At 38.2% G+C, this 144,179-nt stretch overlaps 1 protein-coding gene across 1 annotated transcript; it reads right to left on the reverse strand.

Annotated features, from left to right (window-relative positions):
• Positions 1–23,924: 23,924 nt before the first annotated feature.
• Positions 23,925–120,049, reverse strand: LOC310632781 (calpain-13-like; the record flags this gene model as incomplete). The annotated part of the gene is made up of 20 exons (XM_083350200.1): positions 23,925–24,101; positions 27,357–27,412; positions 36,051–36,167; positions 38,325–38,403; positions 38,620–38,688; positions 42,608–42,681; positions 45,413–45,470; positions 47,391–47,450; positions 51,513–51,549; positions 55,583–55,746; positions 65,641–65,777; positions 67,917–68,068; positions 71,508–71,593; positions 76,990–77,064; positions 82,355–82,520; positions 91,523–91,656; positions 98,053–98,171; positions 107,982–108,054; positions 117,203–117,424; positions 119,978–120,049. 20 exons carry the CDS (start codon positions 120,047–120,049, stop codon positions 23,925–23,927), a joined length of 2,127 nt encoding a protein of 708 aa, XP_083206326.1.
• Positions 120,050–144,179: the final 24,130 nt, after the last annotated feature.

Here is a 144,179-nt window from a genome sequence, read left to right on the forward strand (position 1 = left end):
AGAGAGGGCCTCCTCAGGGTGCCACCGGTCAGAGAATGTTGATTGGTGGCCCCCAGGGGGAGATCCTTCTCTGTGGGCGCCCCGGAATTATGGAATCAGTTACCGGTTGAGCTCCGGACGGCGCCCGATCTCCGCTCCTTTCGCCGCGATCTAAAAACATACTTGTTCGAACAAGCTGGCCTGGCCTGATGGGGGATTGGTGGGGTTTTTATTGTATTTTATTGGGGTTTTATTATGTATTAATTGTTTTTTAGTGGGCAATGTATTTAATCATTTTTTAACTTTTGTAATTCTGTGTTTTTTATTCTTGCCCTGTTCACCACCCTGAGTCCTTCGGGAGAAGGGCGGTATAGAAATATTAATAAAATAAAAATTATTATTATTATTATTATTATTATTATTATTATTATTATTATTATTGTTGTTGTTGTTGTTGTTGTTGTTGTTGTTATTATTATTATTATTATTATTATTATTATTATTATTATTATTATTATTAAAATTTATATGCCGCCCTTCTCCCTAAGGACTCAGGGCAGCTCACAACAATAAAAAATTAAAAAACATAGAATACAAAGATTAAAAAAGAATTAAACAATAAATAAAGAAATAAAGGACAATTTAAGCCGATAAAAACCAAATTTAAAAAACCATGATCAGTCCAGGCCCACTTGTTGGAACAACCATGTCTTCAGGTTGCGGCGGAAGGATCGAAGGTCAGGGGCCATCCGCAGCTCCAGAGGCAGTTCATTCCAGAGGGTCGGCATGCCCACAGAGAAGGCTCTCCCCATGGGGGTCGCCAGCCGGCATTGCCAGGCCGACAGCACCCTGAGGAGGCTGACTCTGTGGGAGTGAACCAGGCGATGGGAGGTTGACAATGGCAGCAGGTGGTCTCGCAAGTACCCCGGGCCTAAGCCATGTAGGGCTTTAAAGGTAATTACCAGCACCTTGAATCGCACCCAGAGGGCAACCGGAAGCCAATGCAGCTCGCGCAGGAGTGATGTAACATGGGAGTATCGAGATACTCCCATTTTGCACCAGTTGAAGCCTCCAGGTGCACCTCAAGGGCAGCCCCATGTAGAGAGCATTGCAGTAATCCAGGCGAGAAGTGACAAGGGCATGGGTGACCGTGCATAGGGCATCTTGGTCCAAAAAGGGGCACAACTGGTGCACCAGGCAAACCTGTACGAAGGCCCCCCTGGTCACAGCAGTTAGATGATCCTCCAAATTAAGCTGTGAATCCAGGAGGACACCCAAGTTGCGGGCCCTTTCTGAGAAGGGCACTAACTCCCCCCCATCAAAAGAGATGGAACATGTTGGACAATATGAGATGCCGGTATCCACAGCCACTCGGTCTTGGAGGGGTTAAGCCTGAGCCTGTTCCTTCCCATCCAGACCCGCATCACCTCCAGGCACTGGGACATCATGTCAAGGGCATCACTGGGTTGGCTCGGGGTGGAGATAAACAACTGGGTATCATCGGCATATTGGTGATACCTCACCCCCTAAGACACAGATGATCTCACCCAGTGGCTTCATATAGATGTTAAATAGGAAGGGGGAGAGAACTGACCCCTGAGGTACCCCACAAGAAAGGGGCCTCAGGGTAGATCTCTGCCCCCCTGCCACTATGAACTGCAAATGGCCTAAGAGGTAGGAGGAGAACCACCGTAAAACAGTGCCTCCCACTCCCAACCCCTTGAGCCGTCGCAGCAGGATACCATGGTTGATGGTATCAAAAGCCGCTGAGAGGTCAAGTAGGACCAGGACAGAGGAGCAACCCCTGTCCCGGGCCCACCAGAGATCATCTACCAGTGCTACCAATGCCGTTTCCGTGCTGTAACCAGGTCTGAAACTGGACTGGTATGGGTCCAGATAGTCTGCTTCATCCAGGAATTGCGGAAGCTGACGCGCTACAACACTCTCAACAACCTTCACTACAAAGCAAAGGTTGGAGACAGGATGATAGTTATTCAAGGAGGCCGGGTCCAGAGCAGGCTTCTTGAGAAGGGGCCTCACCACCGCCTCTTTTAAGGCAGAGGGAAAGACACCCTCCATCAATGAAGCATTGACAACTGCCTGGAGCCAGCCCCCTGTCACCTCCCCAGCAGCCGAAACCAGCCAGGAGGGACATGGGTCCAGTAAACAAGCTGTAGTGCTCAGTCTATGCATAATCCTGTCCACATCATCCAAGGAAACAGGGTCAAACTCACCCCAAATGGTATAACCAAGACCTGCCCTCTCCACTCCGCCAGATTCCACCCAGTCAGAGTCCAAACCAGTCCGGATCTGAGCGATTTTGTCCTGCAGATACTGTACAAATTCCTCAGCCCTACCCTGCAAGGGGTCATCCCTCGGTCGCTGGTTGAGCAGTGAGAGGGTCACTCTAAACAGGGCGGCTGGGCGGTTATCTGCGGATGCAATGAGAGTGGAAAAGTAAGCACGCTTTGCCGCTTCCATCGCCACTAGGTAAGACTTAAGATAAGTTCTTAGCCGTGTTCGATCAGATTCTTAGCCGTGTTCAATCAGATTGAGCTACCTATCACAGCTTAAGCAGTTTATACTCCATTATATTTACACTGAATGGATTTCCACTTTAATGTTTATTCACCAATCAGGGAAAAATAATTCAGAGTTCTTTATTTTTCCTTGTTTGTATAACCAGTTTAAATAATTCGATATCATCTGGCCCTCAAATTAAATCATTTGTGAATAAACAAATACTCTTTCCCCATATTGATCTATGGAAAACTTCACTGCTAATAACATTCCACTGAAAAGATTGATAATTGATTTCTACTGTTTGTTTTATGGTTACCAATTCATAAGGGCCTGGGCCATTAGAAGTCAGAGGATATATTTGTTCAGGAATCTTTGGTGAGTGATTTTGTTTCAAAAACTTTCTGATAATTCCTTTACTTAATTGTCTCTTGACACTCTCAAGTAGTTCAAAATGATTAGTGAAACGGAATTGCCTTTGCCAAAAGCCTTGCTGATTCCACTTCAGCTAGACTCATCTTTCAGAATGACAAGTTGATCTTTCATATGACTGTTGTGCAAGGTTTACCACCAACCATATTGTGAAGTATGCGGACATTACTGGGCCTTATTCAAGATGACAATGAGGGTGGAGGAGGTAGTGGGTTTGGTGAACTGTTGTAATAAAAGCAGCCTAGTTTTAAATGTTGGAAAAACTAAGGAGATCTTTGTCGATTTCAGGAAAAAGCAGGCACAGCCACATTCCTCTGTGTATTAATGATTCACCTGAGGAGATGGTTAGCAGCATCAAATTTCTGGGTGTGCAGCTAACAAGTAGGCTGGCTTGGTCACTCAACAGCAAGACACTGGTAAAGCAGGCACAGCAGTGCTTGCATTTTCTGCATCGCAGGAGAAAAATACATCTTCCTTCCCCTGTCCTTACCACTTTCTATAGAGGGACGATCGAGAGCATCCTGTCATATTGCATTACAGTCTGGTTTGGAAGCATCATTGCTTCAAATAGGAAGACAATGCAGAGTGGTGAGGATGGTAGAAAAGATTATTGGCAGTTCACTGCCTTCTATCCAGGACACAGCATATAAACGTTGATTGAGCAGGGTCCGCAGGATTGTCTGGGGCGCTACACATCCTCTTCATGACCTATTTTCCTTGCTACCTTCTGGGAGGAGGCTTCACGGTATCTGAAACAGAACATCCAAATTCAGTCACAGTTTTGTTCCATACAGTATGAGCCTTGTGAACTCTCAAGCTTCCTCTTTCCACTATGTATTCAAGATGGACAGTGATTAATATTTATATGTATTTATATGTAAGGGTATAGGTATATACTACATACGTACGTATATAGCATGTCTGTATGTGTGTGTTATATATGTATACACTTTTGAGAGCAGACAACAGAATTTCATTTTTAATGTATGCCAATGTGCCACAGTAAAAAAATGACAATAAAGGTTTTCTTATATCTTGGATTTGGATGGGGAGAAACAGGCTTCAACTCAATCCTGCCAAGACTGTGCATACCGGCATCTCGGGTGAACCAGTTTTGTCCATCTTTAACTATGGGGGGTGAGGTGTTACCCCCCGTTGATAGGGCTCGCAACTTGGGCGTCCTCCTGGACTCACGGCTCACTTTGGAAGATCATATAGGAGCCGTGACCAGGGGGGGTTTGCCCAGGTCCGCCTGGTGTGCCAGTTGCGGCTCTATCTAGACTGAGCTGCCCTATGCACAGTCACTCATGCGCTTGTGACCTCCTGGTTAGACTACTGCAATGCTCTCTACATGGGGCTGCCCTTGAATGCAGAATGTGGAATGCAGAATGCGGCCATGTGAGTTGTGATGGGAGTCTCCCGATACTCCCATGTAACACCTCTCCTCCACGAGCTGCATTGGCTTCCAGTTGCCCTCTGGGTGAGATTCAAGGTGCGGGTGATGGCCTATAAAGCCCTAAATATCATGGGTCTGGATTATCTTAGGGAGCACCTGCTGCCAGCATCAATTTCCCATCGTCCTGTGCACTCCCACAGGGAGGGCCTCCTTAGGGTACTGCTGGTCAGTGAGTGCCAGCGGGTGATCCCCAGGGGAAGGGCGTTCTCTGTGGGCATGCCTGCCCTGTGGAATGAACTGCCTGTGGAACTCCGGACCGCCCCGACCTTCTTTCATTTCACTGGGACCTAAAAACTTGGTTATTTGATTTATCTGGCCTGGACTGAGGGGTTTTAATTTTTAAACTTTTACATTTTTAAACTTTGGGCTACTAATTGTTATTTAATCTTATTTTAATTCTATTTTAACTCTTATTTTGTCTTTCAACTTTGCCCTGTAAACCTCCCTGAGTCCTTCAGGAATAGGGTGGTATATAAAACTAATTAATTAAATAAATAAATAATTTGTCTTCCACAAATTTATGCACAACAAATATCTAGCCTGTTATTTCCTGGATTACAATCACATTAATCTATTTCAGGAATTTGGTCTATTTTTGTCAGTAATTTTTTTTTTACAATTCCAAGATGGAGCATACAGTATCTGGAGGAAGTGTCTCTGGAATTCTTGTGTTTTTCAAAAATCTCCAAATTTTGGCTATTACAGGTTTTCTCCGCTTTACGGATTCCATCTGAAAATATTGATTTGATTCAAATCCACAAGGGGAATATGACTTTTTCCAGGACAAGGCCAACATTTGGTATTTGAGTAGTGTAACATGACTCTCCTAAAAATGTGAGTTGACTAAGAATAAAAATTTAAGTTGATTTTATTTAAACTGAATTATTGCCCGATCTAATTTATTAAATATTATTCCTGCGCTAGGTAAATAATTCACACTTTCTGTCGCATTAAAAGTGCCCTTTAATTACAGGTTTTGGAGGTTATGTGGGGACTTCATTGAAGGCTTTCTTGAGTTGTGTCTTTCTGATCCACAGAGAAGACTGAGGACAATGGAGCTTCTCTGCTGTCACTTCATTCTCATTTGTACTACTCCTTTAACCACCTTCTCATTCAACAAAATTACTTCCTTGGGCAACTTTCTGGTTCTGATACACTTAAATAAATCAATTTTGGTCATTTTATTAGATCAGTTCTGGAGAGCCTGAAATGCACTTGAGTTTTTGGTTTGAAATATGAGGAAAAAGGGACAGCTATTATTCTTCAGGTTACACCGCCACCTGGAGGCTATTCTAGTATTCAGCAGATTGCTTTCTGATTATAGACTGCAGAGTTCTGCAATATTATTAAAAATGCTTTAGGAGTTTTCTTAGCATTCTGATCATCTTGATAGAACAGACTAATATTGTTGTAAAGTACAGTCTATTAATGGGGGTGGGCGTCAGAGGGGGCAACTAGGTTAAATTTCCAAATATAAATATTCAAGGGGGAAAAAGAAATATCAGGTTCAAATTTTAAAAAAATGGGTTGAATAATTCAGCAGCACTATTTTTTCTATTGCATCTCTATATTTTATTTAGTTTAAGTGTCCATTTGATATACTCATTTTCAGATGTTCTGCCAAAAAATATTTTGTGGATACAGTAATTAAACAGGCAGGAGAAGACTAAATGGAGTTACATTACAATCTGATCTTTTCATCAAATATTCTAATCAGGAGAAGACAAAAAGATATCTCTGGCTTGCAGAATTTTGACATCTAAAGTTCTGCTGGATTCCTGTTGATGATAAAGTAAGATGGGGACCCACTCTTATTCCTGGTCTTTGAATTTCCTTTAAAAATTGTAACTACTCTGTAGTTGATTTGAGACTATATTTGGAAGCTTTGAGGAGTCATGGCAATTGAGCATGGCCAGTTCCAAGCTCTACTTTTGCCATTTCTAAAGATAAAAGTTTTGACATCAGAAGGACAAAGCAGACACACTGATGGTAGGCCAGGGGAAATACCATTTTCAGTTTTTCACAGTAGATCATACCAAGAAAATTATTAATGCTGATGTCACTTTTATTTTAAGGTTACATTAATAGAATCTTGCAGTCTGAATGTGCCTCTCCCTTTTTCCCTTTGTTTTCAGTAGAATTAGGGAGAGTCAAGCCTGAAACTCTTTCTCAAAATATATTTCTGCCTCCAACTCAAACTAGTGTTGCCAGACTATTGTTTTGGTTGCGCTTCTTTCTTCTGGTTCTTAAGATTACTCTTACAGCCCATTGCCACCATGAACAGTCATGGATCCAAATCCCTTACTTCACCCTGATAGCCCTCCTTTAAATTGTTATATAATTTATGTAAGATAAGGAAGGGCTTCAGATGAATCCCCGCCCACTGACTTAATGGTATAGACTTGCTCTTAATGGCTAAAAAATAGCTAAGGAGTCTCCAGGTTAGGGTTCCTCACCCTGAGGAGACGTGTGGAACAAACTGGAGGAGAAAATATTTCCCAAAGAAGCCTAATCATACCATAATATATACATAGACCCCAGCCCTGAATTAACCATTAAGCAAAATACGCACCTGCCTAGGGCACCAAGAGAAGTCTGTGTGTGGGGAAACATATAGATTTTCCCCCAGCTATCATTCTCTTAATACTTTCACTGCCCTATTTGACTTTAGCTGGGGTTTTTTTTTGCTTTTTGTTTTTCGTAATTTTCTATATCTGCCATGTTCAAATGTAATCTGCATTATTTCTTTGGCACGGTAAGTACCTGAGGTTTTAAAGTTTGATTTCAAGTGTTCTGAGATAATTTTTTCATCTCATGGTGTGAGACTATTGCTTCTGTTGAGGGCATTATTGTCAAATATTATGATGGTGCTTGTGTTGATGATATTACCATCTGGTGGGGATGGCATGAGCTCCCTGAACCTCCTAATATATTTTATCCATGACTATCACACCAAATTCTAATATCATTATAGCCAGCATCTTGACAGCATGAGGCAATCTGATTCTGTGCATAAACTTGTAATACTCATTGTATGCCATTCTCCAATAGTAAAAGTTTCCAGAAGCTGCTATTTCACAGACTAAATCAACACTCCTTATTTACCCCCAAGGACCTACTTGGACCTACTCGATAAACTAATTCAAAGGAGGGTTGAACCTTTTTAAAAATAATTCTATCTACATTTGCAGAAAGGATGGTTACTGCTTATCATTCACTTAATTCGTAATGAATCCATGAGTTACTTACAAAGCTTTGTTCAGGCACATGTCCAGTGAACAAAAAATGAATAATATTCACTCCATCATATATAAATTTAATATGCTTTCTAATACATCTACTATATAGGATTTGGCCCAGGTTTGGTATTTTACTGCATGTGCAACAGTGATGAGGCTATGTGATGAATGAAAATAAATCAATTTAGTGACACTTTATGTCCTAAGCTATCAAGACCTTTCCACTGGCATTTCTGAGATTAAAGTAACATTGGCTTATGCCATATTAAGTAAGCAAGCTGCTCAATATAAGCAGAGATAGAGGGGGAGCAAATCTAGTGAACAGATACATAAGAGTTTTGAGGAATTATTTCTATAGAGAATTCTTGGGATGTTTGTTTCAAAATATGTACAGCTTCATATAAGGTCCAATTTATGTGGGATTATTTACATTTTGGTCAGTTACTTTCTTTCAATTAGCATAAAGCATTATTATGATTATATATACTACTTGTCATGGTTCCAACAGATGAGACCAGTAAAAAAGAACTCCAAGGCAAAAAAGTTTCCTTAAATTAGAACATATTGATTTGGCTACATAGTAGTGGCACAATCAAAGGTGAAACCAAGACTGAAGGCCTCTCTCAAAGGTTACAATGTAACAAAGTTGAATTTCTCACCCCAGTAATATGTCATAAATCACATTCCCCAATTAACTACTTGCGAGGGCTTTATAACTGATGCTTCAGCCCACCAAAATGCAGCCAGCAATAGCCTTGGTTCTCACAGAACATTTTATTGTTTTGACTGAAGTAAAAAATACTCATCCACCCTCCCAATTCTGTGGCAACCGAAAACGAAGGGAAAATGGCTTCAGCCAAATTCATTTGTAGAGTTGACACTGCTATGAAGGGTCACCCATGCGCTTGTGACCTCCCGGCTAGACTACTGCAATGCTCTCTACACGGGGCTGCCCCTGAAGACCACTCGGAGGCTTCAGCTGGTGCAGAATACAGCCACGCGAGTTGTGATGGGAGTCTCCCGATACTCCCATGTAACACCTCTTCTCCGCGAGCTGCATTGGCTTCCAGTTGCCCTCTGGGTGAGATTCAAGGTGCTGGTGATGATAAAGCCCTAAATGGCATGGGCCTGGATTTTCTGAGGGAGCACCTGCTGCCAGCGTCAATTTCCCATCGTCCTGTGCGCTCCCACAGGGTACCGCCGGTCAAGGATTGCTGACGGGCAATCCCCAGGGGGAGGGCGTTCTCTGTGGGTGTGCCTGCCCTATGGAATCAACTGCCAACGGAACTCCGGACTGCCCCGACCTTCGTTCATTTCGCTGGGACCTAAAAACCTGGCTCTTTGAGCTATCTGGTCTGGACTGAGGGGTTTAATGTTTTTAAATTGTGATTTTATTTTTTTGCGGCTAGACTTAATTTAATTTTATTTTAATTTTATATTGTATTGTTTTTAAATTTTGCCTTGTAAACTGCCCTGAGTCCTTTGGGAGTAGGGCGGTATATAAACCGAACAAATAAATAAATAAATACCCTAGACAACAAAATGTTGAGCCTTCAACAACAAAGCTAATTTGATGATGGATTTGTGGTATTTAATGTTGTGCAGAACAATTCTCATAGATTTTTATTATTAGCAGTTCTAATTAACTGATGAAATAGAATTTCTTTTTGAAATATTTTTCAAAGGAGAAGCAATTTAAATGTAATGTTCTGAGTGAAGTCTGGGATTACCGCATTTAATTTGTTAACAGTTGGCAAGACATATATGCAAATGTCTTGTATTTTATTGTACAATCTTCTTTGTAGAGATCTGTGCCTCTTACCTTTCCATACTGCAATTATTTCCTAAGATAAGGGAACCTGTTAAGTTCAACCTTCCTTGAATTCCACATCTAGCCACAAAATACTGCTAACCCTTAGTTGAATAGATTCCTGTGCGTAGGCATGAACAATAAATCAGTTTAAATGGAACTTCACATGTGGTTCTGGTCTTTTGCACCTGATAGTAATTTCCTATTTGTATAAAAATATTTAGTCAATAGCTACAATAAAAGTGAACTTGAACTCTATCTTTAACTGAAAGTGCTGCCTGAAAAAGATGTAATTGAGAAAAACCAAAGGTTTACACATATCTTTTGGCTTCTTAGACCAAGAAGAGTCCCATAAAGAAGAGTCCCATAAATATGGAGTTGATTCTTTCCTGTAGCAGAAACAAATGTGTATCAGCTTAAGTGTCAGAATGGTGCAGTAATTCCTTTTAAAAACAACTTTTTAGAAATTCAACAATAAAATGTATTACTCCAATATTGCCTAGCTGAAGGAAAGAATTTTGAAATGTTTTTAAAGAGGTATAGCTTTCTAACACAAGGTATCTTACTTTTTAAATTATAATTTACAAACATAATGTAATAAACATTTTTAACATTTTAAATAAAAAGAGAAAGTGGTTGTTAACTAGGTGGTGAGAGAATATTGAAGTTTAAAACGTATTATTTCCATCAAATTACATTTTATTTTAAAATTAAATGAAAAACACAAGAAAGAAAATAAGCACTATGTAAAAATGCATTTGTTTATGAATGATTATGCATGCATATTCCAGCCTTATTATAAGATTTCTAAATTGTCTACCATGGAACAATTGGTATTTATTCATAGTCTAGGGAAGGATGATTGTGGAATAACTCCTAGAAAAGTGATTTAGAGAAGATGACACCTTGAAGTGTGTTTATGTTCAAAGTGGCTCATGGCTTCGATGTGTTGAGTGTGTTAGCAATGACTTAAGGAGCAGATAACTGTCCAAGAGATACACCTTTTTAACAAATGAATGCTTTAACATGTGCTACTTGATTGAAATTTGTTCAGACATTTGAAGAGCCTCAATTTTTTTCTTCAGAAAATGCTTTCCTTTCTGTATGCACTGAAAAGGTTTTGAGTATGATAACCAAAGTTTCCTATTCCCTTCATAAGCCGTTACATCATCTTTGTCCGTTAGGTCTATGTTATAGCACTGGATGAATCTGTTGGAGCCTTTGAATTTCTTCATGTGAAAATAGGGTTTTAGTTTGTACAATTTATGCAAACAAAATGAGGGAGGGAGGGAGGGAGGAAGGATGGTTTTCGATGTTCCCTTCCAGCTTCCCACAAGAAAACTCAATGAAGAAGTCAGCAGGCAGTGTGGAGTTGCTCCTTCTCCCTCTGTTTTTGGTCATTCTCCTTTCTCTGTTTAGTTAAGGAAATATCTCTGAAACAATGTCCCAATAAGTCCTGGGATGTCTAGTTGTTGTTTAAAGTTGGCAAATATGTATTATGAAGAGCCACTAGATGGCAATATTACCTCACCAAAAATGTAGGAACTTTAACAATTATATTATGTTCACTACTTCCGTGTGAGGTAATAATGTAAGCAAATAGTGATAAATCACACCTTATAGTAGGCACCAGCCCTCTCCAATCTGATGCTTTCCACATACTGGGATCAGAGTTCCCAGAATTCAGGCTAGTGTGAGCAGTAAGAATTCTTATATTTGTAATTCCATCTATCTGTACTTATGTAATTTTTAGTAACTGTAACAATAACAATAATAATAATAAAGTTGGAAGGGACCTTGAAGGTCATCTAGCCCAACCCCCTGGTCAGGCAGGAAATCCTATACCATTTTGGACAAATGGCTGTCCAGTCTTTTTAAAAAAAACTTCCAGTGTTGGAGCATTCACCACTTCTGGAGGCGGTTGTTCCACTAATTAACTGTTTTGTCAGAAAATTTCTCCTTAGTTCTAGGTTGCTTCTCTCCTTGATTAGTTTCCAACCGTTGCTTCTTGTCCTGCCCTCAGGTGCTTTGGAAAATAGCTTGACTCCCTCTTCTTTGTGGCAGCTCCTGAGATATTGGAACACTGCTATCATGTCACCCCCACCTTGACCTTCTCTTCATTAAACTAGACATACCCAATTCCAGCAGCCGTTCCTTATATGTTTTAGCCTCCAGTCCCCTAATCATCTTTGTTGCTCTTCTCTGTAGTCTTTCTAGAGCCTTGGTGGAGCAGTGGGCTAATGCCTCCTTAAGTAACACCAGCTGCCTGCAATTAGTGCAGGTTCGAGTCCCACCAGGCTCAAGGTTGACTCAGCCTTCCATCCTTCCGAGGTAGGTAAAATGAGGACCCAGATTGTTGGGGGCAATTAAGCTGACTTTGTAATAATGCCGCTTGGGGGTGTGTGAAAGCCCTAATAAGCAGGCATATACATAGAATGAAGGCTACTGCTAAGTTTGTAAGCCGCCCTGAATCTTCGGAGAAGGGCGGGATATAAATGGAATTAAAATAAATAAATAACATCTTTTTTACATCGTGGTGACCAAAACTGGATGCAGTATTCCAAGTGTGGCCTTACCAAGGCATTTTAAAGTGGTATTAATACTTCACATGATCTTGATTCTATCCCTCTGTTAATGCAGCCTAGCACTGTGTTGGCTTTTTTGGCAGCTGCAGCACACTGCTGGCTCATATTTAAGTGATTGTACACTAGGACTCCAAGATCCCTCTCACAGTTACTACTGTTGAGCAAGGTACCCCCTATACTATACCTGTACATTTGGTTTTTCTTGCCTAAATGTAGAACCTTATTTTTTTCACCATTGAATTTCATTTGTTAGATATCGCCCAGTGTTCAAGTCTGTCCAGATCCTCCTGTATCTTAAGCCTATCTTCCTGAGTGTTGGTTATTCCTGCCAGCTTGGTGTCGTCTGCAAATTTGATGAGTTCCTCATCTATCCTCTCGTCCAAATGTAAAGGGTATCCCTATCCTTGATAACGTAGACAGAGCTGTGTCATCTGTGTATATGCACTTTCTGTTTATAAAGATCTAATGAAGATGCAGAGATTAACTGAATAGCAGCTGTGAACCTTTTTTATCCATCTTTCATAAATACATGAAATGTTTTATATACACATTTCATAGCATCTTTCATACATAATTAAGAAAGTCAACTGACTTCAGTCATATTATGGCTACATCTCTATATCTACAAAAAATGGGTAAGTGTGCCTTCTATTACTGATTAAGAAGTGCATTAAAGATCATGCCAGCTTCCACAAGTCAAAAAAGTAGGACATTGTTTTTCAGCTTCCATCTTGCCTAGAATCCAGTTGGAAACATCCGTTTGGTCCATTACTCCAGAGAAGAAGTCTTATACATATAAGAGAAGAGCTGGTCCTGGCTCTGATCTCCAAATTAGATGTACATCCAACACCACCATGTTGACTACATGAATAACGAGAAAGGGCATTTTCATTTGAACAAATTGAACCATTTCCCAGCAATTTCCATTGAAGAGCTGAGTACATTTTCATGATGTCATTATTATTACTACTACTATTATTATTACTGCAGCTTGTGTCTTGTGCCTAGGAGTTCACAAACATATATAAAATATAATTGTTCTGTTATGCTGTACATCCCAATATTAGTCACAATCGTTATTGACCTATTTTTTTCTACCTCAGAATACTAAACACCTTTGACTTTGCTTGGAGTGGGTGATCAACAAAGCTGTCACAATGATGGATTTTTCCTGAATTATTGCTTAATTAGCTTAGCTGAAGGTATAAATCAAGTGCAGTGCCAATTGCTTTATTCCACACATTGGCGCCCATGCTCAGCCTGGCTGTTATGAATTATTAGCTTCTGCCACAGAGTAACTGTAATGTTCAATATCAAGCTCATAATGGGAAAAAAGCCCAGATGCATCTATAAAGTCCAAAAAAAAATGGGACAACTTTACCATGGATGCAACAATCTGGGATACACTTTTAATTTTATTACTCTGTTAAGGCATGAGTTTTCAGACTGTGACTAAACTCAGATCATGGTCTGAATACATATCACAAGAAAATATTTTGCCTTGAGTAACACATCTTGACATATTCAGTCAGCACACATTACACAAAAACAAAAATACTTTCTTTTTTTTATTGAAAAGTTTTACAGTACATTTTAAAAAAAACCCTTCCCTCCCCCTCCCCCCCCCGACTTCCCCCACCTCCCCATAGATCTCACCCTTCCCTCCCCCTCCTCCCCCTCCCCGACTTCCCAGAGCTGAATACAGGGTATTGCCTCTAACAAACTTGAACTAAAATATGCTAACTATCTATGAATACACTTTAAATCCTAACGCACTTTAACTCCCATTAAACATAGCTAAATAATAATACATCTTGTTGAATTCTAATACACATTCATAAGCTAAATGAAACTTTTTAGTCCCATATTTATTCTGAATGTAATCAATCCATCTTCTCCATTCCGAAATGTATCTTTGTTGCGAGTGATCTTTCAAATAAGCTGAAATTTTTACCATTTCTGCTAGGTTCGAAACTTTTAGAGTCCACTCTTCTATAGTAGGCAGATCCTCCTTCTTCCAACATTGTGATACCAAAAGTCTTGCTGCCATTATTAAATTCAACATCAATTTAATTTCTATAACAGTACAATCTGTAATAATACCCAACAGAAATAACTGCGGAGAAAACCTTATCTTTTTCTTAAATATCTTCTGCATATTCCACCAAATTTTAATCCAAAAAGCTTTAACTTTTTTGCAAGTCCACCATATATGATAGTACGTTGCATCGTCACAACCGCACCTCCAACATTTAGGTTGATAATTTGGATACATACATGCTAATTTTTTGGGATCTAAATGCCATCTATAAAACATTTTGTAAAATTTCTCTCTTAAGTTTTGTGCCTGTGTAAATTTTACATTTCTGACCCAGATTTTTCCCCAAGTATCCATCGTTATTGGCTCCTGAATATTCTGGGCCCATTGTATCATACAGTCCTTAACAAGTTCCATTTCTGAATCTATTTCTATCAATGCATTATATATCCTTATATGCGCTTGACTTTGATCTCTAATTTGTTTTACCAAATTTTCATCAGTTGTTGAAATACCAATTTTCCGATCTTCTTTCCATCTAGCTTGTATCTGCCCATACTGAAACCAAATTAAAATACTTTTAAAGTTTACTATAGATCTCTATAATATTATATAATTCAGCTGTTGAAAGTAACTTCTTTTTGGGCAATCTTAACAAACAAATTCTAATTTAAGATTGATAAAGGTAATTAAAATGATATTTTGCAGATTCTTACTGTTTAGCAACTTCTACTGGAAAGCAAAGTAATACAACGATCTTTAGATCTTGGGGACTGGAAAATGATCTTTTGTCAATTCTGTGATCTGGTGAGCAAGTGGAGAAGGGAAACCATAAGCTAATATGGAACCTCCAAAGAAAAATCAAATGGTTTCCCCTCTTCCACATTAGTTTTCCAGGCTAGGACCGAGACCTTTGATATAAAGCAATTTAAAGCCTTGCCTAATTCTCTATTTGGTCATGCAGTTGGCATGGGAAGTACTGAAGTTTCATTTAGATCTGAAACTGATAAAATGCTCCTGAAGACCTCAATTTCTCATGGGCAGATGAACAATACTAACAGTGATAGTCTAGTTTTGGGGAATTCTGTGAAAACTCATTCTACAGCAGTGTTTCTCAGCCTTGACAACAAGAATTGACAAGAACTCTAGAACTTGAAGTCTACACATCTTCAAGTTGCTAAGGTTGAGAAATACTGTTGTACAGCAAGCAAGCTTGAAGAGGATGTCATTGGATTTCTAGAAATCAAATGCCCAGAATCTTCAGTCGCTAAAGTTTCTGGGCTTCCAAAAGTGTAAAAATGAATAAAATGTTATTTATTTTTATTTATCTTTATTTATTGAGTAGTGATATGGGAAGTCTCTCATTATTAGCAACAGGGAATAGAAATTTCTCTTTCCCCCCCCATTCCTTTCAAACTTGTTATAGCTATTGAGAGAGAAGGTCATTTCTATTTCTATTTTGAATTATGGCTAAAAAATGGAAGAGAATTCATCTGAGTATTGAGATCTCAGGGTACAGCTCAGCATCTCTAATGCTCTGAACATTTGTGGGTGGGGAAGAGGAAATGAGCAGTCGCCAGTAACTCTACTTACTGTTGTCACAAAGAAAGTGGGAAGGAATCAGCGATGGGACCCTAGCTGATGAATTAGTTATGGGTTGAACTTCATCTTATCAGAATATGGCTCAGCTTATAATAAGTCCATTCTTTTATTTTAGAAACCTTCTCTTCCCCTCTCCTTTTCTGATCTTTAATGCCATTACAACTTAGGTTGTATAACTTCAAGCTGACACCTTGGACAAACAGAATAAGGAAATAGGCAGGAGAACATTTGGACATAATTTATTTGTCTTTTCAGATTTGTTTGAAATATGTGGGGATTCAGATTCCATCTGTTACTGCAGCAGCAAAAAGAAAGCAGGACAAGTATTAACACAACCCTAGTAATCATGGATAATAATAATAATAATAATAATAATAATAATAATAATAATAATAATAATAATAATAATAATAATAATTTTATTTATATACCGCCCTTCTCCCGAAGGACTCAGGGCAGTGAACAGGGCAAATATATATAAAAATACAAAAATACAAAAATTAAAAGAAAAAGAGGCAATAAAAGAAATTTTGGTTGTTAAATCTCTGAAATTGTTAATTTGCACCAGGTAAGGCACTGTTTAAATCTGTGACTCACTGCTGTAATGAAATTTTAATGCAGTGCTATAGAACTTCTGGTTTGTTTGCTTTTAAAATGAGTTGGCTATGGATTATTGAGTTCTGATTATGCAGGTAGTATGTGGAACTGTCTTCTCCAGTGATTACATAACATACAAAGGAATAGGTTCAAAAATATTTTTAAAACTACATATAAAATTAAAGTTATCACTCTTTTACACCCACAAATTGCTAAATTATACATGCAGGATTTTATATCAGGGACTTGCAAACTTTAGAGATCTATTTTGTATTTAAATTGATCTCCAAGTTACATTTCTAAAAACAAGTGCAAAAGACATGCAGTGCTTTATTAGATTCAAGGGTGCTTCGTTGAAGCACCTTCTAAGCCAAGGATTTGACTTTCAGCACCAGAACCAAATTGACTTCTAACACCTTTTATTTAAAAACCTTCTGTCACTCCAGATTTCTGGATTTTATCAGCCTATGGGCAGCTTTGCTCTCAAAGGGTTCATCTCAGTGAACCATTCCTGGTCCTGATCTTTACAAACCAGGGGCAGAAGGATGAGTCCAGTCATGGTTCATTGAACTTTTTTGAAGGGAGTATTTTTGTGGGTCATGGTCTCAACAAGATTATTCTCTACTGACACCCACTGAATAGCGTACATGGTACAAAATGAAATATGGAGCTTCTCTTCCTCTGGTTCCTGTTCTGGTTTTGGACTCATCCTTCTAGGAAGATGATGAGATATATGATGTGATCCAGGAGTTAACCTAGAGCAGTGGTGGCGAACGTATGGCACAAGTGCCAGAGGGGGCACTCAGAGCCCTCTCTGTAGGTACGCGCACCACCAGAACTAGCAGCTTGCGCAGGTCCATTAGGCCGCCACTGCCCAGAGCAGCAATGCTGCCCAGCACAAAGGAGACAAAATGGCTTTGGCACAATAGATCCTTCTAACCGTTTTTAGAGAGCATGTTTTCATGATGCCTTTTACCTTATTTCTAGCCCCCCAGCCCCTCTTGAAGACAATCTAAAATGGTCCTAAACTAAAATGGTCCTAATTGTTCCAACCATTTTTAGATGGCACATTTTGAGATGCCTTTTGTTTTATTTCCAGTTCCCCATCAAGGCAACCTAAAATTGTCCATGTTTATTGTCTTGTTCTGACAGAATCTGGCATATAAACAATCACTATCTTAGTGATAAAGCACAGGACTGGCACCTACTGAGCTGATATCGGCTGGGCTAGGCAATTTAGTCATGTACAGTATCACCCATTTGGTCATTAGTCATCACTTCAGGCATCTTCCTTTCACAGAGGAACTTGCCTGTTTTAAGACAAATGTGTACTTCATAAAACACAATTTAGGTGTTACATGGTCTGGTAGACAAGTCTTCTAGAAGACCATTACACTGTTACTGAACACGTGTTCAATGCTCTTCAAAAGATTGGATGGTTTGTGTAGTGTATGCAACTAAAGCATACACAGGCTGTCAGCACAGCAGGAGGCACGGGGCTGGACAGCTCCAGGCTATAACTGCATTTGGCGGGAAAGCCTGGTTTAAACGAGTTTGACAGCCCCGGGTTATAGCCAGCTCTGACGGGAAGCCAGGGTTTAAATCTATTGGCCACCTGCACTGGCGGGAAGCCCAGGTTTGAATTCATTGGTTGGTATTCACCTGGGCAGGTATAAAGGTACGCCAGGTAACCCCCTTTCTCTAGCTCTGTTCCTGACCTCAATAAAGAAGTCTTCTCACCCAGCTGAGTGTCCGTCTCTGTGTGAGACCGCGCTACGTTACAGCTTGGTTCTACTGTTTTTATTACTTTGGGAAGGAAGTGGTGCTAATGTCTGTTCTAACATTATTAGGTATGCTCTTGGGTTTGTTACAGGTGCTTCCATTTTCTGCCAGCATTGCCATTCCCTTAACATACTTGAAAGGTAAGGAAATACTGATAAGAGCTCCGCCAGTTTCTCCTCCTAGTCCATGTTGCAAGAAGACTCACAATTTTATCTACCAGTTTTCTGAAAATCTGGCAGATCTCTATCTTTAAAAAAGGGTTTAGGATGGACTGCTTTTGACTGTTTTCCTCTTTTGTCCCAGGAATTGTTAGCTGGGTTAGTTTTAGACTCAAGTCTACTTTTCTTCCAGAAGACCAATAGACATGTGTTCAGAAATAGTCCAAGTAACAGGTTACCAGCTGACAATATGTCATCTGGGCAACCTGAATGGGGACTAAATTTCTTGCCCAAGGCTCTTGACATAGTTTATCAGGAGAGTGATTAGTGACTTTCCTTCACAGGCTGATGACACAGGGTAGGCAGGGAAACCAAGCCTGGGGATTTACCAATTAATAAAGCCTCGAGGACATGACCTTGTTACTGAGACACATTAGAGCTGAGTCATCTGGACAATGCAAATTATGTCAGCATATTTTTCCTTGGACTCAAGACTACAGAAATGAATATTAATGAGGATAAGTCCTACAGGCTGGAAATATATTTTCTGCCTGTGTTATTTTCCCTTGCTCACCTTGTTCACACTTGAAATGCAAGTGAAAATCACAATCATTGCACCACATTGCAGAAATTCATATTTGCTTGGACCAGTGTTTTTTTCCAGCAGTTGTTTGCCTTTCAGCAGTTGTCCAGTAATAGTGTGGGAAGATTAGGTGGAATGACTCCCATTCCTAGCAAGGGAAAAAGTCTACAAGTAGAGAAGCAAATAAAAATGAATCCTGACCATTCCACTAGATCCAACACAAGAGGTCCTATCAGTAAAGCATCTAGTGAGACTTAGGAGGGATGCCTTCCCTGTCATGGCACTTGCCTTGTGGAACAGGCTCCTCCTGAAATTTGCATGGCTCCAACCCTGTGGTCTTCTATAGGTGTTTGAAGAGTTGAATTTCTCCTCTGTCATTGATGTTGGGATGCTAATAGTAGGTCCATGTGTTGGTAAAGTGTTTTTAGAGTGGCTTTGACTTGTTTCTTTTAAGTTATAGTAATTTATATGTTTTTTTTTGTTTGCAGCCCATTAGTAAATAAACAGTTACATAAATTTATCAAATAGGTAAATAAAGAAACAATTCTGTTTCTCCCAGTATTGTCAATAATATTTATGCAAATACATGTTTTTCTCAGAAAAAAAAATGGATTCAATGATTTCAGAGGACTGGATCCAAACCATTCTGTTCAACTTCCATTTCTAGCTAGGGCTCAAATTATATTACCAATAAAACATATGAAAATATATTTAGAACATACCTCCAAAAGTTTAAATGAGTCATGCATTTAAATGATAGTGTTGACATTTCAACAGTCATAAAATTGGATAGAGTGCAAAGTGAAATCCAAACCTGAAACTACATTTCAAAGAGTTGTTTCTTGAAAAGCAAATGGCAGAGGGGTATCTCCATTATTCTGGTCTAGCAAAAACAATAGAACAAAATACATGAAATTCCTCCCCCCACCCCATTGTGTCTCCTTAAAACTATTACAGTACACACTTTCATGTACTATTATAGTTCATGAAACACATACCACAGTAAACTTCTCAGCTTTAAGATGCTACAATACACTTCTTTACATTCAAAGGCTTAGAAAAAGTGAACAGTTGTTTATACCATGTGTATGTTGGAAACATTTTTCATACTTCATAAAACTGTTCATTTCTTTAAGCTAAATTTGTTTTTTTACCATCTTAAAGTCAACGCCATTCAATATTCATACCTTTGATTTGCTTATCTAATATTTATTATATATTTATCATTGCATATTTACCATTACATACCTATTTATGCTTTCAAGAGGTTTGTATGGTTCTATTTCTTTCTTTTCCTCTTTTTATATTTAGGGCCTAAATCATTTCATGAATTACATGAATGAATACAGATTTGACACCTCTGTATCCTAATCCAAGAGTAAGCAGTTTGAATACAGAGGTGTCAAATCTGTATTCATTCATGTATGAATTCTAATTGTTGAGTTACACCTGGAAAATGGATAAGGGGGTTATAAGACATCAAGTTACTTGTATCTGTAATCTGTATTTATTCATGTACTTCTGAGGTTTGCCACTTGATCTGCATCTTAGAGAAGGCGCAGTGATTTTAGAAAAAAGCAAATAAAAATTCACACTGGAAATTCCTCATCCCAGGAAAAGTGGCATCAGCTCAACTTACTTTAAAGCAAATTATAGACAAGATTTTACTATGCCATTTTTCAATATATCCGAGTATTTCAAATATCCAAATTATGGTTAACAATCTAGCTGCCAACAGTAAGAAAAGTATAATAGGCTTCATAACATTTCATTTCATAGTCTTTCAATCAAATATATCCAATAGCCCTAATTTTAGTGAACATATTATTTCTTTAGTCAAAATATTCAATTGATCAAAACCTTTTTTTAAAACAAGAACTGCTACATTTTCACAATTCAACCAAAGGTGGAAGAATGTTTCCTCCTATTAACCAGTTCCATGGAGAAAGGTTTTTCCATGGACCAGAGAGTGCATGGTTTTGTGTGCTGCTTGCATCCCACTGATAGGGCTTTGCTTTTTTGTGCAGACTGGTTGCTGGCATGCCATGGCCTGGTACTGGTCCACGGACTGGGAGTTGAGGGACCGCTGGTCTAAGATATATAGAGAATTTTTCTATTGATTTTTGAACATCCTTGTTTATCATTTTAAAAAATGGACACTAGGGGGAACTAGTGTCCATTTTATTTTATTTTTCGTTTTTTAACTTTTCTGGGGGTTTTTAGTGTTGTATTTATATTGTTTTTAACTAGGGCAATTTGTTTAATCTTTTTTTAATGTTTGTATTCGCTATTTTATTCTGCCCTGTGAACCGCCCTGAGTCCTCAGGGAGAAGGGCGGTATATAAATGTTATTAAATTAAATTAAATTAAATTAAATTAACTAAAGGGAATTAAAGATTACAAACTTGACTTTCAAATACAAAATAAAGCAAAATATTTTATCAATAGACATATTGAAGGACATTTTAAAAATAGAGTCAACATTTATTTTAATAGTGTTGACAGAGACATATCAATGTATGGAGAGAGTATGTCCAAAAATGTTATGGAAGAGGAACAACTTCTACCTGACAAGATCAAGATTGAGCTAAAAGTGGAGTTATAAAAGACTGATTATAACAATGACATAGAAAAAGATGTTACACTGGAACTGCAAAAGAAACTAATTAATGTCTTAATAATTAAAAAGGATGTACAAACAATAGAAAGACCTGGATGATTTTTTTCTGTTGGATTTACAGAAGAGATTTCTTGAAGTTTTGAAAAATTTTGTGAGGAGAAACAAATAAAAAAAGATGAAAATGAATCAAGTTCCACTGCAGTATTTGAATAAACTAAGATTGTTAGAAGTAAAAGGAAGAAATATAAGGCTGGTGTATTTGATCAGATTTAAAATAGACATATTGTATCTTTGGTAATCTTTAATGGACCTTTGCTGACACAGGACTTAAATGATGATACTTTATAGATTGTTTATAGATAAGAGGTGGAATATGGGAAGAAAAGAGCATTTGTTTCATTTTAAGAGGAGGTGATAAGTTACTAAATAGTTCATAGTTGTAATGAAGGTGGGAAGTTACTTCTTTACATATTTCTTTTCATTTTCTTTACTATATTTTTATTTTTTCTTTCTTTTCTGTTTCTATTTCTTGTTTTCTCATTTTCACCTTTTCCCTTTTTTCTTTGTTTCCTGTAATTTCTGTTCTTTTTTATATTCTTTTATTTTTCTTCAGTTTATACTATTTTTTACTGTTGTAGTTATAATTTTTAATAAAATTACTACAAAAAAACACAAAATGCAGTTATTTATTATTTACTAAATTATTCATTATGACATAATAATAATACTTAATTGATATCAATAAATAAAATAAATGAACAGAATAAATATTAATAAATAAGTAAAAATAAAAATGTTATTGTGTGAAAAGAAGAATGTGTGAATAATTGTTGTGCAATGCTAGAGAATAATAGAATAGAAGACAAAGAATTGGAGAAAGTCATAAAGAATCAAGAGATAGTTTTGAAGTTTTGATAGTTTTGAAAATCAGAACTGAAAGATTATGGCATAATCTGGCCAAGATGGTCCCAACGGTTATCAGCATACTGGGTCCCTTACTAAAAAATCTGGGATGGCAAGATTTGCACATTGACAACATTTCCATCTATCAATTACAAAAGATCACATTGCTTGGATCTGCACATATACTATGACAATACATTACGACATCCTCAATCTTGTGAAGAACTCAAGGCATATGAATGCCAACACCAGCTAAAGAACTGGCAGCTGTGATTTCACATTTTTGTATATATAATAATAATGTGAAAAACTTTTTACTGGTTCCAGAGACCACAGGGGAATCCATTGCTTGAATAAAAAAAATACTGGGTGAACACAGCATATTTGAAGGTATTTCTCTCTGCTAGATTTTTTTAAAGTTCTGTGAAACAAAATATGATGGTAATGATGATAAATTAAAATGTCAAAAGTGATTGAATTTAAAAACTGCACTTTTGTCATGGGGAATTTCAAGGGCATTTTGTTTTAGAAAAAAGCAGATATTATAGAAGGTGGCTAGGAAAATCAAATAAAAATACAGTCAAGTAGAATGAATAAAAATGATTTTAAATTTGAGAAACTATTGGATATACTGGATTATATAACATAAAAATAATAACTTATTTTTATAACGTTATAATCATGAGGCTCTTGACATTTTTTGGTTCTATTATATATCAGTCTGTCTCCAAATTACTTGTATTCTAGATAGCAAATCAGGAGATAGCATGAGAAACTGTTATGAAACTGAAAAATTAAATAAAACAATAAAAAGTGAAAGTATATGCTGTCATTCATATACCTTCTATTTTATTTTATATATAACATAAAAAACTATCAAACATTCAGAGAGATATTAATAATTTCAGCAGAAAACAAACTTGAGTAAACGTGTGAAAATCATGGTAAATAAAATAAAAATTCCCAGTCTAAGAAATACTGTATATTTTTGCTAAGATGTAAACACCACAATACCAAAGCAGAAATCATTTATAGCACATAAGAGAATTCCACTTAGAACAAGAAACAGTTACACCTTTATTAAAATTATTTGAACGTGTGTAGCATGAACCTATAAAAACTGTCTTGGAAAGTCATATTGTGATTAATAGTGTACAGTTCTTAAGGATTGCAACCTGAATCTAAGGCTAATTTTAAATTAGTTTTGTATTTGTATTGATTTCTCAAACATATGCTTTGCATTTTGTTTTATGATAAGATCACTTAAGATTATGCAGTTTTGATAAACAATTAAGTGTCAGGAAACAAAGTGCTAAAACACAATAGAACCAGTATAAGATTAGGTATGTAAATGTATTGGTTACACTGTGGTTGATGGGAGCTTAGTTGAACAAACCTGAATGACTACATCATGGAAGATTATTCTATATAACAGAATAACAGAATAAGAGAGTTGGAAAGGATCTTGGAGGTCTTCTAGTCCAACCTGGGACACAATTCCACCAGATTTTAATTTTAAAAATTAAAATTAAAATTTAATTTTAATTTTAAAGTTTCTACTGCATTGAACATTTTTATTAACCTTGGTGTGGATTATTTTTAAAAGTCGTCCCAAGACATTCATATGGTAGTAAACATTTTTCTCTGCACATTTCTACCATTATCTTCTGTGGGTACCATTCTTTGCATGGTTTTTTTATTCTTTCGATTAGGTGTAGATTGCTTGAAGCCCTTGACTGGTTCTATTTCATCTCCAATTAAACAGGCCTTCACACTCAACAAGTTTCTTTTGAAAGTCTAAGAAGTCAGCAGCCTAAAAAAGGAAATGAGAATTAAACCCAAACTTTTTTTTTACTTTCAGTATTTTATTAAATGCATCAATGATCAAAAGCAGTACTTTTTTTGTAAAAGAAAAAGGTGCCGGAACTCACATATGTCATACAACCCACCTTGCCTACCCTACAAGGTTCCATCCCAAAAAAGGTGCCGGAACTCCGTTCTGAGCATTCTATGACAAAAAAAGCCCTCAAAAGTATACATAGTATTTAAGGATAAAACTCCAGTTTTATCCTACATGCATCAGTCTTTCCTTGCTATATTTTTAAACAAAGAATTAACAAAGGTTACAATTTCCATACAAGAACCATGCATGCTTTTAGGAATATTTGGGCCAAGTCTTACCTGTATTTAGAAATACATGATCAGCAATACATGATCATGGTCATCCACTAAAACAAAAAAAGGATAAGAAGAAAAAAAGCAGCACTAGTTAACATTTTAAATAAAAACTTGTAAAGTTGGCAATAAAACAGCCAGAACATGCAGTCCTATTTTCTTTTTTGCAGCTGAGATTTATTTCATGGAATGTTGGTTGAAATGACTTCCTTCAGATCTGTTAACTGTGAAAACTCTCACATTTTTTTTCTGTGTTGGTGCTTTTATATTCCCCTAAAGCACGAAGGTCAAACTCCATTGCGTCACGTGATGGTATCGTGACATATCGTGACTTTTTTGCATTTGCGGAGCTGGGGTGGGTGTGGCCTGCGCTTGGCACATCCGGCCTGCAGGCTGCCAGTTTGACACCCCTGCTTTTTTTATTTTTTATTTTAATTTTTTATTTATTTTAATCCCATTTATATCCCGCCCTTCTCCAAAGACTCAGGGCGGCTTACAATTTAAGCACAAAGCAATGTGCTTAGCAATAGCCTACATTCTATGTATATGCCTGCTTATTAGGGCTTTCGCCCCCCCAAGCGGCATTTTTACAAAGTCAGCTTATTGCCCCCAACAATCTGGGTCCTCATTTTACCTACCTCGGAAGGATGGAAGGCTGAGTCAACCTTGAGCCTGGTGGGATGCGAACCTGCACTAATTGCAGGCAGCTGGTGTTACTTAAGGAGGCATTAGCCCACTGCTTCACCAAGGCCTTAAACACTATCCTCTTTCTTCACATACTGTATATGTACCTTCTGTTGTATATGACTGCAATCCCAAATGCTTGAGTCATGTTTTTCAAATATGTCATAGAAATATTAAATGTAAAACAATCATCAAGGATTATCACAGGAATTTGGGGGGGGGGCTGGTTGAGACATGGCCACAAGGAAAGCACGCTACATAAAAAGCTGATTCATTGCACACAGCCAGCTCCTATTTGTACTGAAGGCCGAATTGCTCTCTTAAAGGTATACAGCCTGTTTTAATTGGAAGGCAAAAGTGATGTTTGAGCCACCAGCCTTAAACTTAAATGTCAGGAACTGAATCTAGGACTTTCTATGTCAAGAACAAGGGAACAATTCTCTGAAAATGCTGTTGAAAAATATTGCTGAATCAACATTTAAAAACGATAACAAAACAGAGACTGAAAAGGAAGCCGTGTGCTGAAATCTCTTTCTAGAACACCTTGAGTAGTCTGCAAAATGCTGACAAAAGCATAGGTTATTTATCCCATATGTTGAATTGGCTGGATCTGGGCATTTTTCTGGTTTTCTTTGGTGCTCATTATTATTATTATTATTATTATTTCATTTCATTATGAATTATCTGTTTCTGTTAGTAACATAATCAATATTTTTTGCTAGAGCATCAAGGAATTGAAATAATTTAGGATATTCCAGTCTAGGTTCTAAATATTAATTATATCAAGGAAACTTCCACAACCTAGTATCTCTGTTTTGCGGACTTCAATTTCCAGAATTTTCAGCAAAAGCCAACTCACTAGAGTGATTGGGAATCAGACAGCATACAGTAGTGGCCAAAATTGTGGAAACCTTTTGGGAAAAGTGTATTTTTGAGGTTTGATGGCTAATAACACCATTTTTTTGGAGTAGTACCATAAAATTATATATAAATGGAAAGATAATTTAATCAAGAATGTAATGCAACAAAGTTTGTTCAATTATCTGTACTGTATTCTATGAAAAGTTATAGCCAAATAACCAGAAAAAGGAAGCATAACTTGGTTAGGTTGATATCAGGTAGCTTTTCTTCATCTGATTGTAGCCAATGAGCATGTTTAGAGAGCCAATCAGGTGTCCTCTTGTTTTGGCAATGAGCCAAACAGATCACAGTAGGGTTCAGTTATTCATGTCATGTACTGAAGCTGAGAGGAGGACATTTGTCAGTGTGTTATGTGATCGTTATCAAGTTGGTTGGGGTTTTTGTGTTCTTTCATTTAGTGAGCTTGTAAAATGTAATAAAATTAAAGTAATGGTGCAAAGAGTTGACTGGTTGCCCAGAAACCAATGTAAAATAGTATTATTAAGTGAACAAGGCTACAAAGAAATTAGAAGAAAAATTGGTGGAAACTTAACTAAACGTGGCATTTCTAATGTACACTTTTCCCAAAAGGTTTCCACAATTTTGGTTACTACTGTATAAATTTCATAAATTTTGTAAATAAATAAGTACAAAGAGTCCTGTGGGTTGATGTTATTATATCTAGTGGAAGTTTGGATATCTAGTTCACATCTAGAATTACTTTATTGATCACATAAGCCTTAATACTAAAATAATAAGAACTGAAGAATGGAAATATTTTCTGACTCCCTCATAAGCCCAGCAATTTCATGGTGGCAATAGTGGAACTTTTCTTCTAAATTCCACTGGTTTATTACAAACATGGTGAGAAACAGATGGATTAACTGCCTCACCAGTTTTGAGTCTTCTTTGCAGTTCTTTCAAAGTAAGTTAAAAGTTTAGAAGATGGTGTAAACTTGTCTGCATCCAGGACACCCATGGAAGTATTAGAAACAAGGACATTTTAACATCAGAACTTTTTCCCTGTCAACACAAAAATATATTATTTCCTACAGCTGTTCTCAACAGGTAAAATGTCTGTTATAGGATTGGACTCTTATAGATATGAATATTTCATTTTCCAAATTAACAAAATACCAAAATCCTATATCACACACACATTTTACTCTGAATATTAAATTCTGTTGAGCTTTTCCAATTTTTGCTCTTTAGAAAATGGTTTCATTTGAGGAAATAAAGCCATTTATTCTCAAAGATAGAATCGAGACACAAAGGGGGGGGAGTTCTACTCACCTCATCTTCAGTAAAGCAGATACTTCCCTTATTTTCTGATAAATTGAGGAATGTCTCTGTTGAATAGAAAAAAAATATTTTGAGGATGGTAAAGAAGACAATACACTTTTTATTTACTGTAAATTCAGGCAACATTTGGGAAAAAATACAAGAAGTAAAGATTAAACAATAAGTATGCAAGCATAAAACTTCAAAACTATTTTTAATAAAAATAATTTGGAAACTGCATAGAGTAATCCCATACAGGTGTGATCCAGCCCTGGAACATGTTTATTCCAAGCCATGACATGGTCTCCCACTGCAGCCTGTGCTATCTTTGATTTTTTTAAAAAACTCCAAACTTCCTCTGAAATTGCATTGGGTCTATTAGTTGCCTACAATGGGCTGATCAAATAGTCCCCATCTCTCTGCAGTAAGGGGTGGCTAAGGAGAACTCTAGGGCCAAGGAGAACAATCTGTCCATCACTGAGAAATAATAATAATAATAATAATTTAATTTCTATACCGCCCTTCTCCCGAAGGACTCAGGGCGGTGTACAGGGCAATACAATAAAATACAACATACAAAAATTTTAAAAAAAATATTAAATATTACAGCCCAATTCAATACATTAATACAATAACATTAAAATACCCCTAAACCCATCAGACCAGGCCGGCTTGTTCAAATAAATATGTTTTTAGGTCACATCGGAAGGAGCAAAGGTCGGGAGCCATCCAGAGCTCCACCGGTAAACGGTTTCACAGGTCTGGCGTGCCCACAGAGAACGCCCTCCCCCTGGGGGCCGCCAGTCTACACTCTTTGACCGACGGCACCCTAAGGAGGCCCTCTCTGTGGGAACGCACTGGACGAAGGGAAGTTGATGCTGGCCACAGGTGCTCCCATAAGTAACCCAGACCCATGCCATTTAGGGCTTTATAGGTCGTAACCAGCACCTTGAATCTTACCCGGAGGACAACCGGAAGCCAATGCAGCTCGCGGAGTAGAGGTGTTACATGGGAGTATCGGGACACCCCCACCACAACTCACGCGGCCGCATTCTGCACCAGTTGGAGCCTCTGAGTAGTCTTCAAGGGCAGCCCCATGTAGAGAGCATTGCAGTAGTCCAAATGGGAGGTCACGAGTGCATGAGTGACTGTGCGCAAGGCATCCCGGTCCAGATAGGGCCGCAACTGGCGCACCAGGCGAACCTGGGCGAAGGCCCCCCTAGTCACAGCTCTTATATGATCTTCCAAAGAGAGCTGTGAGTCTAGGAGGACACCCAAGTTGCGAGCCCTATCTACAGGGGGCAATATCTTCAACTCTAAACAAAAGAAAAATTAACTATAATTTTAAAGAACTTTAAAAAGTTGAAATAAACTGCAAAAGCTAAATAATTTTTTGATCTAAGAAAGTTATAAATGGATTAATGGTCCAATAAATTTGGAATATTGACTTTTATTATAAGATTTTGGAGTTAATTGTAAACAAAATAAACAGCTTCTCTTGGAAAACAGGTTTAATTTAGCTATCCTGGCTATCATAAGTCATAACAAAGATAAGTGATGTCTTGAGAAACAGGACACTAGAGGTAACCAAAAATTCTGTTAAATTTTTTTAAAAAGTCTGTTCTTAATGTCAGTTAATACTGGGACTTACAAAATGGCACAAAATATTGTAATACCTGAAATGTTAAAGCAGATTTTTGAAGAATGGAATCAGGAATTAGTAACTATGATATTATTAACACTGTCAGTAATGGTGTCTGCTTTTATGGATAAACTATGTCTAAAAGATGTTAATGAAAATGTGGTACAGGTATTACCTGACAAAACAGAGAAAGTACGAAAAATGGAATTACAAATGACAGGCCAAGAGAATGATTTGGTAAAGGACACTTTACTGGATATACAAAAGAAACTGGCTGCAATTTTATAAGTTCAAAGAGAGATTAACCAAGAGAATAACCTGGAAAATTGCTAAAACCTTGAAGAAATCTGTGCCTTAGAATAAAACAGAATTGAAGAGACATAAAATTTTATGATAAAGGACTGACCAAATTAAAGATTAAGACTCTTAAAAGGAAAAGGAAGGAATGTAAACTTGGTCTACTTGATGAAGGCTAAAACGAGCCTTTTTTTCTAAGTTGGAAGGTTGGAAGTCAATACTTTATATATTTTTTCTTCATTATATTATTTTCCTTTTCTTCTTTCCTGCACTTTTTATTTTTTCATTCTTTTTTCTTTCTTTAAGTATAGTTTGTGTTCATTTTTACTATTGTAATTAAAATTACAATAATTAAAATTCTTAATAAAAATTTTCTTAAACAAAAGTCAAATGATGGCAATAAATAATGAGTTTAGTTAAGTTACAATCTATTATGGAGAACAAGATACTTATGCTAAGTATGTTTTGGATGTTGCCCTTTTCTCTGATGTGGGTAACATCAGAACCAATATATATATATATATGCAAAACCAACACATAACTCACAACATCAAAGTAAATTGCTGAAGTAATGCCATATTCAAGGGAAGAGGGAAATTACATGCATAAATGGCTGGCTTGGTTGTTTACAGCTTTCAGCATCAATCTGAACACACACTGAACTTTGAAAGGTACATTATATCTTTCAATCATATTATAAATATTTTTTGGGTTCTAATTAAACTGCTCTAAACTGACTTCAGTTAAGCTGCAGGCTTAGAAAGCTTAGCCCAGAATTCTCAGAACAAAATAGCTATAGTGTTAATGGTGCTTGAATGTGCTTTTTCTCTTCCACCATTTACTACAAATGATAAAAGAGGAGATTATTTTGATTTAGGTATCATTAGCATGATTATCCAAGGAAGAAAAGCCTGTTTATTTATTTAACTATTTGTTCTCAATTTAGGTTACCGGTATACTGCCTTTCCCCCCCAATTAGCTCAATGATCTTTTCCTGAGAAAGCCTCACAGGTAATGTATAATGCACTTTAAACTTTCAGTAAAATAGTAACTGAAAAGAATTAGTAAATGTTAGGTGCTTAGCTTGGAAGTGTGAATATTTTTTTCAGTAGCTTTTGAAAGATTTCCCCCTACACACATACACACACAGACACACACAGGCAATCAAAGGCACTTTCATTTAAATACATACCCTTTCAAGGGAAAGTGTTTTAGCATCTGTGAGATAGAGAAATTAAGGAGATGTCCTATAATGTACTTTGTAGTCTATGGTTTAAAAAAAGGAGGCTTTTTTCTGAATGTTTATTTTAGCAGTTGTACCTGGTAAAAATCCAGTCTAAGGAAAAGATCAAAGAGGATGCAACATCAGCTCTCCTTTTGCACTGATTTTCCAGTTCATCAGAACATAAGCAAAACTTTTGATAATCAGGACAAAAGCTTATCCGGCTCATCATTCTGTGAAACAGTGGCCAACCAGATGGAAGCTTACAAATGAGATATGTGAGTGATCTCTTGTGCTTCAACTGCTGATATTTAAGGCTTGCTGCTCATGATTATATAGGCATCAAAACTTAATTCAAGAGTTACAACCAGACAATATGAAATACATATGAAAATCACTTAATTTGTGTATGAGAGCTAATGTGGTATAGTTGATGAGGACTGGGGAGACTCAAGGTGAAGTCCACCTTCAGCATAGATGCTCACAAGTTGATCTTGGGCTGGTCATTTTCACTCAGCCCAGCCCACCTCCTGAAACTGGAGGAGAGAGCCTTATGTTTACCACCTTGATCTCTTGGAGGACAAAACTAGCAAACAAACACTGCTAGCCAGTTTCATTTCACGTGGCTAAATACGGATCAAGAATCTACACATTATTGTAGAGTACAGATCAAAACTCCAAGAGAATACTTTAATATCTGTTGGGACCATATAAGTACAAATTTGAAAGCAAGCAAACAATTAGGAGGTAGTTTTAGACAAAACTAAAGGCTTGTTACTTTTACTACCCAATCTGCTTTAAAAGAAATCAAAATGTTTCAAGGATTTATTTCATTACTCTTTATTTGAAAAGAACAATATAATTACTGTTCCAAAAATATTATGCATTTTATTACTGTTAATCATTTAAACTGAAAGGGGAAAAAGTTACTTTCTTCTTTCCCTCCCATAAGGAAAAAGATAACTTTGGTAAAATTCGTATGAGAGGAGTGAGGTGTTCTTGCATTTATTTCGTGGCAAGGTAAACTGTGTGTGCGTGTGTCCATCTGCATGCACCTGTGCGTGCTCAGTTTACATTTGTCTCATATATATATTAATCATACTTCAGCAGTAAACCATTCAGTCACAGTGTATTGCTTCAAATGGACTGACTGCATGCTTTTATTTCACAAACAGTGACTATCTGTGGAGTAGTTGTCTCAAAGGTGTTTTTTTAAAGGCAGCTGGACTTTCTTCTTCTTCCTCAAGGGGAAAAAAAACCCCAGTCCAGTTGCCTATTTTGAACTCAAAGGTGCTTTTTTGAACAGTAGCAACACATTTTTTATTTATTATATTTAGAAACCACCCATCTCTCTCACATGGAGAGCCTGGATGATGTACAAATAAAATGTTAAAGACAAAAAAACTGGATATAAAAATTTAAAATAAGGCAAGAATGATTAAAAATGACATTAACCATTTATATTGATCTTTCACCTAAATAAACATCATGATAATACTGTTCAAGTTCAGTTTGGTAAAGTAAAGGTAAAGATAAAGTTTCCCCCACACATGCGTGCTAGTTGTTTCCAAGTCTAGGGGCCAGTGCTCATCTCCGTTACAAAGCCGAAGAGCCAGCGCTTGTCCAAGGACATCTCCATGGTCATGTGGCTGGGATGACTAGAGGCCAAAGGCGCACGGAACGCTGTTACCTTCCCACCGTAGTGGTCCTTATTTTTATACTTGCATTTTTACATGCTAGGTTGGCAGAAACTGGGACAAGTAACAGGCACTCACTCTGTTACGTGGCACTCAGGTTTCGACCTGCCAAACTGCCGACCATCTGATCAACAAGCTCAGCGTCCTAACCCACTGAGCCACCGTGTTTCTTTTTCAGTTTGGTAAGGTAGGCCAATTTACTAAAGATATATTTTCTCACAATTGTAACTTTCCACCAACTGCTGTGAAAGAACTGATGTTTAAAACACATATAGTAGGTTCTAGCACATAAGCATTGCCATCTGTTGGCAACTTATATAATTGGAGATATTGCATTTCATTCTTCCCTCTTATTTGCATTCTGTTTTCAGGTTTCTTCAAGTGAATCCAGGAAAAAGGCACTTTCTGACCCTGAAGATCTTTGGTGAATTTGATATTACAAGTAGTCCTCACTTAACAGCACTAATTGGGACTAGATTTTTCATATTGAAGCAAAGTGGGCATTGGGAAAAACATCATGTGACCGCACCGCTTAGCGACAACTCTTCCAGTAGTTCTGGTTGTTGTTGTTAGGCAAGGATTCACACATCTCCTGATGTGATAGAATGTGTAGATGACCTTGGGGAACAAAGGGAAGAGATGCTGCCTAGAAAACAATAGGGTAAAAGAGCTCCCAGTGGCTTAATAGTCAGAGAAAGAAGCTTAGGAATGACCTGCTCTAATGGATCAAACAATTAAAAGTGGAGACGGAAAATCTCTACTTTCCTACCTGATTCTTTTAATGTAGCCTTAGAATAAAATAAGTTTATTCATTTAATCATTTCTCCTGTCTGGTTTATCATTTCTCCTGTCTGGTTTATCTGGGATGACTGATGCCTGCCCTGCATGAATTGAAGTCACTTCTAGTTTTGGGTGACTTCAATCTACCATCCCTGGGAGGGTCATCTGAGTTAGCACGGGAGTTCATGGCTTCCATGACGGCCATGGACCTGACGCAGGTAATTTCTGAACCAACTCATGAGGGAGGCCACACCCTTGACTTGGTTTTTTTATCTGGACGGTGGTTGGATGATCTTGGTGGGGGCTCTCCATTTATTATGCCCCTGTCATGGACCGATCATCACCTCCTGCGGCTGGTCTTCCGTCTTGCCACCCCCCACCGTGGGGATGCGGAACCAACTAGATGGTACCGCCCCAGACGCTTAATGGACCCTCTCGGGTTCCAGGCAGCGCTGGGATCCCCACCTGCCTCCGTCGCTCACAGCTCGGCGGATGCCTTAGTGGAAGCCTGGGAAAGGGCAGCCACTGAGGCACTGGACCAAGTTGTACCCCTGCGGCCCCTGACCCGGTGCAGATCCCATCGAGCTCCATGGTTCTCCGCAGAGCTCCGGGAGATGAAGCGTTGGAAACGGGGCCTAGAGAGCTGCTGGAGGTCCAGCCGATCCGAATCCGACCGGTTGCGGTTAAGAACCTATATTAGGTCTTATCTCGCAGCGATGAGGGCAGCGAGGTGCAATTACTTCTCTGCCCTCATCGCGTCCGCAGATAATCGCCCGGCCGCCCTGTTTAGGGTGACTCGCTCCCTCCTTAATCAGGAGGTGAGGGAGGATCCCTTGCAGGGTCGTGCCGAGGAGTTTGGTCAACATCTGTCGGATAAAATCGCTCGGATTCGGACCGGTTTGGACTCCAGCTGGGCAGAGTCTGACGATCAGGACACGGGCGGTCTTGTCAATGTTATCTGGGAGGAGTTTGATTCTGTGACCCCTGATGAAGTGGACAGGATTATGGGGAGGTTGAGCTCCACCACATGTTTATTGGATCCGTGCCCTTCCTGGCTGGTTTATGCAGCCAGGGAGAGGACACGAGGCTGGTTCCAGGCGGTGATATCTGCTTGTTTGAGTGAGCGTAATTTCCCCACCGTCTTGAAGGAGGCGGTGGTGAGACCTCTCCTCAAGAAGCCTGCCTTGGACCCAGCTGTCTTGAACAACTTTCGTCCAGTCTCCAACCTTCGCTTTCTTGCGAAGGTTGTTGAGAGTGTGGTGGCGCATCAGCTCCCTCTGGTCCTGGATGAAGCGGATTATCTGGACCCGTACCAATCGGGTTTCAGGCCCGGGTACAGCACGGAGACGGCATTGGTCGCTCTGGTGAATGATCTCTGGAGGGCCCGTGATAGGGGATATTCCTCTGTCCTGGTCCTATTAGACCTCTCGGCGGCTTTCGATACCATCGACCATGGTATCCTGCTGCGGCGTCTCAGGGGATTGGGAGTAGGAGGCACAGTTCTTCGGTGGTTCTCCTCCTATCTCCTGGGACGTTCGCAGTCGGTGTTGGCAGGGGGGCAGAGATCGGCCCCTAGGTCTCTCGTTTGTGGAGTTCCTCAGGGTTCGGTTCTCTCACCTCTCCTGTTCAACATCTACATGAAACCGCTGGGTGAGATCATTCGTGGTTTTGGAGTTGGGTATCATCAATATGCTGATGATACCCAACTTTTCATTTTGACCCCAAACCACCCCAGTGATGCCCTCGCTGTGATGTCCCGTTGCCTGGAGGCGGTTCGGGTCTGGATGGGGAGGAACAGACTTCAACTCAACCCTGACAAGACTGAGTGGCTGTACATTCCGGCATCCCAGGACATTCAAAACGTTCCATCACTTTCTATGGGGGGTGAGTCTTTACCCCCCGTAGATAGGGCTCGCAACTTGGGAGTCCTCCTTGATGCACGGCTCACCTTAGAAGATCATGTAGTAGCCGTGACCAGGGGGGCTTTTGCACAGGTTCGCCTGGTGCGGCAGTTGCAGCCCTATCTAGACCGGGATGCCCTGTGTACGGTCACTCATGCGCTCGTGACCTCTTGTCTTGACTATTGCAATGCTCTCTACATGGGGCTTCCCTTGAAGACCACTCGGAGGCTCCAACTGGTACAGAATGCGGCCGCGAGAGTTGTCTTGGGAGTTTCCCGGTACTCCCATGTTACACCTTTGCTCCGCGAGCTGCATTGGTTACCAGTTGTCTTCCGGGTGAGGTTCAAGGTCTTAGTGATGGTTTTTAAGTCCTTACATGGCATGGGTCCGGAATACCTCGGGGACCACCTGCTGCCGGCGTCAACTCCCCTCCGCCCCGTGCGTTCCCACAGAGAGGGCCTCCTCAGGGTGCCTCCAGTCAGAGAATGTCGGCTGGTGGCCCCCAGGGGGAGGGCCTTCTCTGTGGGCGCTCCGGCTTTGTGGAACCAGCTGCCGGTTGAGCTCCGGATGGCACCGGATCTCCGCTCCTTCCGTCGCGGGTTAAAGACCCATTTATTTGAACAAGCTGGCCTGGCCTGATGGGGAATTACTTAGGGTTTTAATATTTATATATATTTTTATTGTTTTTATTGTGGGCAATAATTTAATTCTTTTTTAATTTTTGTATTTTTGTAGTTTTAAGATATGCCCTGTTCACCGCACTGAGTCCTTCGGGAGAAGGGCGGTATAAAAATTTAATAAATAATAATAATAATAATAATAATAATAATAATAATAATAATAATAATAATAATAATAATAACTGCTGTCTCCATCTTGCTGCTTCCCCCTAAGTTGGGTCTAGAAGCTCCCTTTGGCACATGAAGTTCCACCACTCTTCTGTACTGACTTTCACTTCAACACCCCACCCCCGCCAATCTAAAGACTCATCTCTGCCTTTCATACAGGGCATCTCTGTCCTTTGAATTGCAACTGCCATTATTTCTATTGTAGGTAGAGAGTGAATAGTCAGAAGATAAATTCCCTCACAAGATGAAATCTTTTACACGTGCACTGTTGCAGGACCACTTTATTTTGCTGCTACTGAGTCCATGAGATACCACTTACTTGCCATTGTCTCAAGACGAAACATACAGCATACAAAATCAGGAAAGTTTATTCTCTGGGCTGAGTCTCCATATCGTAAAACCAGGAGCTGGAGGAGTTTGTCACTGACATACAGGCCTACAAGCAACCATAGAAGAAAAACATATGTTCTCAAATTGACACAGCATAACAATGCTCAGCAGCTGTAAGGATCTGCTACTATCATTTCATGCAGAGCAACTTATTACCTCAACATTGTTTGAAACAGCTCACAAATTGGAAATAAATCTGTATGTGTGATTGGGAATTACACCAAATTACAACATAAACTACTGATGCTGGATGATTTCAATGAAGTTACTCCTACAGCTATGGGTATTTAAAATCCCAAGTTAAAATTCATTAATGAAAGCAATTTTGATTTTTCTACAAACTAGGAATCTCGAGATCTTTGTGTGTGCTTGCTCACATGCATGCACATATCAGGCTATGTTAGCTTAGATAATGATAGCACTTAAAAAAACATGCTACTTCCAAGAAGCTCCAGAAAAACAAAGAATGAAATAAAGCTATCAGCACTCTAGATCCTTAAAGCAAGCAAGGGTTTTAAAAAATTAAAGGAAACTGAAAAAGAATCTTCTTTAAAAATACATTTGTAAATATATTTTTAAAAAGTAAATACACACAATTCCACTTTTTGTGAATTGTGGTATGCTGTTGTTCACTCAGTCTAAATTCCTCTGAGGAGAAAATCCAAAATCTGACCCAAGAGGACAGTATGGTGGATTTATTTACATCCCAAGGATAATTGTTATGTTTGAATTGTCAGAGTAATACAGAGATGGGTTGATTTTTTACCTTACCCTGTGGATAACTAAACATATTACTAATTCCAAAAAATAAAACCCTAGGATCACTGTACAGTTTTTAGAAGTTGAGAAGCAGGGATGGGAGATGCTTCAGTGAATAGATTTCACTTGCAGCTACTCAGGCTTCATGACAAAAACCTTTGGCTTTGTAGATAACACTCCATGTATATTTTTCCAATCTTTATTTGTTTCTTTACAAGACCCATCTTATATATCATAACCCTAAGCAACAACAATAAACTATCAAACAATAAAAATCACTAATAAAACTGCCAATGTCCGAAACCAAAAACTTCTTCAAATATCTCAACTTCTATTTTTTTCTGGGCTCCAGCATCACCCTTCCCAATGTCAGAGTTTCCATAACAGGAAGACCTGACCTCAGAATCCAGTAGGGAAATCAGATATTGGCTTCCCTTTGTAGCAAATCTGATGGAATTTGGAACTATAATTCTGCTTACCGTATTTCTAAAAGAAAGCAGTAGGGGTGGGAGGGTGTTTGACATGTAATCCATAATCAGTGCCAAACAAGTACTTTTCTTTAAAAAAAAAATAATTTTACTCAGATAGCCTTGAGGTACAGTATTAACCAGATTGATGGTTTCTCTTCTAAGAAGCCTAGAATATTTGCTAAATGAAGAACAGGAAAAGAATCTTATTTGGGGTTATACTTTCCACTGTTTCAGCAAAAGAAGCAGACTTTGCTATATTTGCCTTAGTATTATTTTATGCAAATAGAAACTTTTCTTCAGTTCACTGACTATGGTGTTTGCCGCTTGCCTTTAAGGACTGCACAGCATGAAGTTTAACATTCAGGACTATACTGTATTGCTTTGATTATCACAATACCCTTCTTTCATCTCTATTGATGCAGTACATTAATGATAAAAATCATAGTACTCTTTGAGGACTAACAATTTCCTCTTGCCTTCTTCCTTGTCATCATTCTCCTCCTCCTTCTCTCTGGCATTTGATTACTTTTCCTTTTTACTTCCTCACACAGGAAATCAATACTGTAACTTGCACTGCCATCTAGACTTATAAATGTTCCTCTTAAAAGTACATTAGTGGATAGTAGCATCTTCTGTACAGTATGACAGATTGCATATATAAATGTATCCACCAAACAATTCAGTTACAACTCAGAAACTGAGGAAGTGAACATGAAACTGCAAAGAAAAGATTTTCTTTGAAATTACTTTATTGTTCAGTAGATGGCAGTGTTAAGACAAAGAATTTCTAAGTTGTATTCCATGGAAATGAGTGAAAATTAGAGGAAAATTGAAATCAATGACTTTCCATTTTAAAAAACTGAAATAGAGGAAAAAGCTACCCTGTTGATTTCTATTTATTTTTTCCTTAAAATGTATCAGACTTCAGAAATAAACCTACGTTCTTGAAAATATATTCAAAGTTATCAAACTACCTGTTTTTTGCACAACTCTTTGCAAATTTGAAACAGTTAGGAATCCAGAATTATTTTCATCCTCTCTTCCAAATATATCCTGAAAAATATTTATATTTAAGATAATATATTAAAACAGGAAAAAAATCTATTTGTAATTACTATGGAACATCACACTTTTCTAATGACACAAAGACTGGGAACTGAAATATACTTAGTTTAATAATATAATATTATTAACAGTTTAACAAATAATAGGATAAAAAGATAGTCATGGCAACAATTAAGAAACTAAGTGAATAAATTGCATACATACCTCATATTTCTTGAAAGCTCTCCACAGTCTTTTAAATTCTTGGAGTGAAAGTTTTCCATTAGCATTTATCTGAATTTGTGGTCAAGTTTTAAATCAGGTTTGATATAAATGAAGCCATAGATATAACTGAGGAATAGATATAAACTGAAGAAACACTGATGATCACCTTGGAGAAGTATCAGAATCTGTATTTTTGCCTTATTAACTACCTATGATGCGACACAATTTTTTCTAAACTGAGAATAACTGAGAATAACTATGGGTTTTAATGCCCCTCTAACCAAAACAAAGTACTAACTAAAGCCTCTCCATGTACAGGGCAAAAACTTGAGGAGAATCTACCAGAGATATTTGCTTTCCATCCAACAGGTAACACCTCTCTCTGTGTGTTATTAAATAGGAGATGGATCAGACTACTTAAGACACAAATATTATATGCCTCAAACAGCAGACCTGGATATGTGATAGCTCATATATCTGATCTGCTGAGCTCCTTACCAGAATGTCTCTGGCTTTCCTCACTGGCCAGAGACTACTGCCCATCTATCTGTCTGTTGTTTAATTCAGCAGGATTTGTAACAGCAGGAAGAAACCTACACAACTCCCTAATCCACAGTACAGAGTAAGGGATTCAGTGCAGTGTCTTCCAAGGCTCCTATTTTTTTTTCCTGTTCTAGCAGCAAATATTCTTTGAAGTATTTTCAAATTTGATTTTGCAGTAAAGAGAGGGAGAGACAGAGACAGACAGAGTCAGAGGCAATTCAGAAAGAAATTTAAAAAGAGAGAAGCAAGTAGAAAAGACCGTTACTCAACCATGAGGACAACACATTAGGTAATAATGAAGCATGCCATCAAATTCTGGAGCTAATGTTTGAGCATCTCTTTACTTTCCAGTAAGTGACTGAGGCAATTAATGGTGGTCTGGTCACAGAAGCCCTTTAAATTTGCCTTCCGCTCTAGACTTCTACATAATTGTTTAAAGGTTTAGACTAAAGGTTACTACTCATTGTCAGAGCTCTAGATAAACATTTCAAGGCTAGGACTGCCTGACTGTCAGGATGAGGCAGTTTTGACTGCATCCATTCTATCCTTTTTAACCTTGAGTTTGAAGGTACTGGTTTTTTTTTATTCCAAGTTTAGAAAATGCAGCAGAATATTAAACATTATCAGATCAGTCTGATTAAAGAAATACAGTAAAAGGAAGGTGCAATAAATTGTTAAAATAGCTACCCAGAGTCACTGGGAGTTGGGTGCCAGACATATTTAATAAATTATTAATATTATGGTTGTTTTCATAGTCAGCCAGATATTTAGACTTAGACAGAACCATTCCCAAGGATCTGGGATAGGCAGATGTTGTTAAAGATATCATTTCATCACTGTTCCAAGTAAAGGTTCTTTTTGCTATTGAGTGATAGTGATTTCATCAAAGCTAATGATATTCAAGTCGTGCTCCAGAAGATTTGGGATTGCACTTAAGGTGCCTGGTACTATTAATACTATCTTTGCTTTCTTTTGTCACAGCTTTTCTACTTATATTTGCAGTTATTTTGTTATTTTCTCCAATTCTTTCCCTTATGTTCTGCTGTGTCCAGGTATTACAACTTCACTATCCAAACATTTTTGACTTTTCTTACTGACAATTGTTAAGTCTGCAATGTTATATGGCAGGTACTTGTCTGTTTGAATTTTAAAATCCCAGAGTACTTTAGGTCTCCCTTTTCTATTATTTAACTTTGTGGTCCCAGCATTTCTTTCTTGCAGGCAAATGGTACTTCTTGCAGGTATCCCAATACACTATTGTTGCTATTTTATCGTGCCATTGTGTGTAGTTATCCCCTGTATGTCTCTTTCTTCAACTTTCCTGCTCTTAGCCATTTTCAGGTCTTGTGTTATCTCCTTTTCTTGCTAATTTTTTATGTACTGATCGTATAATGCTTTGCTTTGCCATGTCTCTTTTCTATTTTTATTTGGTCTTTCTTGTCAGCTAGTTTGGTCTCTTCAGTATTCAGTAAGGATGTATTAGCTTCAGGGCATCTTCTTCATTATCCTTCGTATGCTTTTCCAATGCCCTTTTTCTTCTTCAACTATGTGCTTGCAACTTTCCACACCCTACTTGGTAAGTAGAGTCTGTCAATATCACTGCATGGATGAAAGGAATGATTACCATTATTATTTTCCTGGAAATCATGGCATTGATAAAATTCCAGATCAACGAAAGAAGGGAACTGATGCTCAGAAAAGAGAGAAAGACGGACTCAGGGAACTAGTAATAATTCTAATAAAATTCTTTTTAAGATTCTTAATAATGAGATTTCTTTATAAGTATCTTGAAAACAGTCTAGTTTGGATTTGTGAGAAACAATCTTGCCAAACTAAGCTTATCTATTTTAAAAAAACAAACATCTGGCACTTTCATTGTAGGAATACTATAAATCTATCATCTCTTTACTTCAGGGTACTGAAGTACTCTGACAAAGTACTTCAAGTCATTCTGATTAGCAAGCCAGTTATGTCTGGCTTGATGGTAATTGGGTAGATGCAAAATTAGTTTAAATAGGAAGCGCTCATCAATAGTTCCTTATCAAACTAGAATGAAGTATCACTTGAAATACCACAAGGGTCAATATAGGTTTCTGTATTCCCCAACATTATTTTGATTAAGAACTGAAGAGAATGCTTCTCACTTTTGTAGACATTTTTGGATGAGATAGCAAATACATTAGAAAATGGATACCTATTTCAAACCTGACTTTCTAAATTAGCAGAACAGGCTGAAAATAATAGAATGAAAGTTAATAGAAATGTGTTCTTCACTTGGGAAAAAGAAATTAAACATACAGGTATAGAATGGAGGATATCTGGTTTACTGATAGTACTTGTGAAAAAAGTGACAGAAAATGTAGTTGGCTACAAACTATATATCAGGCACTGGAATAGGCTAGCTCCAAAAGCGATTAAATGGAGGTTTAAGACACAGCCGCAGAAATATAGTTTTTTTCTGTGATTTTCTGCATTCTTCTATTGGTATTCTCTTTTGTACATTGAATCCTAACTAGCTCACTAGTTTAGTGAGCTAGTTGTATTCAACTAGCTCACTAAACATTAAGAAGCATTCAGATAAATTGGAACAATTATCACAAAATTACAAACTGAGTCCTATGAAGAGAAGAATGAAGACATTTGATTGAGGCAGGATTGAAATTTGCTGAACAGACAGACAGACCTCTAAACTGGATAACGCAGATGACTCCCAAAGCCTATTTTATACCATCCCAGGACAAAACAAAAATATGTGGCAGAGGAAATCAGTTTCAAGTTGAAAATTAGGAATATCTCAAATAAAAATATATTTTTTTAATGGTGAGAGAACCTTCCCTTGACCGCATGTTCAAGCAGAGACCATCTGTTGCAGAAACTTTAAGTTGGATTCTTTTGTGGAGCAGGAAGTTGGACTGGGTGGCCTATATGGCAGTTTCTAAGATACAGAATCACAGAAATGTTGTAAGGACAATTGGATTGATTAAATGTCAAAGTATTATTAATTGGGATCCCCATTTAGTCTGATGTTTTTATTAATATGCAACCAATTCCATCTGTGGTTAGTCCTTAATGAAAGCTTTTTTATAGGATGGAAGATTAAACACTAAGATTTTCCTCCAATAATGTACAGTATTAGTACAAATGCAACCATTTTTTGTTAGTTTGTTTTGGTTTGGGAGGATTGGAGCTTTCTGAAGCTGAAAAACTGACATTCAGGGAGGATTATTATGATTATTGTGAACTTCTTCTGCTTCCACGTAAAAATCTGTGGCAGAGAGTAAAGCCCAAAGATGAAGATTATGGCAATTCATAGCATTTCTTCATAAATACTTGGCAGTAAGTAGTTATTCTCAGGGCTTGTGCAATGGGAAACTCAGCACAGCTATAACTCAAAGCAAGGAAAGGGGAGCATGAGGAAAGTTTATTGTATTTGTTGAAAAGATACATCCATCAGAGCTAAAAGGCTTTTGCATGAATCAAAGCTGAATCCACCTCCAGATCCCAGGCTAGCCATTAGATCTATAAGCAGAAAAAAAAAAACCACACATCAAGAATGAGGGGTTAGAAGTCACACCACACTGAAATGGCTTACCTTGAAATCAGGAAAATTGGAATCTAGCGTGATTATTGCTCACAATATTTTGTGGAATACATGAGCATCTGGGAAAGAGCTGGATCATGCTTTGTGTATCACAGAAAGATTGACAAAGAGTATGATTGAAAAATATAACAAATACATGTCAGTTCTCATGACCCTGGAAATGCTGTAATGGTCATAATGTCCTCCTGGATTCATGGCTTAATTTGGAAGAACATTTAACTGCTATGACAAGGGGGGGGCCTTTGCACAGGTTTGCCTGGTGCACCAGTTGCACCCCTTTTTGGACCAAGATGCCCTATGCATGGTCACCCATGCCCTCATCACTTCTCGCCTGGATTACTGTAACGCTCTCTACATGGGGCTGCCCTTGAAGTACACCTGGAGGCTTCAGATGGTGCAAAATGCGGCCGCGCGGTTACTTATGGGAGTTCCTCAATACTCCCATGTTACTCCACTCCTGTGTGAGCTTCACTGGCTTCCGGTTGTCCTCCGGGTGCAATTCAAGGCGCTAGTAATTACCTTTAAAGCCCTACAGGGCTTAGGCCCGGGGTATTTACGAGACCACCTGCTGCCATTGTCAACCTCCTATTGCCCGGTTCACTCCCACAGGGTCGGCCTACTCAGAGTTCCGTCAGTTAAGCAATGCCAGCTGGCGACCCCTAGGGGGAGATCCTTCTCTGTGGGCATGCCGACCCTCTGGAATGAGCTGCCTCCGGAGCTGCGGATGGCCCCCGACCTTCGGTCCTTTCGCCGTGACCTGAAGACATGGATGTTTCAACAATCGGGCCTGGACTGACTATGGTTTTAAATTTGGTTTTATGGGGTTAACTTACTATGTATTGAACATATCTACTGTTTAATTCTTTTTTAAATTTTGTATTTTCATGTTCTTTTTTAGTTTTTATTGTTGTGAGCCACCCTGAGTCCTTAGGGAGAAGGGTGGCATATAAATATAATAAATCAAATCAATCAATCAATATTGAATACATTTCTAGCCCATTTTTCAAGGTTAAAAAATTATGACTCATTAATATAAAATTCACAAGCAAATCTAAAGTCAATATTTACTGTGTAAATCTTAATTAGTGAGATAGAAGAAATTGGAAAGTAGCATCTGGTAACCCCTTGAGTTAAAATGCAGAATACTAAATTATTCCTATTGTTATTTTCTTATTCTATTCTTTCTACAGGATCTCCAAGCTATGCACAGAAAAAAGAATAACATACATTTCAATAAAACAGAAAACAAGCAAGACAATAAAAAGGATTAAAAGTAAACATATAAATGTATAAGGGTTATAGCAAAATTTCTTTGCAAGGGACTCTGGATCTGGAATAATTGTTAACCAGCAGAATCCAGGATGAACCAGTGTATTATGATTGCTAGATAATATTGGGGCCAATTAAAATTAGATCACAGCAAATAAAACTTTCAGATCATCCAGAAGTCCAAGGACTTCCAAAGTTTAAGTCATTGCAGAAATATCTTCATATCCAATTAGGGCAGTACAGATCTTTCAAGAGGCATTGTCTTGTGGTGAAGGTTCAAGTGGAGGACTTCTTCAAAGGGCCTCAGTTCGTAATTGCAGAACAGTTGCTGAAACTTGATTCACTTTTTAAAAGTGCTTTCTGAACACGAACAGAAGCCACTTTCACAGTGGTGGGATTCAAATATGTGAACAACCGGTTCTCTGTGTGGATGCCGCTTCTGGAAGTCCATTCTGGGCCTGGGCAACAAAACATTAGCTACCGGTTCTGCTGAACTGGTGCGTACTGGCTGAATCCCACCACTGCACTTTCATCAAAGTCAAGCAACAGATCAGCTCTGTTTTGATGCCTTATTGGTAAAGCAGTTCATTCAGGTGAATCAGTTACAAACAATATATACAATATATATATAGCCAAACGAAGGGATATTATAGTTAGGCCTCCAAAGGAGATTTTTTTTCACCTGTATCATATACTGGAAGTAAGGGAAGCTAGAAAGGATTGATGGGAGGAATATGGGAAGCTTGAAAGTTTTAGTGCTAATAAATAAAGCCTTAATATGATGACATTTGGAATATTGCATCCAGATTTGATGACCATATTATGTAGAGAGTAGAGATGTAGAGAGTCTGGAAAGAGTGAAGAAAAGAGCAACAAGGATGATTAGGGAGCTGGTGGCTAAAGTATAGGAAGAAAGGTTGCAGGAATTGAATTTGTCTAGTCTAGTGAAAAGAAGGAGTAGTAGTGACACGATAGCAGTTTTTCAAGAAAAGACTGGACAGCCACTTGTCTGAAATGCTATAGGGTCTTTTGAGGGGTTGGACTAGAAGACCTCCAAGATCCCTTCCAACTCTGTTATTCTGACTTTTGATGATTTTGACTTTTAATGATGAGTAATTCCTTCTGCTAAGTAAACTGGGGGCCCAATCCCACTGAGACACAGGAAGTGTTTAACAGGAGCTCAGCTATTGTCACTTAGCTGACAGCTTGAGGTTTTTGTCCCCACAATAGTGAGTAAACAGAGTTAATATTGCCCAATGTACCAATTATGCCTCTTATTGAAGAAACAGCAACTGAATAGGATCAAAGGCAGAAGAAAAGTAAGGGGACAGAAGTGGGTGTAAATAACAGCTAAAACTGGACATAAAGTATGAACGATACCTTTTAGGAGAATGTCATTCAGAATCCTTTGTAGCTGCGAGGCATCTAAGTAGGAGTTCTAATGTAGAACAAACATACACAGACAAAAAATGCTTATAAATGCTATGGTTCCTTGGAAACTTGTCTTGTTACTATATCCAGTTAATTGAAGGAATAGGGGGAAAGCCACTGTCCATTCCAGGCAGAACACCCCACATTCAATCTTAGTGCTTGAAGCATAGGAATCCTTTTTTTCTTATTTCACACAGTAGTTCTTAATTTTACATCTATGGAAATAATTTTTATTTATTTGGGATAATTTAAAGCCTTGCCCACTAGCTCATTTTCTTTTGCCCCTCTTTCTATCCCATCCCTTTTCCTAGGCTTCATTTGGAGTTTGGTTGTTTATGTTTGCACTGTTCCAGATAGCACATTTTAAAAATGCAAGCAAGGATTGCACTTGACAGATGTCAAAGGAAGATACACCATTTAGATTTTATCATTTTGTTAATGGGCTAATTTGAAGATATTGTTTCTTCTCCATATTCCCTTGATTCATTTATTATTGGGAAATGCAAATATACATACAGAGAGACAGAGATGTTTTCTTTATCATATTCTGTAGGAAATAATTTTAGTAACAGACATTCAAAAAGTAGATTGTTCATAACATTCTGTTGCCTTAAAAATTACCAAACAGAGGAAAAGCAGCAACTTATATGCTGACTGCTTGAATGAGCTTCCTATTTCCACATAAAGAACGTAATAAAACAAATAAAACTGAAAGAGGCAGAGAAAAACAGATGAGTGTTCCTAATCACTATGGACAGGCACTCCTCAGTGACGTAGATGGTGACCACCATCTTCACAATTAAGCCAAAATCAAGGTAAAACTACCAGTGGCTTGGGGGATTCAAAGAATCGAGAGATGTTTACAAATAATAATTACAAACAACAACAAAAGATTGTGTTCAATTTACAAGCTCAGCAGGAATGGAAAGCAACATAGAAAACTAAAGCAGAGGAAAGGAAACCTCCAGCCAGCCTGAATAGCCTAGCCTAGCCTAGTCTCTTTTTCTTCCTTAAGGAAGAATAGAATAGGAAATTTCAAAAGCCAATTCGAAAAGCCAAGGGAGAGGCTAAGTGGGTGAGGACAAGAGTAGATCTCTCCCTTATCCTGCAGGTTTCCCTGAGGAATGGGGGGGGGGAGAGTTGAAGTGATGGCTACTGTGTTTTTACATTATCTGTACCCAAAGTCATTTCTAGTCTTCTATTTTTTTCCACTTAGGTCTTAACTATAGCTCCTGAGAGATTATTAGAAAAAAGAAAAGGAGGACGATTTGTTTTGGCATGTTAAAGAGTTTTAATAGAAGCTGCAAATATCTGGCTTGCAGCAAGGACTTGATTGGCTCAGGAGACTCCTATCATTTTCCTTCCTTGCCCTGACTGCTCCTGAAGACAAACAGTGTACACCTTTCACAGTCAGCACTGCTGTTTTCACCTTTTATGTGCTGATACAACTATTAGCTGTGAGAGGTCTTTTGTACAGAGGCTTTTGAAAGCAATTTTTCTCTCGACTGAGTCAAGGAGTCCTTTATAACAGTTTATTAAGCCATTAAGAGCATCTCCTGTGAACCCATGCAGCTTGGCTCAGAAAGAATGCAAATCAATTACCCAAACATTGACTGATGCCTGCTTTCCAAATGTGGAAAGTACAAACTGGAAGTAACTCTGATAGACTAAAATATGATCCAGGAAGCCACATCTATTTGTAGCCAAGGGTTACAGTTAATTGCTTGTTTGAGGAACATTTTTCTCCCCACAAACAATCAACTCCAAACCATCTATTGTGTTCTAGCCAGGTCCCTTGTCTGATTTGTCATAACAACTAGCAAATCAATAGCATTTTGAGAGACACCCTTGAGATTTGCATGGTTTAAAAGCAAGATGGAAAAGTTTCCTTTCTCAATTCTACAAACCTTATTAATTCTCAACAAACCTGATAAGCATATCTTAAGAAGACACTTTCATAGTCGTCTGGATTCCAGATGATCTTATCCTGCATCGAAAAAAAATGCATGTATAAAAATCTGCTGCAAAATATCAGTCCACATGAGACACCTCATTATTATTCACTCATTATGTTTCTAGCCATTTACAACAGGCAACATTGCGCAGCCAACCTCAAGAGCCTGACAGTGACAAAAACAGCCCTATTATCTGATCCTTCATGCCTTTCTTATTTATCTAATTAAATTCCATCCAGTGGCAACCTGTATCCAAACTTCAAATTGCCCCAGGCCATTTGTGAGTGCATCATCTAGAAAAAAACCTACATGATACATTATTCATAAAACAACACAATGTTATTTTATGAAACCTTTGTGAAATAACAAGTTTTCAACAAAGTCTCAGGTATGAGGGCAGCTGGCAGTGATTTGTGGGGGGAAAGTGTCAGACTTAGGGAGCAAGAAAGAAGAGGAATGAGACAAAAGAGTATCCATAAAGCTAGGATCCTCTTGAGCATAACCCTGTCTTTGAGATATGCAACTTATGAGCTCTTGAATGCTGGTTAAACACCAAAGAGATCACTATCATCTGGGGGGGGGGGAGGAAGGAAACTGGCACACTCTCACTGGTACTGTATGGATTTGAATCAGCTGAAGACAGGCTTCTGCAATTTGCTGCCTTCTAGTTCAGTTTAAACTCCCTTTGCTCATGCTGGTTAGTGATGAGAGAGATGCAGACAACACACATGGAGAGTGCTATATGGCAATTATTGTACTTTAAGCATTTCTGAAATACCAATGTGCAGGACTCCTAGCCATCACTGTGGCTATATCTAACTTCTCTGAACTACTGATTTATTGCCACAGCAATAGTGCACATTGCTAGTGCATAATTATTTCAGGGCAAATTACTGAATTTACAAGACCCCCTAGATTAAAAGAAGGCTTGTGTCATCCACATCAAAGGTTGCTGACTTATACAGCTGTGAATTCTTCAGCAAACTATGGTTAAACCAAACCATGTTTAAACCCACTTTGGAATGAGATGTGTTCATTCTGTAAACTGGAGTATCCAACTTTGAGTACTTTAAGACTTGTGGACTTCAGCTCCCAGAATTCACCAGCCAGCCATGCTTAAAGTGACCAAGATTGGATGCCCTTATAGAAACCCTTGAAGATTTGGTTGTTTTTCTAAACTGGGGAGTGATGGATGAGCCCCTTGTCTGTGTTTTTATTTTTGTTTTCTGTTTGCATTTTGGGTCCAGATGCTATTTTTTCTGAGTTACTATTTTTTTATGTTACTATTTGTGACCCACTCAGCCAGGGGGAGTATCCAGACTGAATAAAAACAAACAAATAAATGTTAAAGTGATGCAGATAGCTGTCATTATTCATGACTGCAGATAATAAGATTTTTTAAAAATATGCACTTTAAGAATGTTTCAAGCCTATCCACCACTGTGTTCATGCATAAAATACAACCCCCCCCCCAAAAGGCTATACTTTTTGCTGCAAATACTGGTCTGATATCACTTTAGTAGCTTGATATATATAAATAAAATGAGGGCCACCCAAAATGGAGGGGGAATGGCTTTCCCCCCTCCCCTTGGCATCAATGAGATTTTCAGAAGAATCTACCTTAGGGAAGAGCATTTGCTTCCTTTCCAGCAGGAACACTAAAAGGTAAAGGTAAAGGTTCCCCCGCACATGCGTGCTAGTCGTTTCCAACTCTAGGGGCCGGTGCTCATCTCCGTTTCAAAGCCAAAGAGCCAGCGCTTCTCCAAGGACATCTCTGTGGTCACGTGGCCGGCATGACTAGATGCCAAAGGCGCACAGAACGCTGTTACCTTCCCACCGTAGTGGTCCCTATTTTTCTACTTGCATTTTTACGTGCTTTCGAACTGCTAGGTTGGCAGAAGCTGGGACGAGTAACAGGCGCTCGGGATTCAACCCGCCAAACTGCCGACCTTCTGATCGACAAGCTCAGCATCCTAACCCACTGAGCCACCGCGTCCCTTTAGCTGTAAGTAATTTTAAAAGCTATAAAACCATGGTTCGGATGTCCTCTAGTTGGTCTTAAGTTATTTAACCTATCTCTCTCAGGGGGTTGCAATATTTCCACTGTTGATAAAATGGTTGCACTTTACTTGGTATAAATTTGGAGGAGCTTTTTGACTTTAGTGTTAAATAGCATGGTGTCACAAGGACAATTAGGCAATCTATTTTTCAGAGTAAGCTAAGATTTAAAAGAATAAAATAGTGAAGTACTCCCTCTCCTTTTTCATTGATCTTGAGTGTTACAGTGGTGGCATTAAATTCAAAAGAAATAGTCTGGCCTATTCATCTCAAGAGAATAAGAAGATGAGATTTCAAACAGAAGAAAGGATAGTCTCGTTTTTCAATACTGCCAAAGAGGCAAACATTGTATTTCATTTTACTGATGATGGGAAAATATACTGCCTCATCTTTGCTTATTTCCCTCTGAATAATAATAATAATAATAATAATAATAATAATAATAATAATAATAATAATAATAATAATAATAATAATAATAATAATATGATATAATTACAATATGTAATTATAATACATATGCTTATTGCTAAAGCCTTATTCACCTTGAAATAAGGCTTTAGCATTCCAGAAAAGATTATGTAAAGGTCTTCAGGTGGCCTGGAGATAACATCAAAATAGGCATTAGATGAGCCTGGATGCCACCAGTTCAAAGAGTCACTAGTGACAACCAAGTTTACTTCAGGTAGCAGTGGCACTTAGATGAAAACAGAGATATCTATGGAGGCCTAAGGAAGGCAGAATCCCAAAGGCTTCAGCATGAAAATCTGTCGCTTCAATGGTTAATAAATAAAATCATGACTTTAGCACTTCCCCAGTATAAAATCTAATGCTAAATTTGTTTCTACATCTCTAAATATAGGGTGACTGCTGTGGCTTCCAGGAGGGTTCAGACCCATAGCTACTTTTTATTTCTCTCTGAATCATAGAACATCAATAATAGATGTCTTTCATCTAAAATAAAAATTCTTCACCTCTAGGACAGGGCTTTTCATCCAGTGGTACGGGTACCACCTGTGGTATGCGACCATCCTAGAAAAGTGGCAGTGGGGGAGGGGAATGAGCTGAACTGGTGGCAGCACCACACAAGCCTGAGCAAGAGATGGCTGGAGCTGCAGGGCTGTCAGGGCTCAGTGGAAGCGCCAGGATCAGTGCCAGGCTCCAGCTGGAGCTCAGTGCTAATCCTGGCACTTCTGAGCCCAGAAGAAGCGCCGATCAGCTGGAATGTTGCAGCATCCCCAAGGTCTTGTGATTTACATTCAGATGCTTGGCAACTGTTTCATATTTATGATGGTCACAGTGTCCCAGGGTCATGTGAAGTGACCAAAACCTGCTGCAACCACCCAGCAGAGGGGGGGGAATAAAAACCAAACACCCCCCACCTCACCCCCTGCCAATCCTCAACAGAAATGCTCACACAATGAAAACCTCAGACAGGAAGAAGAGTGCCGCCAGGCAGGCAGGCAGGTTTCTTGCTCAGCTATGTCTTGGGGGGCACTTTTTTCAGTGCCATTGTAACTTTTAACAGTCACTAAGCAAACTGTTGTAAGTCGAGGACTACCTGTACTTTATCCCTTTTTTCCTTTTTTTTTTTTGTTCATCAAGTTTTTGACACCTTGCTATGTGACTGGCGGTACTCGGATGTTGCCATATCCTAAAGGTGGTACAATGGATGAAAAGGTTGAAAAGCCCTGCTCTAGGAAATGGCCCAAAAGGAAGATGATTATCTCCAGACCTTAAAGTTCAATTAGTCTACAAAGGCTGTAGAAGTATTTCTATTGGGGTGGGGCAACATTTTGATGTCCAAGGCCAATGATTTTCTAGTTTCTTTTCCTCTGCAATTTTGGCTAGAGTTTACGATTTGTTATTTCTTTATGATCTACCGTAACTTAAATTTATCTAAGAGCTTAAATTGTCCCTCAGATATGGGTTTTATGTATTTGCTGCCTCAAAAAAGCACTCCAATATTGAGAAGTTTGAAGATTGCACACGTTGTACATCCTCAGGTCACCCATTCGTTTGTGATATCCACATACCTTTATCCCCTGTGAACTGATTTCATGGTTTGGCTCCCTAAAAGGGTAAAAAAATCACACACATAAAAATGAGAACTGCATCAGAATAGACTATATTTATTTATTGCTTACAAGATCCAGAGAGGACAGTGCATTATCATATTCATCCTTGATGTGTGTTTATCAAGCAATAGTGCACAAATCATTATCTGTGCCCAAGAACTAAATTATGTCTGTTTCCACAAATTCTTTTTGACAAGAGTATTGTTTTGTCCCAAGGGGGACCAAGAGCCACATAAGTGGTATGACTTTCTGAAAAGAAAATCCAGAATATAAATTATGCTTTATTGTCTGATAAATCAAGCCAATGGAATTTTATTTATTACACTCTAGCAACAGCTCTGTGCACAGTTAAGTGAATGTGAAGGGATCTAGGATAATATAGCTTTGCCTTAGGTCAAATTATCTTGATAATCAATAACACAATTATATTAGACTGAAATATCACATAATGTGGAGATTTATATTTGGTTTTCCTAATGGAGCTTCTCAAATGATTTAATTTCATCAACAATAAAAAAATATCTTCTTCAGCTAAATGCTACATATTATTACATACAAACTTCCAAACATAGTCAATTTCTCTGTGTTGCTCCATATTGATCATCAGATATTATCAAATGTAAAACACCACTCCGTGACAAGGATTAAGTATTGTTAAATGTCAACCATCAAACCTAAGAACAAAATATCATGTCAAGTAATGATTAGTTCAAATATTCTCATCAAATGCTCAGCAACCTCTTTTTAGACAGATTTAATGTATTATAAAACAGCTAGACAAATGCATGTTTGCCCTTAAGAGTACCCAGGTTCTTTAAATATAATAGAATAGAGTTCGAAGCGACCTTGGAGTTCTTCTAGTCTAGTCCCTCGCTCAAGCAGGAGAACCATCTCAGACAAGTAACTAGCTTCTTTTTAAAAATGGAGCACCCACAATTTCTGGAGGTAAGCTGTTCCACTGGTTAATTGTCCTCACTGTCAGAAAGTTTCTAATTAATTCTAAGTTGCTTCTTTCTTTGTTCAGTTTCCAACCATTGTTTCTTGTCCGGCCTCTTGTGCTTTGGAAAATAATTTGACCCCCTCTTCTTTGTGGCAGTCTCTCAAATACTGGAATACTGCTCTCACGTCTCCCCTATTTCTTCTTTTCTTTAGACTAGCCAGACCCAAGTCCTGCAACCGTTCTTTATATGTTTTAGTCTCTAAGCTTTTGATCATCTTAGTTGTTCTTCTCTGAATTTTTTCCAAACTCTCAACATCTTGTTTTGAGATATGGTGACCAAAATTGGCTGCAGTATTCCAGGTGTGGTCTTACTAGGGTTTTATTAAGCGGTACTAATACTTTGCATGATCTTGATTCTATGCCTCTGTTTATACAACCCAGGATTGTATTACCGTAGCTTTTTTGGCTGCTGTTGCACACTGTTGGCTCATAATCAAGTGATCATCCACTAGAATTCCAAGGTCCCTCTCACAGTTACTGTTTTTAAGCCAGGTCTCACCCAGTCTGTATTTGTACCTTTGGTTTTTCCTACCTAAATGTAAAGCTTTACTTTTCTCCACATTGAAACTCATTTTGTTTGATAGGGCCCATTGTTCAAGTTTGTCAAGATCTTTTTGGATCCTGAGTTTGTCTTTTGGCATGTTGGCTACTCCTGCCAGTTTGGTGTCATCTGCAAATTTGATGAGTTCCCCTTCAATTCCCTCATCTAAGTCATTTATGAAGATATTGAAGAGTACTGGGTCTAAGATGGAACCTTGTGGTACCCCACTGCTTACTTCTCTCCATGTGGAGTGGAGTGCCATTGAGGACTACTCGTTGAGTACGGTTTGCCAGCCAGCTACAGATCCATCTGGTGGTGATGTTATCTATTCCACCATTTTCTAGCTTACCAAGGAGTGGTCTACGTTATCAAATGCCTTACTGAAATCTAAGTATACTATGTCCACAGCATTTCGCTGGTCTACTAATTTAGTCACTTTATTGAAGAATGAAATAAGATTGGCTTGGCATGATTTGTTTTTAACAAACCCATGCTGGCTACTGATTATGACTTTGTTTGTTTCTAGTTGTTCAAAGATCTGTTTTTTGATTATCTTTTCTAGGATCTTCCCAGGTATTGATTTTAAACTGATTCATCTGTAGTTTCCTGGGTCTGTTTTTTTCCCTTTCTTGAAGATGGGAAAAACATCAACCCTTTTCTATTCATCAGATATTTCCCTGGTGCTCCAGAATTTTTGAATTATATGGTGCAATGGTTCTGAGATAACATCTGCCAGCTCCTTCAGAACTCTGGGATGCAATCTTTCGTGACCCGGTGATTTATATTCGTTGAGGTTGGATAGGTGTTCTCTTATCATTTTCTTGCTTATTTTAAATTTTGTTTCTAGTTTGTCTTTTGCAGTGGGGTGGGGTTTTTTTGGTATTAAGTATAATGCCAGAAAAGATTGATAAACAAAACATACATTTGATTTTACATGTGATAACAGCAGCAAGAATCATATTCGCACAACATTGGAAAAATGAGAAATACCACCAGAAGAAGAAATAATTAAAAAAATACTAGAATGTGTGGAAATGGACAGACTTACTTTGAGGTTGAAAAAAAAAGAAGAAACAGAATACTATCAAACTTGGGACTTATTTTATCAATGGATGGAGAAAAGAATAAAGGATTAGGAATTAAATTTGTATTAGTGAATGATAAGCTCAGACAACACATTTGTTGAACAATTACTACTGCATTGTATGAAAAAATTAATTAAAACTTTTTTAAAAAATAAAAATAAAATAAAGTCAGTTCTTTTGAAGTTTAAGGCCCTGGTTGGATTGTTTTCTGTTGCTAGTGTTTGCGTTATATTAAATTCCAATATGACGTGGTCACTTTCGCCCAAGGTTATGGTAACTTCAACTCCCTATATCACTTCTTCTCTATTAGTAAGAATTAAGTCCACTATGGCTTTATGTCTAGTTCCCTCCTCCACGTTTTGGATGATAAAGTTGTTGGCTAGGTTGGTTAGGTATCTGTTTGATCTCCTGCTCACTGCAGAGTTTGTCTCCCAGTTGATTTCTGGATAGTTGAAGTCTCCCTTTACTATTGTGGTATGCTTCTTACATACATTTGTTAACTGGTTGGCAAAAAGTTCATCTATTTCTTCTGATTGGTTGGGTGGTCTGTAATATACACCTATAGTAATGTCACTTTTTTTCTCTTTCATATTAACCCATATGCATTCTGGGGAGATTTTATCTTTGATCATGTGCTTTTCTGTAGATATGTAGTGTTTTCTTACATATAGTGCTAGTCCCCATCCTCTTTTTGTAGACCTATTTCTTTTGAACAATTTGTATCCATCCATCAGCCCATTCCATGGGTTTCGCCCCACCAGGTTTCTGTAATACCAGCTATGTCATGCTCTCTTGTGTACTATTGCTTCTAGTTCACCCTGTTTGTTCCCCAGGCTTTAAGCATTTAAGACTTTTATGCTTGTCCTTGGGTATGTTTCCTGCATCTCATGAATGTTGTTTCAGTTTTTCTTTTTTTCTCATCTCTGCCCAACTCATTGTTTGATTTGGTTTTTTGGGGATTTATGTTTGTTTTTGGATTCTAGAGATTTTGGAGATTGGTCACCCTCCCCTCTCAATCTTAGTTTGATAAAAAAGGATTGGTGGAGCAGTGGGCTAATGCCTCCTTAAGTAACGCCAGCTGCCTGCAATTAGTGCAGGTTCGCATCCCACCAGGCTCAAGGTTGACTCAGCCTTCCATCCTTCTGAGGTAGGTAAAATGAGGACCCAGATTGTTGGGGGCAATTAAGCTGACTTTGTAATAATGCCGCTTGGGGGTGTATGAAAGCCCTAATAAGCAGGCATATACACAGAATGAAGGCTACTGCTAAGCTTGTAAGCCGCCCTGAGTCTTCGGAGAAGGGCGGGATATAAATGGAATTAAAATAAAAAATAAATAAATAAATTTTAAAAGGTGGATTTTCTTTGTCTTATACAATACATGTTCTAATTGTAATTACTTTACCTTATATTGCCTTGACTTTTTAGAAAGATTCGTAGAAGAAACTTTGATTCTTGGCTTTGTGGTGATGTAGTTGGGATAATTGTGTAATTGCCAGGCTTCAGTAGATAGGGAATGGTGATATCTCGTGTTACTCTAAGCTGCGTGTCATGAACTATGGTTCTACCCTTAGACAAAATATTATGAAAATAAATTATTAGTTACTTTGAAGTTATATTAACTTGCAGCCTTTTTTGCTACACACACAGACACTCACATTCACACACACACACATACACTCACATATTTATTCACCAATTGATGGTAAGCATGCTAGATTAGAGTTGGTTGAATGACCAAGGTTTCATGGATATCCATAGCAAAATCACAGGCTCGTGCATGCACTTTATTTGAAAGTGAGATTCATTTGTTATAAATGGGCTAATCTCCAACTATCTATGTCTGAGACTGTACTATCTGTAATATATGGAATATATAGCAGAACCAACAAAAGGAGTGGGAAATATTTAGAGGGAGGAGATTTTATCTGCATCTTTAGGCTTGTCATGAGCATTCTGAACCTTGTATCAAATCCATTTCTATAAGAAAATAATAGACCCTGCTATATTTCTTGTGGCTCCAATATTTTCAACAAAATGGCACAATAAATAAAATGCAACCATTATTACTGTGATGACATATAAAGACAACATAATAAAAACCCCAACTAAAAAAAATTCTTGTGAAAACACTGGAGTGTACACTGTAAATCCCATTTAGAATGGTTAGTCAAAGTAGGCACAATAATTTATGAGCAATGCCTTTTTTGGGGGGGGAGGACACACACACAGACACACACTGCTATCTTGCAAAAAAGAAAGGAAAAAACGTTTTCAAAGTGGGGAGGGGGCAAAGGAAGTGTTGAACTTAGAACGTGATGTATTAAAACTTCAATAAACCTAAATAGGGACAACACTTTTCAAGCAAATGGAATTTTTTTATGTATATTCATTTCTTTTGTTCAAGATACAGAGAAGCTTTTATGGTATTTGGATATTTTTTTTAACCAAGCATCTTATCCTTAAAACTGTCTTGATCCAAGCAAGCTATTCTAACAATGGAAAAAGAAACTCCAGGTTTTCTGTATATAAATATTGGATAAATGGTTTTTCTTTCGTTTACGTTTTCCTCCTCCCCCCCACCCCCTGCTGCCTTTATAATGTATACATTTTGTGCTGTCTTTAATTTATTTGTTGTGTATGAAGTATTTTGTAAACAGCTGTAACAGTATAGAGTATAGAAAGCAACATAAAAAGATATAATCATGGTTTAGTTCATCACAGCGCAGCCATCACTCAGTCTAAGAAACCCTCTTTTCTCTGGGGAATAGTTACTAAACCGATGAACAATTTGTACCTAATTACTGATAATTCAGAGACCCACTTTGGTGTAGTAGTTAAGTCCAAGAAAGGAGGCAATGGCAAACCACCTTGCCAAGAAAACTGCAGGGACCTGTCCAAGCACCAGTCAACATTCACTCAAAGACATGCATGTGCAACAAACACATACATCCACACACAGAGACACACACACACACAAACACACACACAGAGACACACACACACGCACACACAAACACAGAGAGAGAGAGAGAGAAAGAGAGAGAGAGAGAGAGAATTCAGAGAAAAGTAAAGAGGACCTGCTTGTAGCTCATCATAAAATAGAAGAAAAGCACATTAAGCATAGAATTTGAGAATAAATATCAATAATATTATAATTACCACAATCACTTCCTTTCATTCTCCTTCCCTTGTTGTAGTATACTGCCTCTCCCACCCCACTTAGTACTAATAGTCATAATTTTCTGATCCAAAAAAATTTCTACTAGTTAGGAAGATGCACACACAATGAATGCCAACAATCTAATTTGTATTCTTATATGAATGTTGTTTCCTGCCTGTGGAAATTATTGATGTCGTCAAGGCAGAGGCATGCTATTAAAAGTTCTGAGCAGATATTGATTTTAATTGTATAATTTATTATTTGTATAATGTTGCAAAAAAGACATTTGTTAGCTCAAAAGAATGGTGACAATATTGTACAGAATAAGAAGAAAGAATGGAGTTCATAGATAATGTGTATTAATGCTGGTTTCATTACTTATGATCCCATCTGCACTGACATGGCTTGTCATTATATGGCAATCTATTCAGACTTCATGCATGTAGTATGAACATGGATGAGGTAACAAGACTGTTGGTAGCAATGAACCATGCAGCTCACTGCATGAAACATTGTAGTTCAACCAGACAAACATGAAGTGCAGCAGATATTGGAAGTGACCAATATTATTCCTCTGGGAAGTGCATCTTTTCCAGTGACTGGAAGATCATTGTGGTGATTTTTGGCTTTTGCTAAAAAAATACAATTGCCCGGGGCACTTGGATGTTAAGTAGCTCTTTAAATGCAAAATAAGTCCTGCAGAATTTCAATGTGTCATAAAAGTGATTTTCTATTATATTTTCTCTCTGAAATCTTGAAGAAGTTGAGCATTACAAATGGGTTGATGAAAGAGCATAAGAAGTATGTGAAGCTCAAAGAACAACACATTATGAGATTATTCATAGAATCCTAGGGCTTGAAGGGACCTTGGAGATCTTCTAGTCCACCCCACTGGTCAAGGCAGGAGCTTTATGCCATCCTGGTCAAATGTTATTCTGTTCCTGCAAACATTGATATTGACTATGTTCATTTTTACTACCTTGGAGGTACCTGCTCCTGGAAGATTTCTTAATATGAAATTGTAATGCTCTTCCTCTAATGCAGATGATAATCTAAAATAGTTCCAGGTATGCAGTATATCTCAAATATGCCTACGTATGTGAAAACTCTTTATATATGATGAGGGATTCAATTTTTGTGAGATTTTTTTCCGCATTGACAAACCTTGTTTGTATACAGTATGTACTGGATCTATACACATAAGCTATTGTTTATAATAATTCTCCGCTGTCACAGGGATTTCAAATAGCTTTCCTGATGTTTTATTGTAGTAATTTTCCAACTAATAAAAACTGTAATTTAGTATAGGCTGGTTACAATAGTTTGGGCAAAAAAACCCTGAATTGGTCTGTAAACCTCAGATGTGGTATATTATAAGAACGCTATCAGTAGTGAAGATGCTTTTAAAAGATAGTCCAGTAAAAATCTAATTAAAATCACACATTTTAAAATTGTGCTTAATGGCTAAATTAACTATATTTATCGTCCAATTAATAATTTAACGCTATTTACAGCTTCTTGGATCAGAACACATTTCTTATTCTCTGCAGGTTTTTTCTCTTTCTTGCAAACTTTTCTTTGTATCTAGAATCACGTTGTTATATTTTAATATACGGTATAAGCACACAGAACAACATGAAATGTTAATATTTCCCTTACTTCATTTCATATGCAAATTTCATTTCTACTAGTACTTTTGTTGTTTAATTTCTTTATTAAGGGTGTCCTTCATTTCCGCAATATCTAACTGGTTTTAAATGAATTCTCTCTCTATTAGTTTTATAGCTGTTATTTAAAAATATTTTTATGATTTAAGTAGCCTATTTTTAAAAACACTTTCATATCAATTTATGACTGAAATGTGAAGAAAAATAATAGTGTTTGCTAAATTAAAATAAATCATCAAATATATAAAGAAATAAATCATTTAGGTAAGCAGTAATGAAACACTTTATTTGAAACACTATGAAACTTTATCCAAATGAATGGATATCAATAATCCATTGCTATCTGCTGATTAAAATGTTTTGTTACTTGACTTCCAGTTTGCTGACACGGCCACCATGGACGTTTGGAAGGCAAGCTCCGTCTTCATATTGCTGGGTGACCCTGGAAAGGGTCAAAAGTCGCCCTGTAGGGGCGACCAGCAAGGAAGGGATCCCCGCTTGATTGCGGAAGGATGGTAGCCCTTCTGTTTGATCAGGCAGCCCTCCAAACTGGTGGATGAAAGACTGGCCATAGAAATATGGTTCGTCACTAGGCTGCAGACAGCCAAAGTCACACTTACCATCAGGCAACGTCCATGGTGGCTGCGTCGGCAAACCAGAAGTCAAACAACAAAACATTTTAATCAGCAGTTAGCAATGGATTATTGATCCTAATTGGGATTTTACTTTTTAAAATTCTGGACTAAAAGACTTTCTACTTTTACTGAAGATCTGGGGGTTTTTATTTATAAAAAAGAAGTAAAACTGAAAAGATTATAAAAACCTCAGATCTAAAGGAAAAAATTAAATATAGAGGTGACATCTTGTGGCTAAACCTGATATTACAACCTGTTATTGCTCAAAAGAGACTTGGCTGGCAGCCTAGACAATAGATAAGACTTATAATCTTGAGGTATCAGCTGTGAAGCCCAGCTGTGTTACATACTTACTGGAAAAAATTATATTCTCTGAGTGCAAAGCTTTTAACTTAATACATCACTAAGAGAATATGGAGGAAGATCAGGAACAGATTCTCTTTATGCTGAAAGCAATTTACCAAACTATTCTTAAAGCTACTGATGAAATAAGAGGTTGCAGAAAAGAATGGGATGTCAGTCCAGATACACTAACTCAAATTTTGATTACAACTGAAAAACCAACTACACAGAATATAATGGAAAAAGTGGACCAATTAAATACTATGACAGAGGACTTAACTGATCAACAAATACAATCAATGGAAAACCCAGAAAAGGACTGACAATATTGAAAAGGGAAAAGATTTTCTACATAAACCAGAAGAAACCTGAGGATCAAGAAGACCAACAAACTGAAGAGAAGGTAAACATTTTAGACAATTATATCAAGATGGAAAAATAGAGAGACATTTTGCTAATCCTCTCCAAAAAATGGCGATTGGATGGTTTTTTCTATGTCAAACAACATTCACAACAACACAGGGAGATCAATTTAATGACTCAAAAGCACAGTCATGGAAGATGATTTGGCAAAGAAAGAAAGCTAGAATAAAACTGAAGAAAATTGGGGTTTTGACCTACTAGTGAGAATTAAAGTAGAATATTCTCAAATAGGTAAGATGTGTACTATGAATATTAGAAATTGTTATGAGTTGAGTTAAAGGATATTCTGGTCATTTAAGACTTGGAAATATAAACATTAATAATTAAATTTTAATACTGAATATATATAAATTAAAAAAATTATTGATGAATGTAACAAATATGTTTTTATTTACTGGTAATAAAAATTACTAGCTTAAATATGAGATAGTAGATATAGAGAGAAAAAAGAGGAAGTATTAAATGTTTAAATAAGAGAAATTTTGGTTAGTAAATTTAAGATATTTGGAAATTACTAGAAAATAAGAATATTATAATGTATTATTAACCAGCTGATGTAAGATCCTGGGATGAATTGTGATAAAGGAAATTGGGGTTATTTAAAACTTTGAAATTATAAATATTAAACGTTAAAATTAAATATCAATGGGAAACTAAAAATTGGGAAAAACTTATTAGGACATCATCTAAAAAGATTGAACGTTGGCTTCTGGTTTGCGCTCACAGTGCTGTCGGACGTTTGAGGAGAGCACTCTCTCTGCCGTCCCATTTTTCTTCATTGAGAGACCCTGAAAAGGGTCAAAAAGTTGCCCTGGAGGGGTGACGACCATGAGGAGGCCCTCTGATCAATTGTGGAAGAGCGGCATCCCTCCGTTTGATCCAGAGGAGCTCCTTTGGACCGACAAAGAAAAGATCCACCATTAACATGGCTGATCACTAAGCCATTTCCTGCCAAAAGCCAAAATTACAATGAAAGCAACGTGTAGGATTTGGGTGAGATCTTACCTTTCTTATTTCCCCAACTACTTTCCTGTGGAAGCATTCTGAAAATTCCCCCCCCCCCACTTTTGTAATAGTAGTCTACTTGGGGAATTAAAGCCTCAAAAGAAATGAAAAACATAACTAAACTAAATAACTAAACAACTGGACTTGCACCTTTGGAATATTTGGGGTACCAAAAAGTTCTTATCTCTACGGGGACCTATTACCTTATTTACCTTTTAAGACTGGAAAAAGAAAAAATGGAAAAAATCTAAACTGGATAAAAGCTTTATTTGAGTCTGGAAAAAGATTTTACATGCTATTGAGGACATCTTGTGGCAAAGCCTGGTATAGCAAGGAAACTTTCCTTTTACTGTGAGATCTGGCTGCAGCCCAGATTTGTCCTTGGCACTATTTTTAAAGATAAGAACTTGCAACACCTGACAGCGAAAATAACTTTTAGGAATTGTGGAGGCGGACATTTGCTGACCCTTATCAAAAATAGCCTCAACCAAAGACCTATCTGTAAACACCATACAAATGGAGGAATACTACCTTCAAATACAGTATATTGAGAATCCAGCCAGCCAAACAACAACTACAACACTGGACATGATCTCTTATCCAAGCCAGATGCGACTGAAAGAAGAAGAAGACCAGACTGTACCAACAACAACTATACTAAATCAAGCATGGGGATTTGAATTATTAGAGCAACAATTCAATTATTATAAAGGGGCCAGTTCCTTTGAAAAATTGACAACTGGATGGTCTCCTTGATTCAAACAACATGTGTAGGAATGAAAGGAGACTCACTTGAGAACTTAAAGGCACTGGTATGGAAGCCTGCTTGGCACAAAAAGAAAGCCAGAGTTAGATTTAAAAAATGGGTTCTTTTCTTTTGTGATTTATAATGATAGAGCCTAAAATCTCTTTTAATGGGCTAAGGGGAGTTTTTAAAAGATATAAATTGTTCTTATATTTAGGATATAGATTTGTAAGGGAAATGAAAATCAGCTATTAGAACATAGTTTTGAATTATAGAACTTGGAATGATATAATAAAAGATACTTTATTAATAATTGATGAACCATTAAGATGAGAAATAGAATATATTTGTGAAATAAAATAAGAATGTATCTAAGCAAACAACATTAGATATGACAACTACTATATAATGAAATAGGGGAAAATTAGGTTACCCGAAAACTAAGTATTATGGATACTAAAGGCTAATTTAGAGCACTGTAATTGAAATTTGGTAAAATTTAAAAACAGGACATGGATAGGTATAAGTTAAAATATATTGATAACTGTCTCAGCTGACCATGCTATAACTAGAAATGTATTAATTTGATTGTGATATTGTAATTAAAGGAATTGGAGAGGGAATTTTTTTCTGAGATATGTACAAAAAGATTGTTATTGGATTTTTGATTACCCAATCACCACGTTGCTTCATAAATATCTGGATGTAAAATTGGAAAATTAATAAAACTAGTTTCAAAAAAATATCCAATGTTAAAATGACTAAGACATGTATAAATTAAAAATTATTGATAAATGTAAGAAAGTTCTTTGTATTAAATTGATATAATAAGAATTGTACTAATTTAAATGTGAGACAGTAAATACCAAGGGGAAAAAAGAGGAAATATTTAATGTAATAGTTTGTGATCTGTACTAAAGAAATTTGTATGTTATTGAATTATGAAGCAATCCAGCCACCCCATTGCTTTTCAAATATTTAAATGTAAAACTGGAAAATCAATAAAAAAACTTAAATAAAATAAAACAAAATGTTTTGTTGTTTGATCTATTTAGAAGAAAAACCAAAACAACTTAGTTACCATTATATAAGCTCTCCCTTCAGTAAAGATTTAGACTTTTTCTTTTTTTTATCAGTGACAGGTTTTAGAGTCTTATATTTAGGACTTGAGTTTTGTATGTATGGAGAAATCATGGAGGTGCAAATTATGTACCCTGACATAATTTGCACCTCCATGAGGGGGTTATGTACAATGTACAGTAGATAGGGTTTTTTAAATTTATGTTCATTTATTTATTAAATTTATATGCCACCAATCTTATTGCTGAAGCAACTCTGGGCGTCTTACAAAATGATAAAATAAACCAATTAGAATTTCTATGAATTCAATAGAGATTAAGAATGAAGAGGACCAATACTATAGAAGAGGGATCTCCAAGTTTTAAAGCTCTTCTGGAAGATCAGAAGGGTGGGGGCAGATCGCACATCCTGGCTACAGGATGTTCAAAAGGGTGGGGACCACAGCAGAAAAGACTCTTCTCCTAACCCCCCCCCCAGTCAAAATTCCTTGACAGACAGGGTCTGTAGCAAGTCCCTTCTAGAAAGAATGAGATGGGCCAATCCTATTGGGCCCAGATCAGTTGTAGGATTCAGCCAGTTCGGACCACTTCGGCAGAACCAGTAGCTAATTTTTTTGTTGCCCAGGCCCAGAATGGACTTCCAGAAGCGGCATCCACACAGAGAACTGGTTGTTCACATATTTGAACCCCATCACTGGCCAAGATGGCTCCTCAGATATGTTAAGGATTAAGCAGTTAAGGATTTATTCTGTGCTGCACCCTTCTGCAGGCAGTTTATCCAAGAGATTGTTAATTTGAAGTCATTTATTTCTGTATGCACAGAGCATCATGTTCTTAGCCTCTCCCGAGTAAGCTGTAGCTAAGTGCTTTGCCTATCTCTCTAATGTATTTCTTGTAAATAAATGCCCTTTCTGTAATAGTCGTACCACCTGCTCCACTAATCCTTGGTAAGTCAGATTCCTATTCCTAGAAATATTCACATACACTTGTAGAATAGTGCAAACTCCAAGAAAAGGGCAATTTATCTCTCTGAGAATAATATGAAGCTGAAATAAAAACAAATTTGCAGCCAGCCTCACAGGCTAGGCTATAAAGATTTAATTCAGATCTGATTCTCTACAGGAGTTGCTATAAATGAGTTTAAACAACTGATGCTCTCAAAATGAACTGTAGCTGAGTTTTTACTGGGTTTGCAAAATCAGACATTCAGAAATAAGAGGAAGTATAAAGCACACAGAGGAGCATCTTAAAGTCTGTGGAAGTAGATTAAAAGACTAAGTCGGAGAATATTTTTAGAGAATAGAGCATTGCCTCCTTCATTATAAATCTTTTCAGAGGCTACTTTATTGTGTAGGACTGCTGATGGGGTTGGGAAGAAAACTGTTAAAACTTGCTTTAGGATGGTGAATAGCTAAAAGTTTCTCTCTCCTTCTCAACAATCCTTGCCACCCACTTTGGGAATGAAAACTAAACAGTTGGAAAGTGAAGAAAAACACGAAACTGGTCCGGCTGGGCAAAGTTTCAGAACAGTATTTCTTTTCAATGATGTTTGAAGTTGACATATTTATTGGAAAGTTACTGCAATTAAATTTAAACATTCTTTGCCTGGCACATCATGAGAAAAGTGGTGTCTTGATTTAGGTCAAACTGACGGAAGACCAGGATCTATAGAGGTAGTCCTCGTTAAGTGACTGCCTTGGATAGAATCCATTCCCAGTCACAATGGTGATGAAAAAATACCTTTGTGATCAATCCTTCCGTTTATGACCTTTGAAGGTCTATAAATGAAAATAAAGCTAAAGTTAAGTTCATAAGCACAATCACAGTTTGACTTAGTAACTACTTTGCTTAGTGATTGAGTTGCTGATCTCAATTGTGGTTGCTAAACAAGGAGTAACTACCGTAGTAATCACAGCACCAATCCATATTTGACACCTTTATTTACCTTACCTCCTAATCCTGCCGGGATCTGACTGCTCAAAAAAAGCTGAATCCAAAACTCTGTGTTACCCAATTTTCCCTTAAACAAAACATCTAAACAGTTTTACCATGTTGTCTCTGCAACAGCAAGATGGGGTAGCTTCTCATTGATGGGAATTCTTGCTTCATCGCCCTTCTCACCTCTACAGTTTCTCTCCCCCTCTTTCTCCATTAAAAGAAATAGTAGGGCTTTTTTTCTCTTTCTCCATAATGTTGCACTGTTTTGAGTCTTTACCAGGCAAGAAGCCAGAAGAGGGTTTTCTGTAAGTGTGTATGTACAGAGGCCTTTTCTGTCATAGTCAGTAACCAGTAAGGCCTCAAAAATGGCAAAACATCTCCTAATTCAGACAGGTGAATCATGTTACTTTCACAGTCCAAATGTGCCATGGGGCAGTATTTCATGCTTCTAATTGCTCTTACTCACCTTTTTTATCTGGAAACCTATATGCACCAGCATCTGTGAGGTATTTGCAGGTCTTTGCGTCAATGCTATTACAACGTTGTCTTCAGTCATAAGCTCTGGAACTTTGATAAAATATTGATGGTTTCTTGAAAGACCACCTATTTTGGATTAACAGTTATGATAACACACCTCAGACTTGATTAAGACCTTCTTTCATTCTCATTTTCTATTTCTATTTTACAATTACCTGGTGTACCACATTCTTATCTAAGTATATGTTTGTGTGTGTGTGTGTATTAAAAACAGTTCCTTGTTAGAAGGAGCTTTGATTTATTTATTTAGCGTATGGCTGGTCACACACAGAATTAAAAGCACTTCATATTTACAAGTTAGAACAGTTAAAACATTTTTTTAAAGAAGCAATTATAAAACCTAAGAGGAAAACAGAAATAACATTTCAGAGTTTAATGTCGAGTTTGGAGATCCAGTCTGTAGCTGCCATTGTTACGCAGAGGAAGTCCTTAAAATCTCCTGGGTATCTTCTATTAGTGCATTCCCTCACTATATGTTGGATAGTCTGTCGGGGAGCCCCGCAATCACATTGTGCTGAAGGTGTCTTTCCCCATTTATACAGAGAATCGGCACACACCCCATGAGTCGTTCTAATTCTATTGTATGTCACCCATATGTGTCGGGGTAGATTAAATCCTGGAGGTATACTATTAGGATTAATATGCTCAGAAATATCTTGGGAGGTATAGCTACTCCATGCTTCCATCCATTTTTGTATAGTGCTCTGATGTTCGGCCAGCAGCTTAAGTGCTGAGAGGAGTGGTGGATTTCTTGACTTTAATCGACATCTTAAGAGATCAGAGGTATAGGCATGAATGGGTAGAGCTTTGATTATTGAGCATCATGGAAATTTATTCTGATATACTGCAATGACAATATCCCTTTGAACATTAAAATTTCCTGAAATGAAGCATGCAACTCTCAGTAAACTTGCCAAGGAATAGTGACACAGAAAACTGCCAGGTATTGATACTGATCACTAATCCATTAAGTTCAGTATTTTCTTCATCAACTGTAAACAGTTTCCCGATCCCAGTTTGCTGGAAATTTCAGAAATTGATGGAGCTCTAGCTCCATTAAATTCCATGAAACTTAAGTCAAGATGGATACAGACAGATTCATGTGTTGTAAGCTTCATTAAATGAAAGACTGTTCATTAGCCTTGTGTAAGGTGATGTTTGCTAAAGAATAGAAATACTGTAGATACTGTTTCATGTTGTATACATTTATAAACATTTTTAACAAACTCAACTATGTGAAATGTTATTACTATATTTCCAACTTAAATAACAAATCTAAATATAAATGACAAACACTTGGAGTTAATGTAAAGATAACTAAGACTGCAATTCTCATTTGCCTAAAGAGTAAACCCTAGTGCCCTTAATGGGTCTTACGTCTATGTAAACGTGTGCATGATTACATTGCAAAAGGCTGAAGTATGATTTAAGAAGTCCCTGCTTTACAGTTTGTTTCTCTGACAGTGATGTGGTTGCAAAGAATAATAGCAATTTGAAGACACATAATCAGTCAAAATGATTATTATTGTCACTATCATTTTTTTCCAAATAAGTGTGTCTAGAAATGCAGGCCAATTCTAATTTGCCCTATTGTTGTCTGTTTAAAATATTGTTCTAAATCCAGGTAGTCTTCATTTAACATTCATTCATTCAGTGATTGTTTAACATTATGACAGCATTGAACAAGGGATAATTTACTATCGGTCTTCATAGTTGTAGCAGTCGCAGTGTCCCCGTGGTCACATGATCATGATTTTGGCATTCGGCAACCATTTTGCAACTGCAGCATCCTATAGTCACATTATCCCTATTTTTAATTTTCATGTAGCCTCCAAGAAGCAAAGTCAATGGGGAAGCTGGCAGGAGATTACAAATGGCAATCACATGGCTGTTGGATACCATGACCATATGGGAGTCATTAATATTGCAGCTGGAACTGTCGCAACTACCATCATAAATTGGCATGGTCATGGATGCCATATTTTACAATCACATTGCTTAGTATTAGACTTTCCAGTCCCAGTTACTGTCATTAAAATTGGATTATCTGAATAAAAACTAAAAAGATACTACACAGACTATCAATTCTATTACATACAGGGCACAAAGTTACCCATCTCCAGATTTACCATGTAACTAGAATATTGCTAAAATGATACTCCTACGAAAATGGTTTAAGATATCAAATTATCTGAGGCTACTTACTTTGATAGTTGCTCCCTTCTGGAAATAATTGGTTGAAATATGAAGCCACAGACCAAGACATATTGCTCTCCTTATCAAAATCCAAAAATGTGGGCAAGTTATTGCAAACAGACAGGGTTGAAAAATTGTCTTTCAAATCTTCAAATGATATCCTGAAAAAAGAGAATGAGATTTGGGCTGCAGACCAATTTTAGTTTCCGTCTGCAATTTTTAGAAGCCTAAAAAAGTTGTAGGGTGCAAGTATCTATGTAGGTATGTGTGTGGATATAGTTATAGATGATAGATAGATAGATAGATAGACAGACAGACAGACATTATATAGAGATGAGATAGATAGATAGATAGATAGATAGATAGATAGATAGATAGATAGATAGATAGATAGATAGATAGATGATAGATAGATAGATAGATAGATAGATAGATAGATAGATAGATAGATAGATAGACAGACACAAACACACACACACACACACACACACACACACAGAGAGAGAGAGAGAGAGAGAGAGAGAGAGAGAGAGAGAGAGAGAGAGAGAGAGAGAGAGAATTTAACACAGATAAATCCCCCAAAGCCTATCCATTAATGTGAGAATACCAGAATTCGCCATTAGCTCTGTTCATATAGAATTTTTCCTTGAATGATTGAGGGACTTGATTCCACTCCATAGAACTGTAAGAGATCAAAATCACATATGACTTGAAAGATACCAATAGTCTTGTCATTGTAACATTAGCTTATAGACCTTTTCATGCAAAGACTCTAAAAGTTGAAATCAAAATGGTAGAGAATTGCACCAAGGAAAATGCCCTCCCCCAAATATGCATTTCATTTTGGATTTATTTGATGCAGAAAGATTAACTTGTTCAATATATTTTGTAGTAACTTTTTCATCTGCCCATGAGCTTGGCCTTTTTTACTACAGAGTTTGTGGAATTCTTCTCATTACTGGATTTAGTTTGCTTCATTTGACTGCTTCTAATGCTAGTGTAACCTTTACAACAAAATTGCAAGGATAATTACAGGGGAAGAGACTTCTTCTCTAATGAGATAGTCAGCTTTCCACAACAAAACCCAGGAAGTGAATCTAGTGAGTAAAGTAGATCCTGGAAACCAGAACAGATGCAAATACACATCCCAACCAATTGTTCTAAGCAATAGAGTTGAAAACAGTGTCCCTGCTCAGTTCCCCGTTGTGATGATTTCTGCAAATCATGTAGTGAAGTTGCAAAGTATCATGTTATCAGGACAACAAATATTAGACAGATTACTGGGTAGATAGTGGTCTTTAAGGCAGTTTCCTCCCATTACTTGAAAGAATGCATGGATCTCTCCTGTCCTTTAGTGTTACAGATAGTCCTCAAGTTACAATGGCAATTGGGACCAGAATTTCAATTGCTAGGACATATGGAAATAAAGCACACTGTCACATGAATGCATCACTTAGCGATGGAAATCTTGGAAATCACAGTTGCCATTGTAACCCCAGGATTATGTACATTTTTAAGCAGAAAGAGTGATGTGACTGTACTGTATGTTCCTACCAAGATTCTGATTTAGGCACTGAGGACTGTTGTGCAACTGAGCTGGGAAAATACCACTGAAAAAGAAGCTTGATGCAAATCACTATGCTTTTATAATAAGAATGTTGAATCTATGATTATCTGTGGTTCACTATGCTTTTATAATAAGAATGTTGAATCTATGATTATCTGTGGTTCACAATAGGTGGAGAGGACTGACGAAACCTACATACACACACACACACACACACACACACTCACAGACACACGTGTGTGTGTGTCTGTGTGTTTGTATAAATGTGCTTTGAAACTCTTGCTATTTAATTAAGAAACTCAAAATCCAGACAGAAACTCAGAAGGAATGATTTTTAAAAATCTAACATTTATTTATGCAGGTCAGTCATGGCTTGGTCACTAAAGAATTTGAACTGGAATTGCTGGAATAAAAAGTCTACCATCATCATGAACTGGTTCAATTAAGGTCAACCTTAATGTTCTCATTGGTTAAAGTATAGTCTTGAATGGCCTCTTTATTAAGAAAATAATTCTTTCCATCTCTGACTTCTGATATTACCTCTCAGCAAACTCATTACAGGGAATTAGCTATCTAACTGTGTTAATTCCCAAGCTGCAATTTTATAATTAAGTGATAATTGTATTGTCTGCTTAGCATAAGCTAGGCAGGAATCAATAACTGTATTGATTCACACAACTTAAGGCAGCTTCACCAAAATTTCAATTGAATCCAAATTAGACTTTAATTTTTTGTTCATAGAAAAGCTGTAGAACTTAGTTGAGCTCCAACAACATTTTCAAGGGAATTTTATTTCTTGATGTTTTTCACTAAGAGTTCTATTAATAGCACCAATAGAAAAGAAGCTACAGTATAAATTATAGCATTGCTTCCCATCTTAAAACCAGAAAATGGTCCAGATTATCCAACATGATCATTCTCTGTTTTCTGCATGTACTAGGGAAAAATCACAAACTGTTATGGTTTTTTTCATTCATGTCAATAAAAATATGCAAAATTATTCCCATGAAAAGCAATGAGACTTAATAATATTTCTTTGTTTTGTTTTGTTTTTTTGGGGGGGGGCTTGAATCCAGGGTAATTCTAGCAAATTGTTTCTAAATGTGATGAAGGAAAATACTATACAATGTCTGAAATTAGGAACCAGATGACAACCTGCCAAAATTGAATAGCTGGCAAGGCTAAAGGGAGCTATTTCAGTTTCTCCAAGCTATAATTTTGCAAATGATTTTAGCAGCCGAGATGGACTATTTACTACCATGGCAGGTTGCAATGTTGGTTTCCTTTCCTCCCACATTTTTAACTTATATTTATAAATAATAGATCTCCTACTGTCTGTGGTCTTGCTAGCAGCAATAAACAGCTGTCACAATGCTTTTCTTGGCACCTCCTACTGTTCCCTTGCCAGAGATGGTGATGGTGGTAGTGGCAACAACAGAGGATCTCTGCTTCTGCAACTACTTTCCAAGCATTGTAGGGCAGCTAAAGATCAGTTTCCAGCTTAGGATCTTCTAGATCAGGGGTGTCCAACCTTGGCAACTTTAAGATTTGTGATCTTCAGTTCCCTGAATTCCCTAGGGAATATGGAGAGCTAAAATCCACAGGTGTTGCCAAGGTTGAACATCCCTGTTCTGGCTAATTTGGCTTCATGATTTCGGTATACATACCCACAGACAATATTGGCTGAGGTTTTGTATACATATATTAAATAAAAGTTATCATTTATCCCATTTAAATTTGCCTGTTAAGTACAAATTGGAGTAACAATTCAATTTGGGGTGTGGGAGGAGACAATTAATCAAAAATGGTAAGATCTGGCATTATCTGAATGAAGATAAATGGAATGGAAATGTCTAGGGATGCCTTGAATTTTAATATAGAACATGAAATGCTGACCCTTGGGTTGCAAGATTAGTTCTTGCAGCAGTATTATTATGCCAAGTCCCTACATGCTAACTCTTAAAGAGTGTTCTCATTCCAAGACCTCAAGGGAGTCATCCTTCTTAAGAAATTAAAAGATTGCAACATCATACCGATCACTCCAAGCTCCATTCCATTCCACAGTGCCCCACGGATTCCAGAGTTTGATTAGAGCTTCTTTCCTGTACATGGAAGGAACCTGTTAAAAAAGAAAGGAAGGGAAAACATCCTAACTTTATATATTTGGCATGAGGGAAGAGGCACACAGATACATTTCCTTTTATATTTTGGTGGATATCTCTTGAAGTATCTTTAGATGAAGACAGATGTGATCCTGTTAGGGAAATCCTTTTCTGAATAGGAAGAGTTTAGAGGTCAGACCATCACATTGCCTTATTCAGAAAATAAAATCCTCATATTCTTCATATCCTAATCCTGATCTCAGGGATACTGCTAGACCAAATTTATAGAGATGAGTCCTTTTTCTTCATATTAACATTTATTATTGAAAAGAAAGTGAAGATGAGCTCAGTTACAGTGATAATGGGGGCAATATTGGAAGACCTGAAGTACCAGGTGAAGAACAGATCATCCTGGAGAAAATCTTTCTCTATGGCCTGTAGGAGTCAACATTGACTTGATGGCACATAATCAATCAGTCAACATTTATTACAAAAATAAAAGTAACCTGTTGATTTATGAAAATTTCATTTGGGCTTTGGGTGATATGCAGATCTCTAGGGGAAAATGTTACTTTTAGCAGGCATTGCTTTATGCACTTCCACTTACATAAATAAGAAACATAAAAAGCTTCCAGGGAGATGCATAATACATCTAAAAAGTCTGTCATCTTCGAATATATTCACTGAATTCTGAATTTCACTCTCATTTGGATATAAACCTCTCTGAATCAGTATCTAAGTGCTATCTGCTCACACTTGAAATGTATTTTTTTCCCTAATTCTATACTGATTGCCAAAAATGTCTCCTTCAAGGTCATTCTAGCATCTCTTTCCATATGAGTCACTGAAATGTTTTGCATAAGAAATATATGATAGAATCTAGTAATAAATTCTGGAGTTGGTGGGAGTACAAGCTCAGATTTCAGGCAATTTATTCCCCTTGTTCTTACAACTAATTCAGCCATGTGACCCAGGTGCTTTGCCCTCCACTCCTAACTGTGATGATGCTGTATGTAGCATGAGCCAGCAACTTATATAACTGCGATGCCACCATTTTATAATTCAGAAATTGCTACACATCATATCCATGCACAGGCTAGTTCACATTAGTTTCTTCAGTATAATCCTTACCATACAGTGGGGGGGAAATAAACTTCTTCATATAAGCCAAATCCTTCAATCTTTTTGTTTAGGGGCTGATTAGAATGACCTGAGAATATCATGAGAATTTCACCTTTCTATAAAGAAATCATTGGTAGATAAGTATTATCTGTGTAGTTCCTGGTATGGAGCCAGTGATTAATGCATCACCTTAATCATAAAAGTTTATGGCTTAAGCAAAGTCATTATAATAATTAAAGTCTTTATGCTTAAAGAGAATATATTAAATCATAATACTGTTTGAATATCATTATCTGTTTAATCACATATTCTGTACAACAGTGGTATCATTCTTGGCTTCCAAAGTGCTGTATCCAAATACAAAGGAACTTTAAAATGCATTGATTACTAATTTTTTTCTCATAGGGGATTGGATTGTCTCTACATTTCATATATATATGTATGTGATGGTATGCAGTGTGGGTGGGAAGGGTATATGAAAGATGTGTCCATGTTGTAGGAACATCTGAACACTGATAATTAAGCTAGACAAATGGATTTGCTATTTCAATCTCCCATAAGACTCACAAAATACATCTCACACACCCAGTCATCTAGTGCAGAACTCTTTTTCCATGACCCATTTTCTGCAGGTCTAGGAGGAAACCCACTAGAAGTTACTTTGTGAAAGGCTCCTTCAGAATTGGAGCTGGTCTTCAAAGAGAAATGTCTTCATAATGTATTTGGCTGCTTAACTCTAGATTAAGATGCTTGCAAGACAATAAATGTCAAGAGCTATTGTCACCACTGAGCACTTCTCTCCCTTTGCAGAAAGCCAGATCAATTCTGTATCTCATATTAATGGGTAGGTTTGCTGCTACTGATGTAAGGAAAACCAGATTAGATAAATTTGCTGTCTTTCAAGACCTCTTCTCTTGTCATTGTGGATATTAGCATCAGAAATTATGTCTCTGGTGGGATGAGCACTAACCTCATCCTGATCCTCTTAAGTGCAATAACTCCTTTGCTTTATTTCACAATTGTTGGATTATTTCTTCTGGCTAAATTGATCTAGTCTGGAGAAGATGATATTAATATTTGGGGAAGGCAAAGGCTTGTGTTTTGGAAGAATAAGCCTGAGCAAATGACTTCTTCTTCCTATTCCAAATTTCCGACCCTCCATTTCAATACAAACTGCAAAGCTGTTCTTGAGTTTGAGCTATGTAGCTATGTAGCATAATTCACATTTTTGGGTAGTTGTCACTGGATGTGGTTTTATTATCCTTTAAAGGATGTATAATTCTATTACATTTTCTATCAAACAGAAAAGAACTTTCAAGTAGACTTTCTGGAAAACTTAAAGGATGGTCCTTGTTCCCAGAAAATGAAAGAGAGAGATTTTCAATGCAGATGAATTTTTTTATTGATTGTGTGTGTAGGTGTGGGTGGGTGGGTGGGTGAGTGTGCGCATGCATGTGGGTGTGCACATGTGTGTGTGTATGTATTTATTGTGAGATTACACATCTATAGAACCAAGCATAGGCAGTTTGCATGAAAGCTGAAAGTGAGAAAATAGCATGCCATTCAGAGCAGCAGCCTTGCTGATTTTTAACATGAAATTCACATATTTACTTATTACATCTAGAACTCATTTTTTATTCTGGAAAGGAAATCAATGCCATGGGATATCCAAGTGGTTTCTTGAATAGGCATTAACTAGATTTATCCATGCTTAACTTCAGCTTCATGCATGAACTACGGTACCATGTGCTAACAGACAATAGCTGAAAACTAGTCCACAGAAATACTCAATGTTCTTATCTATAGAGGGCAATTGTTTCATTTAACACAAGAAACAGCCTGTTATTCAGAGATTTTGTAGGAATAATGTCATTCCAAGGCTCAGAGCAAATAGGTTTTTTTTGTCTTTTGCTGCATCTCAACAAACTTGCACACTACACATATGGACATTACGAATATGTTCAGCAGGGAAGATTTCAGAAATGGTGCAGTGGTGCTACTCTACTACACCTCCTGCAGAAAATAATGAAGAATCCCATTTTCTGACCCTCCTAAGTATCTCTGCATTTTACAACTTGACTCCCCCACCTTTTGTGTTGTAATTGAAATAAACTTCAGAGCAGTCGAATTGTAGGATTTATTTTACATTGGCATCAACTATAGAATTGTTTTTCTTGGTACCCAGAAAGCCAACAGAAATTGCTCTGACTTATACCACAGGGTTAGATGATGATGATGGTGACGACAAATAATGATAATTGTAATAAGAATGCATCCCACCATTTCTTCACATAGAAAAAAGGGATATGGTGGGAGAGTTTTGGTTATTGTCTGATGCAACTGCTCAATTCCTGGCAGCTGAATTTCATGAATATTGATGTCTTCTCAAAAAACAGGGGGAAAGCTTCAAGACGTTGCAGATAGACAGAAAGAGGACAATGGTGTTGGAGGGGATCAAGTCACAGCTTCATCGGTTGCTGCAGGAGGCCAGAAGATGACGCGTGCCGCCCTAAGAAGAGCGAGACAAGAGCAAGAGCAAGACCAGCAGAAAGTTATGGAATCTTCAAAGTGTGCTTACAGTGAAGATGTGGGAGGAGAGCGGTCTAAAGAAGTTTTGGGGGTCATGACAGAGGTGCTCCAAAAGTTTTGGGGCGTTAAGATTGCTGATTAATTTTTAGATTAGAATGTCAATGGAGTAAAATTATTATAGAGGAGAAAGAAAGTTTTTTTTCTTTTCTTTTTGTTAATATTTTACACAATTTAAGATTGCTTGCTAGAAAAGTATATTAGGGTTATGGACTTAAAGTATGTGTTGAACTAAGAATGGGTATGTAAGCTCCTAATTAACAACAAGTTGTCTTAGAGATTGCCTAAATCTTTTTTTATATACTCTTTGTATTTGAACTTTTATTTGAACTTAAGGATGATTTGGAACTGCGAGACATTTGGCGTGATACATGCAAGAACTATTTTTGATCATAGTTTAGTTTGGTTGGAGATTATTAAGATTAACAGAGATAGGCGCTTTTGGCGTGTAACTGAGAATTTGTTTGGAAATTAGAGAAAGGTGGGAGAATGCAAATAGCAGGTGAAAGTTTTTTTTTTCTTTTCTTTTTTCTTTTTTTGAAATTAATATGAATAAGGACTGGGATTAAGAAAATTTATTTTGAGTAAAGCTCTTTTTCTGTTTTCTTCTTTTTTTTCTACTTTATTTGTAATATTAATATTGTTTGTATTCATTTTATATGAGCTAGAGAGAGATAGAATTTATAATTTATTGTTGATAACATAGGGGTGTTTATGTTTGTTTTTTGATTTTATGCCCTGTATTTAGCTCTGGGAAGTCGGGGGGGGGAGGAGGGAGTGGGGGAGAGGGATAGGGAGGGTTGGATAGGGGTGGGGGAGGGGGGGATTAAAGTCAAAATGTATTGTAAAACTTTTTAAATAAAAAAAACAGAATGAAGAATCTTTCTTGGGCTTCTATGCAGGTTTTTAAATGAAAGTTCAGAAGCTGGCAGTTGGCCAATGACTCATTAAATTAATACCTTAAAGGGGCATCTGTCATGCTCTTTTCAGGAAATCTTGTGAGTCCTCATCAAAATCACCTGCAGCTATAGATTTGAGTGTTGCTGTGGCAACTCCATTCTTTTGGCAGCTTGTCCTTGAGCAAGGTCATTCTGCCTTGTATCAGATCGATCACCAGCCCTGTGAGGTCACACTAGCATCCTTAAAATATCTACTTAGGTTAGAGGATGTCATTTTTACCATGTGGTTTCCAACCCTTGAAAACATCTGACATTAAGAATGAACTCTAAGCAGCTTACTAATTCTCACTGCATTGAGCACAATTAATTTGCTTATGATAGTCTCAAATTAAATTATCTCCATGGAATGAGCCTACTTATGTCTTCATTCATTTACATTCTGATAGCCTCTTAAAATTTGCTCGGGTTTCTTTTTCAGTAGCAAGCTATCTTTTAGTAGCATTGACGTAGCCAATAAATATTAACTACAGGCTTAGAGATCTTAATCCTTTACTTGAAAATAGTGAACTGGCTGACTATGGATTTGACTAAATTAATAATTTATTTTTTACTCTAACAAAAAGTTGTTTGGAGTATTTTTTGGAAAGCAGGAGTGAAATGGTGAAATCACTGAGGAAAGGAATTACACAATACTGCCTTCTGCTTCATAAAGCAATGTATCGACAAAAATAAAGGAGAAAAACCAGTAGAACAGTTGCTAGTTAGAAGAGAAGACAATAGCGATAGGAGAGATTTATTTATTTTACCTCTCTGGCATCTATAACAGCATAGACATGTTGCTGCACAATTCCATTCTCTGATACTTGGTTACCCGGCTTTTTCTGAAAGGGTACAAAACAGTTTTACTTTCTCTAAAACATTTACATTTGGTCCAACAAATACAGTAACTGGGTAGCTTTATTTTGATGTCACAGTGGCTCAGCAGTTAAGACACTGGGCTTGTCAGCTGGAAAGCAGACCACCCAGGTTCAAGCCCTGGTGCCATGCAACAGGATGAGTTCCTGTCCTCACCCCAGCTTCATGCAAATGCAAGTAGATAAGTAGGTCCCACTTCAGTGGGAAGTTAACAGCCACATGACCACAGAAATGTCTTCAGACAACACTGTCTGAGGACAACACTGGCTCAATCTCCTTGAAATACTGTAGAGATGAGCACTGGCCTCTAAAGTGGCAATGACTAGTGGAGTAAAATCTGCAAGGATTCCTTTATCCCAAAGGTGCTTTTTTCATGAGGCAACTGGATTGTCTTGTTTTTTCTTTGAAGATGTTTCACTTCTCATTCATGAAGCTTCTTCAGCTCTGACTGGATGGTGGGGAATGGAAGGATTTATACTCTTTGCAGAGAACTGGTCATTTGCATTCTTTTAATAAGTAATTGAGGCCACTGGAGGTTTATCTGTTTGTCAGGGTCACCTGTATCTGATGATACAGATAAGCCTCCAGGGGCTTCAACAACTCGCTAAAAGAATGCAAATGACCAGCTGTCTGTGAGGAGTATAAATCCTGCCATTCCCCACATCCAGTCAGAGCTGAAGAAGCTTCTTGGATGAGAAGTGAAACATCTTCAAATAAAGAACAAGAAAGTCCAGTTGCCTTGTGAAAAAGCACCATGACCTGGATGACCGAGAACCTCCATAGACAAGGATTATTTTACCTTTTCTTTTAGTTTGATGGGAATAAAAATCTGGATCTTTTTTCATGGGAGAGGCACAGCCCCCACTAAAATTATGGGTGCTTACCCTTAGGACATGTACTACTTATGGCATAAGCATAATTGAGCTAAATCTGCTGAATAGCTTTGACTTGCCACCTGCTGCGTTTGATAAGCTCCCTATTTTTAAAGCAACACAAGCAGTCAAAAGCAGGTTTTTTTTTAAGAGCACTACAAGGCATATGCATTTTAAATTGCCTCTTCTGCTTTGGAGAAGGGATGATCTGCTTCCCCTTTAGTAGAATAAATTTCTGGATCTCATTTTCATTTCCTGAGAAAGTCTGCTTAAGCCCAAATAGTACACTATTACTGAGAGTTAGCAGGGGCAGGTGGGAATTGTATTTTAAAAAATATATAAGCTGCTCAAAGACCCTCCAGCTTTGTTTAACCTTTAATAAGTGTGGTGAGTTTAGCAGCACTGGGCTCTGTATACATAGGCACTGGATTTTCTCTGGTGCTCCATGACCAGGAAATAGAGGATAAGATGTAGAAATCTTTCTGCAGAAAGCATGCTATGACTGTTTGCCAATCTTTTTTTCAAGTTTTAAAGAAAGCTAGAAAAGCATTCCTTAACAACCTTATGCACCAGGGTTTATTCCACTTTTGGGGGGAATGGAATGATAAATGCTAGCTAGGCTGTGCTTGTTTGTTTGTTTCCTGCCTTTATTATGTTTACAAATAACTCAAGGTGGTAAACACCCACAATATTTCCTCCTCCTCTTATTTTCCCCACAACAGCAATCCTGTGAGATGGGTGGGACTAAGAAAGAATGACTGGCCCAAAGCCACCCAGATGTCTTTCATGGTTAAGGTTTCAGAATCTCCCAATTTCTAGCCTGGTCCCTTAACCACTTGACCAGGGCTTTTCAACCAGTGGTATGGGTACCACCTGTGGTACATTGGCACCTGGAAGGTGGTACGCGACCATCCTAGAAAAGTGGTAGCGGGGGAGGGGAATGAGCTGAACCGGTGGCAGCACTGCACAAGCCTGAGCGAGAGATGGCTGGAGCTGCAGGGTTGTCAAGGTTCAGCAGAAGCGCCAGGATCAGTGCTTCTTCAGAGCTGTCAGGGCTCAGTTGAAACACCAGGATCAGCGCCAGGCTCCAGCTGGAGCTCGGTGCTGATCCTGGTGCTTCTGAGCCCAGAAGAAGTGCCGATCAGCTGGAATGTTGCAGCATCCTCAGGGTCTTGTGCAACTGATTCATATTTATGATGATCACAGTGTCCCAGGGTCATGTGAAGTGACCAAAAGCTGCTGCAACCACCCAGCAGAGGGGGGAAATAAAAACCAAACACCCACCCCACCCCACCCCCGCTGCCAATCCTCAACAGAAATGCTTACAACAATGAAAACCTCAGACAGGAGAAACAGTGCCGCCGGGCGGGCAGGCAGGTGTCTTGCTCAGTTGTGGCTTGGGGGGCACTTTTTTCAGTGCCATTGTAACTTCGAACAGTCATTAAGCGAACTGTTGTAAGTCGAGGACTACCTGTACTTCATCACTTTTTTCCTTCTTTTTTTTTGGTCATATGTTGCCATATCCTAAAAGTGGTACAATGGTTGAAAAGGTTGAAAAGCCCTGCACTAGACTAACTGGCTCTCAGTATTGCCAATTCCATAATAGATTCTGTTGAAACATTCCAAACCCTTTCCTATGAAATTTGGGGTTAACTTAATTTATATCTCTATTATGGGTGGTTAATCTACATTTAGAAAATGCAAAAAAAAGGAGAAGAACATTCTGGATTCAGTTGTGGATAGGGAATCCAATTCCACCAATTCCTATGGATTAGCAACAGGTCATTCAACAGGTTTATTTTAGTCAGCCCGGACAAACAGAACCGGGAAAACATGCCTTATATAGGCAGCTGTCAAACGGGACAGCAAATCAGCTGTGGGAGTTCTTCCCGCCAAGGAACCGTGACCAATGGGTCAGCTGGTAGTTCAGAATCTCCCCAGTGATAGCGCAAGCGCGTTAGCTGGGGAGGGAGGGAATCCCGTCAGCTGGTTTTGGCGGGCGGGCGGCGTTTTGACAGCTAGCCGCCGTTAAAGCGCATGCGCCAGTTTTGACAGCTCCGGCTGCCACTGTGGGCTAGCCGCGGTTTGACAGTCTTAATGCGCATGCGCGGCGTTTGACAGCTGTCAAACGGCCGCGTGTACTTGTAGGCCGCGGGAGCGACTGCGCGTGTGCGCTACTTTTGACAGCTGTCAGTGCGGCCGCGTAAAGCGGCCTATGACAGCTGTCATTATAGTTTTTAATATGTTGCATCCTATTTAGGAAAAACACCAGCAAAGGAAAATCATCCATCCCAAACTTGCTAATAAATGCATCTTATAAATGTCAACCTAAATAATTGAATTTCCTCTAATTCCTTTTCCCTCTATTCCTCATCCTTTTATATCTTTTTACTGGTGGTTGTGAACTGGCTTTAGAGTTTATTCTTCTTTTTAAATTGAAATGAGTTGCTTGTGGAAACAATAGTTAATTGAAGAACAGAATGGGGAGTAAGTAAATAAGCAAGTAGGTATGTAAAGGATCTGGCTGCAACGATATTACTGAGATCAAATTGAGTCCTAAACGCAAAATATGTTTGAATGTTCTTATCCAAGCTACTCTGCTTGTATCTGTCCATCTGTATTAGTGCATCCAACTTACACGCCCACTGGAAGTACTGAAGCAAAAAAACAAGAAAAAATAGCATTCTGACCAACTCTTTAGGATTTCAACATGGAAGGGAGAATCCCAGTTGACATGCTAGTGGGAAAATAGTCAAAATGTGACAACTTCCATAAGCAGCAGATTGCTGGATTTATTCAGGGTGGGGGGGGACTTTAACTTTTTTTTTGCTACATCCTAAAGAATATTTGGGATGGGAATGGCTAATAATGAAAAGGTGTTATAATGTCACGTAGTTCAAAGATTATGTTCTATTTATTTCCAGAGGAAAAAAGTAAACTGGCAAACAATAAGAAATCGGCAATATTTAAAACAAGGGCCTATGTAAAAGTCTTAAAAGCCCAAATGACTAAATCAGGGATGGAAAATTGTAAGAAGAGCAACAAATTCAAGAGATATTAACACTTTTAGCTAAATAGTTATAGTATAGAGCTGGAAGGGACCTTGGAAGTCTTCTAGTCCAGCCCCCCCGTTTAAGCAGGAGAACCTACACCATCTCAGACAAGTGATTGTCTAGTCCACAGGTCTGCAACCCGCAGCTCCGGAGCCGCATGCTGCTCTTTCAGCCATCTCCTGCGGCTCCCAGTCCTCTGCTATGTGCAGTCCAAAAAAAAAAGTGAGACTAAAAAAGTTCAACCAATCAATTCAAATATGCAGGGTAGGTGCATATCTCGCCTTGGCTCCACTCTTCAGTCAAACCCTGTTCTGCGCATGCGCGCATGTACACGCATGCGCACACATTTTTTGCGGCTCCCAGTTTTTCCTTTTGTGAGGGAACCGGTTCTGAGTGGCTCTTTCACTGTTTCAGGTTGCTGACCCCTGGTCTAGTCTCTTCTTAAAGATCTCCAGTGATGGGGCACCCACAATTTCTGGGGGTCAGCTGTTCCACTGGTTGATTGTCCATAGCTCCTGAATACTTTCTGTTGGCTGAAGATTTTATAATTGGATGGAACCACAGAAATAGTTCTAGAACTTATAGCTAACTTAACTGATCAAGAGGTATAAGCTAGTGTCAAATGACAAGCGTGACGCAAGAATATATGGAAGAAGATGCTCCAGAAACCAACTGGAAGCAAACAAGGAGAAGAGACATTTCTAGCTCTTGCCACATCTTGCATCAATCAGTTTGCTAATACATTTCATGGTTAGCCCAAGAAAGAGTTTTGCCATACTTTAATCTGGAATTGATTAAGACATAAGTCGCTGACATGTTCTGGTTTTGTCAGAAGGTCAACAGAACCCAGTAAAAGGCTCATCTCAGAATTAATATGATCTGCACATGTAACAAGGAGCAGTGCCAAACAAGTTTCATTTTCCACAGATAGTTGTTGACTGTGAAGTCCTAACTCCACTTGGTTTCTTGGGTCAAATTCAGAATTTTCTATGGCTTGGGTCTCTCAACTTTCTAGTATTATCTTATGATCATATATGTTTGGTGGGTCAACAGAGGTACTGCTTTATTTTCTTGCTTTCTGGCATTCTTCTTAGCACTATCCAAACTATGAACTGTTCTTCGCCGTGAAAGGATCGTTTGTGTCCTAAATGCATCATTTCACCACAAATAAAGATCTTTTAATTTTCCAAGAATCTTCCAACTGTACATAGTCACGGTTATTGTTGTTTTGATATCTAAAGGATTTTTTCTGGTAATTTTAGAGAAACTATTCTGAGAATCTCTTCTGAACAACAGGATACCAGTCTCTGTAAAGCTAACTTCTAACTTACCATTTTAGGAGTGGTGCATGCCATTAGACAGCCTGACGAAGCAGCAGTTTTCATTATTTCAAACAAATGATCAGTAAGACCAAATCCCAACTGGACCCCACCTGTGAGATCCACAAAAGCTTCTGAGATAAAGCCGTAGTGCAACTTCTCATAAGAACCACGCAATCTAGAAGAAAAGGGAAGACATTCATGGTAGGCAGCAAAAGGGAAACAATACAGAATGTTTATATGTATAAAAATATAAAAGAAAATTGATGGTTAGAGAAGTTCAGGTAAGTTAATGGTAAATTTTCTTTCTAGCACCACTAGTGTGTTCTGTTAAGTCAGACTAGAAATAGAAATATGGCTTTAAATTAAAAGTATATTTCTCTTATACTGCCATTTTTGATTTACCTAATAGGCTAGATATTTTTTTCTTACTTTGTCAATTAAAAGTCAGTAAATGGATTATACTATAGATTTGTTAATAGTTCTTTGTTTTAGATTTATTTAATTTCTTTTTTATTGAAAAGTTTTACAGTACATTTTATTTATGACAAAACAAAACAAAACCCCTCCCAACCCCCTCCCCTCTTCCCAACCCTCCCCAACACCTCCCTCCCTCCCCCTCCCCACTCCCCGACTTCCCAGAGCTAAATACAAGGTATAAAAGTAGAAACAATCATAATCTACCATAAGCAAACAACAATAAACTATTAAATCTATCGCACTTTAACTCTTATAAGATGACTACAAGCAATATAAATATCACATCAGTACTTATTCAAATGCTAAATGATTCCCAGAGCTAAATACAAGGCATAAAAGTAGAAACAATCATAATCTACCATATGCTAACAACAATAAACTATTAAATCTATCACACTTTAACTCTTATAAAATAACTACAAGAAATATAAATATCACATCAGTACTTATTCAAATGCTAAATGAAACTTTTTAGTCCCATATTAATCTGTTAACTAAAACCTTAACAAATAACTTGTAGTCCGTGTTCAAAAGTGATATTGGTCTATAATTTTTTGCTTGAGTGATATCCTGATCTTCCTTCGGTATCAAAGAAATAAAAGCAGTTTTTTCTTCCTCAATTATCAATTGATTCATCTCTTCCTTTTGTTCTTGTGTAAGAACTAAATTCCAGACTACATCTATGTTTGTTATTCAAATATATTAACACACCTCTCATATAAGCTTTACTAGCATCCCAGACCATTTCAATAGTAGTACCCTTATACATATTAATTTCAAAAAAAATCCTTCATCTGTTTTTTACATTCATCCACATTTTCCTGATTTCTAAACAAAATCTCATTTAGACGCCAGGAGCGCCTATCTCTATTATCCTTGTCTATCTCTAGCCAGACTGGGCTATGATCAGACATGGTTCTTGAACAAATCTTAATCTTCTTAATCCTGGAAAAGAAATCATTGGTAATTAGTATAAAATCAATCCTAGAAAAAAATTAATATCTATCGGGGAAAAAAAGTTTAGTCCTTTTCTTGCAAATTCCTTTCTCTCCAAATATCTCGCAGTTCCAAGTCCTCCTTCATCTCAAAAAAGAATTTAAGCAGTTTAGCATGACTTGGAATACTTTCAAAAGAACCACTCTTGTCCATTTGTACGTCCAAAACACCATTCCAATCTCCCATAAAAATAAAAGATTTATAATCCAACTGAGTAATCTTGCTGTGTAGTAAACTATAAAAGTCTGCTTGTTGTTGATTAGGAGCATATAATCCAACCAAAAGTTTTTTTTTACCTTCTATTAACAGTTCTATTATAACATATCTTCCTTGTTTATCTGCTTCAATTAACTCCGCTGTCAAGGTATTCTTAACATAAACAACCACTCCATTTTTCTTGTCTGTTGCAGAGGCAATAAATTGTGCACCCAGTCTTGAATTTAATAAGTACTTTTGGTCCATGACTCTAATATGTGTTTCTTGTAAACAAATAACATCATTCTTAAATTGTTTTAAATATTGAAAAACTTTCTTTCTCTTCTACGGTGAATTTAAACCATTAACATTCCAAATTAGAAACTTTGTCGCCATCCTTCGCATCCCAAAGCTTTTGGAGCGCTTCTTCCAAGATCCCCTTTGCATTCTTAGGTCACGCCCTTTCCACAGCTTCGCTATAGGTACGTTTTGGAGGTCCCATGATTTTCTGCTGGTCTTGTTCTTGCTCTCGTCTCATTCGTCTCGAAGCAGCACGCGTCATCCTCTGGTCTCTAGCCTCTTCCGATGATACTGAAATTTGATCCACTCCTGTAGCTTTCTCCTCTATCTGCGTTGTTCCTTCAGCACCTCGTAAATTCTCACTACGTAGTTGAGGCTCTCCCTCACCATTCTTCTTTGTAGATTCCAAAAGTGGTATGGGGGTTGCTTTTAAAACATCACATTCTGCAAATCTTTAACTGTAAAGGCTGGTGCAGGTGCAGGTGCAGGGGGCAATAAAGCTTGCAACGAAGACTGCTGCACCGGAGAAGCCCCCGCACTTCTAAGAACTTTAGAGGATTTAGCCGCCATTTTCACCCACTATTGCCTGCTAAGCACTTTCACTTTCAAACTCCGCAAAGTCCATTGAGTTAAAGATCATAAATCCACTTTCACCTGAATCTCCTGCATCGCTCTGCCTGCGTCCAAGTTCTCCAAAGTTCTCTCTTGCTAGCAGGGATGGTTGCAGACACCCTGTTCTGCTCCAAAAAACCCAGAGCAGAAGCGCCTCGCAGTCCGGAGCAAGCCCAGGCTTCGGGGGGGCTCGATCCTTCAGCTGCCAAAACTTTAAGTTCTGGTGGCCCCGGAGAGCTCTACCCCTACCTGGGCGCTCAACCCCCTCCTCTTCTCCTGAGGAGGGGGCTTCCGAGCTGCCAAAACAGCTGATCGGCGCTGTTTTTGGCTGCTCTACGGAGCCGCGGGGCTGACAGCGTAACAATGGCTGCCTCCGGCGACGCCTTGCCATCCGGAAGTCAGATTTATTTAATTTCTTAATTCAACACAAACAGTAAGTCTTTTCTTGGTTCTAGTTCATCCCCTTTATTTTTCTTTTTTCTTTTCTTCTTTCTTTCTTTCTTTCTTTCTTTCTTTCTTTCTTTCTTTCTTTCTTTCTTTCTTTCTTCAAATAAATCAGGGCTTTTCAACCTTTTCAACCATTGTACCACTTTTAGGATGTGGCAACATCCAAGTACCACCAATCAAAAGCAATGTGTCAAAAACTTGATGACCAAAAAAAGGGGGGGGGAAGTGATGAAGTACAGGTAGTCCTCGACTTACAACAGTTCGCTTAATGACTGTTCGAAGTTACAATGGCACTGAAAAAAGTGCCCCCCAAGCCACAACTGAGCAAGACACCTGTCTGCCCGCCCGGCGGCACTGTTTCTCCTGTCTGAGGTTTTCATTGTTGTGAGCATTTCTGTTGAGGATTGGCAGCAGGGGTGGGGTGGGAAGGTGTTTGGTTTTTATTCCCCCCCCCCCATCTGCTGGGTGGTTGCAGCAGGTTTTGGTTACTTCACATGACCCTGGGACACTATGACCGTCATAAATATGAATCAGTTGCCAAGCATCTGAATGTAAATCACAAGACCCTGGGGATGCTGCAACATTCCAGCTGATCGGCACTTCTTCTGGGCTCAGAAGCACCAGGATCAGCACCGAGCTCCAGCTGGAGCCTGGTGCTGATCCTGGTGCTTCCACTGAGCCCTGACAGCTCTGAAGAAGCAGTGATCCTGGCACTTCTGCTGAACCCTGACAGCCCTGCAGCTACAGCCATCTCTCGCACAGGCTTGTGCGGTGCTGCCACCAGTTCAACTCATTCCCCTCTCCCACTACCACTTTTCTAGGATGGTCATGTACCACCTTCCAGGTACCAATGTACCACAGGTGGTACCCATACCACTGGTTGAAAAGCCCTGACATAAATAAATCAATACACATCCATCCATCTAGCCCTATGCATGTCCTGGAATAGGTTCAATATCTCCTATGCAATTAAAAGAACTGAAGAATGTTTGTGGTCATCATACAATACAGTAACCCAGAGAAAAAGGACAGTTCATGTCCATCTTGTGTTGGATTTACTTTCTAGAGCCATTGAAGAACACAATATGGCAAACTCTCCAAGGTAGCAGGTGTTGCCTCCCACTTTCTATTAATCGGAATGAAACGTGACCTCAAAGTTTCAGACAGTACAATCCAAGAATATTATGGTTCTATTTTTTGAATGGGTTAAGTACAAAGAGTCTTATTTAATCATCCCTCTAGCACAGAAGATAGTGGGCTCCAATAGGTTGGAAAATTTTCAATCTTCCAGGAAGAAGGGCGAAGCCAGAAACGAAGCTGGGTTGAGATGTTACATAAAGATGAGCTTCAGAAAAAGTCTTCTACAAGACAAAGTTATAGAAAGTTCTGTATTTGTCAGACTCACAAAATAATTGAAAATACTTCTAAAAACATCCCTGCAGTTTTCTTTTCTGACAAATCTTTGTCCCCAGATAAGCCTTTACGTATACATTGTTTAATGCTGCACGCAACAACTATATCACGCATCACATCCTGAAAGATAAAATAACACCCTTGGTTACAACCTGAAGTTAAAAACATTTTCTCTGTTGGAAGGAGATCTGCCACAAATAGGGAAAAGAGAAAGTAAGAATAAAATTAAACACAGCCTAGGTGTTTATTCTTTGTTCCATTTTTATTTAGTTCACATCATTGAATGTTCATCAGATAGTGCCACACCAAACACTAAAAAGAATGTTTCAAGTCTTTTTTTATTTTATTTTGAGCTTATAATTATTAATATAAAAGAAAAAAAGAGGAATCAGAATTCACTACAATAGTAACATATGTCATTTAATAAAAGTAACAACACAATCTGAGCTTCAGCCTGAATTTAAAAAATAGAAATCCATGGTTTATTTTATTTAAAGCTAATGTTTCCAACCTAGCCTTTTCCTTTCTATTTCTTCTTTAACTTTTTTTTCTTTTCTTGTACTTTTTGCTTTCCGTTTGTTTTCTTTCCATATCTTTTCTTCTTTACTTTGCATTAGTTTATATTACTTTTATCTTTTTTTAAAAAAAGCTTTAATAAAAATTATATATACTGCTCAAAAAAATAAAGGGAACACAAGATAAGACATCCTACTATTAAATACAGTACATTGTGTTGTTTAAGTGTTCCCTTTATTTTTTTGAGCGGTATATTTTAAATATATATATTGAACATAAAAATAGAGTAAAAATATAACATATTAAAGTGTAATATTAAAATATTAGAAACTAGCAACTAGACAAAAATAAATGTAAACAATTGGAAAATGTATGATTCCATTTGTAAATTTGAGGGGGGAAAATAAACATTCATTTATAATATTTTAGAGTTTGAAGAAGTAGGATAATAGACTATTAACATATCTGAACTCTGTAGAAGACTCTTAAAAATACCATGTATAGCCATCAAATAGATCATAAAACAGATCAATCTGGAGGTCTCACTCAAAGCAGAAATGATCAGGCTCAAATTAATAAATTTTGGGCATATTATGTGAAGATGTAGTTCTCTGGAGAAGTCTCTAATCCTGGGATAATTTGAGGAAAAGAGCAGAGGTTGACTAGGAACAAGACAAATGGACCCATTAGATCTGAAGGACCTGCGTTTGTACTCTAGAGAAAAATTTAAGTGTTGACACTAGCACATAATCAATTAATTTAGAGGGTCTCTCTCTCTGTGTGTGTCTGTGTGTGTCTCTATGTCTATGTCTCTGTGCATGTGTATGTGTGTATGCAGATAATACATTTGGAGTGACTTTTTAAAGTAACTAAAGTTGTTTTTTATTGCTTTTCCTGTCTTGTTTTTCTGACATTGTCCTTTGGGGACTGGCAACTCGACTCACATTTGATGAAGGCTGTGTTCACTAAAAATGATCTGAACTCATTCTAGTTGAAACTGCACACTTGTTAGCAACAGAAAACACACACTAGTAATGATTTTTAGAAAAGTGTGGTTAGAAAAGTGTCATATGGAGTTAAAAATATGTATACATTTCCAGAGAGAAGATAATAGAAGTTTAGTAACTGGACCTTGACTTCTCATGATCATGCAGATATATATCCATGTCATTTCTTGCCTTCCTCCAAATTGTTCTTTTCCCACCGTGGCCTGCTGTAAATCCTGACAATTTCCATTCGTTTACTAAAAAGGTTCAACCCTGCTTAGCATTGGCTCAATACTTTCACACCATGAAAGATATATCTTTGGTATTGATCCCAACAATGACCCCACTAACTTCTATTTACTTTGTGACTGATTTGCATTGTATTCTATATAAATCTAGAGACGCGGTGGCTCAGTGGGTTAGGACGCTGAGCTTGTCGATCAGATGGTCAGCAGTTTGGCGGGTCGAATCCCAAGTGCCACGTAACAGAGTGAGTGCCTGTTACTCGTCCCAGCGTCTGCCAATGTAGCAGTTCGAAAGCACGTAAAAATGCAAGTAGAAAAATAGGGACCACTACGGTGGGAAGGTAATAGCGTTCTGTGCGCCTTTGGCATCTAGTCATGCCGGCCACATGACCACAGAGACGTCCTCAGACAAGCGCTGGCTCTTCGGCTTTGAAACAGAGATGAGCACCAGCCCCTAGAGTTGGAAACGACTAGCACGCATGTGCGGGGGAACCTTTACCTTTTACTATATAAATCTACACAGTGCTGCAGTTGTAATGTAAGCAAGTTTAAAGTCCACTTAAACAAAATTGCTTCCCAGCCTGTGGAATTAAAAATGCATGAAAAGAAACAAGAAGAAAAGTCTATCACCATTGCTTTGTCTAACCCTAACCTTAATTAGCTATTTAGATGGGGGCTGCCCATCTCACAAAAATGACTCTAAATGGCATACAAAAATTAGAACAAATGCTACAAGCTTTCTTGGTAAGGTTTCTTTTTTTCAGCGTTGTGCCAGATTGCTTCTTGCTGTTGTTAGTATGTAAAAGGTAAAGGTAAAGGTTCCCCCGCACATGCGTGCTAGTTGTTTCTGACTCTAGGGGCCGGTGCTCATCTCCGTTTCAAAGCCGAAGAGCCAGCGCTTGTCCGAGGACGTCTCCGTGGTCATGTGGCCGGCATGACTAGATGCCAAAGGCGCACGGAACGCTGTTACCTTCCCACCATAGTGGTCCCTATTTTTCTACTTGCATTTTTACGTGCTTTCGAACTGCTAGGTTGGCAGAAGTGTTAGTATGTACAATATCTTAATAAAGTGTGGTAGTTTCTATTTATGTTTTTTGGAAACATACCTTATAAAAATATCCCTGGTCTAAATTCTAATTTTATTTTCAGAATTTTTTGAAAATTTGGTGTATTTTTTCCCAGTAATTTCAAGACTTTTTGCATAACCATCAGATATGATAAATTATTCCCTTCTTATTGCATATTTCCAATATTTATTGTTAAATCATTTTTCTATCTTGGTAATCGTTCAGTTATATGCCGTCTGTATAAGATTTTGTTTCAATTTGCCTTCAAACTGTAGCTTGGAGTAAATTTCATGATTTTTTTCCCCACATAGTTTTTCCTATGGTTCCACTGTTATTACTTCTTTAAAAGTTTTGCATACATTTGATCATACAATTTTTATTTTGTTCTATCTCTGTGCCATATTTTGAATAACTGTTTTAAACATGTCCTAACATTGTCTTAATTCTGTGTAAGTATTTCCAATTCTGACATCTTTGGGCTGTGTTCAGCTTCAGGGCTTATTAACCATTGTTTACGCAACAGATTTCCTGACATTTCAATTGCAACTAACGGCTGGCATCTTCAGAGGCAACCTGGCAGGGACTGATTGGGCTCCTACCTTTATAGCTAAGTGACCTGACCTTGGATTGGTCTTAAAGATTGGTCAATCACATCAACAATAGCAGAACTCACTAACCTTGTGGGAGCTTAACAGGGCTGCGGCCATTTCCGGGGGAATGGTGCTCCACAGGGTAGGCACTGCAGCCAAAAAGGCATGGCTCCAGGAACCAACCAATAACACTATTTGATAGAGAGGATTCAAAGCATGCCATCTCTGCTAGATTTGTTGGGATGAATTCTGCAACCTTCTGACAATCAAAGTCAATGAGGGGGCCAAATTCGCTTAACACCTGTGTTACTAGCTTAATGATTAAGTGATTCATTTAATAACAACTGTGGCAAGAAAGGTCATAAAATGGGGCAAAACTCACTTAACTATAAGGTAAAGGTAAAGGTTCCCCCGCACATGCGTGCTAGTCGTTTCCAGCTCTAGGGGCCGGTGCTCATCTCCGTTTCAAAGCCGAAGAGCCAGCGCTTGTCCGAGGATATCTCCGTGGTCATGTGGCCGGCATGACTAGACGCCAAAGGCGCACGGAACACTGTTACCTTCCCACCGGAGTGGTCCCTATTTTTCTACTTGCATTTTTACGTGCTTTTGAACTGCTAGGTTGGCAGAAGCTGGGACGAGTAACAGGCGCTCACTCTGTTACGCGGCACTCGGGATTCGACCCGCCAAACTGCCGACCTTCTGATCGACAAGCTCAGCGTCCTAACCCACTGAGCCACCGCGTCCACTTAACTATATCTTTTAGCAAAAGAGATTTTGGGCTCAATCATGGTTGTAAGTGAGACCTTAATCTTAAAAGAGTTATTAATATTGTACTATTGCTTCTTCAAAGACTAGTAGGGTAGTCCTCGACTTACAACAGTTCATTTAGTGACTGCTTAAAGTTAAAATTGCACTGAAAAAAGTGATTTACAACTGTTTTTCACACTTACAACTGTGGCAGCATTTCCATGGTCACATAATCAAAATCCAGACATTTAACAACTGAGTCATATTTATGAGAGTTGCATAATGGAGCAAAATTCACTTAACAACTGTTTCACTTAGCAGCATACATTTTGGGCTTGACTGTGTCATAAGACGAGGACTACCTGTAACCATATGAGTTTTAAATGAAACAGGAAAGTAACTTTTTTCCCCATTGATGGCCTCATGATTTTTTCCATGGAGAATCTGTTAAAGATATCTATACGTTGAAACCTGGGTAGGTGATTGTACTAGTAAATGACTATAAACAAAGACACACACACACACACACGGTGGTGAGACATATAAGCAAAACTTGTAAATAGAAATAGGTTTTGGAAATATTTACTTGGCATAAGCTTTCTCAAGCAGAGGTGGCCAGAATTCATTCTTGCTCCTGGGATGAACTGATAAGTAATCTCCATCCATGAAAGGCAGTTGGTCATCTATCACCACATCAACCCAGCTTCCAAAATACCAGAACTACAGAACAAAACAAAAAAAGGATAATTTTAACAGTTTTTCATTATAGCACATCACAAAATGAATTTTTAAAATAATTATTGCTATAATTCTTCCCTATCCTTTGGAAATCAAGGGGGTGCTCATGGAAGTATTGTTTCAATATAAATTCACAAGAACCTTTTGAATTAGACCTGACTGAGAGAAAATGCACATTTTAAAATTAACAGGAGGTTTCATGATTGAGTGGAGGCTATTTCTTTCTTTCTTTGTTTTAAATCTATATGCAAAAATGAAAGAAAGACCATAAAAAGACAGAGAGAAAAAGAAGTATCCTCCTCTAAATTTATACCTGTCTCTTAACAAAAAAAGTTAATTTTACATAATTTTACAGTCTGTGTAATTTAGAAAGAAATGGGGAATTAAAGATATAAACTATGTATATACTTTTCTTACTTTATTTGGAAAGAAGTTGCTGGAACATAGGGAATTAAATTCTTCAGACCATTACATAGCTTTTTGAGAATAATTACCATTCAAATAATTACCATTCAAACAGTATCAGTGTTATGATACTGTACAAGAACACTGTATGCATTGCAATTGTCTTCCTGTTAATTTCCAAATTAATGGAAAATAATAATGATCATCTACAACCAATGAATTCTCCAAAACAAAATTAATGTTTTCAGTTAATCAAGGCTTTCATTTGTATTTCCCCAATCTTACATCTTAACCAGTAGTCTTGCTTTAGTGAATGTCTAGAGCACAGGTCTGCAACCCGCGGCTCTGGAGCCGCATGCGGCTCTTTCAGCCGTCTCCTGCGGCTCCCAGTCTTCTGCCATGTGCAGTCCAAAAAAAAAAAAAAGTGGGACTAAAAAAGTTCAACCAATCAATTTAAATATGCAGGGTAGGTGCATATCTCGCCTTGGCTCCACTCTTCAGTCAAACCCTATTCTGTGCATGTGCGCATGTGCACACATTTTTTGCGGCTCCCAGTTTTTCCTTTTGTGAGGGAACCGGTTCCGAGTGGCTCTTTCACTGTTTCAGGTTGCTGACCCCTGGTCTAGAGCAATTTCGCACAGGCAGGTGGCCTTGGTCAAATTCGTAGATTAACAAGGCATTATAATAAAAGACTTGCAGTATTAGGATACAAATTAATATCCTATTTTTAACAACAAACATCCAGGTGTTTTAAGGACACTAAAATGACAACATGAAATCCTTCTATGTTGACTCTGTTTTTACACGTTCCGGCAGGAAATATTTAAAGATATATTGCATCTGAATCTACAGGTGAAACTCGAAAAATTAGAATATCGTGCAAAAGTTCATTTATTTCAGTAATGCAACTTAAAAGGGGAAACTAATATATGAGATAGACTCATTACATGCAAAGCAAGATAGTTCAAGCCGTGATTTGTCATAATTGTGATGATTATGGCGTGCAGCTCATGAAAACCCCAAATCCACAATCTCAGAAAATTAGAATATTACATGCAATCAATAAAACAAGGAGTGTACATAGAACAACATCGGACCTCTGAAAAGTATAAGCATGCATATGTACTCAGTACTTGGTTTGGGCCCCTTTTGCTGCAATTACTGCCTCAATGCGGCGTGGCATGGAAGCTATCAGCCTATGGCACTGCTGAGGTGTTATGGAAGACCAGGATGCTTCAATAGCGGCCTTCAGCTCTTTTGCATTGTTCGGTCTCATGTCTCTCATCTTTCTCTTGGCAATGCCCCATAGATTCTCTATGGGGTTCAGGTCAGGCAAGTTTGCTGGCCAATCAAGCACAGTAATCCCATGGTCATTGAACCAGGTTTTGGTGCTTTTGGCAGTGTGGGCAGGTGCCAGGTCCTGCTGGAAAATGAAGTCAGCATCCCCATAAACCTCATCTGCGGAAGGAAGTATGAAGTGCTCCAAAATCTCCTGGTAGACGGCTGCATTGACCCTGGACTTAATGAAGCACAGTGGACCAACACCAGCAGATGACATGGCTCCCCAAATCAACACAGACTGTGGAAACTTCACACTGGACTTCAAGCATCTTGCAGTGTGTACCTCTCCATTCTTCCTCCAGACTCTGGGTCCTTGGTTTCCAAATGAGATGCTAAAGTTGCTCTCATCAGAAAAGAGGACTTTGGACCACTGAGCAACAGACCAGGTCTGTTTTTCTTTAGCCCAGGTAAGACGCTTCTGACATTGTTTGTTGTTCAGGAGCGGCTTGACAAGAGGAATACGACATTTGAAGCCCATGTCCAGGATCCGTCTCTGTGTGGTGGCTCTTGATGCACTGACTCCAGCCTCAGTCCACTCCTTGTGAAAGTCCCCAACACTTTTGAATGGCCTTTTCCTGACAATCCTCTCCAGGCTGCGGTCATCCCTGCTACTTGTGCACCTTTTTCTTCCACACTTTTCCCTTCCACATAACTTTCTATTAATGTGCTTTGATACAGCACTTTGGGAACATCCAACTTCTTTTGCAATTACCTTTTGAGGCTTTCCCTCCTTGTGGAGGGTGTCAATGATGGTTTTCTGCACAACTGTCAGGTCAGCAGTCTTCCCCATGATTGTAATTCCTACTGAACCAGACTGAGAGACCATTTAAAGGCTCAGGAACCCTTTGCAGGTGTTATGGCTTTAATTAGCTGATTAGAGTTGGACACTTTGAGCCTAGAATATTGCACCTTTTCACAATATTCTAATTTTCTGAGATTGTGGATTTGGGGTTTTCATGAGCTGTAAACCATGATCATCACAATTATGACAAATCATGGCTTGAACTATCTTGCTTTGCATGTAATGAGTCTATCTCATATATTAGTTTCCCCTTTTAAGTTGCATTACTGAAATTAATGAACTTTTGCACAATATTCTAATTTTTCAAGTTTCACCTGTATAATCACCATCACAAGTAAATCTGTCTAATGCCATTTTAAAGTTTCTAAACTTAACTCTACATTTATAAAGAACAATTATATAAGGTAATTAATGAACTGGGGTGTTTCAATCTATCTTGCATCAAATAGAAATGGTTTCACTGGATGACCCAGACTCTAGAACCAGAGAACAGGCAAAGTAATGTCTTCCTCTTCTTTTCTTTACAACAAAGGGGAAAAAATCCAACTTTGTAGTTACTTTGTCTTTTCTCTAAAACACCGTTAACAACAAAAGAACTTTTTCTTCTTTGCACAGAGAATGAATTTTTGTATTTTTCTGCTATACCTGTATAATTTTTAAATAACCATATTAAACAATTATATAATTATAATAATATATATATATATATATATATATATATATATATATATATATATATATATATATATATATATATATATATATATATATATATATATGTGTGTGTGTGTGTGTGTGTGTGTAAATTACTAACAAAGAATTAAAGGGAAACTGGGATGCATTTCTGACTCCTTAGTCGTCCTCAGCCAGCCATACCCTTCTGAGATTCGAACCAGGGCTGATTGCATATGAGGCAGTGTTATTTGCCCCATGTTTGGGGCCTAGCAAGGTAATCTAAATAGTTAACATTTGAAACATTATATATATATATATATATATATATATATATATATATATATATATATATATATATATATAAAATTATATAAGATTACACCATAATCTCATAAAGTAGGCATTACAATACAAAATAGGAAAGATTAAATATTGGAGAATAGTTATCTAAAACTCCTGCATCTAAGGACAGTCCTGTCAGAAGGGCTTACACTCCTTCTCAAACAACTTCCTTTCAGAAAGCAGTAAATCACTTATTTAAATATAAAAAATAGATGGGTATCGCTTGGTAGAATGATGCATGTGTGTATTTATTGTAGAATTATTGTGTGATTCATTGATTAAAACAGTCTAAGAGATAAACTGCTTTTCAAACAGCCTAGCTGACAAAGATAGTACGTGAAATTAATTGCTTTTTTTTTTAAAAAAAAACCTTCATTCTCCTCAAGCATTATATTTTCAATAACTATTGATTAAGCATGAGCTGCTTGGTTTGTTTTGCCAAATCATACAATGTATTGTGTCTACAATGAAATACAATAGTTCAAAGTTATTATTTTACCTACAGTATGAAAGAAAAGGATTCTACTGGCCACTTAAGCAGCTGGAGAGTACAGATGTTCATCTATGAAGTACATAGCAATTGTTTCAAGAAAGGAGTAAAGAAAGATTTCACTACGGACAAACCAAAGAATCCATTTCTGCCATCATTAGCAGGCTAATGGAGTGTGTCGTGACTTTGCTAGCTCTATGAGACAAATCTCCATAGCTGTAAAACAAAGACATGAACTGAAGTATCAGGGATCAATTTTAGCATTGAGTGGTTGCTTAGATGGGGGACTTTGAAAGATCCAGGGAGAATAGAATGAAGCCCTTGAAAGGTCAAATCTTTGGAAGGTCACAAAGAAACATGAAGGGGATGATATTGCCATACTGTCATTCAATAAGTAATAATCAAGTAAAAATAGGCCTGAAAGCTTTATGTGAATATGGAATTTAAAGCACTAGGCATGAAAGCAAACAATGTTTAGTGAATGGTACAATATTGAATAAAGTTTAAGTCAAGGAAGTGGGATGTATTTATGAATCAATGTTATGGAGAAGGCTTGATACTAGAGGAGTTTAAGTTGGGGGTGTGACTGCATGTGTACTTTTGTGTGCAAATGATGCTGTGTTGTTGACTGAGAATACAAATTATTTGTAACAAACTTTAGCTTGAAAAATGGTCTGAAAAATAGTTAATCGAAAAACAAAGTAGTTGCCTTTGATAGGGGAAATGGAGCAAACTGCCATACCATACACAAATGGTAAAGACTAGCAAAAGTAGATTTTATATACCTTAATACAAAGTTTAATAAAGATGAGGAAATGATGGGAAACTTTTTAAGAATACAAATGCTGGTAGAAAAGTAGTATAGTTATGTGCTGAGATAGCAAAGGACACTTTTTGTTGTTGCTGTTGAAAGAAGAGAAAACAATTGTGCATAGTGGTGCGCTTCTGCCCAATTTGTTTTATGAGAGTGCAAGTTTAAGTAGATAGGGGGAAAACATAATTTGTTTTGAATTATGAAGTTGAATGCAGTAGGAATGGAGTACTTAAGAAGTGTGTGTGATAAAAAGAGAAGAGATGGGCTCAAGAGCGGATGGAAGCTGAATGAATGTGGACACTATATGCAAGTGAATTATCACTATGTAATAAATGTGTTAAGATGCCTTGGAGAGGCACATAGAGAGAATGAATGAGGAGTGAGTTGTAAAATAAATATTTGAAAAGTGAATGAGTTGGGAGAAGAAGACCTAGAATGTTATGGGATGGAAGGAACTGATGAGATCCTGAAAAAGAGAATTGTGAGAAGCTTAGGAAATAAAAGGCAAAATATAAATGATGTATGGAGACAGGGGAAGCAAAGATGGTTTAAAAGGATTAAAAAAATATCAAGGGTATAATAAACAGGGCTGGCATAAAGCAGTCTGAGCTGCTGAATTTTTCTTCTTTTATCTTATCTTATTTATTTTAATTCCTTTGTTTTAGTGTTTCTTATATCTTCTGTGCACTCAGCAGAACATTACTTATCCTGAAAGAAAATAGCGTCGTGGGTATGCAGGTAACAAAGGTAGATAGGTAAGTAGATCTCTTTATTTATTTATTTATTTTAAAAAGAACATTCTTCACAAAGTTGGACAGAAACTAATTAGCAAGTTAGGTTGTGTTAACAACTTTGAAGAGATAGTATAAAAATATTATGGACCGGACCTTTTGATTTAGAGAAACAAGGTTGGGGGTTGCTTTTCTTGGCTTCAATTTGATCTTGCAGGTAGAACTATAGATCCAGGTGTATTGAGCTGCTGATAAGGGGGCAGTGAAAAATGGTTTCAAATAGCATTTATAGATTCTGCTTCTTAATAATAGATTGCTTCCAAAGAAGTGCCAGTCATGAAGCAATTCCTAGCAGAGAATTTTATATCTATACTGGAATCAGCATTAAAAAGCAAGCCAATATATAATATTCATAACTAAATATAATATGTGGAATTGATTATTGTGGAGAATCTGACATGACTTATTCTATTGTTCACTGAATATATTTGTACACTACAGGGGCTACAAATGGTTGTAGTGAATACTTTAGCTATTCTGAAAAAAACCCAACCTCGTTTGATATAAGTATGCAACTTCCATTTATCTCAGAGGTACCTCTGTATGCCTCTTTTACATACGCTAATAAATATATTTATAATTGTGCTTATCTTGTTATTATGTTTGCATTTAAAGATCTTTTGAACTTTAATAATGCTAAGAAGAAATACCTATTGTCATCCAAGCTCTACATTTTAAAATAGTTGAAAAAGACACTGCTACATTTTGCATCACATACCCGAAAATGAAAGATCCCTGCATAAGTGTGGTTAAATTCTTGGTCTTTAGGAATCACATTTTTCAGGAATCGCTGTTGTTGGGTCAAGGCACCCAGAGCTGCTAAAACCCAACAGTCACCTTTAAAACAAAATGACAAATTAGAAAAATTAGAATGACAAATTAGAAAAGTTCACATAACTTCATATTCACAAGAGCCTGGCTGTTGACCCAACTGATGGGCCCTGGCTCTTTAGAACTTTGATTTTTCAAATATGTCTGAACATGCTTGGAAATCAGCATGAGACTCATTCATTGTCTCCTGGCATGTGCTCTCCAGTATGGTTCTTTTCCATAGCTCATAAAGAATTACATGACATTTCCCCAATTCTAAAGATTAGGTATTATTTATTGAATGGGATTTCCCCAAAAGTTTAATCTCTGGCTTGGAATCTAAAGTATTGGTATGGTGAAACCATAAACCCAACCCCAGCTGTTATGGAGGTCCTTGAATAAATATTTCTTGAAATAATTCATTTTATTCTTGGTGAAACAGTTCTCAGTTACTCTGCAATTATTTTGTAAATGGATGCATGTTACTTTTTTATTGTTATCCCTTTATTCTTGATTGGACAACTATAAATTGTTGTAGGATATTTCACTGGTTACCATTTAGTGTAACTGTAGTGTCTTGTCTGATGAATATCATATCTGAGTCAATCTTCTTCCCAATTATTTTTTACAAATATTTTATCACATGACCCAGTTGTGTTTCATGTATTTTTTCCCAGATATGTATTTTTAGGGGACAGGAAAAGTATAATTTTCAAAGTTACAAATTGGAGTTTACACAAATATTGTTGTTGTTAGTTGCGAAGTCGTGTCCGACCCATCGCGACCCTATGGACAATGTTCCTCCAGGCTTTCCTGTCCTCTACCATCTTCTGGAGTCCATTTAAGCTCACACCTACTGCTTCAGTGACTCCATCCAGCCACCTCATTCTCTGTCGTCCCCTTCTTCTATTGCCCTCAATCTTTCCCAGCATTAGGCTCTTCTCCAGTGAGTCCTTCCTCCTCATTAGGTGGCCAAAGTATTTGAGTTTTAGCTTCAGGATCTGGCCTTCTAAAGAGCAGTCAGGGTTGATCTCCTCTAGGACTGACCGGTTTGATCGCCTTGCAGTCCAAGGGACTCGCAGGAGTCTTCTCCAGCACCAGAGTTCAAAGGCCTCAATTCTTTTGCGCTCAGCCTTTCTTATGGTCCAACTTTCACTGCCATACATTGCAACTGGGAAGACCATAGCCTTGACTATACGCACTTTTGTTGACAGGGTGATGTCTCTGCTTTTTAGTGTGCTGTCTAGATTTGCCATGGCTTTCCTCCCGAGGAGCAAGCGTCTTTTAATTTCTTGACTACAGTCCCCATCTGCAGTGATCTTGGAGCCCAGGAAAATAAAATCTGTCACTACCTCCATTTCTTCCCCATCTATTTGCCAGGAATTGAGAGGGCTGGATGCCATGATCTTGGTTTTCTTAATGTTTAGTTTCAACCCAACTTTTGCACTCTCCTTCTTCACTCGCAACAAGAGACTCTTCAGTTCCTCTTCACTTTCTGCCATTAGAGTGGTATCATCTGCATATCTTAGGTTGTTGATATTTCTTCCAGCAATCTTAATTCCAACTTTTGACTCCTCTAGCCCTGCCTTTCTCATGATGTGCACTGCATATAAGTTAAACAGGCAAGGCGACAGTATACAGCCTTGCCGGACACCTTTCCCAATTTGGAACCAATCAGTGGTTCCGTGTCCAGTTCTCACTGTTGCTTCTTGGCCCGCATATAGGTTTCTCAAGAGACAAATAAGATGTTCTGGTACTCCCATCTCTTTAAGAACTTGCCACAGTTTGTTATGATCCACACAATCAAAGGCTTTAGCATAGTCAATGAAGCAGAAGTAGATGTTTTTCTGGAACTCTCTAGCTTTCTCCATGATCCAGCGTATGTTGGCTATTTGATCTCTAGTTCCTCTGCCTCTTCGAAATCCTGCCTGTACTTCTGGTAGTTCTCGATCCACATACTGCTGGAGTCTAGCTTGTAGGATTTTAAGCATAACTTTACTAGCATGAGAAATGAGTGCAATGGTGCGATAGTTTGAACATTCTTTGGCACTGCCTTTCTTTGGAATTGGAATGTAAACTGATCTTTTCCAATTCTGTGGCCACTGTTGAGTTTTCCAAATTTGCTGGCAAATTGAGTGTAGCACTTTTACTGCATCGTCTTTTAAGATTTTGAATAGCTCAGCTGGAATACTGTCACCTCCACTAGCTTTGTTGTTGCTCAGCTTTTCTAAGGCCCACTTCACTTCACATTCTAGGATGTCTGGCTCGAGGTCAGTGACCATCTCATTGTGATTATCAGGGATGTTAAGCTCATTCTTGTATAGTTCTTCTGTGTAATTTTGCCATCTCTTCTTAATCTCTTCTGCCTCTGTTAGGTCCCTGCCATTTTGATCCTTTATCATGCCCATTTTTGCATTGAACGTTCCCTTCATCTCTCCAATTTTCTTGAAAAGATCTCTGGTCCTCCCTGTACTATTGTTTTCTTCTATTTCTTTGCACTGTTCATTTAAGAAGGTATTCTTATCTCTTCTAGCTATTCTCTGGAATTCTGCATTCAATTGGGCGTATCTTTCTTTTTCTCCCTTGCCTTTTGCTTCCCTCCTTTCCTCAGCTATTTGCAAAGCTTCCTCAGACAGCCATTTTGCTTTCTTGCATTTCTTTTTCTTCGGGATGGTTTTGGTTGCTACCTCTTCTACAATGTTACGAACCTCTGTCCATAGTTCTTCAGGCACCCTGTCTATCAGATCTAATTCCTTAAATCTATTTCTCACCTCTACTGTATATTCAACGGGGATATGATTTAATTCATACCTGACTGGCCTGGTGCTTTTCCCTACTTTCTTCAGTTTAAGCCTAAACTTTGCAACAAGAAGCTCATGGTCTGAGCCACAGTCAGCTCCTGGTCTTGTTTTTACTGACTGTATAGAGCTTCTCCATCTTTGGCTGCAGAGCATATAGTCAATCTGATTTCTGTGTTGACCGTCTGGTGATGTCCATGTGTAGAGCCGTCTCTTGGGTTGCTGGAAAAGAGTGTTTGCTATCACCATCGTATTCTCTTGACAAAATTCTATCAGCCTGTGCCCTGCTTCATTTTGTACTCCAAGGCCAAACTTGCCTGTTATTCCGGTTATCTTTTGGCTTCCTACTTTAGCATTCCAATCCCCCATGATGATAAGGACATCATTTTTTGGTGTTAGTTCTATAAGGCGCTGTAGGGCTTCATAGAACCGGTCAATTTCATCCTCTTCAGCACCGGTGGTTGGGGCATAGACTTGGACTACTGTGATATTGAATGGTTTGCCTTGGATTCGAACTGAGATCATTCTGTCATTTTGAGGATTGTATCCCAGTATTGCTTTTCCTACTCTTTTATTGACTATGAAGGCTACTCCATTTCTTCTGAGGGATTCTTGCCCGCAGTAGTATACCTGATGGTCATCTGAATTAAATTCACCCATTCCTGTCCATTTTAGTTCGCTGATACCTAAGATGTCGATGTTCAGTCTTGTCATCTCTTGTTTGACCACGTCCAGCTTGCCTTGATTCATGGATCTTACATTCCAGGTTCCTATGGAGAAAAAATCTTTACAGCATCGGACTTTCCTTTCACCACCAGACATATCCACAGCTGAGCGTCCTTTCGGCTTTGGCTCAGTCGCTTCATTCTTTCTGGCGCTACTAGTACTAGCCCTCTGCTCTTCCCCAGTAGCATATTGGACGCCTTCCAACCTGAGGGGCTCATCTTCCAGCGTCATATCGTTTTGCCTTTTGGTACTGTCCATAGGGTTTTCATGGCAAAGATACTGGAGTGGGTTGCCATTTCCTTCTCCAGTGGATCACGTTTTGTCAGAACTCTCTGCTATGACCTGTCTGTCTTGGGTGGCCCTGCACGGCATAGCTCATAGCTTCATTGAATTATGCAAGCCCCTTCGCCACGACAAGGCAGTAATCCATGAAGGGGTACACAAATATACCCTTCCGCTTTTGAAAATAATTCTGAAAATGAATGAAACCACCTCTATTATTCCTGACTTATGCTTAAAGATTTAGCTTCTAATGATGTTGGCATTTATTAAAAAAAAAAACAAAGAAAAAAAGTTTTCTGGTATCATTTCATATTCTGCTTATTTTCTAGTTTGGCCCTTTAAAAAGAGCCTGAGCTTATCCATCAGTCTAAGTCACGGGTGTCAAACTGGCGGCCTGCGGGCCGGATGTGTCACATGCAGGCCACACCCACCCCAGCTCCAAAAAGGCAAAAAAAATCACAATATGTCATGATATGTCACTGACACAATCGTGTTTGACACCTACAGTATCTAAACCAGAAGAACAAGTATAACTTGGGTGCAATTTTTTTAAAATTGAAAAGTTTTAAAATACATTTTGAAAACATAAACTCCCCCCCTCCCCTCCCTCCCCCTCCCCCCCGACTTCCCAGAGCTGAATACAGGGTATTAACTTTTACCAACCTAAGCTAAAATAAGCTAACTAACTAAAAAAAAAACACTTTAAATTCTATCGCACTTTAACTCCTCTTAAACATAACTAAATAACTAAATAATAGTAACTAACTAATAATACATCATATAATACTAATACTTGTTCATATACTAAATGAAACTTTCTAGTCCCATATTTATTCTGAATATAATCGATCCATCTTCTCCATTCCAAAATATATCTCTGTTGCGATTGTTCTTTCAAATATGCTGAAATCTTTGCCATTTCCGCCAGGTTTGAAACTTTTAAAGTCCACTCTTCTATTTTTTTTTAAAATGCTAGCTGCCCTGATGACATTTCTGCCTAGAAAACTTAAGGAAATTCTCAAAATCTTTGAGGGGAGCTGTCAGTATCTGGAGTTCAATTAGTTTCCTAATTTTCTAGAAGTAGAGTTGTGGAGTGGAGAGAGAGGGAGGCACTTTGAATTCTGATTTAATTTTCTTCCAGGATCCAAGCTGTGGTTAATTCCTTCCCCCCCTTTTTTTGTGTTTGCCACACATACTTTTTCTTTTCCACTTCAGCTGCTAACATGCCTTGCATATCCAGGTCATCTTTCATGAAGACAATTTTCTTGTTTTCCTTGCTATTGTTTGCTGTTCATTTACTCTGTCCTTGGTACACTGGAAGAAGGGTGTCGTTTATCACTCTGAGTACATGATCTCTTCATTTTTTTCAAAGGCATTATTGCTTTAGCATGCCATTTGCCCCTTGAAATGCTTTTAGTTTGAAACAGGCATGCTGTATATTTAGCTTTATCAAATACGTTTAGATAGATAATACATCATGTACGCATTATATATTATTACATATGACATAATAAGTTTAAGATACCAGTTACTTTTCTAATGTGAGGATCTATTTATTTATTTATTTATTTATTGGGACTTATATCCCGCCCTATCTCCCGAAGGACTCAGGGTGGCTAACAACAATAAAATACAAATAGAATACAAATATTAAAAAGAAATTAAACTATTCGTAGCCCCAACTAAAACCAATAAAACGTTAAAACCATATTAAATCCCTTATCATCAGTCCAGGTAGGCTTGTTGGAAAAGAAGTGTCTTAAGGTCACGACGGAAGGACTGGAGGTCAGAGACCATCCGGAGCTCCATGGGGAGCTGATTCCACAGGGCAGGTGCCCCCACAGAGAAGGCCCTCCCCCTGGGGGTCACCAGCCGACATTGTCTGGCCGACGGCACCCTGAAGAGGCCCTCTCTGTATGAGCGCACCGGGCAATGGGAAGTCATTCCTGGCAGCAGATGGTCCTGCAAGTATCCCAGGCCTAAGCCATGAAGGGCTTTGTAGGTGAGAACCAGAACCTTAAATCTCACCCGGAGAGCAACCAGTAATTGTACAATTGTACAATTCGAGATTACTGAGGGTTACAGTGCCTCCTTCCTTGATTGGAGAGAAAGGCTCGTGTCTTAGGAGACCAGACACCTCAAGAATAACTGAATGGCCTGGATAACCTTATCATGTATACATTCCAATGAACTATTAATAATGCATACCAAATCATATTTTGAGGGGTCTTCATACTCTTGATTTAGGGAATCCTCAGGAAATTGTTATCTCATCTTTCTTACCAAAGAACAACCTTAGCAGCTTTAAGGTTTCTCAACCTTAGCAACTTTAAGATATGAAGACTTCAATTCCCAGAATCCTCCAGCCTGCCAGCTTTCTTGGGCTGAAAATTGAGGTAAAGGGGGAGGAGATGCACTTTTAGAACTGAAAGATTTGGTTACCATAATCTTGCAATAAAGATAGTCTTAATAGTCATGATTTATTATTTATTTATTTATTTAATTAGATTTATATACCGCCCTTTCCCGAAGGACTCAGGGCGGTTTACAGGGTATTTAAAACCAAACCAATACAAAAGTTAAAAACAATTAAAAAAGATTAAATCATCCCTAAAAAATAAAAAAACCCAGCTAAAAATTCTCAGCCTGGGCCGGAGAGCTCAAAAAGCCAGGTTTTCAGGTCCCGGTGAAAAGAACGAAGGTCGGGGGCAGTCCTAAGCTCCACAGGCAGCTGGTTCCAGAGGGCAGGCGCACCCACAGAGAAGGCCCTCCCCCTGGGTGTTATCCGCCGGCAGTCTTTTACCAGAGGCACCCTGAGAAGACCCTCCCTGTGTGAGCGCACTGGACGAAGGGAACTTGATGCCGGCAGCAGGTGTTCCCTCAGATAGCCTGGACCCAAGCCATTTAGGGCTTTATAGGTCATCACCAGCACCTTGAATCTCACCCGGAGGGCAACCGGAAGCCAATGCAGCTCACGGAGTAGAGGTGTTACATGGGAGTATCGGGAAACCCCCATCACAACTCGCGTGGCCGCATTCTGTACCAGCTGAAGCCTCCGAGTGGTCCTCAAGGGCAGCCCCATGTAGAGAATATTGCAGTAGTCTAAATGGGAGGTCACGAGCGCATGAGTGACTGTGCATAGGGCATCTTGGTCCAGATAGGGTCGCAACTCCTATATGGTCTTCAAAATTGAGCCGTGAATCCAGGAGGACGCCCAAGTTGCAAGCCTTATCAATGGGGGGTAACACCTCACCCCCCATCGTTAAAGGTGGAATAGTCTGGTTAACCCGATATTCTGATATGCCGATGCTTCTTGTCTGGACCACCTCTGAGAGCTAGTTTCTGGGAGCTGAGGTCCAAATATTTTACAGTTGCCAAGGTTGAGAAACCATGTCATTGATCTATGTCATTGTCTGTTGCATTATTGCATACATTATGTATAGTATATGTGTGTAACTATACTGCATGTGTATAAACATACAGTAACTTTACATCAGGTCTCTTTGCCACCTCCCTCCCATCAAAGCATTGGGCCCAGTGAATAAAACAATAATTTGGATCCTCTCCAGTTATTTAAGAAGTTCTTTGGGTGTCTTTTCCACCTGCTTTCCCATTTCTGCACAGATTCACTACTGGTTTCCATGTGTTCTCTCTATCCCTCAGCTTCATCACTACCTTGTGGTAACTTTATTCCCTTATCCCAACTCACTCCCATCATCTCTCCACAAGCCTCTTCTTACCACTTTTTCTTTAACCCATATCCTATTCATTTTTTTTCTTCACTTGTCATTTGCCTTGCTTCTTTGCACTGTCTCTCTTTATCAGCCAAACCATCTTTCTTCTCTTTAAACCTCTCCTAATCAAACCTTAATTTTCTTTTTTTCCAAAACACATCTGTCACACATCATCAGTTTCCTATTTGGAACTATACTTTCTCTGCTACCAGTTAATACTCCATCAGCTTTTCTTTTCACTTATCAAACTCTAGCACCTGTTTTCTGCTGTTTTGTATTTATTACAAAGCTGATGGAGGAAATTCAGAGCATAAAATTAAACGTATGCTTAGATCTCCCTCTGAAAACAGTAGGCTTCAGACAGCTTAACTTTGGTGAGATTGTTTCCTAGAGCAAACTCTTCTCTTCCACTTAACACCATGCCAGGCAATGGTCAATACAATCCTGTGTATCAAAACACAAGTAAGGTAGTCTAGATGGGGACCATAAAATAATTCAAAGTGGGGAAAGTGAATTCCCCCCCCCAATCTCAACATGGTAGAAGGTTTTGCCATGGACCTGAAGAGTTAAAAATTGGAGATAGGGGAAAGAGCACTTTCTACAATGCAAAGTGAAATTATAGAATATGCTGTGATAATATATGGTATACGACTCTCAATGTGGATTATACAAATTAATGGAGAAAATTATCAATGCCTTCTGTTCATAATGGTTACATCCTATGTCCATTATCAAGATATTATACCTCTTAATACAAATGGTGGGAAGCCACAAATTGCTAGTTGTAAGCAATCAGATCAATATATGAAAGGTTCAAGTAGGCTACTTTATTATATTCTACCTAGATTGTCTCGGGTAATGAAGAGGGAGACGATGGCTTCAGCTCAAACATTTATTTGACTCAGCCCGGACAGGGCAAAACGGTACAACAAGCCTTTATATAGGCAACTGTCAAACGGGTTAACAAATCAGGGACGGGTGTTTTCCCGCCGAGGGGCCGTGCCCAATAATCAGCTGGCAGCTTTTGACATTCCCCCAGTGATAGCGCATGCACCGCTGAGCTGGGAAACTCTGTCAGCTGGCTGCTGCTTCAGCTGGGAAAACCGGGTAAACCTAGCTGGCGTTTTGACAGCTAGCGGCTGTCAGTTGGCTGGTGTATCTGCACATGCGCGACTTTGACAGCTTGCGGCTGCTGCCGTTTTGACAGCTCGCGGCTGTTACTGCGCATGCGCGGCTTTTTTGACAGCTGTCAGTGCAGCCACGTGGAGCGGCCTTTGACAGCTGTCATTCCTGTGAGGGATACACTACACCCCTTTCCCCCCCTTGAAGAAAACAGTGGAACTGGAACAGTTTTAACTATGGCCGAATGCATGTCGGCGTGCCTCCGGCCCACTCGAAGTCCACCAGGTAGGCAGGGGGTCGTCTGGGTCTTGTGGAGCGACGGAGTGGTGGCTCTTCATCTGCTGCGGGATTCTCCTCAGGGGGCAGGGTTTGTGGATCGGGGGGTGTTTGGGGATTAGCAGGGTGATCGGTGCCGGGTCAGTCGGTATCTTCTGGTGTTGGGCCTGGAGGGATGTTGAGGGGTGCCCTGGGGCGCAGTTGGTCTGTGTGCCTCCGAAGGGTGAGCCCTCCGCCGATGTATAAGAAAGGGGGCCGGTTTGTTCAAGGATAACCCCCTGAGTCCATTTGTCCCTTCCCCCATAGTTGCAGGCCCAGACATTTTGTCCCTCCGTGAAAGTCCTTGACAGCAGGATGATGGTTTTTTCGGCTGAAGGTCTGTCAGGGTGGAGCCTGTCGAGTCGAGTCACCAGCCGGCGACCCCAGCGAAGTTTGGCGGGGGATTTTCCGGTGGTAGATACGGGTGTGGTGTGTTGGGCGAGGAGGAATCGGGCGAGTCGGAGGTGCCAGTCCCCGGTGACGAGTCTGCGGAGGGAGTCTTTGGTGGTACAAGAATCTCCCCAGACAGCTTGCCCTCCCTTGGGAACAAACAGATAAAGTTCCATTGGACTGGGAGGGGGAAGGATCAGTCCTAGGTCTCTTGCAGCTGTGCAATAACTCAAGTCTACCTCCCTGTTTGATCCCTTCTCCTTGCCTGGCTGGTAATTTCCCAACCCTAATTCTTCTATGGCGCTATTGTTTTATGTCCTATTTCTCCTAGGAATAGCTTTGACCATTATGAGAACATTTTATGCATGCAGGAGATCCACTGAGAACCTTTAATGAGGCAAGACTAGAACCAAGCAAACAAGGATATTTCCAAAACCATACTTTTACTACTGAAATATTCAATACCTTACCTATTTTTTGTCCTTGAAGAATATCATATCGGTTTATTCCATCCACAAATAAACATGGATTTCTGACCAGTGCCTTTGATGGAAAGTGAAAAACAATGTTCATTCATTCTTGTTTAAACAATTATTTAATTAATTACTATTACCAGTAGCAGTAATTTAAATAATTGTTTATCCTAGCTACTACCAGCATTTCTATATAAATCAAAAAAGAAAGGAAGTCCTTTGGGTCCTGGTTAAGAGACTCAGAGAAGTAGAAGACATATATTCAATTGGAAGTAATTTTCATACTACACCCACATGTTGATATTGAAAACCCTTAGACCTAAGATCTAGAACTGTACATGCATACTTTCATCATCTGTGCAGACTGCTTTGAAACTGGACATGCATTTGGAAACTATAGCTATCAGTGAGATATATGCACCAAAGAAATTCTTTAGAACAGTCATGTTTCTTGCTACAAAAACTTCCAACTTCTTCTACCAATGTGTAATCCAGTTTAATGAATTATGCTAGAAGAGAGATTTAGAATGTACTTCATTCCATTTGAAGATATTGCACTACATCAAAAATGGAGCACTCAGCGTGCTTTAACATCTTTGTTTACGGGACTTGAAAGAAACTGCTGGAGTGATCCAGCTGAGCCTTGTTACCTATGGCAAGAAATTATTTATCTAGACCTCCGTTGTTAGTCTCACTCCTTTTTATTTCTTCAGTAAAGTAAAATAAAATAAAATCAGATATCTGCAAAAACCTCAGTATTAGTCTTTCATATCTTTCCTAATCAATTTAATTAACTGTCAGGGACTCCTCAAGGGTAGAATTCCCACTCCTACGCTCCTTGGAAAGCCACACAGGTTTATATTGCTCTAACTTAAAGGAAAGATTATGAATTGGACTTCACCCAGTCAGGTCCTGCTTAATTGCCTGAGGCGAGATCCTTTTCTGCCATCTGTAAAGTATTTGAGCCTCTTGTGAATCACAAGAGAATAACAGTATAGGCAGCCAGTGTGCAAATTAGTTTCATGCCCTTTTTTGAATGTTTGGGAGAAGGCAGCATGTGGTTGGGTCCAAGCAATGGCAAATTCATTCTTTAATGAGGCTCCATCTGTTCTGAAAAAAAATATGGTAGTGTGACTCCTTATCAAGAAACATGACTGCATCCAATAATGTTAGATAATTTACAGTCTCCAACCTTCCATTTGGGATAAGTTTGTGGAGCTGATGGTGGTGCCTGATGGGATTAGCTTATCTGGATCTTTTCAGTCAGGTTTCAACCCTGAATATAGTAATGAGGGTGCCATTGATTATGCTAGTGGGTGTCTGGCTTGTGATATGATTCTCTTAATCCTTCTTGATCCCTTAATAACTATCAATGCCATCTATCATTGTAACTTTCTGTATTGTGTTTGAATGCTGAGTATGGTTCTCCTCCTTTCTCTGTGGTTAGCTTCAGTTAGCATTAAGAAAGAGAAGAAATTAGGATCTTGCTTTATGGGATTCTTCTGTTTAGCCTCTAAATGAGGCAATTGAATAAGAGAATCTGACAGCACGGGATCAGGTACCATCAATATGCACAATATACATAATTGCATATCTCAACCTCAGGCCAACTAAGTGATACTACTGAGCTTCTGTCTCATTGACTGGGGTTAGTTAAAGTTTGTATGGGGAGGAACAGGCTTAGATTCAACCCTAGCAAGACTGAGTAACTATCAATTCAATAATCCTCTGTTTCAGGTGATTTTTTTTCTTTAATTTTTGATATGGGAACACATAGAAAATACTCATAGTAACTATGTTTAATTAATTAAATAGAAATAGAAATACAGGTTTTTAAAAACATTTCCCCTTGCTCCATCCAATGTTCGTCCTGTTCTACTTTTTTTCTGGAGTGCAATCCAGAAAAGAATAGCTCTCAGAACATAAAGCTGTTTACCTGCAAGCATTAATTCATGATTTCAATCACCATCAATCAATAGAATTAGGAAGCTGGACTCCTAACTGTTCAATTATATTTCTGTTTTGTTGTATGTAATAAAATTTTATGTGTTTTTATGTGCACTACTGGGCTTTTTTGTGTTCCCTCAGCTCAAGAAGAAGTGGAGTAACATTTCCTGACTGTGACTCCTTCATTAAAGCCATGTCACTACTTATTTATCTGAATAAATTCAGTCCAGAGTTTGAATTGTAACTGAGAAGAAGAAGAAACAACAACCTGTGATGGTAGTATTTGCACCAATTCAGTTTCTCCAGCAGAAGACCTTTTCAAAAAGGGGCATGACTCATTACCCTGAGATCAATTTTATTTTCTTAGGGCAGAATCCAGTCTTCTTTAGAAAACTTGTCAGAAAATCCCTTGTGATTTTATTCACCTTTTCTATGGTGGGCAGTGCATTAAGCTTTATTTTCCTATATTGTGCTACTGTAATGGGCTGTAGAAAGAGGAGAAAGAGAGAGGGAGAGAGATTTAGACCTTTGAGAAATCTGAAGTAAGTTGCCATGTATAGTACTTATGAAGATATTTTGTATAAGATAAGAAGCTAATTTTTTAATTTTTAATTTTAACTGGGTTTTTATTTTTCTCAGGGTCTCATTTAATCTTTTTTAATTTGTTTTTAACTTTTGTATTGATTTTCTTTTAAATACCCTGTAAACCGCCCTGAGTCCTTCGGGAAAGGGCGGTGTATAAATTTAAATAAATAAATAAATAAATATTATGAAAGAGACATAAAAGGCATATCTCTTCTTCCCTTTCTCTGACAATCCATCATCCATAAGCTATTGCAAAAGAAGAAAAATCCCACCCACTTTATTATTTATTCATTTATTCATTCTTTCTGTTTTTATGGCCATTCCTTTCAAGAATGCAGCTCAGGGCAGCTTACAACATGTTTAAACATTTTTTTAAAAACCAACATTAATAGTCACTTTTTAAAAAACAACATTGGTCATGAAAGATCAATCCAAATCAAACAGCTAACAGAAACCTATCAAAAGGGCATCTAAACTTCTGGTACTCAGACTGTGAATCACAGTCATGACAGTTCAGAAAAAGACAAATGAAACATATGAATAGTTGAGGTTCAAACAGGGAAGCTAGTTGATGGAGGATTTTGATAGCAGGTTCAGTACACCATAGGGAGGTTAGCATGATTAAGGGGCAGGGCCACTTAACATGTTTCTAAAAATAGATGAAATAAAAAATAATTAACACCATTTAGCTTAACTTAGCTAGAAGACTATTATATTTTAATACACATTTATAGTAATCTCCATCCAGCATTTTATGTGATCTCCAGGTTTAAAATAAATTAAGAGTTAATTTAGCTGGCATAAAATCCACTAGTTTACTGCTAATGTCTGCCAATCAAGCTGCCACAGTTGGCAAAAAGTTTAGCGACCCCTGTCTCTCTTTCACTCCTATGTTTCCAAATTCTTCAAATGGCCAGAGGCCCAGAAGAAACTGACATGAAAGGAAAGAGTTCTTAAGCATCCACTGATACTTAAAAGGAAGCAGTCTAATTCTGTCTAGCCTTTGGCCACTCTCCTTGGGGATTCTAGGAGTTATAATCCAACACCCCTGGAGGGCACTAAGACTGGTCTTAAACCAGTAGCGATCACTGCCTGGATTGGAATTTACTCAGCCATGCCATGAGGATGTTTAAAAAGTGAAATGAATTGTGGATGCATATCAAAGTTGTCTTAGCAAGGTGGAACAGCTGGGTGATTTTGTAAGGAAGCTGAGCAAGGTTGGGCCAGGTAAATTCTTGAATGGTAAATGATCAGAGAATATCAGAACTATAAGCTAGATGAGAAAATTGAAAAACCATCCTGGAAGAAGCCCTGCTAAACCACTTCCATGCTGTGGCTAACAAAGCTGTACAGTTATCAAGAAATCACTTTGATTCAAGGGCATCTTCATTTATTCTCATCAGTAAATTCGCTATCTGGCAGAGTTAATAATAATAATATCCATTATTATTAAAGTGCAATATAACAAGCCACCAGAGTTTTGCCTATTAGAGGGAAGTGTAAACTAGTATCAAATTTCTACATCAAGGTAGTCTAGATTTTTAAAAGATAGTATTCTTAATTTTGGGACGCAGTGGCTCAGTGGGTTAGGACGCTGAGCTTGTCGATCAGAAGGTCGGCAGTTTGGCGGGTCAAATCCCGAGTGCCACGTAACAGAGTGAGCGCCTGTTACTCGTCCCAGCTCCTGCCAACCTAGCAGTTCGAAAGCATGTAAAAATGCAAGTAGAAAAATAGGGACCACTATGGTGGGAAGGTAACAGCGTTCTGTGCGCCTTTGGCATCTAGTCATGCTGGCCACATGACCATGGAGACATCCTCGGACAAGCGCTGGCTCTTCGGCTTTGAAACGGAGATGAGCACTGCCCCCTAGAGTTGGAAACGACTAGCACGCATGTGCGAGGGAACCTTTACCTTTACTTTTTATTCTTAATTTTAAGCATAACATACAGAATTGTGTGGTTTTGATTATGGGCAAATCAATGACACAATACGTGCCTGCCAAAGTGGAGAATTTATGTAGGTCAAGGCTAGGTTGTTCAGTTTGCTGTTCTTTGAGCTTGTGTCTCTTCCCAGAGACATTTCATTAGCAGGCTACTTAACATCATCAGTGCGTGGGGAAATGGAGTTTGCTAGCTGTTTATAGGTAGTAGCTTGTATTACCAGCTGTAACCAGGGTATTGTTCCTTTCTTGAATGCTTTTGAGGTGGGATATTGTCTATTTATTTTTTGTTTGTTTGTTTCTCTGGTGCAATGAGGAAGGATCTGTTTAAATCTATTTGCTTTTTTTCACCTTAGATTGTTTCCTTTCTTGAAAAGTTTATACATGATTGTTATCTCATTGTGACTGTTAATCCCTGATTCATGGCCATGCCTCTAGGAGTTTTTAGTGGTTTCATTTTCTAATTGAAAGAAAGCAACCAAAGTTCAGGGAAAGAAATGTAATATCCCAACACCTCCTTTCTCATCACCGGTATATTAACTAATATACCGATAAGCAGAAATTCCAATCAAGGCTGGTAAAACAAGCTATCGCAGGCACCAAAAAAACCTCTGCTCTACTTTCCCATGCTTCTTGTCTGTAGGAAGAGAAGTCAACTCAGAGAACTCCAAGAACCTCACAATATATGACTGCTATGAGTACTTCCCAGTGAATTCCTGATTGTGTTGACTTTTGGAAGATCTGGAACAAATGATTATGGTTTTTGTAAAAAAAATAATTTTAATCCAATTTACTACGGCAAGTGGCAGCCCCTGCAAACTATGGCTGAGCTGAACGGTGTTTTCTTTGTCTTTCCTTGAACACGTTTTGCTTCCTATCCAAGATGCTTCTTGGATGAGAAGTGAAACATCTCCAAGGAAAAATGAAGAAAGTCCCGGTGCCTTTTGAAAAAGCACCTTTGGGACAACCACAGCCTGGATGACTGAGAATCTCCATAGACCAGGGGTCTTCAAACTTGGCAACTTTAAGACTTGTGGACTTCAATTCCCAGAATTCCTCAGCCAGCCAGTTGACAAGTTGGACCATAAGAAAGGCTGAGCGTCAAAGAATTGAGGCCTTTGAACTGTGGTGCTGGAGAAGACTTCTGCGAGTCCCTTGGACTGCAAGGCGATCAAACCGGTCAGTCCTAGAGGAGATCAATCCTGACTGCTCTTTAGAAGGCCAGATCCTGAAGCTAAAACTCAAATACTTTGGCCACCTAATGAGAAGGAAGGACTCACTGGAGAAGAGCCTAATGCTGGGAAAGATCGAGGGCAAGAGAAGAAGGGGACGACAGAGAATGAGGTGGCTGGATGGAGTCACTGAAGCAGTAGGTGTGAGCTTAAATGGACTCCAGAAGATGGTAGAGGACAGGAAGGCCTGGAGGAATGTTGTCCATAGGGTCGCGATGGGTCGGACATGACTTCGCAGCTAACAACAACAACAACAAAGTTGCCAAGTTTGAAGACCCCTGGTCTATGGAGATATGGTCGAGCTCATAAGTAAAGTAGATTTGTCCTTGTTCAGTATTTGGATGGGAACCATTAAGGACTTCCAAGGCAGTTGGTTAGATAGTGAGGGAAGTCAGCTCCCCAGAGAAGGAAATATTTAAAAAGGCAGAAAAATATATTTCCTAAAAAGATATTAAAGAACCAGGAAAGCATGCCCAGTTTTCTTAATAGTCCCAGGTCTCCTTCCCCCAAGCAGAAAACCAGTTCTATAGACATGCAAATGTAAATCATCAGGAAAGTTGGAGCTGGAAGCTTAGGAAGACAAAGACCTAAAATCTACATATCCCAGCCCCAGGAAAGCAGGATATGACCTTTGGACATAATAGGATTGACCCACAACCATCAAGAATACCAGAAAGGCACACCCAGACTCAGGTCAAAATATGTGACACAGGAAATACAAATCCTGAAACAGGAAATAACTCCAAACAAAAGACTCCAGGGAGTATAAACCCCACTCCCTACATGTGCTCAGTCCTTTTTCTGCTGGAATCATCTTTCTGTCTGGCTTTCCTCTGCAATAAACTGTAACCATTTTCCTAAAGCAGTCGCCATGTTGTTTATCCCTGGCTTGGATGGAATCATGATGAAGACTTTTCTTCCTACAATAGCAACACTGAAAAACATCCTGGGAGAAAGCTGTGCAATACCTATTTCAAGAGAACTGTGTGGAATGCAGTCACTAGCTCTGTTTGAAGTTAACATTATCTTTACATCTATGAATAAAGGATGGGGAACTCAGGCTGTGTCAGTTCTGTGTTCAAATCCTGCTCCCTTTAGGGATTCCTGTTGTCAAATTGGCTCACTTTACAAATCAAAACAAGCTGCTCCAAGCTGTCAGCACTGCCTGGCATCTGCAAATCAAGCTGTGTTCTTTCTGTTTTGTGCTCCAAAGATTCCAGGCTCTGAACGTAATTGGCAATTCTCTTGTCAATGCATGAGATAAAACTTAAACCTGCTTTACTTCTCAGCTGCTACCTTGGATCTGGAAGGCTGAGTATATTTTAAAAAAAAGTTATCTGTCACTTAAATAACCAGATATGGCATGACTCAGAAAATGCAAAACAAGCAAAGACATCTGATACTAAGGTGCTCTTCTTTCTTTACCATCACTTTTCAAAAACTAAATCTTGGGGTGGAAAAACAAAGAAAAAACATCTGAGAAACAACATGACTGTTGTGCAAAATGGATATTTCAATGAATGTGGATTGAGGTAATTGCTCATTGGAGCTTTCAACTAAAATTAACACTGAGCTTCTACCATTTTGTATAGAATCACAATGTAGCCTTTTAAATGCAAAACACCTTCTGCTCTGCCACTGAGCTTCACCATTTTGTCTTCACTTTATAAAACAGCCAAGGAAATGACTCTTATAAAGTTTACATTAATTAATTTTAAGAAAGAAGAAAAGGGAAATGCTGTGATGGGAGATGAATGAGATATTTCATACTGATAAGGAAGTGTAACAGGATAGTTGTATCTTGTTACACTTTCTTATCCACACCATGTATACTCAGACAAATTTTGACCACATGTGGGCAAAAATCAAGAATTGCCTGGAGATGTCTAGCAAAAAGTAAATCTAGTTACAGTATAGTCAAAATCCTTTGAATTTTCCTAATTAAGGTTGTTGGGTTTTTAGCTAACTTTCTTCCAGGATTTTTTTTTTATGTTACCATCTAATACCTGCTGCTTCTCCAACCAAAAAGTTTCTGGTCCAGACACTATTACAAAGCTTTACTTATGCTAATATCTTTCAAATATATTGGCTGGTTTTATGATGAAGAAGGTGATATTAACTTTTAATAACCAAAAAGATTCTTCAAGAAGATCTGTCCTCAACATGGTCCTTCAGGTCTGCTGACTTTATAGTGATAGTTATTTTAAATTTCAATATGCTTAGGAATAGATGCATGCATGCATGATGCATGGATACATGGGTGGTTGGATGGATGCATGGCTGGCTGGAGAACTGAAGACAATTAGCAGTTGAGATACATGTAGATGGCCAATAGGCTATTCAGAACAGGTATGTTCAATCAAACAATCAGAATAGAGCTGGAAGGGACCTTGGAGGTCTTCTTGTCCAGCCCCCTGCTCAAGCTGGAGTCCCTATATCATTTCAGAAAAGTAGCTGTCCAGTCTCTTTTTAAAAACTTTGAGTGTTGGAGCACTCACAGCTTTTGAAGGCAAGCTGTTCCACTGGTTAATTGACCTCACTGTTAGGAAGTTTCTCCTTAACTCCAGATTGCTTCTCTCCTTAATTAGTTTTCCAGTTCCGACTTGGATATTTAACTGGGCAAATTATTACTGAGGTGAAGGTTGATTTAAATGAAACTGGTTTGGCTATTGAAAAAAGGTTAGGATGAATTAGACTGATCAGAAAGTAAGGAATGCAGTTCCTAACAGTCCCAGGCAACGTAGCCTATGATAAATTAATCCAAAATATTTGGAAGGTATCAAGATGCTAATTGTTGGATTAAAGAAATACACTTTAGAATTTGATTTGTCTTTCTAATTCCGTTCCACTGGCTAAACAGGTGGGGAACTAACCTCTTCCCTTGGAAGGCTGACATCAAATAAAACACTTAAGTCAATGAACAAGTGACCGGAAGAAGACAGCAGAATTTGTACCTGCCATAAAGGAAGGCAAGAAGACATATTCTAAGGTAGAGTAGAGGTAGATTGGATTTAGTCTGGGTTGTGAAGGTATTTATCATCTGTATTTTCTGTACAACAAGAACCTAGAAGTGGATGTCATGCCAAGAAGATAATTCCTATATATACTATACACATGTAAGGGACATGGTGGCTCAGTGGGTTAGGACGCTGAGCTTGTTGATCAGAAGGTCAGCAGTTTGGCGGGTCGAATCCTGAGTGCCACGTACCAGAGTGAGCGCCTGTTACTCATCCCAGCTTCTGCCAACCTAGCAGTTCGAAAGCACATAAAAATGCAAGTAGAAAAATAGGGACCACTACTGTGGGAAGGTAACAGCATTCCGTGCGCCTTTGGCATCTAGTCATGACCACGGAGATGTCCTCGGACAAGCGCTGGCTCTTTGGCTTTGAAACGGAGATGAGCACTGACCCCTAGAGTTGGAAACGACTAGCATGCATGTGCAGGGGAACCTTTACCTTTTTAGTATACACATATACAAGTATCCCAAGGACACAGTAAATTTTATCACTACTCACGTGTGGTCTCAACCACTGTACTTTTCTCAGTTTCTCTTGTGGAAACAAATTAAGTCCAATGGACTGACTATTTGCTGGGAATGTATCATCTTCAAAAAGTAGGCCCTTATGCAAGCAGTAGTCTTGCAGTTTAACAAAGTCCTGGTTGTTAAACGGCAAAGGGAAAGCTGGACTTCCTTCAGTTGCTTGATTTTGCTTGAGAAGCAGGTTCTTGTCTTTCTCCTATAATGAGAAAAAGGGGAATGGAGAAGAATTTCATTAGCTGACAAATTTAAGAACTGGGGTTCATTGAAAAAGAGATCACTTCTATGTCACCAAATCAAGAGGATTTAGATTTGGCTGAAATGTGCACTAATCTTATGCAGAGAAATGTAGAAACAATTAATGATCAAATTGGGAAAAATCAATAGGGGGCAGTTTTTCTAGCTTGATTAGGGACTTAACTCAGGTATGGTGACATTGTGGACATTGAGGACATTTCTGCAGGGTAGTGTCAAGTCAAAGAGGCGAAATTGTCCAGATTCAATAAAGCGAGTTAATATTCACATTAGATTAAAGTACATACTCTTAGAAATGGTAAGCACTTCCATTTCTAATTTATTAGTGAGTTAATTCAAGCAGAGTTTGTTGGAACATTTCAAATCTAGAATATAGAATAATAGAATTGGAAGGTCTTGTAAGTCTTCTAGTCCAACCCTCTGCTCGAGCAGGAAACCCTATAATATTCCAGATAAATGGCTGTCCAGTCTCTTTCTGAAAACCTCCAGTGATGGAGCCCCCACAACTTCTGAAGGCAAGTTCCATTGGTCTCTTTTTCCTGTTTTGTTTTTCGGCAGGAGCTACCATTTATAAGATGAGCTATGATTAAATCTCCCTGTTATCTGTGATTGTTTCTGTCTAAATTCTTATTTTCCCAGTCTCCTGCCAACTTTCACAGTTAGAACATGTGTACAATTCAAAGAAGTCCTTATTCCTATTATCTGTTAGAATGTGGTATTGCAGGCTAATTCTGCCAACTGCCAGCAGTTTGATTCTCACAAGATCAAGATTGACTAGCCTTCCATCCTTCTGAGGATGGTAAAATGAGAACCCACATTGTTGGGGGGGCAATATGCTTGACTCTGTAAACCGCTTAGAGAGGGCTGTAATGCACTGTGAAGTGGCATATAAGTCTAAGTGCTATTGATATTAAATGCCCTGCTAAAGATCATGATCTGATAGGAGCAGCTGGACTACAAAAGTGTGCAGTCCATGATTGAGTGATGTTTATGCCAAATTGGTTTACAAGCAGGACTATCTGCACATGGAAAGAAGATCTGGACTTTCAATCCACTAGCTTTTGCCCAATAAAAGTGAAACCACTGAGATAATTAACAAGCACGGGCACCATTTGATTTGATGAAAATGAATTATGAACCTAACTAAATAATGAATCTATAGAAGATTGCTTTATGTAGCTGAGCTTTCACACCAACTTCAAAGCTTTCCCCAGAGCTTCTGTAAGCCCTTATTAAAGACTTCATCCCATGAACCAGATGGTTGCAGACCTCAAACAACACATTTAGACATAGATTCTTTGCAGATTGATTTTGCATCTTGCAGTAGCTCTCTGCCACAAAGATACATTTTCCATTAAATGATTAATTACTTTCTACATTGACTTAAATAAGGAAAGCGGCTCCTTTTTTAAAGATGAAACTGGATGACATTCCAAAATAAGCTTCCACTGACACCAAGAATTAATATTCTTTTCCTGGTTCCATTTCTCCTACAATGGAAATAAATCTTATGTAATGTAGCATAACACGACAAGAGAATGGTTTCCTCTTAACAAATACTCATTTGCAACAGTGCTCAAGTCCCTGCATGCAAAGATCTATTTCTCCTAATGCAGTCCCAGCAAAACTGATGACTAATTCCACAGCCCAAATTAAAACTAACAGAGCTTGAAGACTGGGGTTGACACATGCCCAATCTTTCTTTTCACTCCTCTTGATGAAGAACAGAAAGAACTTTTAGCACGTGAGCATGTATGCTTAATTACATTGTTTAACACACTGGGAATAATTTAGCAAGTGAAGTGAAAGTGAAGAAGGCATTTCACTCTCCTTTGTGCTGCAAAAGAACCTTGTCAAGTACATAAGAAAGGGTGTTGGGGAGACATATGAGCAAATGTCAGAAAGCAGTATTCTCTGCCATTTAAAATTTCCTGTTACAGAAAAAGAGGCTGATCACTGGCCAAAGATAGACTTGCAATTGTGGGAAGCTGCTTTTTGTTAGTCTAGCTCATGGGTGTCAAACTTGGTCATATCACATGTTGTATCATGATGTATCATGATGTTTTTTGCCTTTGTGAAGCTGGGGTGGGTGTGGCCTGCACATGACGCATCCAGCCTGCGGGCCACCAGTTTGATACCCATGGTCTAGCTGGATTAGTACTGTCCACTTTAAGAACATAAGAAGAGCCACAGTGGCTCACATTATAAATCCATCAAGTTAAGCCTTCGATTCTCACAGCAACCACAAGCTTGGATATCTTTTTTTTTACTATATTTTGCAGTGATGACTTTAGAGTGATTATAAGAAGTCACTTAAGACTGCCAACACTTAATTGCAGTCTGAATATTTTCTAAGATTCCCCTCAGATTTCATCAATGAGTTCAGAAAATTAATGGCTCTTGGTTGTCTGAAAAGATCTGATGCATGCTGAATTTTGCAAGACAGTTTCAACAAATTAGAAACAGTGCTAGTTATAGCATTGGCAAGTTAACATACATGATTCACATCATAATACTGAAGTGGAGAACTAAAGCAAAGAGAAGAGGTATCTGTGTTCAATTTGTCCATGACAGTAGTTACTAAGCCTGGGCGGATCTTTGAGCATGCCTTGCTTAGCTGGAGATCTGAATGATGTGGCTTTATTGAAAAGATGGACATCAGATTTTCTTTGCTGAAGGTGTAACAAACTTTTGAGTCATGTGAACATCTGGTATCTTTTTGGAGTGGAATTTTCATGTTTATTAGAAGGTTTATACAAAGCTATTTGTCTCACTAATCCCATGAGCCCATCTCTAAAACTTGGCCACCTCATCTATTCCCTTGTCCATTTTAAAAAAAATCATCAGACAAGAATGTGACTAATTAGAATAATAGGAGAAAATCTCCAGTGTGATAACTGGCAAGTTTCTCAAAAGGTGAAAGTATGATTATGAAGCATTGCATTCCAATTATGCTTGTATACTTCTATTCATATCATCTCTAAATGCCATAATTACTCATATCTCATCTCTTTGCTCACATATAGTTGTATCCTGCTGGAATGCCATCTGTTCTATAGTGGGGATTTTTAGATAGTAGTATCTCAGAAAATGACTGAAAACTTGCTTTAGTAATTAAGTTATACAACTTAATCTCTCCCTCTTTTAATTCCTGGACAAGATTGTTTTGAAGACTTCCCACCCACCCACCCACCCACATACTTCCATTCTCTATGTAGATACTCTTTTCTGTATTATATGAACAAAACAAATTAAATGCAAAAGATGCCTTGTAAATTGTTCATTTGGAGATTACCAATCACAATACCAATGAGCAAGCCTGTATCATTGGGAAACGCTATACAGAATAGTAAATAAATTACAAGTGATATATCTGGAAATTTCAACTGAAGTGGGAAAATTCAAATATAAAATCAGTGCCTGCCAAGAAGAAATAAGGCATGACTAAGGGGCAAACATGAAATAAACACTTTAAATCTGAAGCAACCATTAGAGCTAAGTGGGACAAAAGAAAATTTTGAGATAATTGATAGTAGTTGTGAAAATTATGAATTAAAAGCAAATCTGAGAAACAATTTGATAGCCATACATGAATGAACTAAAGGAACATATGGTTCGATTGTGCAACCAGGTCCGTAGCCATTTAATGATAGTATAGTCCACATTTTCTCATTTTTAATAGGATCTCATTCAACACTGCATTCCTCTGATTAACTAAACTGGTTACTCTATTAATAAAGATTTGTTTTCTTAATGGGTGATTGCTTTGGCCACTAAAACCTGCATGGAACATGATGATGAAGCATACAAGAGATGTGATTTTCATTTGTTTGGAGTTTGAATGGGGTTACTAACTTGAGAAGGGGACGACAGAGAATGAGGTGGCTGGATGGAGTCACTGAAGCAGTAGGAGTGAGCCTAAATGGATTCCAGAAGATGGTAGAGGACAGGAAGGCCTGGAGGAATGTTGTCTATGGGGTCACGATGGGTCGGACACCACTTTGCTACTAACAACAACAACAACTAACTTGAGTACATTAAGCCTAGCACAGGCTTATTACAATTATTTTTCTGATAATTTTCTGCCTGCTTCTGAATCTAAACATGGGCAGAAAACTGAGGCAGCAAGTTTGACACCCCTGCAGTACAGTGTGAAGCTTTGTTTTGTAGCTTCAGTTTCCTCCTTGAGGATGACACAGACTTCTGCCAATTGCTGAACTGCACCAGACCTTGCTTTCATCTGGGTCCTTCTGTGCAGCCCCATAAACAGAGGCCTTTTTAATCACTGTATTTTGTAACAGGAAAAGTGATACCTAGTGATTTGTGCCAGTATTGCAGCTATAAAAGACTCAGATCCCACCCTCTTAGCCCAGAGGTTTTCTTTTTTATTATTATGGAAAAGAATTGGCTTTCTTTGATCATTTTTTAATAGAATAGAATAGAATAGAATAGAATAGAATAGAATAGAATAGAATAGAATAGAATAGAATAGAATAGAATAGAATAGAATAGAATAGAATAGAATAGAATGGAATGGAATGGAATGGAATGGAATGGAATGGAATGGAATGGAACGGAACGGAACGGAACGGAACGGAACGGAACAGAACAGAACAGAATAGAATAGAATAGAATAGAATAGACTAGAATAAGACCTTGGAGGTCTTCTAGTCCAGCCCTCTGCTCAAGCAGGAGAATCTATACCATCTCAGACAAGTGACTGTCCAGTCTCTTCTTAAAAACCTCCAGTGATGGAGCACCCATGAAGGCAAGCTGTTCCACTGGTTAATTGTCCTCACTGTCAGGAAGTTTCTCCTTAATTTCAGGTTGCTTCTCTCTTTGGTCAGTTTCCAACCATTGTTTCTTGTCCTGCCCTCTGGTGATTTGGAGAATAATTTCATCCCCTCTTCTTTCTGCCAGCCCCTCAAATACTGGAATACTGCTATCACATCTCCCCTATTTCTTCTTGTCTTTAGACTAGCCAAACTCAAGTCCTGCAGCCATTCTTCGTAAGTTTTAGTCTCCAGGCCTTTTGATCTATGTTTCTTTTCTACCCACAACAGAGTGGCTTCTGACAAGTTGGACCACTTTTTCCTTTTGTGAAAAGATAGATGATAAATGAACATTAAAGAGCTCAGCCTTCACCCTATTGACTATCATTATTTTCTCCAACTCATAAATCAACCACTTTCTTGGCTTTCTTCTTGTTCCATGAATACCAAAACAACATTTTTGATTTTGGTTACAAGCTGAACTTCAGTTTTCCTAATCCCATGGTTATAATTTCAGGCTGTTCTCTGATATATTCTGTTTTTCATACATGCTTCCCTTTCCTTTTGAAAAATTTATTTTTATTGGGTTTTTTTTCAGATTATCCAAGAGCTATTTAAAGCAATCTTGATGATTTTATTTGGTGCTTCCTTTTGTTTTGTTTTGTTTTCCCTTTCTATTGTGTTTGTGTTTAATTATCTGACTTTTTTCAGAATTTTACAACTTTTCTGAAGATTTTTTTTTCTTTCACAATTTTTATTAATATCATTACAAGTTTTCCCCTTAGTCTATTCAAGTAAATTTTCTTGAAATCTAGAACAGCAATCTGTTTTCTGTTCTTTTTCCGATAGTATACTGCATTCTAGAATCACATTTATTTATTTATTAAATTTTTATACCGCCCTTCTCCCGAAGGACTCAGGGCGGTGTACAGGGCAATAAATATCGAAATACAAAATACAAAAGTTAAAAAAGATTAAATAAATATGCCCAATATAATACAGTAATTAAAACTATGCTAAAAACCAAAACCCAAACCCCCAAACCCATCAGACCAGGCCGGATTGTTCAAATAGATAGGTTTTTAGATCGCGTTTGAAGGAGCGAAGGTTGGGGGCTATCCGGAGCTCAACCGGCAAGCGGTTCCATAGGTCTGGTGCACCCACAGAGAACGTCCTCCCCCTGGGGGCCACCAATTGACATTCTCTGATCGGAGGCACCCTGAGGAGGCCCACTCTGTGGGAGCGCATAGTCACTCTCACAATGATTCTACAATTTGTACTTTCTCAATGTTTTCTTTCCTATTAATAAATACTAACTCTGGTATATCTGACCTCCTAGGTCCCTCTTACAATTTTTTGGACCGTGACATTTTCTGCAAGGCACATTAAGAACTTTCCACCTGCTGCAGAGTTTTATTCCCAGCTGATGTGGGGGTAGTTGAAATTCCCCATTACCAAAGTAATGTGTTTCTTGCACAGCCCAGTCATCAGATTTGTGAAAATATGATTTTATCTATATCTTCAGCATGGTTGGGTCCCTTTGGCACAAACTCATAGACCACACCTGCAAGATTTTCATTTTTCTAGTCTTTTAATTTTTGCCCTGTCAGTTTCAGCAAGGTTTTTACCCTAGTTGTCATAAATTATATAAGTTTAGTCATTCCTTACATATAATGCAATACTCTCACTCTCTTTTTGAGGTGCCTGTTTCTTTGGAATAAATTATATTCCATCACCATATTTCAGTCATGAGTTCCATCAGATTTCAAGAATACTAACAATGTCATATCTTCCCCCTTCCCTTTACCAAAATTTCAAGTTTTCCTTATTTATTTCCATACTCTTGATAGACTTCCTTGGCTAGACTCCACTCTACCTTGATTCTAACTTTTCTGCTGCTCATGGCATTTAGCTCTGATTCTCTTATCTTTCTGACTCTAGATAAAGTTCCTTCTATTTAACCAGCTGTGATGATGTTGATGAAGCTATGTTTTATAATATAATGCTGTGCATGCATATTTACAAAAGGATTTCACTGAATCTTACTGTCAGCCTCTCTGGCTCTAATTTGACAGAAGATAACTTGTCTAATGAGAATCTTCACTGCAATCTAAAATAAAGCCATGTTCAGCAGCTAATATCCCAACATCTGTATGGGAATGCAGTCACCTCTTATACTCATCGCTATTTAAATCTGGCCATGTCTTTTTTTCCCACCTTTCTGCTAGCTCAACAGACATCTTGCTTTGTCTTTCCTAAGCTTGGTGCTAAGCAGATGACATAATTGGCATTCCTGTCCTGGGAAGTTCTAACTGTCAGCATAACTCCCACACTTCCTCCAAGAAAAGCATGTGCAAAATGATGGCTTTACTTTGATTTTGATTGTATCTGACAGTTTTATTGCAGTGAAGATCAGTGAAGTATACTTAATTTTCAGCATTCAAATGTCCATCAACATAGTAGTTTGCATTGGACTGAGTATCCAGAAATCAGATTTTAAAAACTGTCCATCAAGAAATCAGTAAATGATCAGTTTAATTTCCCCGTATTTTAGACTTAACCGAAATTACTCTTCCTTTTTTACATTATAAAGAGCCTTGGTGGAGCAGTGGGCTAATGCCTCCTTAAGTAACACCAGCTGCCTGCAATTAGTGCAGGTTCAAGTCCCACCAGGCTCAAGGTTGACTCAGCCTTCCATCCTTCCGAGGTAGGTAAAATGAGGACCCAGATTGTTGGGGGCAATTAAGCTGACTTTGTAATAATGCCGCTTGGGGGGTGTGTGAAAGCCCTAATAAGCAGGCATATACATAGAATGAAGGCTACTGCTAAGCTTGTAAGCCGCCCTGAGTCTTCGGAGAAGGGCGGGATATAAATGGAATTAAAATAAAATAAAAAAATAAAATAAAGGTATATATTCTTCTACCTATTCTTCTGTACATTAAAGCAGTTCAATTTTTTTCAACTTTCTACACAGGGCTGCGGCTGCTGTTGCTTTAAGGAGTTCATTCATTATAGATGATCCATTTCTTTATTTCAAAAAAGCAGCAGCAACTTTTTCAGGTTTGCTTTCACAAAGTCTAAACCACTCCTACTGAATCATTTTTGAAGTATGCATAGCCTATCTATTTATATATACACACACTCATTTTATGCATGCATTATTGCCCCTTCAACAGTTTTACAATGTTTTCTTTTGATCAGCCTTCAGCTGACTTTTTTGCTTTACTGTTCCTTTATTCTAAGTTGGCATCTGATAAAGAAGGATGTCATTTAATAATTTCTAAGAAGTATGTCTCAAGGTGCTATCAGACATATTTTCCAAGCTTTTTCAAGTGTTATGTTGTTGAACTTGCTGTCTTCTTCTGATTTATTGTATTACTTTTATTGAAGTTTCATCAGTTTAATACTTCTGTAAACTGATTTAAGATGTTAAGTGCCCGAAAAGCATCATAAATATTTAAAATAAAATAAATTTTGCTTTTGTTTGTTTTCTTTTTACTGACACAAAGCATTAGCTGAAGACAGGGACAAGATCAGCCATTGTGTTTTCAGCAAACACTTAGATGGTTTAAATGCTAGGGAGCAAAGATATTTTCTTTACAACAGAAGCAGCGTCTGGAGGGAAATGATAACAATTACTGTCCTCTATAGTGCAAAGAAGTGATGATCTAGAGAAGCTCAAAGAAGAATGGTATGAGACCTGACTTGGTTTTAGCTGAAATTATGTAATGACATAATTTTGGCCAGATAAATATGGCCAAAAGAAGGATGCGGTATATGTATGGAAGTTTTCAAACTTCTCAGGTGATATGTCTATGTAGATTCTCAATCATCCAGGTCATGGTTGTCCCAAAGGTGCTTTTTCACGAGGCAACTGGACTTTCTTGTTTTTTCTATGAAGTCCACATTTTAGGCAGAGAGGACCACTGGTTTGAAAGAGGAGTCAAAGAGGCCATCTATGTCAAAATTGAACAGCCCTCTCTCAACAGAGGGGGAGGGATATGACATCATCTACCTCCAGTCTACAACACAGTCCTTTCAACAGTTCCAAGAAGGTTCTACACCCATTTGCACTACTCATGTTTGGTTCTGATAGACGAGGACTCAGAGTGGTTTTACAATGAACGAGTTTATTGAATACACATAAGTCAACTGTCAACTGTCAAATGTTGCAAGCTTTTATAGTGGAACTGTTTGAACTGTAACCAATCATCAGAGTCTCTTTTCCCGCTTCTTGTTTATTGTAACCAATGATTGCACCGGAATCTCCCGCTCTAAACCCTGCTTTATTGCAATCTGCTATTTTCCTTGTTTGCAACTATTTACAGACACAACAACTCAGGTGACCCTGATGACACAGATAAGCCTCCAGGTAGCATTAAAGACTAGCTAAAAGAATGCAAATAAGCTTGGTTGAATATTGATTGCTGGACACTGCTATATGAGCCATCAACAGACCCACTGAGATAAACCACACTTTACACACATTCAAAAGAGACAATAAAAAACTAGGAAGGAAACAAAAGGAGTAGAACACATCCCTTCCAGCAGCCAATATTCAAACAAGGAGGGATCAATACCAGAAAAAACAATCTGGCAGAAAGCAATATTCTAATCAAAGAATCACCAAGGAGGAATCCCCTCCACCCAAAAAAAAAAAAAAACCTGGGAAGACAAGCTGCTGTATATAAATGGGGAGCAAATTGCATGCTCACTTGAACTGATGCTATTACCAAGACAGGTAATAAAACATCTGCAAACAAGCAAACAAGCTCAGGGAGCATCTAGAACTCCATAGATTACATTACAAAGGAGAATAATTATGCTTAAATAAAGTTATCAAAATATCTCAAATAAATAGGGAGAAAAAAAGATCAGATTTAAATAAAGAGCTTGACACCTCTTGGACAAATCTCTAATATACATCGTTATAACTAGACTAATCACGTAGTATAAATTTACTGTCTAATCAACTTTATTCTGGATAAGTTCCTTGAAGTTGGGCAAAAAAAAATCCTATACATTTGGATTGTGGCATAATTTGTGTTCACCACAATTTTATTTCTAATTTGCAATTTAGCCTCTATTTGTTAAAGTGCTGCTGTTTTCAGTAATTATCTATTACTTAGAAAAAGCTGTAAATAAGCCACTCCTGCTACAATTACTGCTTGTTAATGCCTTGGGAGATCAACATTAAGCTAAAGATATTGTATGCAAATCCAAGTCATACATAGTATTTTGGCACTTACTTCATGGTTTTTAATCCTATTAAAGAGGATTTTCTTATTTGTATTCATTAGAAGTTGACTATTACACTTTGTATATAAAATGGGCTCAATAAACTTTTCCATGTAATTTAACTGGAAATTGTACAATCACTGCCACATAGCTTTCTTTCACTTGAGGACTTGTGACAAGTTCTTTTTTTTTAAATCATGCTCAATTGGACTGACCCAAACTCAGGATAGACACAAACCCACTGGATCCTGGACAGGCAGATTCTTTATACTTCCCTATAAGGATTGGGTGGTGGTTTTAATTTGTGAAAACAAACATGTTAAAAGTGATATGAAAATGCTTTTTATATTGCTATCTCTATACTATTACCATTATTACTACCATATACTATTATTCTTCAATTACTATCATGAAAATTTTTATACTCTATATCATTATACCAATCAATATACTATAAGGTAAAGGTAAAGGTTCCCCCGCACATGCGTGCTAGTCGTTTCCGACTCTAGGGGCCGGTGCTCATCTCTGTTTCAAAGCCGAAGAGCCAGCGCTTGTCCGAGGACGTCTCCGTGGTCATGTGGCCAGCATGACTGGATGCCAAAGGCGCACATAACGCTGTTACCTTCCCACCGTAGTGGTCCCTATTTTTCTATTTGCATTTTTATGTGCTTTCGAACTGCTAGGTTGGCAGAAGCTGGGACGAGTAACAGGCCTCACTCTGTTACGCGGCACTCGGGATTCGACCCGCCAATATACTATACTCTCTACTATTACTATTCAATTACCATTACTCACTACTTTATTACCTAATCACCTTTTACTTGTTGTATACTAGTATGTTAAGATTTTAGGAAAGAACATTTCTGTCTTAAATCTGTTCTGTCCATCCCCTCTATTTCATCTTTTTCTGTCAATAGCCAACATGTCCAGCTCTTGCACCGTTTTTACATTGTGCTTTGTCTTCTTGTGCTGCTATACTTCTTTTTCCTCAAATAGGAAAGGAAAAAGTCAGCACGGGTACCTGCAATTTTGCTAAGCTCCCTGCTCTTCCTCAGGCCTCCCCTCTAATTCATTTTATTTAAAAACCTCAAAGAGTGTATTTCTGACTGATCTATTGGCCTAAGATATATTTTCCTTTTAAATATATTTTAGAGAACACACCACAGTAGTAGTCTAGTTTGTACATAACACAAATTCAGAAAGCAAGGTTTATAAACTATAGCAGTTGGGCTTATCTCAGTAAGCAAATCCGACAATTTTGGTTTTACGTATCAGCACCTGGGGGCCCGTTTTCACATAAATTAAAGATTTTATTCAAAAAGGCATAATTTACATAATAATTATGCTTGTTTTCATTTCTATATCTAATTTTAGTAGGATTATGAACACAAACTAACTTGGGAAGGGGGCATGGATTAATGCTTAGCCTGAAGAATATAGTTTAATAGCACAGTAGAGAATTTCAATTATTTTTTTTCCTCACCAGTAACCTGGCTTTCTGTTTCTAATGGTGAGCAGAATTCTGCAATTCCGCTCACGATTGATGAGATTTCTCCCTGTTTCCCAGACACTTTGGTTAAAATTGGTGATTCCTCCCCACAGGGAATCAGTAACCTTCAAGCAGGCAGGCCCTAGTTCTGAAAAGGTTAAGGAAAATACCCTTTAAAGGAAGTACTCCTCTAATTTTCCTTTACACCCTTAATTTTTTCCCATTTTCCAATGCCATTTAACCAGGCCAATTAAAAATGTGCCCCTGCCTCCTCCAGTCAAATCCTGGGGTTGGCTACAGTGGTGAACGTGTCAGGCCAGAAATCAGGAGACAGTACATTCTAGTCCCACCACCTTAGGCTCAAAGGCAATTGGGCACCTTGGGTCATTTTTTTTCCCTGGGAGAAGGAAACGCCAAACAACGTCTGAGAAACCTTGCCAAGAAAATTTCAGAGATGTGTCCATCAGTCGCCAGGAGTCAAGAAAAAAGAAATCCTCTGACTCAAGACACAGACACAGACTCAAGTTTGAAAGCACGGCTGTTGCAAGTGGGCAGATAAGTTGTGTTTCCTCTGCTTCTAGTGAAGGAAATTGCTGGGACAAATAGACAGCAATCAAGTCTCTCTGTGTGTCCATGTAAACATTTTCTTATAATACTTAATCCCAGACTGAACAACCAATGAGGTCTACCTCAAAACTGTGCCTGAGATAATCCAAATGAAAATTATTTCCATTTTAATCACCACTTTTCCACAAAGTAGGAACCTTGAAATGATAAACTTATTTTGGGAAAGGCAAAAAATCAGGAGGACTCTGGCAGCACCTTTTCCAACTAACAAATTGTTATTGGAAGACATAACCTTTTGGGAGCTGCAGCTCACTTCATCAGATGCTTTATAATAAAAATTGGTTAGTTGAAAAAATTAACACCCCCTGATTTTTGCCCCCACTGACTAACACAGCTCTCTTTCTATCATACTTGGTTGGGAAGGATAACATTTAGCAAGTTTTTCCTTTGCTTCAAGGAAGAACAAATCCTTTTGTTTTCCCAATAAAAAGGTTAGCCTCAATAGCCAGTACCCTACCTATGGGGAAATATTATCCTAGATTCCATGAAGGATACAGGAAAAAAAGAAGCAGCTTTGAAAAAAAACCCACAAAATATTCTCTTCTCTTTGACTAACTTATTTTAGTAGTTCTATTCATTTATAACATAAAATGTGAAAATAAAGAAGCAAATGGTAAGGGACAACAGTAGAAAAAGGGATTAACTAATTGAAAAGAGCAAACTTATTTGCTAGGCTCTCTCAGATAATCACCAGAAGAAAGTTTCATCAGAACAACATTCATTCTTATTATTTTGTGATTTTCCCCCATCTCAGAGTGTCTAATTCCCTCACTGAGCTTATCCTATACACTCAATGGTATAGCCAGCCTGCATCTGCAATTTATTTTTCTGACACCCTATCAAGGTGACACAAGGAGCTACAGATTTGCAAGAGGGTGTCACTTTTTCCCCCTGATAATTGGCAGACTGATTCAAAGTCCTTTCTTGAGATGTTTGCACATGGCAATTAAAAAAACACAGCATTATTTAGTCTCCCTGATAAAACAGAGTCTATAAAGGCTGTGGATTCTACAGATGTGTAAGTAATGCATCTTTCATGAGCAGAAAGCTGGCCCTAAATCATGAAAAGACTGCTAAAATTAGTCCCATGCCTAAATATGCACCTATAGGTTTTCTAGAAGTTTCTTCTAATTAAAGAGAAAGCTGAGATGATGGTTATTAGGCAGAAATCTTAGCAATTCATCTATCCCTCACACATGCATACCAAGATTATTCCCTTTGGGCATTTTCCAGAAAGAATTTGAATGAGGTATTTTTGAGAACATACCATTTTGTTCTAAGCTTCTGTACAAGAGAATGATCCTAGACCTTCTGGCTCCTCAGATGAACACTGTCTCCAAGGAATGAACAACAATTGCAACAGAGTGCCTCAGTAGGTGATACCGTCTTTTAATTCTTCTAGTGTTTGTGCAAAAGGCACGTTTCTAATCTCAGAGTTTTCTGTTTCCGTTTTCTCTCTTGAAAAGCAGGAAAATAAAGTTATGCTTTCCCTATGAAAAATTTTCTCTGATTAGAGTACCTACTAACCCCAGCAATATAATACTGTAAATAAACAGAGTTCAACTTTGCAGAAAATGTTATCACCACCTTGAGTAAATACTGCTGGAGTGAATATGAGCTCTGGATTAAAAGTCAAAGAAAATAAAACGCCCAAGACCAATATAATATTGTTCAATTTACAATCTCTTCTTTCAGGGTGTTGTTCAATTCTTGTCCTGGATTTTCAACCAGGTTTAATTTGTTTGGTTTTTTTCTAAACTCTTCCAGGAAATGAAGAGAAATTCATGACAGGAAATGAAAAAGCAATCTAAAAATGGTATGTAAATATAGGTTATGATTTAATTAGGCTAGGCAAGAAATAAATAAATCACTTACTTTGAAATTACATTTTAATCAATGTATGATTGGGATTCTCAGACTTTCTAGTACCTTAGGTGTCAACTAAGTTTTGAAGAAGCTGGAACACACAATAACTCTTCTTACTCTTCCTATTTAAGGCTGATCAGGTGCCCCCCATGATACTAGTGAACTCCAAGAGGTCCCTGATACACTGATAATTCCCATTCAACATAAGAGTTCTGATCTTTTTGCTTTGCATTTCTTTACTTTTCACTTCACACTTCAGTTGTAATAATTCTGTTGCCTAGCATCCTCCCTTTAATTAACAAAACCATAATGAATTAGAAGAGGGCTAAACTGACTGCTTTGATGACAGGAAAAAAAACACACAATTATTTTTGTTTCGACTTGGAAACCACTTCTGGACTTTGTGCTTGAGGTGGAAAAAACGAAACTTTTACCAGTTAGAAAAGTTTGTTGTTACAGAAATGGCTAGTATATATTAATATAAAAATAAAAACTTGAGGTTTGATGCTGCTATTCTACTGCACCAAAGGGAGTTGGAAGTCAATGCCTTTTCTTTCCTTTTTTTCCTTTGCCCTACATTTTTCCCTTCCCTTCTCCCTCTCTTACTTTCCCACTATTTTCTTTTGTATTTTTGTATTTTATATTATCAACTAATAAAAAATAAAAATAAAACAAAAACACAATGCAGCAGCATTATGGGATCACTTTCTACTTTTTTCAAATATAAAGGTAGTCAGTGGTTCCCTCCCAACTTTTTTAAGCATTAACAATCTCACTCTGTGTTGTGATTCAGGGTCAGCCTGTGGGTTCGGCAGTTGGGTCGAATGACTCAGAGGAGAAGGGGGGTGTTGAAGAGCTTGCTGAGGGGGTTGAAGATCTTGCTGATGAGAGCCCTCAGGCAGGCCCCTCCCACCTGGTCACTACGGAGACCCAGCTGTGTGAGCCTGACAGCATGGATGAAGATGACCCACATCTGGCCCTGTTCAAGGATGCCCGATACAGGAGGCAGTCAATCAGGAGTAAACAGAGGAAGGCAATGGGGCACCTCGGAAGGAGGCAGAGAGAAGCCATGCCCTGAACTGTATAAAAGGGGAATGCGTGGGACGGCTGGTTTGCTGAAGGCAACTGCTTGATTAGTTCCTGTTTCATAGCTCCTGTTTCATGGTTGGTGTCTTGTTTTGCTCTGTTTTATGTTAATAAATTTGGCAGGCTTAATTCCAGCCTCTTGCCGTTTGTAAAGGAGTTGTCCCTGCCTTTTCTGCAGGGCCAGTAGCAGGCTGGTACAGAACACTCTGTTAGAACTGTTTGCAAAACCTATTTTCTCAGTGCTTGCCAAATTGACCCAGCATGTCAGACTTTGTGAAGCTTAAACAAAACTGAAAGACATTCCTATCTGTGTTAGTCAAAAATATTGTTTATTTTTTTTAAAAAAAAATCCATTCAAAATGGTTTTGGATCTGAAAACGCTCTACCAAAGCAGTACTAGAGAACTGCACATCTCAACTATATGTCTATATGATGGGAACTGTGTTGGAAAATCTTGGGAGATTACTTTTAAGGTACTTCTCAAAATGTAGTAGCCAGTTAAAATTAGTGTTCACAGAACAGCTAAAGTTTAATAGTGAAGCAAAGGAAAGGATGTTGATACATTCCTTGTTTGATTTAAAGGGAGGAACCATGACTTATTATAAACCAGACAACCTTCCCTCATCCCTTTCCTTAGGCTCCAATTATTACACGGACAACTACCTTGGTGCTCTGGATTCACTCTCAAGATCATATTCTCTGGATAGTGTTTTGCTTGTTTCTAGTGGAACCTCTACCTAGAAGCAAGTTAAACTAGATAAATCTCTTCCCACTTCTTCGATGCAACATAAATAAAAAGCCAATTACATAGAAGGCCTCCTGTTTTTCTTAGCAGGAAGCTCAGAGGTGATAAACATACCTTATTTTGGCTTATCTTGATAGCAGATACACTCCATTAATCATTGGCTATCTTGGGAAATAGCAGGTAAATTCCCCTTCAGGTGCTATAATTCATTGTCTGGAACAGGTATCTTGGTTTAATGTGATTTAAGAAAATATTCATTGCCAACTTGATTAGAAAGTCCTATCAGCAGCCTGGCAGGGGAGGCACTTAATGTGGCATGGCACCATTTTGTGATTGTTAGCCTTTGTCTTTAGGAAGTGCAAATACAGAGATGTACAACAGAAACACTGTTATAGTTCAGTAGTGTCCTTCCATTAATAAAAAAGTTGGGAAGCTGTAGCCCCAAGACTGCATGTATCCTTGTGTTGAAAATTAAGCTACGCAGGTTTAGGCCTTTGGAGCACTGTTTTTCAGTGAAGCTGAATCACTGGTTCCATGGTACATTTGGGGATATGTCCAAAAAGGTGATACTGGGAGATTATTGTTTCACTCCTAGTCATTAAACTATATTGTCCCACTGGTCCAATATTTCCTCTATTCTTTAACATGTACACAAAACGTCTGGAGGAGATCATCCAGAGCTTTAGAATAGGGTGCCATTGAATGTCGATGACATCCAGATCTTCTTCTCCCTACCATCTAGCTTCCAGATTGACTTGAAGGTTGATTAATCTCAATAAGGATCCAGGCAAGGGTGAACAAGCAAATTAAATGCAGATGAGATAGCAATATTATTGCTAGGGGAGGAAACTTGGACTGAAAGATGTAGGTAAAGCCTGTTTTGATTCAGAGTACATTCCCCCCAGAAAGAACAGTTTGCTGTTTTGGAGGGCTCCTTGTCTCAGTTCTTATCGGATGTCAGATGCTGTTGTAGCAGAGAGTGGCGTGCGTGTTTGCACAACTGCAAACATTCCTCAGCTAGTTGCATCTGGTAAAATTAGTGACCTTCAATAGAAGATGTACATTTTGTACAACATCTTTGACAACATCTTACTTGCTAAATTGCTGAATCTGCTTCCCCACCCATGTAAAATGCTGCCTTTGCTCACCCACTTTCTTTACCATCCTGCCTGCTGTTGCTTCAATGTTATTTTGCTTTATTTTTTTCTATATGAATATTGAATATCTGAGTTTGAGTCCTGATGACATGCTGCTGTCATGATAATAGTCTGAACTTGGCAAGACAATCAACATTCATCATATATTGACTGACTAAAGATCAGGCAAAGCCTTCACCTTGATGGACAAATAATTTACCCTCTTTGAGATAAAGGATTCTGATTCAGTTTAGAAGGACCTGCTCTGAAAAACATGAATAGGAATGCCAATAAATAAAATGCTTTTTAAAACCAAATTGATGCTCTCCAGATTTTCTGTGCCCTAACTTCCATACCGTTCCAGTCTCCTGGTTCTTTTTCCTTCCCATGTCTTCCCATCATCTGACATAGCTGTATAATTTGCGTTCAGAAGATTTTATTTCCATTTGTAATTAGCTTGTTTTGTTATTTGACCTAGGCAAGACATTTTAAAAGATTCATCCCGAAAACACTGAGGAATCTCTGGCCTCCAAAACCTTCAGCACAGGTGCTTCAAGGATCTTCCTAGGTTAACTTCACTGGCATTTGCATTGGACAGTTGCCTGGGCAGCCATATTGGGAAAACTCTTGAGAAATATGTCTACCTCAGAGCTTCACAGAGAGAAGCTTCATATTTCTCCTTGAATATTTGCAAGAATTATTGGTTATGTTGCTCAAACCTAATCTAGCTTTGAGATTATTGTGCATGGAACAAGTCAGCTTCATTCAAAATTTTATCAAGTTGGTTTCTTTCCACTGAGTTTTGTCTAGTTTTTTGACAGCATGCTCATTTCTGATTGTTTTAAATCATTTTATGGCTACAGAAAGGAGCAGGAGATGAACAATATGAGAACACTCAAGTCTGAGATTTCCTGGGAGCTTGATTTCATAAGGCTAAGACCACTTGGGTGGACTAATGCTTGTTAGTCAAGAGTTCACTTAATATGTTTTGCTAGTGAGAAGACCGCAGTGCTGTAAGTGAGATGGTGAGATTAGAAGGTCAAGTCTACATAAAGCAGGTTTTCAAAGTTTGGAGCTATAGTTTCAGAGGTTATCTTGGTGTGTTTCCTGCCTCAGTGTGGCAAGAAAAAGAACAGTTAATTTTTGGAAACTGTGATTATTATGGAGTGCAAAAAAGAGATTTTGCTAGTAGAGAATTAGAGCTTCAGTACTTCTCTCTTCTGAATCATAAGTTAGCTTTGGGCATTTTGCCTACATGTTTTCCCTGTACACATATACAAACTGGAAGGCTGCATTGCATGTCATGAATAGCTGCCCTTTTGAAGGACAACAGAATTTCAGTTTGCATATTGCACCATTATATAAGTTTGTGTTAAAAGATGAAACACACCCATTTCTTCCCATTGGGATGTAGGATGTACAGTTCTTCAGTCTTCAATTTTTTCAATGCTTACAGATTCAGTTATTTTCTGTAAAATTTAAATTAATAAATGTTTCCACTTTTACGCCAAACCTCTGTTCTTCTTCAGAGGATCCTTTTTAGGCCTGAAGTTAGCAATCTGAGGTATGGCTTTCTTGGTTAAAGGAATTAATCCCAAAGGAATTAACCTGATTATTTCCCCCACCCTTCTTTTTCTCTCCCTCTCCCCCCTCCCCCCGCATAATGTCATTTGATAACTTCTATTGTTATTATGAACTCAAGTAATTTATAACTCCACTTATAGCATTGTTTTATTTTTTGTATAATGTGACTTTCTGGTGCTCTTCCTGTGTACTTAATGTCTTATGAAAGCTTGATTGCATAAGCTAAGGTTACTACTAATGCTATCAAAAGTAAGTTTGTATTGAAGGATTGCATTGTAAAAGACTAAATAAATAATAAGCAAGCTACAGCATAGACATTGGCTCCCTAATGAGGTCAGAAGGCTTATTAGGATTTGTTTTACACCCGTTTGAGTAGCCTGGACAGGGAAGACCATGCTGTAATTTTCTGTTCTTGGCTGCAACATTAGGTAGATGTTGTGTGCTACTTCGTTTCCTTCTCATTTTTTCCTGTATCATACAGGGGTATCCTCAGGAGATGTATGTCAAAAAAGTCAAGATGGCAGCTGCAATTGCAATCAAAGCTCCATTTATTTTTTATGTGTATAGATTCCACCACTTTTCACATGGTGTCCATATCTTTGTACACTGCAGGTTCCTACTGTGCAGTGCAGATGCCAGCTTGACTTTTTTTAACGTACTCAGATGCCACTGCTCCTTATCTTAAACAATGGGTCTCAATGAATTGGAAGAAACTGGCATGGTGGTAGAAGATTCAAAATGTACTAAAAAAGAGAGAAAAAAGTTAGAGCAGGTACTTGCCGCATGAACCTGATCTACATCATGCATGATTTACACACACAATTAACTTCAGCAAGCTCTGGGTTAGAGTGTGACAGCTGTTTAATAGTGTCTCACAAAGACACACATCACATTTGAGCAGCCAGTAATGGATGTTTTTGAATCTGTTTAAGCAATCTGGTGTGTAAAATGGAGTCCTTTGAGGATTTGTCATATCATCTGCATTTAAGCCTTTATTGAATCTCAACCTCATCAAACTATTCTTAGCAACTGAATGGTGTGTGTATATATATGTGACCACACATGTGTCTTTCAGAGCCAGAAATACATTTTGCTAAATATGAAAGATGTGTTAGTGGGGGGGGGAGAGGAACTTACAGAAAAAAGATGGGGTTACTTTTGAAAATTCATTAAATATTACTGTACATCTTTCACTAAAACTTCACACTGACACAAAGGCCTGCACCTTAAGTCACAGCAGCCAATTTAAAACAGGATGGCATTGATGCTGCTATTGCTGGATTAACTGTTGATAGAAAATTCATGCTATACACAATTCTGCTTTGGGAGGTTATTTTAAATACAAATTCCAACCTTAACCACTTTTTCCCCCTTTTCTGCAAACATATTAAACATTTGGTTATGAATATTGAAATATGCATATCTGAATGTGTCCTCACTTTTGGTCAGTTTATAACATAATATTTGTTCTTTTTCAATTTATAAATAGATGATCTTTCAAACTTTATTATCCAGACAGTCCAGGGCATGGGTAGATTCTACTGATGAACAAACATTAAGTAACAATGCATAGTTTCAACAGTCTCAAAAGTGACATGCAGAATTATGCAGAAAACATCTCATAAATTAAAAGAACTTGGTGTTTTTCATAGCACTGAGACAGTAACTTTCCATGCCATATAATAGTATATCGCCCCCTTGGCCGCCAATCTCAAAAAAGGAGATACAGTCCATCATTAAAAGCTTAAACAGCGGCTTCCGGTTTGCGCACGTGGCACTTCTGGACGCGCAGGAACAGTCCGCTTCCGGCCGTCTGTTTCTTTCTGTTTTGGAGAACCCTGAAAAGGGTCAAAAATTGCCCTGCAGGGGCGATTACTGAGAGGAGGACTTCCCTGCGATTGCGGAAGGGTGGCAGCCCTCTGCTTGAATCCTGGACAATCTCCTTTGGCCTGAAGAAGAAGAGACCTGCCATAAAGATAGCCGATCACTAAGCTGCTCCCTGCCGAAAGCCAAAAGCAGTACCAAGCACTAAGAAGCAATCTGGAGGGCCTGGGTGAGCCTTTACCTTTCCTATTCCCTTAACCATCTTCCTTTTGGACTTTCCTGAAAATCTCCTTCCCCATTTTTTGAGAAAACGGCGAATATCTACTCTGGGAATAAATCTTAAATCCTTAAAGCTTTAAACAAAATTTAATTAATTCAGCAAAGAAATTAAGCAATTTCATCTGTATTTACTAAAAAGCTCCTATTTTTTGCTGGGGATCCACTATCCTATCTTCTTTCTAAGCTGTGAATTAAGGAAAAAAATTGGACTAATGTTACAAAAGTTCTATATTAATTTGGAAAAAAAGAGAAAGTTTTTACATTGCATTTTATATGTTATTGATGACACCTTGTGGCGGAACTTGGTACAGCAAGTAAATTTCTTTTTTCTGTTTTGAGAGCTGACTGAATAACAGAGCTGTTCTTGACATTATTCTTAAAGATAAGTGTGGGAACACCTGGCACTGAAAACAACTCTTTTGGAGGTGGAAAATCCTTTATTCTTATTAAAATAGCCTCTATGGAAGATTTAGCTTCAAACAATAACGAAATGGATGAATATATCCCACCACTTGACTATAAATTGATACTGGACATGATTTTGGCAATGACAGAGCAAATTAAAGCCAAACTGCAAGAAAAATCTGACATCTCAAAGCCACCAAATCAAATTCTGACTTTAAATGAGGAAAAGATAACCCAAAACCAAATAGAAGTGGAAACTAACATTAAAATGGGAGATTTCAAAGAACAACAAAAGCAACCTATAGAAAACCTTAAAGTCCAAACTTTAATGGCAACTACAAAACTTACACATCAAAAAGCAACAGCACCTGAAGAAATCAATACTAAGAGTGAAGACACTAAAGGCCTTCAAATACACTATATTGAGAATTCAACTAATCAAATGACAATCATAATACCAGCTACTACTTTCTTCTTAACCCGATAGAATTGGAAGAACAAAAAGACTTGACTGATCTAATGACAACTATATTACATCAATCATCAAAAAGTGAACTATCAAAGCAAAACTACAATGGCTACAAAGGGAACATTTTCCTTGCAAAATTAACATTTTAATACATTCCCTGGATTCATATAAGGGCTATAGGAAGAAAGGAAGATACATTTGAGAATTTAAAGATGCCAAGTGGGAAGCCTGGTTGGCACAAAAGGAAGGCAAGAGTTAGATTTAAAAAAACTGAACTTGATTCTTTTTTGGGATTCCTAAAGATAGAGTATAAAAATACCTTTCAATGGATTAAGGGGAATCTCTAAAAAATATATATTTTTAGCGTATAAGACGACCCCCCCCCAACTTTTGAGATGATTTTCAAGATTTTTTGTCTTATACGCCAGAAAATCAGCGAGCCCGGGAAGGCACGCCCTCCCCTCTCACTGTGGAGGACGCAGGGCAGGCTGGCGTCTGGCGGGAGCCGGCAGGGCAGTCCTGCGCATGCGCGCGCTCTCCGGCTGTTAAGGAGCACTCCTTAGCAGCCGGGGAGTGCGCGCGTGTGCAGGACTGCCCTGCTGGCTCCCGCCGGACGCTCTTCCCTCTTGAGGCAGCATCGCTCCCCGGCTCCTAAGGAGTCCTCGGGGATGCTGCCTCAAGAGGGAAGAGTGTCCAGCGGGAGCCGGCAGGGCAGTCCTGCACACGCGCGTACTCCCCAGCTGCTAAGGAGTGCTCCTTAACAGCCGGGGAGTGCGTGCATGTGCAGGACTGCCCTGCTGGCTCCCACCAGACGCCAGCCTGCCCTGCTTCCTCCACAGTGAGAGGGGAGGGCGTGCCTTCCCAGGCTCGCTGATTTTCCGGCGTATAAGACGACTGGGCGTATAAGACGCCCCCCCCAACTTTTGAGATGATTTTCATGGGTTAAAAAGTCATCTTATACGCCGGATAATACGGTAACTGATTCTATATTTAGCTTTTGATCTGTAAGGGAAAACAAAAGTAAACTCTTAGAATATAATTTTGAACTATATTATAGAAATTGGAATGATATATCAAAAGATAGTATTTTAACAATTGATGTACTTAACCATACTGAATGTACTTAATTGATGACTTATAGAAGATATTAGTTGTTACTTTTGAACTATATTATAGAATCCAGAATTTTATATATAAAAGACAGCATTTTAATAATTGTTGAATGGTTAAGATAAAAATATACTTCTAATAATTGGTGATTTGTTAAGATGAAAATTAGACTTTAATGGTAAAACGTAAGAATGTTTTGTAACGAACAATGTAAGTTTTGTAGACAAGAGAATTATTTTTTATTGAAATAGGGAATTGTGGGTTACCCAAAAATTAAGCTTTCTTTTTTATACTATAGGCTATTCTAGAATATTTTATTGCAATTACCGGTAGATAAAATTTAAAAATAGGATATTGATATGTATTAGTGAAAATATATTGAAAATTTTGTTAATTGACTAGGTACAACTAGAACTGTATTAACTTGACTATTTTGATTATGTGATAACTAAGGGAACCAGAGAGGGAATTCCTGTTGATGTAACCTGAACTATTTACAACTTGTTATTTGTTATTTTGACTACCCAGCCACCGTATTGCTTCACAAATACATGTATTTGTAAATATTAAAAAATCAATAAAATGTATAAAAAAGCTTAAAGAGCAATAAAGCCCCAGGTGAGGATTTTTTTACCAGCAGAATTATTTAAGAAATTTCCTAATTGGTGGGGCCCTGTATTAGCAGGTCTTTTTACACACATAAATAACACCTGCCATATTCCAGATGGGTGGAAGATGGCAATAGTTGTCCCCATATATAAAAAAGGGAATAAAAAGGATCCTAGTAATTACAGGCCCATCAGCCTGATTGACATTGTAGCAAAAATATATGCTAGGTACCTTTTGAATAGAATTGAAATCTGGGTAGAGGAAAACAACATCCTCACAGAAGAACAAGCAGGTTTTAGACAAAACAGATCTACTATTGATAACTGCTTTGTCTTGAACCAGTTAATTGCCAAATATGCCTATAAGAGGAGACCCCTGTTTGCTGCTTTTATAGACCTTACAGCAGCATTTGATATGGTAAATAGAGAAGTACTATTGAGTAAATTGACATCTCTTAAAATGGAACCCAGACTCCTGGCTTTGATTAAAGCCGTTTACACAAGTACCTGTTTGACGGTGCAGTATGGGGTTAATGGGGCCCTATCTAACAGGGTTCAAACAAATAAAGGGATAAGGCAAGGGTGTATCCTGGCCCCATTATTATTTAATTCATACATCAATGACTTACCAGGGTTAATGAAGGATACCATGGTACACATGCCGATGATCCTAAATACTTACTGTAACAGCTTGCTTTAAGCTGATGATATGATTCTATTATCATACTCACAAGTAAGATTACATAGGCTATTAAGAAGATTCAGCTCTTATTGCCAGGATAACTCCCTAATCATTAGCAAATCTAAATAAAAAATAATGGTGTTTGGAGGAAACCATCACAGACATAAGTGGCAATTAGATGGTGAACCAATTGAACAGATTAACACCTTTGTATATTTGGGCGTAACTTTTTCCAAGACTGGATCTTGGGCCTGCCATCATCAACAGAGTACATTTAGAGCAAAAGCCCGTTTGAATTTACTGCTCAAACTAAAGAACCATAGTTACCCAGGGTCCCTAGCCCCATTAATCAAGGTTTATAAGGCTAAGGTTACTGCAATGCTCTTGTATGGAGCAGAAATTTGGAGTCTTTACTCAACCACAGTCCTAGAACAAACACAGTCCCAGCATTTGAGATGTATTTTGGGTGTAGATCCAAGAACATCTGCTGCAGCAGTTAGAGCTGAATTGGGAATTCATACAATTCAGGCATTATCTAAAATTAGAGCTTATAACTACTCCATTAATGAAATGGAAACTGATAGACTCCCCAAGTTATGCCTACTAGAGCAAATAAAACTACAATCACAAATCTCTTGGATCACCAAAGTAACAAATTTTGTAAGAAGCTGTGGCCTTCCTGTCTCTTGCGTAACAGGAGAACAATCCAAAAAAAAAAGTTGCCCAAAGAATTAAGGATATAGAAGCACAAACTGATATAGCTATCCTTGGTAAGGTGGGTAACTTGAAATGGTTGAGTAAATACAAACGTACTTTTCAAGTAGACAGTTATTTGAAGTTACAACTCTCAAAACATCTTAGGGAGATATTTATGCGAGCGAGATTTGAACAGCTTGACACAATGGTCAGATATGGGAGATTTCATGCTATACCCTATAATGAGCATCTCTGCATTTGCGGAGCAGCAGAAGTAGAAGATCTGGCTCATATCCTATTTGACTGTTGCCTGTATAAGAGGGTGAGAGACAAGTATCTTGGTCTATGTACCAAACGAATGACCCATTGGGATCCCCATATCAAAACAACTTACCTTATGTCTGGCCAGAACTTGAAAATAACATTTAATGTAGCACAGTACCTAAACAAAATGGTTTGGTTGAGATCTGCATATGTGGGACTGATTGGGGTAGATTGCAAGGGCGACTCTGAAATATAATTTTATCATATTTTAACTATATCTTAAATTATTGTACACTATTACAATTTCATTTTAGATTGTCTTTTATTACCATTTCATTTTAAATCATATTTTATTCTAATTCCATTTTAAATTGTATTTTATCAAATTCCATTTTAAATTGCTTTTATTAAATTTTAGTAACAATTTGTTGCTGGAACTTTGCACTTTGATATGGCCCAAGGGCTAAACAATAAAGACTTTTGGTAGAACAATTTTTGGTATATGGACAACAACATATGCTTTAACCCATTAATTGCCCACCTTCCTATAAAAATCCAGCATTTCTCAAACAGGATGCAAAAGAATGCTCTAACCACTGCTAGGACACTGTGAAAAAAGAATGAAGGCTCTTAAAATGCCTTTAATATCTGGCAGCTCAGGCCCAGATGCTCCATCAGTGTCTACCAGCACTGAAGGCAATAAGTTGTGATCTACCCACCATATCTAAGAGGACCTAGAACAAGGGTCTTCAAACTTGGCAACTTTAAGATTTGTGGGCTGGCTGAGGAATTCTGGGAGTTGAAGTCCACAAATCTTAAAGTTGCCAAGTTTGAAGACTCCTGACCTGGAATGTCATCTCTCTTTGATCATAATGGGACGGTTTGAAGAGGCTGAAAGAGTGCTGAGCTAGACAGCAAAGTGTCATTATTGTAACATGAAACTCTCATGCAGAGAAGGGGTTCACAATAAGCTTTATATGAAAACATCTCATAAACTTCAGAGAATGCTGTCCACTGCACCTTGGTTTGATCTAGTATTCTGTCCTTTCCCCATCCTGTAAGAAATGGTTCTCCTGCAATTCTGTTGTTGTTGTTAGCTGTTAAGTCCTGTCCAACCCATCGCGACCCTATGGACAATGTTCCTCCAGGCCTTCCTGTCCTCTACCATCTTCTGGAGTCCATTTAAGCTCATGACTACTGTTTCTGTGACTCCATCCAGCCACCTCATTCTCTGTCGTCCCTTTCTTCTATTGCCCTCAATCTTTCCCAGCATTAGGCTCTTCTCCAGTGAGTCCTTCCTTCTCATTAGGTGGCCAAAGTATTTGAGTTTTAGCTTCAGGATCTGGCCTTCTAAAGAGCAGTCAGGGTTGATCTCCTCTAGGACTGACCGGTTTGATCGCCTTGCAGTCCAAGGGACTCGCAGGAGTCTTCTCCAGCACCATAGTTCAAAGGCCTCAATTCTTTGGCGCTCAGCCTTTTTTAGGGTCCAGCTTTCACTGCCATACATTGCAACTGGGAAGACCATAGCCTTGCCTATACGCACTTTTGTTGACAGGGTGATGTCTCTGCTTTTTAGTGTGCTGTCTAGATTTGCCATGGCTTTCCTCCCGAGGAGCAAGCGTCTTTTAATTTCTTGGCTGCAGTCCCCATCTGCAGTGGTCTTGGAGCCCAGGAAAATAAAATCTGTCACTACCTCCATTTCTTCCCCATCTATTTGCCAGGAATTGAGAGGGCCGGATGCCATGATCTTGGTTTTCTTAATGTTAAGTTTCAACCCAACTTTTGCACTCTCCTTCTTCACCCGCAACAAGAGGCTCTT

Source organism: Vipera ursinii (assembly GCF_947247035.1).
Source record: "Vipera ursinii genome assembly, chromosome: 1".
Taxonomy (NCBI): Eukaryota; Metazoa; Chordata; class Lepidosauria; order Squamata; family Viperidae; genus Vipera; species Vipera ursinii.